Genomic DNA, 133584 nt, shown 5'->3' on the forward strand with positions numbered 1-133584 from the left:
CGCACACCAAGCTTTGCTTACCCATGGGATGTTTTCCGAGCATTTTTTTATGCAAAAGTCTTTGCTGTAAGTCAGTGTGCAGAAATTAATCTCCAACGCAACCAGCATATCGCCATACTCAGCGACAGTCAAGCGGCGCTAAAAGCGATTTCAGCCTCTGACATTAAATCGCTATTAGTGGAGGAGTGCATAGGTAGGTTGAACAGCCTATTGGTCTGCAACTGTGTAAACGTCCTGGGTGCCGCGGCATAAAAGCAACGAGCTGGCCGACGAACTCGCCCGCTTTGCTGCGGCTTCTAGGATGATGACCAGAACCCTGCATTGCGGTGAGGACCATATGATAACGAAGCTACTCTGCACGGAGAGAAGAGTCTGCAGATACATTTACTAGCAGCAAGAAATAGGTATGCGCAATGCAAAGCTGCTATTGCGAGGTTACAATTTAGCAAGGTTTATATACATGATTAACCTCCCCCGAGGCAAATTCCGTCTATTAGTCGCACTCTATACTGGGCACTGCCTGCTTAATATACACTTGTCCAACGTGGGCATGGCTACTTGTGCAACCGGCAGTCTTGAGCACCTGATTCTAGATTGCACTTGTAAACGCATGCTCAAAGCTCTTCGATCCATTTATGTGGATAGAGATCACATCACCTCAATAGCGCCCAGCAAGTACTTGGAATTCATCAGAGTGCTGGGCCTTTGTGTATATACTTATGTGATAGAGGAGAGGGCACAATAGACCCTTGGTCGCGGTGCAAACTTCAATTAAACTCAATTCTATCTTAGTCTTATCCCCAAGTGCTACCGACTAGCGACTGAGAATTTGTTGCGGTTTTGTGGCAGAGAAGAACCGAGAAAGGTTGAGAAGTTAGTTGTTTCGAACATATGTCATCCATTCCATGGCCACGCGTCAATATCGTGTAATCATCAGCGTATGAGCTGGTGGAAATTTTCTCTGATGGTTGGGGGAATGTCAAAATATAGTAATTAAAAAACAAGTAGAGGATACCACCGTGCGGTAAGGGGGTCCTAATTCGTCTAAACTTAGAGTTTTTGGGTTTTGATCAGACTAGAAGTCATGATGCATAGTTGAGTGTCTAAGAACCGTTGAAATCCTTGTCGGCTACTCGTTGTCGGTAGTATCGCAAATCGTAACAACATGCTAATTAAACTATAGTAGAAACGGTTGTAGCAGGGAAACGTAGCAACATGAGCCCAGTGTTTGATTTAAGAATAGGCCCATGAAGCATAGGCCTAGGGCGGCATAATTATTATCTTATTCTTGTATTCAATCATTTAGTCTACTAAGTTTTCAAGTGTTTCAAGGGACAGTAGAACGACGTATGCTCTACATTCTCAATTGTTTAGCCATCGAAAATGCTGCATATGTCATCAATCTCGTGTTTAAATCATTTCAAATATGCTTTAAAACAGCCATTTCCTGTGAGAATTTGGAGCGGCTATACCTTTATGATGGGGTTGGCTTTAGTCGTTGATGACCAAAGATTCCTCGGGATAAGACTTCGGAAATTTCTCTTAAAGTGGGTGTTAAGTGTGTTAAAAGAAATTAGAAGAGCGAGACGGTAATACGAGCAGCTGAGAGTGGGCCATTGTATAAATCTACAAATAACCAATTCTAAGATCTTCACTAATCCAATAATAATAGGTACGGGTTGCTTCAAAAATTCTAGTACTAAAGTCACACTTGGTGCGGGTTGCCAAACAAATATTCTACTACTAAAACATCCAAACGACTCAAAACTCCTACAGTGTGTTGCCGTGTTATGTTTTAAAATTTATAACTTTAAGAATGTCTTTATTACATATTCAAATATTTTTCGATTATTAAGATTACTAAAGATTAAATTTACATTTAATAAGTACATCGCTGTGGGTGATTTAGAATATTTTGTAAATATTTATTATTAATTTTTACATTGTTTTGCTTATTGTTATTGTTGTTCCTGAATTGTACCTAATTTTTTATTCTATTATTTTTGTTTTTGTTAAAATTACTACATGTAGATTGTTTTCACTTATATTTGTTCATGAATACAATTGAATTGTACCTGAATTTTATATATTTATTTTCGTTTTTGTTTAAATCAAGTTGAACATTTTAATTTATATTGTTAATGTAATTAATATTCATGAGCCTGATTTATGTACCCGATTTTATGTATGCATCTTTTTGAGTTCTATTTATTACGAAAAGTAGATTGTTTTAGAACTGTATATATTATATGGGTGAATATAGGCCTCCTGGGGAACCGAACACCCAAAAAAATCGGTAATATTTTAGACAGTTTTCATAAATATTCTCCATTACAAATACATATTCACAAAAAAGTTGTTAAACTACCTCCTTTTATTTACGTCTCTGTGTCTAAAAAAGGCAGATTCGATCAAGGGATCTCAGCTGTGTCACACACATAGGAAAACAGCAGATTCTTTGGTTATTTGGTTTTGGCTTGATGCGCAATCCCTTTTCTGTTGCTTTCGCCCAAAATAAATAGATTGTCGCCCAAAACCAGTCTCTTTGTAGGCGAGAGGACGACGAGGGATCGTGCCACACGTGCTCGGATGACACGCTTTATGTTCATGTCGTAACAGTTCACTGCTACGCAAATCAGCTATTATTATCATTTTGAAATTATTATTATGGTTGAAATAGCGCTCGGTTTCAAATGAATATCTACGATATTTTCTGAAATTTGAATTTTGCTATCTATTTTTTTTATGCAACATGCATAGTACAATAGAAATATTTGGAATAAGGATAAAAACAACATACTCAAAAATATTTAATTTAAATATTTTATATCATTTAGCAGAATTAAATAAAAAGAGTACTCGCATGAACGCCGACATACTTAGCTTAATGTGTATTTGTTTATATTTAACGCATATGCATGCTCTCATTTTCACTTATGCTGAGCAACAACACAGAAAATTCTGTCTGAGTATATGACATAATCCGATTGTAGCAGCTCTGAGAATATTGAGCATATTTACTACTTTGTTGTTCTTTGTACGATCGTTTTGTATACATATGTATGTAAGAAAAATACACAAGTAACCATGAGGTTGTGGAAGTTGTTGTTGTATATGGATATATGTTGTAAAAGGGAATTAAAAAAATTATTAAATAGCAATAAACAGATTAATTTTTTAAATATTAGGCTTAGATAGTTGGTCTTATATTGTAATATGTATGTCTTTGTTTATATAAACCTGAATTTTTTCTCTAAAGTTAGGCTTATGTGTACTTATATGTATATAAATATATGTGTGAATGGTTTTATTCAAACATAGCTTATTATAAATTGTCTGTCATTTTAATAAAAAATATTTGATCGATATGTGTGCAAAAAATATTCTAAAACGAATAAAATAATTTTAAAATGCGTACAGCATACATAAAACACAACTAAACCCGTTGGGTGCCTGGGGCGAACCCACCTTCGTCAACAGCACTAGAAAAGAGATCCTTGTTGTCAGATCACTGGATCATATGGTTCACATTGAAAGTAGAGGTCAGGGATCTTGCGCCGACTCGTTTCCCTAAAAACACGAACTGGGATGTTTGTGGGATACTTTATATGCAGATTTAAAGAGTGAGGCAGGTAGGGAGCGCTGCTACGCCACTTGAACTAGAGAGCAGGCTAAATATAATAAAGAAATTTGATCTGCTAAGATCAATAGTTTCAGGAAATTCTGTGACAACGTCTCCTCAGTACCTAAGGCAGCCAGGCTGCACAGGCTCTGCCTAGAGGCAAGACTGTGCTGTCAGTTAGCCATAAAAAGATTTTATGGGACTTATACTAAAAGGGGACTTATACTAAGGCACCATGGGCGGATGGTATCTTTCCAGCAGTTCTGTAACAAGGAAGGCCAGCTAAATTTCCACATCTTGTTGGGCTGATACGTCTAAAGTCCAGAATACGCTGGAAAATGGTGAGGTGGCGTTATGTGCCTACCTAGACATCGAGGGTGCTTTTGACAGCTCCAGTACGCAGATGGATAGAGGCTGTATTGCGTACTAGGATGGCCGAAACCACTGTGAGGAGAGCAAATTTCGTCTTGGTACTATGAGAGGTTGACCACAGGGCGGGGTACTGTCTCCCCTTCTACGGAGCCTCATAGTAGATGAGCTCCTTGAGTTGCTTACAAACAATGGGATTCGGTGTCAAGGGTACGTCGACGACGCTGTCATAATGACAAATTTGAGAATACTCTCTGTAATACGGTCGGGTTAAATGGTAATGATAAGTTGTGAGTTAGTATTTTGATGCAATTGTTAATAGTTTTTCTTTGAACATACTGCTTAAATTTAATTAAGAATAAATTATTTAAAGTTGTTAAAAGAATTTTTTTTCTTTGCTATATCATCCCACGATTTTAGGGTTAAAAGGGGTATGGTTGGATAGAGATTCTGCAACTTCTCGATTAATAGTTAATTTTTCTTTTATATTATGCACTTATTATACACTAACATTTCACTACATACTTTCTATATATTTTTTATATCAATTATTTTCCTATTTGTTTTAAATAAGCATTTTATTACCCCTCTTAACACTGAAATCGTGGGATGATATACTAAAGCCAACTCTAGAAGAGACATTAGGAAATGAATGTATTCATTTACAATGTCAACTCAAACATTACCTGCCAAACAGGGAACAAGCACGTTTCGCATAAGACATAGGCAAAGTATTGCATTCTTAAAATCTTCGAGATGTTTTTCAGAATAAACACATTACTCTAAGTATGTTTTTGAGTATTCCCGCTACGAATTGTTCAGGAGAAAGATTTTTTCCGCCTTCGGATCCTTTTATTGCAACGAATTATTAAGCGACTTTATCTTCAGAGTTCTAACTATTTGCAGCGGCTGTTTTCTTTAATTGTGTCTTAAAAACATGGAACGGGAATGTCCCGTCATGATGGAGTTTTAACTTTTGCAGAGGTTGTTAACATTATTGGCCGATTGTAGCTCACGTCAATTTTTCAACCCATCTACGTTAGGCTTATTTTAATCCTACTTCTCCGAAATCTGTGAGGGCACCTCCGTTCTTTGTGCAGTCACCCGCATCTATATACGCTCCTCCGACTTTTTCAACTGTGAGGCCACCTGTGTTGATATATTGATAACCATTGATAAACATTGAAGGGTTTTATTCAAACATAACTTATTATAAATTGTCTGTAATTTTAACAAAAAATATTTGATCGATATGTGTGCTAAAAATATTTTAAAACGAATAAAACACTTTTAAAATGCGTACACCATACATAAAATACAACAAAATGTTAACAGTTTTCAATAAACAACGCTCTCGCTCGCAAACTCTAAAGATCAAATACCAACATACATAGGTACACTGGCTACTGATCATGTCCATTTGTTGTACTTGTCACTACTTGTTATAAGTTTTTGTTTTACTTATACATTTTTTGATAAGTAAGATCATCACAAATCTGTACAAATAAAAGCGAAGAGTGTAAAAAACAAACGCAATAGCAAATACGGTTGTCAGTGGCTTTTCTCGCGACGATTCTGGATAAGTAGGAGTTTAACTTACTGCTGTATACGTAACGAAGTTACGATGGTCACTCCTAATTCGCGAAGCAACTCGAGCTCTTCTTCTGCAATGGGTTATAGTTGTACTGCAAGGAAGTCATTCATTGGGAGGGAGTCAGTGAAAGTGATAATAGCTTCACTGTGAATGTCGTTAACGTAACGCAAAAATGTTCTCTTGATATTATAAGAAGCTTCAAGCAGATACCTGGAAGCTAAGGATGACCGACCGGCTATTTGTCTTGTAAATTGCCAACAAAATGTTTAACGAGACGGGGCGGAAGGCGTACGCAAACAGAAGAGGAAATCATCATGGATGAGATATACAGGGGGTGTGAGTACCCCGCCTCATTGCATGTTTATACTTTGGTCAGTTCTGCTGTTAGTCAACTGTAAGGACGAAAGGAGAGCAACCTGGCTAGCGGAGACCGATCCGAAGCTCGAAGACACGAAAAGCCCAGTTCTTTGCGCGAAGAGGGGCGAAGAAATACCGTCCACGCACAGAATCACGGTGGGACTACTCTTTATACAGGAGCTCCTGGAAGAGCTGATGGAACAGGATTGCGACAAAGATGACGAGGATTTTTCTTTCATAGGTCCATTCAGGTGAACCTACCCCACGCGACTGCAGCCTTGGCTGTTATCGCGAGTAGGTTTCACTCAGATAACTTACACACTCTATTAATTTAGGAACCGTGGACTTATAGAAGAGAGGAAGGGCTTCGATACAAACATAATCAAGGTAATCTGGGATCTCTCTAGTGAAAGACGGACTGCAACCCGAGAGGTGAGGGAGTCTTTTTTTGAATGTAAGTGGCAATTTAAACATTGAGAATGCGGGTTGTGAACCCACCTACGTCACCAGCACTAGAAAAGAGATCCTTGCCAGGCAGCCATGCTGCACAGACTCTGCCTAGAGGCAAGACTGTGCTGTCAGTTAGCCATAAAAAGATTTGATGGAACTTATACTACCAGCGCAGAGGAAAACGCAATGACACTTTTTCTTGATTGCACATTTTTTGGAGACAGTACGTGATGACTTAATTTCACCAGTGGTCGCACATATGTCAGATCGCACGGATTAGACAGCTGCAAGTAATTTAATAATCGAACGGACACTGTGAGGAGAGCAAATTTCGTCTTGGTACTATGAGAGGGCGGGGTACTGTCTCCCCTTCTACGGAGCCTCATAGTAGATGAGCTCCTTGAGTTGCTTACAAACAATGGGATTCGGTGTCAAGGGTACGTAGACGACGATGTCATAATGGCAAATGTAAGAACACTCTCGGGAATACGGTCGGGTTAATTGGCAGCAGAATTCAGTGGTACACTGACGGCTCGAAGACATCGGAGGACACTGGAACAGGTATTGCAGGACCGCACACCAAGCTTTACTTACCCATGGGATGTTTTCCGAGCATTTTTTATGCAAAAGTCTTTACTGTAAGCCAGTGTGCAGAAATTAATCTCCAACGCAGCCAGCGTATCGCCATACTCAGCGACAGTCAATTGGCGCTAAAAGTGATTTCAGCCTCTGACATTAAATCGCTATTTGTGGAGGAGTGCATAGGTAGGTTGAACAGCCTATTGGTCTGCAACCGTGTACACGTCCTGAGTGCCGCGGCATAAAAGCAACGAGCTGGCCGACGAACTCGCCCGCTCTGCTGCGGCTTCTAGGATGATGACCAGAACCCTGCATTGCGGTGAGGACCACATCATAACGAAGCTACCCCGCACGGAGAAAAGAGTGGGCAGATAAATTTGCTAGCGGCAAGAAATAGGTATGCGCCATGCAAAGCGGCTATAGCGAGGTTACAATTTAGCAAGGTTTATAGACATGATTAACCTACGAGAAAGATCGGTATCGCACCTATATTACAACCTCAGAGGTGGTGAGGAAAAGCAATAAATATATATAATATTTGTTTCGAAAATATTCTTGACAGTTTTCATAAATATTCTCCATTACAAATACATGTTCACAAAAAAGTTGTTAAACTAGCTTTGTAGGCGAGAGGACGACGAGGGATCGTGCCACACGTGCTCGGATGACACGCTTTATGTTCATGTCGTAACAGTTCACTGCTACGCAAATCAGCTATTATTATCATTTTGAAATTATTATCATGGTTGAAATAGCGCTCGGTTTCAAATGAATATCTACGATATTTTCTGAAATTTGAATTTTGATATCTATTTTTTTTATGCAATTTGCATTGTACAATAGAAATATTTTGAATAAGGATAAAAATAACATACTCAAAAATATTTAATTTAAATATTTTATATCATTTAGCAGAATTAAATAAAAAGAGTACTCGCATGAACGCCGACATACTTAGCTTAATGTGTATTTGTTTATATTTAACCCATATGCATGCTCACATTTTCACTTATGCTGAGCAACAACACAGAAAAGCCTCTCTGAGTATATGACATAATCCGATTGTAGCAGCTCTGAGAATATTGAGCATATTTACTACTTTGTTGTTCTTTGTACGATCGTTTTGTATACATATGTATGTAAGAAAAATACACAAGTAACCATGAGGTTGTTGAAGTTGTTGTTGTATATGGATATATGTTGTAAAGAAAGGGATTAAAAAAAAATTATTAAATAGCAATAAACAGATTAATTTTTTAAATATTAGGCTTAGATAGTTGGTCTTATATAGTAATATGTATGTCTTTGTTTATATAAACCTGAATTTTTTCTCTAAAGTTAGGCTTATATGTACTTATATGTATATAAATATATGTGTGAATGGATTTATTCAAACATAGCTTATTATAAATTGTCTGTCATTTTAATAAAAAATATTTGATCGATATGTGTGCAAAAAATATTCTAAAACGAATAAAATAATTTTAAAATGCGTACAGCATACATAAAACACAACTAAACCCGTTGGGTGCCTGGTGCGAACCCACCTTCCTAGAGGTCAGGGATCTTCCGCCGACTCGTTTCCCTAAAAACACGAACTGGGATGTTTGTGGGATACTTGATATGCAGATTTAAAGAGTGAGGCAGGTAGGCAGCGCTGCTACGCCACTTGAACTAGAGAGCAGGCTGAATATAATAAAGAAATTTGATCTGCTAAGATCAATAGTTTCAGAAAATTTTGTGACAACGTCTCCTCAGTATCTCAGGCAGCCAGGCTGCACAGGCTCTGCCTAGAGGCAAGACTGTGCTGTCAGTTAGCCATAAAAAGATTTTATGGGACTTATACTAAAAGCGCAGAGGAAAGGGCAATGGCACTCTTGATTGCGCAGTTTTTGGAGACAGTACGTGACGTGACGTACAGCTGCAAGGTATTTATTAATCAAATGGACACTAGCTTCCTACTCGAAATTAAGGCACCATGGGCGGATGGTATCTTTCCAGCAGTTCTGTAACAAGGAAGGCCAGCTGAATTTCCACATCTAGTTGGGCTGATACGTCTAAAGTCTATAATACGCTGGAAAATGGTGAGGTGGCGTTATGTGCCTACCTAGACATCGAGGGTGCTTTTGACAATGCATCCCACGGAAGTGTGACTAGCGCACTGATAAAAAAGAATATGGCAACTCCAGTACGCAGATGGATAGAGGCTGTATTGCACACTAGGATGGCCGAAACCTCTGTGGAGAGAGCAAATTTCGTCTTGGTACTATGAGAGGTTGACCACAGGGCGGGGTACTGTCTCCCCTTCTACGAAGCCTCATAGGGATTCGGTGTCAAGGGTACGTCGACGACGCTGTCATAATGGCAAATTTGAGAATACTCTCTGTAATACGGTCGGGTTAAATGGTAATGATAAGTTGTGAGTTAGTATTTTGATGCAATTGTTAATAGTTTTTCTTTGAACATACTGCTTAAAATTTAATTAAGAATAAATTATTTAAAGTTGTTAAAAGAATTTTTTTTCTTTGCTATATCATCCCACGATTTTAGGGTTAAAAGGGGTATGGTTGGATAGAGATTCTGCAACTTCTCGATTAATAGTTAATTTTTCTTTTATAACATTTCACTACATACTTTCTATATATTTTTTTATATCAATTATTTTCCTATTTGTTTTAAATAAGCATTTTATTACCCCTCTTAACACTGAAATCGTGGGATGATATAATAAAGCCAACTCTAGAAGAGACATTAGGAAATGAATGTATTCGTTTACAATGTCAACTCAAAGATTACCTGCCAAACAGGGAACAAGCACGTTTCGCATAAGACATAGGCAAAGTATTGCATTCTTAAAATCTTCGAGATGTTTTTCAGAATAAACACATTACTCTAAGTATGTTTTTGAGTATTCCCGCTACGAATTGTTCAGGAGAAAGATTTTTTCCGCCTTCGGATCCTTTTATTGCAACGAATAATTAAGCTACTTTATCTTTAGAGTTCTATATATTTGCAGCTGCTGTTTTCTTTAACTGTGTCTTAAAAACATGGAACGGGAATGTCCCGTCATGATGGAGTTTTAACTTTTGCAGAGGTTGTTAACATTATTGGCCAATTGTAGCTCGCGTCAATTTTTCAACCCATCTACGTTAGGCTTATTTAAATCCTACTTCTCCGAAATCTGTGAGGGCACCTCCGTTCTTTGTGCAGTCACCCGCATCTATATACGCTCCTCCGACTTTTTCAACTGTGAGGCCACCTGTGTTGATATATTGATAACCATTGATAAACATTGAAGGGTTTTATTCAAACATAACTTATTATAAATTGTCTGTCATTTTAACAAAAAATATTTGATCGATATGTGTGCTAAAAATATTTTAAAACGAATAAAACAATTTTAAAATGCGTACAGCATACATAAAACACAACAAAATGTTAACAGTTTTCAATAAACAACGCTCAAACTCTAAAGATCAAATACCAACATACATAAGTACACTGGCTACTAATCAGGTGCATTTGTTGTACTTTTCACTACTTGTTATAAGTTTTTGTTTTACTTATACATTTTTTGATAAGTAAGATCATCACAAATCTGTACAAATAAAAGCGAAGAGTGTAAAAAACAAACGCAATAGCAAGGTTGTCAGTGGCTTTTCTCGCGTCGATTCTGGATAAGTAGGAGTTTAACTTACTGCTGTATACGTAACGAAGTTACGATGGTTACTCCTAATTCGCGAAGCAACTCGAGCTCTTCTTCTCCAATGGGTTATGGTTGTTCTGCAAGGAAGTCATTTATTGGGAGCGAGTCAGTGGAAGTGATAATAACTTCACTGTGAATGTCGTTGACGTAACGCAAAAATGTTCTCTTGATATTATAAGAAGCTTCAAGCAGATATCTGGAAGCTAAGGATGACCAACCGGCTATTTGTCTTGTAAATTGCCAAAAAAAATGTTTAACGAGACGGGGCGGAAGGCGTGCGCAAACAGAAGAGGAAATCATCATGGATGAGATATACAGGGGGTGTGAGTACCCCGCCTCATTGCATGTTTATACTTTTGGACAGTTCTGCTGTTAGTCAACTGTAAGAACGAAAGGAGAGCAACCTTACTAGCGGAGACCGATCCGAAGCTCGAAGACACGAAAAGCCCAGTTCTTTGCGCGAAGAGGGGCGAAGAAATACCGTCCACGCACAGAATCACGGTGGGACTACTCTTTATACAGGAGCTCCTGGAAGAGCTGATGGAACAGGATTGCGACAAAGATGACGAGGATTTTTCTTTCATAGGTCCATTCAGGTGAACCTACCCCACGCGACTGCAGCCTTGGCTGTTATCGCGAGTAGGTTTCACTCAGATAACTTACACACTCTATTAATTTAGGAACCGTGGACTTATAGAAGAGAGGAAGGGCTTCGATACAAACATAATCAAGGTAATCTGGGATCTCTCTAGTGAAAGACGGACTGCAACCCGAGAGGTGAGGGAGTCTTTTTTTTGAATATAAGTGGCAATTTAAGCATTGAGAATGCGGGTTGTGAACCCACCTTCGTCACCAGCACTAGAAAAGAGATTCTTGATGTCAGACCACAGGAGAGGTCAAAGATCTTCCATCGACTCGTTTCCCTAGAAACACGAACTGGGATGTTTGTGGGATACTTTAAGTCGATATCTAGAGAGTGAGACATGTAGGGAGCGCTGCTACACCGCTTGAACTAGAGAGCAGGATGAATATAGTAAGTACCTAAGGCAGCCATGCTGCACAGACTCTGCCTAGAGGCAAGACTGTGCTGTCAGTTAGCCATAAAAAGATTTGATGGAACTTATACTACCAGCGCAGAGGAAAAGGCAATGACACTTTTTCTTGATTGCACATTTTTTGGAGACAGTGATGACTTAATTCCACCAGTGGTCGCACATAAGTCAGATCGCACGGATTAGACAGCTGCAAGTAATTTAATAATCGAACGGACAGTGGCTTCCTACTCGAAATTAAGTCGATGGTATGGCCAGCTGTATTGCCACATTTTGTTGGGCTGATTCGTCTCAAGTCTAGAGTACGCTGGAAAATGGTGAGGTGGCGTTTGGTGCCTACTTAGACATCGAAGGTGCTTTTGACAATGCATCCCACGCAAGTTTGACTAGCGCATTGAAAAAAAAAAGAATATGGCAGCTCCAGTACGCAGATGGATAGAGGCTGTATTGCGTACTAGGATGGCCGAAACCACTGTGGGGAGAGCAAATTTCGTCTTGGTACTATGGTAGGGCGGGGTACTGTCTCCCCTTCTACGGAGCCTCATAGTAGATGAGCTCCTTGAGTTGCTTACAAACAATGGGATTCGGTGTCAAGGGTACGTCGACGACGATGTCATAATGGCAAATTTAAGAATACTCTCTCCAATACGGTCCAGTTAAATGGCAGCAGAATTCAGTGGTACACTGACGGCTCGAAGACATCGGAGGATATTGGAACACTTATTGCAGGACCGCACACCAAGCTTTGCTTACCCATGGGATGTTTTCCGAGCATTTTTTGTGTAAAAGTCTTTACTGTAATTCAGTGTGCAGAAATTAATCTCCAACGCAACCAGCGTATCGCCATACTCAGCGACTGTCAAGCGGCGCTAAAAGCGATTTCAGCCTCTGACATTAAATCGCTATTTGTGGAGGAGTGCATAGGTAGGTTGAACAGCCTATTGGTCTGCAACCGTGTACACGTCCTGAGTGCCGCGGCATAAAAGCAACGAGCTGGCCGACGAACTCGCCCGCTTTCCTGCGGCTTCTAGGATGATGACCAGAACCCTGCATTGCGGTGAGGACCATATGATAACGAAGCTACTCTGCACGGAGAAAAGAGTATGCAGATAAATTTACTAGCAGCAAGAAATAGGTATGCGCAATGCAAAGCTGCTATTGCGAGGTTACAATTTAGCAAGGTTTATAGACATAATTAACCTCCCCCGAGGCAAATTCGGTCTACTAGTCGCTCTCTATACTGGGTACTGCATGCTCAATAAACACTTGTCCAACGTGGGCATGTCTGCTTGTGCAACCGGCAGTCTTGAGCACCTGATTCTAGATTGCACTTCTAAACGCATGCTCAAAGCTCTTCGATTCATTTATGTGGATAGAGATCACATCACCTCAATAGCGCCCAGCAAGTACCTGGAATTCATCAGAGTGCTGGGCCTTTGTGTATATACTTATGTGATAGAGGAGAGGGCACAATAGACCCTTGGTCGCGGTGCAAACTTCAATTAAACTCAATTCTATCTTAGTCTTATCCCCAAGTGCTGCCGACTAGCGACTGAGAATTTGTTGCGGTTTTGTGGCAGAGAAGAACCGAGAAAGGTTGAGAAGTTAGTTGTTTCGAACATATGTACATATGTCATCCCTTCTCATGATGCATTGTTGAGTACCTAAGAACCGTTAAAATCCTTGTCGGATACTCGTTGTCGGTAGTGTCGCAAATCGTAACAACGTGCTAATTAAACTATAGTAGAAACGGTTGTAGCAGGGAAACGTAGCAACATGAGCCCAGTGATTGATTTAAGCCTAGGCCCGTGAAGCATAGGCCTGTACGTCTGTATGTTTGTATGTTTGTATATGGTATATATATATTTCTACCTTTTTTATTAGTAGCACTGAAACTGAATGACACTGTGACAAAGGATTTGAGAGGCACCGGAAAAAAAGAATGCCTCTAAACCTATGCAGCTAAAAGCATCAACTATCTGTTATTCTCCTCTATCCAACCATACCCCTCTTAACCCATAAATCGTGGGATGATATAATAAAGTCAACCATAGAAGAGACATTAGGAAATAAATGTATTCATTTACAATGTCAACTCAAAGATTACCTGCCAAACAGGGAACAAGCACGTTTCGCATAAGACATAGGCAAAGTATTGCATTCTTCAAATATTCCAGATGTTTTTCAGAATAAACACATTACTCTAAGTATGTTTTTGAGTATTCCCGCTACGAATTGTTCAGGAGAAAGATTTTTTCCGCCTTCGGATCCTTTTATTGCAACGAATAATTAAGCTACTTTATCTTTAGAGTTCTATATATTTGCAGCTGCTGTTTTCTTTAACTGTGTCTTAAAAACATGGAACGGGAATGTCCCGTCATGATGGAGTTTTAACTTTTGCAGAGGTTGTTAACATTATTGGCCAATTGTAGCTCGCGTCAATTTTTCAACCCATCTACGTTAGGCTTATTTAAATCCTACTTCTCCGAAATCTGTGAGGGCACCTCCGTTCTTTGTGCAGTCACCCGCATCTATATACGCTCCTCCGACTTTTTCAACTGTGAGGCCACCTGTGTTGATATATTGATAACCATTGATAAACATTGAAGGGTTTTATTCAAACATAACTTATTATAAATTGTCTGTCATTTTAACAAAAAATATTTGATCGATATGTGTGCTAAAAATATTTTAAAACGAATAAAACAATTTTAAAATGCGTACAGCATACATAAAACACAACAAAATGTTAACAGTTTTCAATAAACAACGCTCAAACTCTAAAGATCAAATACCAACATACATAAGTACACTGGCTACTAATCAGGTGCATTTGTTGTACTTTTCACTACTTGTTATAAGTTTTTGTTTTACTTATACATTTTTTGATAAGTAAGATCATCACAAATCTGTACAAATAAAAGCGAAGAGTGTAAAAAACAAACGCAATAGCAAGGTTGTCAGTGGCTTTTCTCGCGTCGATTCTGGATAAGTAGGAGTTTAACTTACTGCTGTATACGTAACGAAGTTACGATGGTTACTCCTAATTCGCGAAGCAACTCGAGCTCTTCTTCTCCAATGGGTTATGGTTGTTCTGCAAGGAAGTCATTTATTGGGAGCGAGTCAGTGGAAGTGATAATAACTTCACTGTGAATGTCGTTGACGTAACGCAAAAATGTTCTCTTGATATTATAAGAAGCTTCAAGCAGATATCTGGAAGCTAAGGATGACCAACCGGCTATTTGTCTTGTAAATTGCCAAAAAAAATGTTTAACGAGACGGGGCGGAAGGCGTGCGCAAACAGAAGAGGAAATCATCATGGATGAGATATACAGGGGGTGTGAGTACCCCGCCTCATTGCATGTTTATACTTTTGGACAGTTCTGCTGTTAGTCAACTGTAAGAACGAAAGGAGAGCAACCTTACTAGCGGAGACCGATCCGAAGCTCGAAGACACGAAAAGCCCAGTTCTTTGCGCGAAGAGGGGCGAAGAAATACCGTCCACGCACAGAATCACGGTGGGACTACTCTTTATACAGGAGCTCCTGGAAGAGCTGATGGAACAGGATTGCGACAAAGATGACGAGGATTTTTCTTTCATAGGTCCATTCAGGTGAACCTACCCCACGCGACTGCAGCCTTGGCTGTTATCGCGAGTAGGTTTCACTCAGATAACTTACACACTCTATTAATTTAGGAACCGTGGACTTATAGAAGAGAGGAAGGGCTTCGATACAAACATAATCAAGGTAATCTGGGATCTCTCTAGTGAAAGACGGACTGCAACCCGAGAGGTGAGGGAGTCTTTTTTTTTGAATATAAGTGGCAATTTAAGCATTGAGAATGCGGGTTGTGAACCCACCTTCGTCACCAGCACTAGAAAAGAGATTCTTGATGTCAGACCACAGGAGAGGTCAAAGATCTTCCATCGACTCGTTTCCCTAGAAACACGAACTGGGATGTTTGTGGGATACTTTAAGTCGATATCTAGAGAGTGAGACATGTAGGGAGCGCTGCTACACCGCTTGAACTAGAGAGCAGGATGAATATAGTAAGTACCTAAGGCAGCCATGCTGCACAGACTCTGCCTAGAGGCAAGACTGTGCTGTCAGTTAGCCATAAAAAGATTTGATGGAACTTATACTACCAGCGCAGAGGAAAAGGCAATGACACTTTTTCTTGATTGCACATTTTTTGGAGACAGTGATGACTTAATTCCACCAGTGGTCGCACATAAGTCAGATCGCACGGATTAGACAGCTGCAAGTAATTTAATAATCGAACGGACAGTGGCTTCCTACTCGAAATTAAGTCGATGGTATGGCCAGCTGTATTGCCACATTTTGTTGGGCTGATTCGTCTCAAGTCTAGAGTACGCTGGAAAATGGTGAGGTGGCGTTTGGTGCCTACTTAGACATCGAAGGTGCTTTTGACAATGCATCCCACGCAAGTTTGACTAGCGCATTGAAAAAAAAAAGAATATGGCAGCTCCAGTACGCAGATGGATAGAGGCTGTATTGCGTACTAGGATGGCCGAAACCACTGTGGGGAGAGCAAATTTCGTCTTGGTACTATGGTAGGGCGGGGTACTGTCTCCCCTTCTACGGAGCCTCATAGTAGATGAGCTGCTTGAGTTGCTTACAAACAATGGGATTCGGTGTCAAGGGTACGTCGACGACGATGTCATAATGGCAAATTTGAGAATACTCTCTCCAATACGGTCCAGTTAAATGGCAGCAGAATTCAGTGGTACACTGACGGCTCGAAGACATCGGAGGATATTGGAACACTTATTGCAGGACCGCACACCAAGCTTTGCTTACCCATGGGATGTTTTCCGAGCATTTTTTGTGTAAAAGTCTTTACTGTAATTCAGTGTGCAGAAATTAATCTCCAACGCAACCAGCGTATCGCCATACTCAGCGACTGTCAAGCGGCGCTAAAAGCGATTTCAGCCTCTGACATTAAATCGCTATTTGTGGAGGAGTGCATAGGTAGGTTGAACAGCCTATTGGTCTGCAACCGTGTACACGTCCTGAGTGCCGCGGCATAAAAGCAACGAGCTGGCCGACGAACTCGCCCGCTTTCCTGCGGCTTCTAGGATGATGACCAGAACCCTGCATTGCGGTGAGGACCATATGATAACGAAGCTACTCTGCACGGAGAAAAGAGTATGCAGATAAATTTACTAGCAGCAAGAAATAGGTATGCGCAATGCAAAGCTGCTATTGCGAGGTTACAATTTAGCAAGGTTTATAGACATAATTAACCTCCCCCGAGGCAAATTCGGTCTACTAGTCGCTCTCTATACTGGGTACTGCATGCTCAATAAACACTTGTCCAACGTGGGCATGTCTGCTTGTGCAACCGGCAGTCTTGAGCACCTGATTCTAGATTGCACTTCTAAACGCATGCTCAAAGCTCTTCGATTCATTTATGTGGATAGAGATCACATCACCTCAATAGCGCCCAGCAAGTACCTGGAATTCATCAGAGTGCTGGGCCTTTGTGTATATACTTATGTGATAGAGGAGAGGGCACAATAGACCCTTGGTCGCGGTGCAAACTTCAATTAAACTCAATTCTATCTTAGTCTTATCCCCAAGTGCTGCCGACTAGCGACTGAGAATTTGTTGCGGTTTTGTGGCAGAGAAGAACCGAGAAAGGTTGAGAAGTTAGTTGTTTCGAACATATGTACATATGTCATCCCTTCTCATGATGCATTGTTGAGTACCTAAGAACCGTTAAAATCCTTGTCGGATACTCGTTGTCGGTAGTGTCGCAAATCGTAACAACGTGCTAATTAAACTATAGTAGAAACGGTTGTAGCAGGGAAACGTAGCAACATGAGCCCAGTGATTGATTTAAGCCTAGGCCCGTGAAGCATAGGCCTGTACGTCTGTATGTTTGTATGTTTGTATATGGTATATATATATTTCTACCTTTTTTATTAGTAGCACTGAAACTGAATGACACTGTGACAAAGGATTTGAGAGGCACCGGAAAAAAAGAATGCCTCTAAACCTATGCAGCTAAAAGCATCAACTATCTGTTATTCTCCTCTATCCAACCATACCCCTCTTAACCCATAAATCGTGGGATGATATAATAAAGTCAACCATAGAAGAGACATTAGGAAATAAATGTATTCATTTACAATGTCAACTCAAAGATTACCTGCCAAACAGGGAACAAGCACGTTTCGCATAAGACATAGGCAAAGTATTGCATTCTTCAAATATTCCAGATGTTTTTCAGAATAAACACATTACTCTAAGTATGTTTTTGAGTATTCCCGCTACGAATTGTTCAGGAGAAAGATTTTTTCCGCCTTCGGATCCTTTTATTGCAACGAATAATTAAGCTACTTTATCTTTAGAGTTCTATATATTTGCAGCTGCTGTTTTCTTTAACTGTGTCTTAAAAACATGGAACGGGAATGTCCCGTCATGATGGAGTTTTAACTTTTGCAGAGGTTGTTAACATTATTGGCCAATTGTAGCTCGCGTCAATTTTTCAACCCATCTACGTTAGGCTTATTTAAATCCTACTTCTCCGAAATCTGTGAGGGCACCTCCGTTCTTTGTGCAGTCACCCGCATCTATATACGCTCCTCCGACTTTTTCAACTGTGAGGCCACCTGTGTTGATATATTGATAACCATTGATAAACATTGAAGGGTTTTATTCAAACATAACTTATTATAAATTGTCTGTCATTTTAACAAAAAATATTTGATCGATATGTGTGCTAAAAATATTTTAAAACGAATAAAACAATTTTAAAATGCGTACAGCATACATAAAACACAACAAAATGTTAACAGTTTTCAATAAACAACGCTCAAACTCTAAAGATCAAATACCAACATACATAAGTACACTGGCTACTAATCAGGTGCATTTGTTGTACTTTTCACTACTTGTTATAAGTTTTTGTTTTACTTATACATTTTTTGATAAGTAAGATCATCACAAATCTGTACAAATAAAAGCGAAGAGTGTAAAAAACAAACGCAATAGCAAGGTTGTCAGTGGCTTTTCTCGCGTCGATTCTGGATAAGTAGGAGTTTAACTTACTGCTGTATACGTAACGAAGTTACGATGGTTACTCCTAATTCGCGAAGCAACTCGAGCTCTTCTTCTCCAATGGGTTATGGTTGTTCTGCAAGGAAGTCATTTATTGGGAGCGAGTCAGTGGAAGTGATAATAACTTCACTGTGAATGTCGTTGACGTAACGCAAAAATGTTCTCTTGATATTATAAGAAGCTTCAAGCAGATATCTGGAAGCTAAGGATGACCAACCGGCTATTTGTCTTGTAAATTGCCAAAAAAAATGTTTAACGAGACGGGGCGGAAGGCGTGCGCAAACAGAAGAGGAAATCATCATGGATGAGATATACAGGGGGTGTGAGTACCCCGCCTCATTGCATGTTTATACTTTTGGACAGTTCTGCTGTTAGTCAACTGTAAGAACGAAAGGAGAGCAACCTTACTAGCGGAGACCGATCCGAAGCTCGAAGACACGAAAAGCCCAGTTCTTTGCGCGAAGAGGGGCGAAGAAATACCGTCCACGCACAGAATCACGGTGGGACTACTCTTTATACAGGAGCTCCTGGAAGAGCTGATGGAACAGGATTGCGACAAAGATGACGAGGATTTTTCTTTCATAGGTCCATTCAGGTGAACCTACCCCACGCGACTGCAGCCTTGGCTGTTATCGCGAGTAGGTTTCACTCAGATAACTTACACACTCTATTAATTTAGGAACCGTGGACTTATAGAAGAGAGGAAGGGCTTCGATACAAACATAATCAAGGTAATCTGGGATCTCTCTAGTGAAAGACGGACTGCAACCCGAGAGGTGAGGGAGTCTTTTTTTTTGAATATAAGTGGCAATTTAAGCATTGAGAATGCGGGTTGTGAACCCACCTTCGTCACCAGCACTAGAAAAGAGATTCTTGATGTCAGACCACAGGAGAGGTCAAAGATCTTCCATCGACTCGTTTCCCTAGAAACACGAACTGGGATGTTTGTGGGATACTTTAAGTCGATATCTAGAGAGTGAGACATGTAGGGAGCGCTGCTACACCGCTTGAACTAGAGAGCAGGATGAATATAGTAAGTACCTAAGGCAGCCATGCTGCACAGACTCTGCCTAGAGGCAAGACTGTGCTGTCAGTTAGCCATAAAAAGATTTGATGGAACTTATACTACCAGCGCAGAGGAAAAGGCAATGACACTTTTTCTTGATTGCACATTTTTTGGAGACAGTGATGACTTAATTCCACCAGTGGTCGCACATAAGTCAGATCGCACGGATTAGACAGCTGCAAGTAATTTAATAATCGAACGGACAGTGGCTTCCTACTCGAAATTAAGTCGATGGTATGGCCAGCTGTATTGCCACATTTTGTTGGGCTGATTCGTCTCAAGTCTAGAGTACGCTGGAAAATGGTGAGGTGGCGTTTGGTGCCTACTTAGACATCGAAGGTGCTTTTGACAATGCATCCCACGCAAGTTTGACTAGCGCATTGAAAAAAAAAAGAATATGGCAGCTCCAGTACGCAGATGGATAGAGGCTGTATTGCGTACTAGGATGGCCGAAACCACTGTGGGGAGAGCAAATTTCGTCTTGGTACTATGGTAGGGCGGGGTACTGTCTCCCCTTCTACGGAGCCTCATAGTAGATGAGCTGCTTGAGTTGCTTACAAACAATGGGATTCGGTGTCAAGGGTACGTCGACGACGATGTCATAATGGCAAATTTGAGAATACTCTCTCCAATACGGTCCAGTTAAATGGCAGCAGAATTCAGTGGTACACTGACGGCTCGAAGACATCGGAGGATATTGGAACACTTATTGCAGGACCGCACACCAAGCTTTGCTTACCCATGGGATGTTTTCCGAGCATTTTTTGTGTAAAAGTCTTTACTGTAATTCAGTGTGCAGAAATTAATCTCCAACGCAACCAGCGTATCGCCATACTCAGCGACTGTCAAGCGGCGCTAAAAGCGATTTCAGCCTCTGACATTAAATCGCTATTTGTGGAGGAGTGCATAGGTAGGTTGAACAGCCTATTGGTCTGCAACCGTGTACACGTCCTGAGTGCCGCGGCATAAAAGCAACGAGCTGGCCGACGAACTCGCCCGCTTTCCTGCGGCTTCTAGGATGATGACCAGAACCCTGCATTGCGGTGAGGACCATATGATAACGAAGCTACTCTGCACGGAGAAAAGAGTATGCAGATAAATTTACTAGCAGCAAGAAATAGGTATGCGCAATGCAAAGCTGCTATTGCGAGGTTACAATTTAGCAAGGTTTATAGACATAATTAACCTCCCCCGAGGCAAATTCGGTCTACTAGTCGCTCTCTATACTGGGTACTGCATGCTCAATAAACACTTGTCCAACGTGGGCATGTCTGCTTGTGCAACCGGCAGTCTTGAGCACCTGATTCTAGATTGCACTTCTAAACGCATGCTCAAAGCTCTTCGATTCATTTATGTGGATAGAGATCACATCACCTCAATAGCGCCCAGCAAGTACCTGGAATTCATCAGAGTGCTGGGCCTTTGTGTATATACTTATGTGATAGAGGAGAGGGCACAATAGACCCTTGGTCGCGGTGCAAACTTCAATTAAACTCAATTCTATCTTAGTCTTATCCCCAAGTGCTGCCGACTAGCGACTGAGAATTTGTTGCGGTTTTGTGGCAGAGAAGAACCGAGAAAGGTTGAGAAGTTAGTTGTTTCGAACATATGTACATATGTCATCCCTTCTCATGATGCATTGTTGAGTACCTAAGAACCGTTAAAATCCTTGTCGGATACTCGTTGTCGGTAGTGTCGCAAATCGTAACAACGTGCTAATTAAACTATAGTAGAAACGGTTGTAGCAGGGAAACGTAGCAACATGAGCCCAGTGATTGATTTAAGCCTAGGCCCGTGAAGCATAGGCCTGTACGTCTGTATGTTTGTATGTTTGTATATGGTATATATATATTTCTACCTTTTTTATTAGTAGCACTGAAACTGAATGACACTGTGACAAAGGATTTGAGAGGCACCGGAAAAAAAGAATGCCTCTAAACCTATGCAGCTAAAAGCATCAACTATCTGTTATTCTCCTCTATCCAACCATACCCCTCTTAACCCATAAATCGTGGGATGATATAATAAAGTCAACCATAGAAGAGACATTAGGAAATAAATGTATTCATTTACAATGTCAACTCAAAGATTACCTGCCAAACAGGGAACAAGCACGTTTCGCATAAGACATAGGCAAAGTATTGCATTCTTCAAATATTCCAGATGTTTTTCAGAATAAACACATTACTCTAAGTATGTTTTTGAGTATTCCCGCTACGAATTGTTCAGAAAGATTTTTTCCGCCTTGAAAAAGGTTTAAAAATGTATACGCGCAAATGTTGGTTGTTGTTATAGCGGCAGAACTCTACCGAGTTGACAGTCCTTGGCCGGAATAAATCCGGGTCCGTTCCAGTTACGTAGACCCGACTGTCGTGGGAACGGCGCAAATGTTGGTCAAGATTGGCTATATTCTTTGGCATTACTGTCTATTATAGCCTATACCATTTTATCCCCGAAATTTTGGAACGGTATTCTAAAGCCGACCCAATTTGTTCTTATATAGATAAAAGCCTTGTCAAATTTATATTATTTAATAATTTATTATAGTTATTTACAAAATTATTCGTATTAAATTAGTGCTCTTTTGTATCATCCCCAGACACATTTATTATGTTAGAGATTTGATTGTGCACGCGTTCTCCTTTTTCCGCAAGTATTTCCTCTATATTTTTCTTCCCATTAAGATCAGTAAACCAGTTAAGGTTATCGGCAATTAAATGGTTATTTGAGCAACCTCCACAACGAACTATTACCACACCTTTCCGGTACGACACATCAGAAATTGTGTTAGAGTTTCTCGTTTGACAAACTTTGCACGTATATATTAGATTAATATTTTTCTTTATATTTCCCAATGGTCGAACTTTATATCCTCGGACAAATGCAGTCCATGTGTGATTTTTACAACATGAAATTTGTTCATATGTACGTGTATTCACTAACGAGATATTAGAAAAAGTTCTTGCTAAATATTTATTTACCAAAAGACACTTCCTAAACAGGGTCATATTGTAGATATATTTACCGATTGGAGATGTAAAAATAACGATTGTACAATTTTTTAAACACGACTATCGATTGATTTGCTCTTACTTTCAGGCATGTGTTTTTTAACCTTTTTCTCTGAAATTGGAAAAATTAATGGGAATATATGGGTCGGCTTTAAAATACGTCCCAGGATTGCGGGGATAACACCGATATGGGTGGATAGAGGAGGTCGTCCAGATCAAGAATATATACAGATATAGCCGCTGGAAACTTATAGTTTTCGATATATTTACGTTTAAAGGTGAAAATTTCAACTATTTAAAGAACGCATTTTTTCGATTTAAAATGAATTATACACTTATATTTTTCACTAGGATGGTGGACATAAACCCACTAGCATTTTTCGGGATCGAAAGTATTATTAATCATGTATTTGGAGTAGAGTCCTCTTTTTTCATTCATTTTAATTCGTTTGCAGAATATTCATATATGGCAACACTTATTGTTTGTCAATTGGAGAATCTCCTCTATCCCACTATACCCCCTTTAACACTGAAATGGTTTTTTTGCTTTGTGAACTGGTTTTAAAAAAGGTAAATGTATAGTTAAGGGGCCCTAATGAGGGAGGCCTCAAATTATTTATAACTTTTTTTAAATCGTCTTATTTTGACGCGAAGAATACAAATCAGTGAGTGAAAAGTCAATTTTTTCAAGGAATATATTTTTTTTATTGAATTTTACAAAATTATCAAAAAATAAACTCAGTTTGCACATGTTCTTTTGCGTCGAACTTCTTTTTGCACTCGTGGCTTTCGGCTGCGCTTCACAACAATAACCCTGGTTGGTGCAAAACCACGGTCATCATGATGTTACATTTCTTTAGCATTTAATTTTTGATCTGCATTTTGCAGAACTCGACCTCCTTCATTGGGGCCCCTATACTATATCCGGTCAAAATGGGTGTGGGCGGATATAAAAGAAGGTTGTCCGGATAAAGATTACGTATAAATATATCTAATAATTTTTACAATATTCGCATAAATAGTTCAAAAATTCAAGAAATTAAAGAATGTAATTTTACGATTGATAATAAATAATATTAAACTTTTCAGTTTAATACCCTACAAGACGGAAGTAACCAATTCACTACTACACTTATAAAACTACATCATACATATTTTTTGAAGGCGTAAGAAAGAGACGCACATAAAGCTGTATAATATTTGATAAACATTCCAGCCATGGTATTATTTAGAAAAAATTTTTGAGATAAGCGGTTTTTGTGATTTGCTTTTAAAATACGTACATATGCAATATAATTTTGCTTTGCTTTTTAGCATCAAAAGGCGTTTATATAGAAGGTAAGTATTTGAATTTTATGTTGTTTCTATCAATTATTTAGAAATATAGCCACGATCACGATTTTCTTATCGCCGCGATCTGATTGTATGAACGGATAGAGGTGGTCCTCAGAATTAAAAAATGTATACACATATACTCGCCTCAAACTTATAGAGTCGAAATATATGTATTTCAAGCTCAAAAATGTATATTTATTTTCACTATGCTTAACACACTTTGCACACCTTTTTCAATTAATATATTTGCAATTACACTGTATACGTTGAAATATATCTAAAATATGGATTTATTGTGCGTTTTTAAGAAAATAAATGTACTTTGAAAATTACTTGGCAGAATCACAGTTTCACAAGATTTGTGTGACACAATAGAGATTAGTAATATATTAAATGTCCAACACCGGGGTGTCCATAGTTCTTTTGCGTCGAACTTCTTTCTGTACAAATATAATCATTGAAAAATGTGTACCAAGTGTGCAAAACATTGTGAATTAGCGTGCATTATTTTTACAAATCTTGAACTTTAAATACAAATATCTCGACAACTAAAAGTCTGAGGCGGTGTATATATACCGTCAATACCATCGATCGCGGCGCCAGAGAAATCGTAAATTTGCCTATATATAATTGCACATAGAAATTCTGATATGCTTGGTTGTACAAGTACAATATTTTTTAAATATGTTAAAAAAAAACGATAATGGCTTTATAATTTGGTGTTTAATTTACTTGTTAAAGTATGTTAAATACGTATAATACTTTATTTAGTGGAATTGTTAATACAAATTGTTTTTTCTGGTTTATTTTAGCACAAAATTGGAAGTGGAAGATTTCATCATCATAAGCTAAATTCTTTTGTATGGTTAGAAAGTGTCATCAGCTGATATTTTAACCAAAAATGGGAAAATAATTATAGTAAGATTTAAGTTTTTCCCTTCATTATTTTTTAATTTTAGGAAACGGTGATCAGTATTATTGAATAGATAAAGATTTAAGGCATGAAGAAAATGATAAAATATAATATAATAGTTAATAAAAATTGACAAATATTTATAATCATTGATTTATCGATAGTTCATCAACTATATATGGCGCGTTTTTGATCGGAGGCACCGGTTGACCTGAAGTGACGCTGTGACCGCGCGCTCTAAGCCCTCTATCTCGAAAACGGTTCACCGTATGAAAAAAATTTTTAACCAAAATTTGTAGAGAATTTTGTATTCTACAATATTGATAATAAATACCAATAGCAAAAAACCCATAGGAAATGAGATATTTACAAAAAAAGCGCAAAAAAACGATTTTTGTGACCTTTGACCTTGAAATTTAATAGTTGCGTACACCCTACCATATGTAGGTTTTGAGACAACTTTTAGGGTGTCAATATACAAGTATTTACAGACTTACAGCTGGGTATCTGAATTCCGAGGTGAACTTACTATAATGACTGGACTATTTGGCAGTAGGCGTGGAGGAGTTAAGCTCAATGCGAATAAGGGCATTTACGTTCGAATCCTGAAAATCATTAATCTCAAATTAAATTTTTTTATTTTATTAATTGGAATTTTAGCAGATCTCAATTCAGTGACTTTAATCGCATATTTAACTTACTGAGGCAATTACAATATTTTAGGAAAAGCTGTTAACATGTTTAGGTTTATTGAGTGTAACTTTATTTATGCGTGTTTACACAAATATGACAATCACACATACATTCATAAATACACGTAAGCTGATGCTTGCTTGTCCTTGCCCCGCGCAAACAATTACTTTTAGCTTCACTCTTTGCTTTTTGCGAGAGCAGCTAGAACAAAGTAAACCAATTTATATTTAATACATTAGGGAAGACATCCCACTTTAGCAGCACTCAACAAAGTAGCAAGCAAACAATTACTTTTAGCTTCACTCTTTGCTTTTTGCGAGAACAGCTAGAACAAAGTAAACCAATTTGTATTTAAGACATTAGGGAAGACATCCCACTTTAGCAGCACTCACCACTTGTATAATTATATTGTAAGTAATTAAAATGCGCAATTTAGTTTAGTATTCGAATTTTATTATTAAATTTTGCACAATAAAATTCCTTAAATATAAGTTTATATATTATCGGATCGTTAAATGTAGAGTGGGCGCGTACGGAACGATGTTGTCCAAAAAGAAATGTGTAGATCCAAAAGCAGTTGAGGAATCGCTTTGGTGTTGCGCGCAGGATGGTTGATTGTTAAAATGTGATTTTTGATCAAATAATCGGCCACAAGCGTCGATCAATGAGACGGCACATTATCGTGCAACAAACGCCAACTTCCATCTTCGCGATATTCGGGCAGAACACGTCGAATACGGCGCACCAAACGATTTAAAACTCCAAGGTAGAATACCGTATTAACGTTTCGGCCGGGTGGAACAAATTTTTTGTGGACAATACCCTTGGAATCATAAAAACAAATCAGCATTGTCTTCACTTTTGACTTCTCCATCCGCGATTTTTTGGGTTTCGGCTCATTTCTCATTTATGTCCTCACGATCACTTTGAAAACGTTGAAATCACTCGGGCACTCTGCTACGATATAGGCAATCATCGCCATAAACTTGTTTCATCAATTGAAACGTTTCGGTAAAAGTTTTACCAATTTTAAAACAAAATTTATGTTGGCTCTTTGTTCGAAGCTCATTTTCGCACCGATGACAAAAACATACTGACACTTGAAACGCAATTACTTCACTTCCATTAGATGAAATGTCATGGAATTTTTACTGGAAGCAGGACAATACCATTGGCTTATATTTTTGGAATCAGGATTTTTGTATTATTATTGGCGAAAGCTATCCTGCGGGGCGGGAAGTTATATATGTATGTGTTTTTAATATTGGGGTTGTCAAAGGGAATTCTGACTCTGTTCGAGCAGTTGTGGCTTTGTACAAGTCTTCACAATACTGATCTTCTTGGATTGTAACTGATATGTGGGAGAGTTCTTTTAACTCCCAACATTTACTGAATTGTGAATTAATGTGTCCATATAATTTTTCGTCAACTGGAGTTGTTGATGTGGATACTGGTTCTGCAACTAGTCCACTTAGAATTCAACTGAATATAGTTTTGAAGTTGGGCTAGAAGGGTGGTTGAAATTTTTTCAACACTTTCAAGTATTATTTTCGGTATAAGGTCGCTGCATATTAGAATATCTATTTGAGCGGGGTGTTGCAGTTGGGATCTGCTAGCTTTAGGTGTGAAACCTTTTGTCAATGCTTGCTATTTATGTGATACCTTGGAAGCATGTTAGCGGCAGGATTATAACTTCTGCTACAATTCGCTTATCCACTTGAGGGGAAATTAGGGTAATGGGGCAGATTTTATTTGAGTTTTGGACTACTCTTTCAAAATTCGATTGTTTTGATTGCAGTTTTAGCCTATTTTGTGCCTTAGACGCTAAAAATGATCGTTGTGATCCTTCGTCTATTAGGGCCCTAAGCTTAAAAGCTCCTCGGTGCTCAATGGAGACGACTGCTGTGGGTAGTAATACCCTACTTTGAACTTCGCTGTGTAACGTTTGTGTTTTTAATGCCTTTGAGCAGCATGGTGCTTCTTTGCAATTTTCGGGATTTGCTTTTGCAATTGAACCCGTGAGTCTTTTCTTATGCTCTGCTTTGGGTTGAGCCTAGAAATTTGCTGTAATGAAGCATTGAGAGGTGTCTTTTGTGACAATATAAGCAAGTGAATTTGCTTTTGCAATTTTTATGCGGATGCGCATATGACAGGCAGTTTGAACAAAGTCTTTTAGTTTTTACGAAATTATTTCGTTCGTTAACTTTTAAGTTTTTAAACTTTTCGCAAGATTGTAATTTATGCCCTCTTGTGCATAGTTCGCATAACGTATGTTTATTTTGTTTAGATGTGAACGATTGCCTTTAGTAAAAGCTTCTGTTTAATTTGTTTTTGCTACTAGCTTGGGGTCTATTGAAGCTTCTTTTTTGGTTTTGAACAGTTTCCGTTCTGACCAATTTTTTATCTACCCCTTCTGCGATTTCGTATTGGGTAATTGGAAAGTCTTTCCAGAGAATGTAGATTATAGAGAAGGTTCACAGTGCGGCCATTATCAAAATATTTCACTTTTCGCAGGGAAACTGAAAGCGATGAGAGTGTTTCCTCACTTTTGAAAGGGGTACTGAAAACGATGAGCGTGCTTCACCATAGAAAATTATTGGCCACAATTAACATCAGGAGACTGAAAAAGAGCAGAATTGAGCATTTTCAATGTTAATTGAGAAAAGTTATGCTAATTTCAATGTTAAGAAATGTACGCTTACAGATTCGTATATTTACAATGCGCAAACGACTTTGCATATAATTTTAACATATTCTGCATATACAGGGTGGCTAACGAATCGTGCTACAAAACTAAACCGAATAAGTTTCTTTGTAATCAATGCATAACAAATATTTTTTTATTGTGTAGAAAATGTTATTTGATTTAAACAATTAATTATTCCTCCATACTCAGCCACGCATATGCAAGACCTAATGAGAAAATTATTGCGGGCTGAAGGGTTGAAGTCGGGATTGCCTCAATTATCTATTTAATGAACTGCTTCAGTTCAGTCAGAAGCAAAAGCGGTCGCAAATATTTATTTATTTATTCCAGGATACAAAGTACATATTACATACAAAGTATGCACCTATAGAGGTGTTACACAACACCTGTACATAGGAATGGTAATAATAGTTTATTATAATTAAGTACTAATCTATTAATAACAAATGTCATTTATAGTTGAAAAACAAGAGAAAACATAGTATTTTTAAATATAAGTGTCTATCCACTCAGTTATTTTCTTTTTGCTTGCTTTATTTTTAATATTTAACAACTTTAGACTCAGCGGTAACATATTGTGGTATTTAATTGCTATATATTTCGAGTCTTTGTAAGATATATTTTTATTAATCTTTGGTAACTGTAACGGTTTAGCTCTAGCCTTACCTTTATATTCATTAAATACCTCTTTACAATCGGAATAATGATAACATTGTGACTCAGAAATAAATTTCTTTTTAATACCCAGTACGGGTGTTCTCTCGTTTTTATCCCATAAATGATTAATTAATTTATCTTGTATTTGTATTAACAATTTTGTAACATTCTTATAACTACCTCCCCAGGCAATAATTCCATAGTTGACTATACTATCGAATAATGCGTAATAAATGGTTTTTAGTGCTTTCTTGTTCATATATATGATATGAATATCCCATCTCATGTGACTATCAAAATATACACCTAAGTATTTACTATTATCAATTCTTTTAATGGTCTTATCATAAATTTTTAACTCAAAACTTTCTGGAATACTGTCTTTATATGAACCGAAAGTTATGTAGTTAGTTTTTCCAACATTTAGAGTTAAGTAATTATTACACATCCAATTCCCTATTAAACTTAACTGCACATTCATTTGTGATTCAGCTTCCGCCCAAGATTTGCCTACACATTTAACTATTGTATCATCTGCATAAGCTGCCAAACAGTTTTCAGGTAGTTCCTTAAAAATATCATTTACATATAGAAGAAAAAGCAGTGGTCCCAAGATTGTACCTTGCGACACCCCTATTTGAACTTTACATGATTTGCTTTTTACCCCGTTAACTTTAACTACTTGATATCTGTTTTTAAGGTAGTCACGAATTAAATCAACAGCGATTCCTCTGATTCCATATCTATATAATTTATCCAACAATAAAGCATGATCTACTGTATCAAAAGCTTTTGCTAAATCCAGGAAAGCTATCACTGTTGAATTATTTTTATCAATATTAGTGTATATAAAACTGGTAATTGCTACAATTGCATCCTTAGTGGCTTTATTTATTAAGAAGCCATATTGGTTTTTCGCAATAATTTTTGAGTCTGTTATGAAGTTATAATTTCGTTTATGAATAATTTTTTCAAAAACTTTTGCTATATTAGAAATTAAGGATATTGGCCGATAGTTATTCGTTTTATATTTGTCTCCTGATTTATGGATTGGTAGGATTTCTGCACATTTTAATCCATTTGGCCATATTCCTATAGTCATACAGGTATTAAAGATAAATTCCATTGGCTTACTAATAAATTTACTTATTATTTTTAAGACTTTAGTGTTAATTCCATCAACTCCCCCAGCTTTGTCTTTTAGGTTTCTGATTACTTTTTCAATTTCTTGTTCATCAGTTGGCTTAAAGAAAATTGCCTTAGTATTATTTTCTATATTATAAACCGTACTGTTATCTGTTTTTTTCATTTTAGCAGCTAAATCTATACCCACATTACTAAAAAAATTTATAAAGGTATCAGCAGTTTCCGCAGAGTTAGTGATCTTCACATCATGTTCGATTAAGTAGTCTATATCTTTAGATGACTTTACATTTTTACCTAATTTATGATTTACATAATTCCATAAGTCTTTACTAAGTTAGATTTACTATTTATCGAATTATTCTCATAATTACACTTAGTAATTTTTATAACTTTGTCCAGTTTTTTACAGTAAGTATTGTATTTTGTTTTTAGTTCTATATTATCTTTATTTTTTTTCCATTTATTATATAACTTCTCTTTAGTACGACATGACTTCATAATGCCAATCGTAATCCAATTTTTACGCTGTTTAAATTTACGATTGTTGTGTTTTGGTTTTACATAAGCATTTTTTTATCAAATTTTGTATTTTAGCTATGAGACTACTAGTAGCAATATTTGGATCCTGTATTTTTAATATGTCTTCCCAAAGTACATTTTTACTATTTTTCTCCAGCATTTTATAACTGAGATAATTCTTAGGTTCTTTATGATTTAATAATTTATGCGTATTTAATGACAAAAACAAAATATAATGATCAGTGATCATTTGTTTATATGTAATTGATTTTACGTTGGGAATATTTGTTTTAACGAACATATTATCTATACATGATCCATCCTCACTATAAGGCCTGGTAGTATTATTAAAAAATGGTACATAATTCATATCTAAAACACTTGATAATAGTAGATCTGAGTGATAGTCTACATAATTTAAATTTATATTGAAGTCTCCAACTAATATATGATTTTTAATCTTAGAATTAGTATCCATGTATATTTTTAATTTATTAATAAATTCATCCTTAGGGATGTCATGACATCTGTACATTCCAGTTACCTTTAAATTTAAATTATTGTTAATACTTATACATGTAGAGAGAAAATTGCAACGCCCGATAGTATCTACCGATGTGGAGTGTTTTAGAGCATTTGAGACATTATTACTCCATCTGCCTTATTTATACTGCTTTGATTATAATGTATGCTATAACCATTTAATGAATATAATTTATGTTCAATTAAATTCCACGTTTCACTACAAACTTTAACATGTGGTTTACATATTAGACTTTTTAGCAAAAGTTCAAGTTTTTCAAAATTGGCATTGAGACTTCTGATGTTGATATGAAGTATGAGAATGTCACCTACAGCGAACTTCTTGTTTAAATCTTCTAGATTATCTACAGAATCCTCAATAATACAATTCAAATCTTGATTACTATTATTATTCATTTTTGGTGAGAAAATTGTGTTATATGTTCTAAGTTTATGCCCCCTTTGGTTCAAGGACTTTACCAAAGTTAGTCGGAATCTGAGACATTGTAGGATAGTCTGTTGATTTCACAATGTTGTTGTATTTGAATTTGAGGTATGCGCATGCGCTGATATCCGTTGCCGCGTGATCAGTGGGTTTGTTTTTATTAAAATGTTTATTGTAATAAACACAGTTTATACATGATTTTATGGTGCTGGTGCATTCTCTAGTATCATGCTTTCCAGCACAAAGCTGATTCATTGTTACATTTTTTGCGGCTATGATTGGTCCGGCCACATCGAAAGCACATACTCAATTTAAAAACATCAAACACTCGACAGCTCTTATGGCCAACATAGGTAACTTTATTGGACATCGCACTGAGATAAATGTTAGAAGACACTTCAAGATTTAAGCTACGTTTGTTCTTACTATTAGTAAAGTCAGCTATAATTTTAAAGTCCCCATCGAAATAGGCGCTGTTTCTGTTACAAATATCATCAATTAGTTCTTCCTTGCTCATGTCACTTTCGGTATCAAAAATTTTGATTTTGGGAGCATTCATTTTCTCCTGTACCACTTCAAAATTTTCACCTAGTTTTTCAACCAGGTCTTTGGTTCTTACGACATCTTGCTTGCTTTTACACTTAACTATCACTGCACCCGATTTTGTTGTCATTACATTTTTTATTTGAGCACTTGTATTAGTAGAAATAATTTTTTTAACTAGTTGAGCATAGTTTTTATCCATTTCTTTATTCTTTGTCTTAACTACAATCGCTGGACACTCTTTCTTTCTTATCCTCTTTTAAAATTTCAGCGTACGACTTACATTTGTTTACTTCTGCTTTATTTATTTCCAGTAATTCAGTTAATAACTTGTTTTTAGATTTCAATTCTTGATTTAAATCACGTAGCAGTTCTATTTTAACGTTGGCATTCAGGAGCTGTTCATCCTCATTGTTTCTCACTGTTTTATTGAGAAGATCTTGTGAGCTTGATGTATCTAACATTACACTGCTGCTCAAACATAACTTAAGATCTTCTTTTTCGTGCTGTTTTATATATGCTATTATTTTTCTTGAGTTTTTATCCAGCGTGGCGTGGTCGGATGAGGTTATGTTTACATCACCATGATCGGGACACACAATCAATCGCTTACCCACGTAAAAACCTTTTTCAAATCTGTTGAAGTCACCTTCGTGATAAACACATTCACATATAATGCAAATTACAATTTTAGGAATTTTCATATTTGAATGACACTTAAAAGTTTCGTCACACTTATCACCAAGCTGCACAGCTTCGTCCCTGTTCTTGCTTGCACTTTTGCATTTTGCTGCAGAAATTTTTACCGCACTTTGATCTACGCCGTCTCTTCCAATCACCCCTTCTTCGTTCTTCTGTGCTGCTTTCATTATTATTCTCCGATTTTTTGTTTTTGTTTTCCTTGTGTGTGCACATCCAGCTAGTTGAGTCTATTAATTGGGCTAGGTATTGTTTTCAGACCATTTGCGCTGTTGTTGTTGCGGCTGCACTTATTTACGCAAGCAAATTTTTTTTTAACTTGATTTTTGTTTTTTAAGCTATTTCACACTTTTATTTTCATTAAAATAATTAATTTAAACTGTTTCAATAACTCAGTAAGTTTTCTCTCCTAATATAAAATTTTTTAGAACATATTGTTAACTCCACAAAAATCACCACATCTGACACGTCCGCTTGCTCAACTAGTCTTCTATAATAATAATATTCTTATACATATCTATTTATATAATTATGTGTGCATGTAACAAATATGAAAGTACTCATTATAATTTTTAACTTATCTATATGCAACGTATGTATGCAAATATGTACACAGCTCACGTTTTTTGTTTCCTTGTCAAAGAGTCACTTTGTCGAAGGACTGACGCGACGACAAGCGTCACAACATTGTGTAGTTGGTAGAAAATCCGAGCTATGCTGAAAAAAAATAACGAACAGCCGCCGATTGTCACCGCTTCCCTTGCCGCTCTAACAGCTTTGCCCATAAATCATCGTAAGTATGTATGTTTATATATGAGCATGCATACATATTGACGCAGATTTTTGTGAGCAATATTTTAAAATTGTAAAATATTTTAAATCGACAAAAACTTTGTTGCCAGTTTTGTTAACTTTTTCAATGTTTTGTGGGTTTGCGGGGTTTCAACTTTTCCCTTCTGGAAGGAACATCAGAAATTTGTTTGTGCTAAACATTATAAGCTTTTGCCATCGTAGCGGAAAGACGCTTGTAGGCAAACGCATGCTCGGGGAGATGTGGGGGTGACGGTTTTTCTGAACGAAGCGAGGTTGCTTGTTGAAAGTACGACTGCGTTTATGAATAAAAACGTGGTTGTTGTGTGATTTACTATAACATCGGATTCGGCTTTTTGGTTGACATACTGACTTGTGATGATTGTTGTTTTTGTAGAAAAATGTTTGTAGTTTTTTGGGGGTTACATATTTACATGTGTTCGGATATTCATATGTATGTAGGTTGGTTTGTGTAAGCATTATTTGTGCGGCAATGTTATATATACATACATATACATGTTGACATATAAATCAATGCGCGCACATATAGTGTATTGATAAGTGATAGAGTCTTATCAGTTTTGCATGCATTCATAAATATTCGCATAATGAAATTCATATTAATGAATATGATTTTATATAAACGTATAAAAATATAAGCCAAAAGGCTAATATTCGGCTGTAATATCAATGCAAGCTTCTGAGCATAATTTATATTCAATGCTCAGCTCTGTTTACGCGCCACTGTTAAAATTTCTCCTTCCGAGCTAACTGTGGTGAAACACGCACGTATTTTGTTAGGTTTTGACAATTCACTCGCTGATCCGTAGTTGGACCTTCTCTATATTTTACATTCTCTGGACTTTCATTTGTTACCACGTTGGGCATTTTTTTCGAGATGAGAGCGATTGCTCCCACAAAAGTAACGATTTTTTTGGTAAAGCGGCGATGCATATATTTACCAGTATTGGGTCTCAGCTTTCTGTGGGAGTATTTTATGTCGATAGAACCGACAAACAATTTGAAACAGTAGTAGTGATAGTAGTTTAAAAAATTCTTCACTTGTTTCTTTGTGAATTTCTGGCAAGTTTATTAGTGTCGTTACTTGTTTATCGACCAATATTCTTTCGTTTTCATATCTAGATTTTAGAGCATCCCAAGCATTGTATAAGCCAATATTCTTTCGATTTCGATTCTTGATTTAAGAGCTTCCCAAGCTAAATTGAAATTATTGTCATTTAGTGCGAACTGTTTACTATTACGCCTGCTTGACCTTTAGTTTTGTATCGGAGGTTATACAATTTTTGCGCTTTTGATGATTAAGGATGGTTTATGTAAACGGCTGTAAACATGTCCGAAAGGACGGCCGTTGTTGAAATATTTCTGTGTCCGACGCGGGCACCTTGAGATGGATACCTAAAATTGCCTCTTGACTGTGAATATGTGGCAGCTCTACTCTCGGAGGAGGAGAAGGTGCAATTGCTTTTATTAGGTTTAATTAATCATTGATCATATTGGTCTTAGCAATTTTCATATTTTGCGTAAGCCGAAGATTTAAAGTTTTCTGGTCGATTTGGGACGTTAGATTCTACTATGGCGTCTATGCAGCTTAGGAACGTGTCCAAAATCTTGAATTTTTTTTGTTAGGTAGCGACCTGTTTTGTGCGTGTAGCTTCTGCAGGTATGTTAAAAACACGTATTTAGTTTTATTAATATCGTTTTGTATTTACTTGCAATGAAAATGTTTTTATTGTTTATTTCACAGATCTCTAATTATCAAGAGTTAAATAACCAAATTAAAGATATTGCCAAAAATTCATTTGTCTTAAAACTTTTAAAAAACGACATTCATTAAATAAGTCACATCAAGTGATGACTACAGATCGAGTATCGTGGTTTGCTTACGAAGACAAACAAACGCGCGATTAAAAACCTCCATCATTCGTGTCGTATGAGTGCTATTGTCACTGATTTAAACGATTAAGGATTAAATGTAGTAAACAAACTTATGTGGAAAGCACGAGAGTCATTAAACATGTTTCTAGCTACCTTTGATACTAATGAAGATGTCAAGAAAATTTTTAAAGTTAAACATATTTTTCACTTCGTAGATCTCATTGAGCTTGTTAGAAATTCTAAACTTATTGTTCAATATAAAAATTACCAGGCATTTGGACATACCAAGAATTTCTGCTCAAAGTTGTGAAAAGTAACTCAAAAGTAATGAACTCAAAAAACAATAACTTGACTGAAGACCTATTGACTTAAATTCTAGAGATATTAAATAAACAAGAAAAATTCATTTTCGATCTCTGCAGTCGTTTAGATAACCTCAAAAATTAAAAAACAATAAAAATCTATGGTATGAATGGTGCTCCCCGAGTAATGATATGGAACGAAAATGGATTATTAAAGCACCAAGAAGAACTTCAAATTATTTTGGAAAAAGGAAAAATAGATATATGTCTAATATCCGAAACTCATTTTACGACACTCAGCCAATTCACCCTAGTAATTGTGCGAGGGGAGATACTGCTGCTATTATTAAAAACGATATTGAGCATTATGAGGATGGAAAAACCAGTACGCAAAATATTCAAATCACAACTTTACATTAAAAACGCGTTTAAATTACTGCAATATATTGGCCGCCGAGGTACAAAATTCTCGTTGATGAATATAAAGAACTTTTCAATATGCACACCCACAAATGTATTATGGGTGGCGACTTTAATGCGAAGCATGTCTACTGGGGATCGCGCCTAACGACATCAAAAGGACGGGATTTATTCCAGGCAGCTCAGGAAACCGGATGTGAGTTTGTATTGGCCAACAAAATACCCGATCTAATATACTTCTTTATTACTAGGAAAGTATTCCGAAATTTCAAAATTATAGGTTCAAATTACCCTAAAGACTTTAGCCGTCCCAGGCTTTCGGGGATAAAATGGGTAATACAGGAATCCAAAACCTAGAAACATAAAATATTAGAGAGCATTGATGGTAAGGATTATGTTATACCTTCTATGACAATGTTACTTTTTCTTGTAGAACTCAAAAAAAAACCCTGGTCGATCCAATATCGTGGTGTACCAAGGTTTTTTTGCGCAGAACTTTTTTTTGCGTTGGCGGCCTTTGGCTGCCCTTCAAAAAATAACCCTGGTCGGTGCAACACCGAGTTTTACCAAGGTTTTTTTGCGTAGAATTTCTATTTGCGTGAATAGTAGGCTATATCTATACATATTCTTGATCTGAGGACCTCCTCTATCCGCCCATATTCTGGGACGGTATTCTAAAGCCGATCTAAAAGTTCTCCCAACCTGGAAAAGAAAATTACGACAGGAACGGCAACAAACACGCTCACCACTTGACAAAATCAATTTTAATAGAGCAACAGCTGAATTAAAACAAGAAATTACTCATATTAAGAATGAGTCAATACACAAATCCTTATCTCAACTATCGGCTAACAAAAAAGATGATTACTCGCTCTGGAAAATTACCAAATATCTTAAACGTCCAACATGCCAGGTTGCGCCATAAAAAATTAGCAGTAATAAATGGGCTAGAAGTGATTGTGATAAACCAAATGCATTCGTAACACACCGAGCTGAAAATTTTCTTTCAAATGAGAGTAGTGAAAATGCGTTCCTCAATAATGTTCAACCAGATCATGCAACAATTACAGAAATCTCAAAAATTCAATCTAATAACAGCTGAAGTATTAAAGCAGTTACCACCAAAAGTTTATTAAATCTCACGTATATTTTCAATACATACGTCTGACACATTTTCCAAGTCCCTGGAAACTTGCTGACGTTGTAATGTTTCCTAAACTAAATTGTATCAAAAAATGTATAGAATATTTGTGAGATTGACGCAGGCGTACCACAGGGAACTATTTTAGGACAATTTTTTATATTATTTGTACTAGAGACTTACTGTTAGCACCAAACAGTATGACTGTCACTTAATCGGAAATTGTCAAAAATGGAATGGCTGTCATAATCAGAGCTGGCGTTTCGCTGACAGCTTTCCATGTAATAGAGGACTAACACATAAGTGCTGTCAAAATTTACAAAATGAAACTACCGTCAAGTGTAGTTTTCAGAGTTTATCTTATATTTGAAAACCAGGGGCAATGGTAAAAAAAACGTCTTCAGAGTCTTCTATACACTCTGTACACGTTGGACAGTACGGACTATATTCATGACGAAATTTGTAAAGGTTGCTTCTAAAGCACCCATATGCACTTAGTATTTGGGTCAGGTGGGAATCCACCTATCTATCCACGGTATGATGTCTGGTATAACACTGTGTGTCCACCGTCCTTTGGATGAGGTTTGCCACCGTTGCTGCCACATTGTGATGCTTTTGCATTTTTCCTCTCTTTTTGCTGCTGTAGAAGGTTCCGATAGCTGGTATAAGCGCGCAAATTCATTTCGCTGGATGTATTGTGCACCATACTGGCTAATACTTCAGCAGCGTCGCTTGATATGGTTCAGAAAGCACTTTTTACGCGTATTTCAGAAAGGCTATGCACTGTAATTTTTGGTCCAGCATATGATTTTGTATAGCGCCTGGATTTATATGGGAGCCGCATAAAGTATACTGATTTCATTAACTTGCTCTGTATTAAAAATCGTCGGCTGAAACGCACGCAGCCTCTGTTTGCCATCATTCTAGATAAAGAATTATAGATTTTATTTGCCTTACCCGTCGTGTTATCCAAGTGCTCTTCAAATTTTAGCCTCGAGTCCAATATTACACCAAGTACTTCAGCTGTGGCTGTGTAGCTATCTCACATTCTCCTATGGTGAGCAATATTTTTTCTTTATTTTTCCTGGAGCTAATGAGCAAGACTTCTTTTTGCTCAGCCAACTCTAAGCTTATGGTAGCAAACCATCGTCGTAGACCATTTCTGCAATCATTGCCTTTGATCCGGAAGTCATCTAGATGTTTCGTCACTGCTACCACTATGAGATCATCCATATAGGCGATTAGTTTCACGGAATGTTGTTGCTGTATTCTTAGCACTCTATCAGGTTTCATGGAAGGGGGCCGAAAACCGAACCTTGCGGTACATTACTCGTAATAGAGTAACTCTGGGAACCTTCACCTGTGTCGTATGGCAATATCCTGTTGTCAAAATAACTCATAATAATATTTATGAGGTATTGGGTGCAGGTATTTCGTACAGGGCCTTTGCTGATATTTGCCCATTTCGCAGAGTTAAATGCATTCTACACATTCAGGGTAATTAGCGCGCACTATTTGTTTGTGCCACCTTTCTATCTTTTGCCACTTATGGAACATTTAGCAATATCACTTCACTTTGTGCGTCAATAGTAGATTTTATATTTTATAAAGCCGTTTTGTCTCTCTAATAAACTGCCGGCTTTTTGGATTGCTACCTCCAGCGGTTTCTTACTATGCTTTCGTACACTTTTGTGCATTGTACATTTTAACGAACAAACTGGGTCTCAGAGTCATCGCTTCTTTTAGACCTCTATTTGGTATACCATCTATTCCAGGCGCTTTGGAGTTTTTGACCCCAGCAGGAAATTCACTATCCCATGAAAAAATAACTGTAAGAGAAGGATTTTTATTATATGATTATTTACAAAATTATGGTTTCCCTTTTTACGAAATGTACATTGTGATTTTAACCTTTGGTAAAAGGAAAAATTCCCTTCTATTATTTTATAATTTACAAAATTATGGTTTCTCCTTTTACGAAATGTGCACTATTAGTGATTTTAACCTTTCGTAAAAGGAAAAGTCTTTGACAATTCAATCTTAATATTAAAAACAGTTCTGCGTATTCTGCATAAAAATGAATATAGAAAAATTGAAACAAAAAGAATAATCGTATAAACGCAAGGAAGATCTTACTAAATAAAAGCGATACTACAAACTTTTCTCATGTTCCTGGATTTATAATTGATTTTTTTTTGGAAAAGACGCAACTAATAGTTTGTGTTTTTGCTTTCGTTAATGGAATCAGCGAGTCGCAACTCTTTCAACTAATACGATGGATACCGTTCACAAAAAAATATCAGATTTACTCTTATGGCTTGAAAATTCTCCAAACGCTCACAAGTACTATAGCTATAATGTTATACTTAATCAAATAGTTTTTTGTAACGGAGACTTACGAAAATATGGAGAAAAAAAGCAAAGAAACTAAATAAAATTTGAAAAGTATTATATTTTTACGTTGCTAACTGTTTGTTTTATTTTTATAAAAGATCACGGAATTAAAATGAATTAAACCCCACGAAAATGCTTTAATCCCCACCAATCAAAATGAATTAAGCCCTACCAAACGTGGGGGTTCTTACATGACAGAATCCCAACTAAAAAAAAAGAATTAATCCCCACGAAAATGACTTTAGACCCACTTTCCGCCATTTTTAATTTTGTTGTAAAATTGGTGGTGCTTAAGTAATTTTGCCCGGTGGTGGTTAATTCAGTGGGGGCTAATTCATACACCCGTAAAATACCTACACATAACGGTATTTCCATTTATTTCAAAATGTTAAGATACAGAAATTCATAAAGCCGAAATAGAAAAACAAGTCGAGGAAATGCTATAACAGGTTATAATTCGAAAATCTGCTAGCGCTTACAACATACCTCCTTGGATCGTTCTGACGAAGCTTGATGTGTCTAATAAATTAAATTGGCGCATCGTCATCGACTACCGAAAGTTGAATAACATCACTGTAGAAGACATATGCCCTATTTCAAATATAGAGGATATATTTGATAAACTAGGATGATGCCTTTACTTTACAACACTCGACTTGGCGAAAGGCCTTCACCAAATCGAAATGGATGAAAGCGATATCCATAAAACAGCATTTTATACAGCCAACGGTCACTACGAGTTTCCACGTTTCGGAAACTAATGAACGAAGTTTTGAAAGAAAATTTTGAAAATTTTATACTGCCTACATAAAGCAAATTTAAAAATCCAAGTGACTAAGTGTAACTTTTTAAAACAACAAACTGAATTTTTAGGGCACGTCATCCCTCATGAAGGAATAAAACCCAAAAAAAAACCAAAAGAAGATAAAAATGTTTTTAGGGATTACGGGTTATTATAGGCGATTGTCCGATTTTATTTTTCACATCAGTTACAGATGCTAGTAACTTTGCCCTAGGATCAGTCTTAATGCAATCCAACAAAGTAGTTTGCTATGCTAGCAGATATCTCAACGGACACGAAAATAATTATACCGCGATCGGGAAAGAAACCTTTGCTATTGCTTGGGCAACAAAATATTTTCGGCCCAATCTTTCCGGACGAAGATTTATAACAAAAACCGACTATTGCCCACTTTTTTGGCTAACTAATTTAAAGAAACGACTAGCAAACTTCAACGCTGGAAAATAAAATTAACGAATTTGACTTCCAAAAAGAATATATTATATTAAAAAAAAATTAAACGTAATAGCGGACGGACTTAGTAGGATAGTATTGTATATGATATGGACGTCCAGCAAACAACAATAGAAACTATTGTAATATAAATGAACTGACTGACAAAGATGTGAACTGATACAGTTCATAGTGCGGAAACGAATAGTACAGACTTTATTTTAATTACGAAAAAACCTTTAAATATTTTTAGGGTACAAATGATCATCGACTACACAGAAGTAGAACCGATGAAATCTAAAATAATTTTGTTTCAATACGTACCTATTCGTCGAATTTTGACTATTAATAAAAGCCTGAAAGAATGAGTCAAATATTTTAATGGAGTATATCACAGACAGAGACAAAATTTTACAAATAATCGAAAAAAACTATTTAACTATTAATCATGGAGGAATAAACGAAATCCTTTCGTAAATTAAACTTTCTTATTACTATCCAAATCTACAAAAAGAGATACAAAAATATATGACCAATTGTGAAATATGTAATAGGCAAAATTTATTTTTAAAGTTGGAATAGATGGTATACCAAATAGAGGTCTAAAAGAAGCGATGACTCTGAGACCCAGTTTGTTCGTTAAAATGTACAATGCACAAAAGTGTACGAAAGCATAGTAAGAAACCGCTGGAGGTAGCAATCCAAAAAGCCGGCAGTTTATTAGAGAGACAAAACGGCTTTATAAAATATAAAATCTACTATTGACGCACAAAGTGAAGTGATATTGCTAAATGTTCCATAAGTGGCAAAAGATAGAAAGGTGGCACAAACAAATAGTGCGCGCTAATTACCCTGAATGTGTAGAATGCATTTAACTCTGCGAAATGGGCAAATATCAGCAAAGGCCCTGTACGAAATACCTGCACCCAATACCTCATAAATATTATTATGAGTTATTTTGACAACAGGATATTGCCATACGACACAGGTGAAGGTTCCCAGAGTTACTCTATTACGAGTAATGTACCGCAAGGTTCGGTTTTCGGCCCCCTTCCATGAAACCTGATAGAGTGCTAAGAATACAGCAACAACATTCCGTGAAACTAATCGCCTATATGGATGATCTCATAGTGGTAGCAGTGACGAAACATCTAGATGACTTCCGGATCAAAGGCAATGATTGCAGAAATGGTCTACGACGATGGTTTGCTACCATAAGCTTAGAGTTGGCTGAGCAAAAAGAAGTCTTGCTCATTAGCTCCAGGAAAAATAAAGAAAAAATATTGCTCACCATAGGAGAATGTGAGATAGCTACACAGCCACAGCTGAAGTACTTGGTGTAATATTGGACTCGAGGCTAAAATTTGAAGAGCACTTGGATAACACGACGGGTAAGGCAAATAAAATCTATAATTCTTTATCTAGAATGATGGCAAACAGAGGCTGCGTGCGTTTCAGCCGACGATTTTTAATACAGAGCAAGTTAATGAAATCAGTATACTTTATGCGGCTCCCATATAAATCCAGGCGCTATACAAAATCATATGCTGGACCAAAAATTACAGTGCATAGCCTTTCTGAAATACGCGTCCATCAGCGAAGCCGGAGGACTCTCCCCTGGACAACACGGCTTTAGACCCGGCAAGTCAACTTTAGGAGCTATAAGATGCATCATTGAAAGCGTAGAAGCCGCACAGCGTAGATGCCATAAATACAAAATAATAGTTTTGCTGGCGACTTTAGATGTCCGAAACGCCTTCAACAGCGAAAGGATCCATTTTAGGCCCAGACTTGTGGAACATCAACTACGACGGCATACTAAACCTCGAAATGCCAGACGAATCGTACCTAATTGGCTACGCGGACGACATTGCAGCAGTAATTACAGCCCGAGACACAGAAGATGCGCAAAGAAAGCTAAACCATACGGACACAAATCCGACTCTGACTCACACAACCTCCAGCTCGCTACGGAGAAAACAGAACTACTACTGCTAACAAATAAGCACATACCTCTCAAAATAAGCATGCAAACAATTACGGACACTCTAAGGACACAAAAAGCGGTGAACTAGGCGTAAGACTGGCCCCCGATTAACTTTCTGGGTACAAATCCAGCACGCCGCAGGAAAAGCAGCGAAAATCAGCTCCCAACTCAGCAGACTAATGGCCAACATAGGGAGGCCCAGCCAAGAAAAGAGAAAGCTTCTAATATCCACGACCATCAGCGTCCTTTTATACGGAACAGAGATTTGGGCAGATGTGTTAAAAGAGGAAAACCGGCGTAAGGTATTGGCTAGAGTATACCGCACCGCAGCCCTCAGAGTTGCATCAGCTTAACGAACGGTGTCAGGTGATGCAATATTAGTCAAAAGCGGAAATGCCCCAATTGACCTTCTGGCATACGAAAGGAAAAAGCTGTGGAAGCTAAAGAAAATGTCTGAATACAACAAGAGCGCATTAGACCAAATAAACAAAAACACGATATCAGCATGGCAACGAAGATGGGAGAATGAGAGTCGCGGCAGATGGACGGCCAGACTTATAAGAGGCCTAAACTTATGGACAAGTCGTAAATTCGGAGAAGTCGACTTATACATAACGCAGCTTCTATCCGGTCATGGATACTTCAAAAAGTATCTCCACAGAATTAGAAAAGTCGAAGAGCCGGCATGCCTATACAACAATGCTACTGAAGACGACGCTGAACACACTTTCTTTAAATGTGAGCGATGGTAAAGGGAACGTACCGCCGTAGAAGACCTGGTCGGTCCAATAAGCGCAAACAACTTAGTCAGCGTCATGATGGAGAGCGAAGCTGGGCTATTATCCAGAAATTCGCAGAAACTTTGCTACGCAGCAAAAAGCGGGACCTGGACGCAGGTGCGTAGATGTAATTCTCTTAATGAGGAAAATGGAACACCACCCTGAAGTAATGCAAACGCGGTTCCAGGGTGGGCAACGGTTCCCTAGAGGGGGGGTTTTTAGTGACCTGCAAGTGGCACATACCGTTGCTGTGACGACAGCACTGATGATGTGGAAGGCATTTTCCACCCCCTCACCCGCAGAGGAAAAAAAAATACTTTAACAATTGTTCCTTAGCATTTCGATTTGTTCTACGATAAGTGTCGCCTTAATTGTCTGTGGTGTTGTCATTAGTATGAAAAGTATAAGTGTCAGAGACCTGAGATTTTACTTAGTCTTTTTATATTTGCTGGGTGTATGTTATCTAAATGTAATTTCTTATATGTCGGTTCTTTTTATGCCTAAGGGCTCTGTAGTTCTTAACATATCCTTTTCATCTATTCGATTGTAATATTTTTTTTTTCTATTATCGGTTATATTTCTTGTATCTCCTATAAGTTTTTGAATTTTTTCTTTGCTTACTTTACCATCTTTAACTCCGGTTGGTTTGCATTTTATAATTAATTGTTGTACTATTCTAAGCTTGTATAAATTTTCTCTTGAGTTGCTAGTCTGGGTTTTTCTATTTGTAAAATTCTCATCTTTTCGCCAAGAGAACTGTGAAACCTTTTAATGGCGGCGTTCCCTGTATGGCTCTTTGGTGTTGTATAGTGTACCTCGACTGATTGTTCGTTTAAAAAATCTTTAATGTTTACTAAGTTGAATTCATTGTCTATTATAAACTCATTCCCTTTAGTGAGAAAAATAGCGGAGTTATTCTATTATAATGATATGATTTCGTTCATCCAAGTACAATATTACAGCGTGCTTAGAAAATTTGTCAATGAACGTTAGGAAACTGTGTTTTTTGTTAAGTTAAATGTCTACGTGAACTATCTGATTGCATCCACTTGGGGTCTCTGTATACTTAAATTTTGGTATAATCGGCCTTTTGTCGTATTTTGCCCTGCTACATATGTCACAGTTGTTAATGTATTTTTAAATCAGTTTCTTCAGATCCTTATAGTATATTGCTCTCTCCATCCCTTGATAGTTTTCTGCTATTCCGGTTTGTCCTGTTTCCTTCTTGTAGTAGTTCGCTATCCACTTATAGGTTTCCTGTTCGGTTTATAAGTCTAAAGCGTGATACGAGCATTTGTAAAATTAGTTGCTTACTGGGAAAGGTTCTAGTCATTTCTGCTGAACCTTGTTGTACTCGCTATCCAGTAATTCTGAAAAAAAAGCCTACTTTTCCGTTTTTAGGAATCTTCTAAATATGTATATCTATGTCCTCTTGATTTAAGAATATGTTTCGTTTTAAGTTTATGATTTTTATTTCCTGACTTTTGTATTGCGTATGTATGTGTGTGGAAACGATTTACTACTGTGCCTAGGATGGGGAAATGATCGTTGTGTTCTTCGGTTTGCGAATGTATAGTGTCATTGGTACTGATGTTGTCTTCTTCTATTGAAGGACCCTGATTGGTATTGTTATGAGTTGTGTTATCAGATATTGCATTGATTTCGCCAGTATTTACGCCTATTCTGCTCAAAAAGTCTGATATTTTGATTAAAGCTGCTACTTATATTAAAGTCATATGCGCCCAAGTTTAGAGGCCATCTCTGGAGTCTCGGATTTATGTCCTTGCATTGTATTTGGACATAAACCAAACCAGCAGCTGATGATCTGTTTCCAATTCGAATTTCCTGCCAGAAATGAAAAGCCTAAAAGAATTTACAGTACCAACTATTGCTAGGAGTTCTTTTTCTATGGTGGCATATCTTTTCATGTCATTCAGTGTTCTACTAGCAGACTAGAAACTGACTGGATGATTATCTTAGAATAAGACAGCTCCCATAGCATGATTACTTGCGTCGGTGGAAACTTTTAACTTTTTATGGAAATCTGGGTATTTTAATATTGGTGGGTTTACTAGAAGAGTTTTTAATTTTTCAGATGAATCAACGTATTGTGGATCTTTCAAATTTATTCTGCTGCTTTTCTTTAAACAGCTAGTCAAGCCGTAGGCGATTTTTACATAGTCCTTCACGAATTTCCTAAAATATCCCGACCTTATTTGTCCCTGTGGTTTTGGTATTTGGAGTTTTTAAATTGCCTGTATTTTCGCTGTGCCTTGGTTTAACTCCCTCTGTAATCAATACATGTACTAAATACTCGGTTGTGTTAGCGAATAAGTTACATTTATCTATTTCTAATTTTAAATTATGATTTCACAACATTTCGAAAACTTTATTTATGCTTGATACATGCTCTTCTATAGAAGTTCTAAATGTTAGGATATCTTCTAGGTATATGACGCATATCACGCCAATTAGACCTCTTAATTTCGAATTCATTAATCGTTGCATGGTTGGCGAGGAAACTGCAGTTTTCTTCCGGTCATTTTCATTTATTAGGATTTGGTGAAATTCTTTTGCTAAGTCGAGTGTCGTGAAGTACTGAGCTCGGCCTAATTTTTCAAGAATAGTTTCTATGTTTGGCATTGGAAATTTATCGTCTACTGGAACTTCGTTCAGTTTCCGGGAATTCATAACGACGCGCCACTTTTTTTGTGCTGAATTATCTAATTTTTTGGGCACAATCCACAAGGGTGAATTGTAAGGTGAGTTACTCTCTGTGATTATATCGTGATCAAGCATTTCGGCGATTTGCCTTTTTATTTCCTGTTTGTGTATTTGAGGACATCTGTATATTTTGGAATATATGGGCTTATCGGTTGTTGTAACGATTTCGTGTTGTATTGTGTGGGCATGGGATAGTTTTTACCCTTCCTAAGAAAATAAATCGCTATTCTGCTTCTTCGGAATTCGTCTCCTCTTTAATTAAGTTTTTATAAAGCTTTTCGTCGGCATTGATTCTACTGCATGTACTTCGTTGATATTAAATGGGCATGTACCAACGAATTTCGTTCGTACGTTATTGATTTCGAGGCATTCGTCATCGGCTCGTGGCTTGAAGGGTGTAAAGATATTGTTACCTATTACCCCTGCAAAATTTTTTGCTATGAAATCTGTGAGCTTCCAGCTCATTAGGTTTTTGTCATTAAATTCTTTCTGGAATTCCGTTATAATTTCTTTTCTAACTTGTGTTTGCCCGCATAAGGTATTAAATGTATTTACTTAAGTAGTAAATTAATTTTGATTTCACTCACCGTTGGCAAATTATTATACTAAAAAAGGAGTCGATTTAGGCGGGTGCTCGAAGATCTGATCGCTAGCGAGTCAAATGCTAAAAAGCGGGCGGGATCCTTCTTTTAGTCCCTTATATATCTGCTGATGTCTTCATGGTGGTGTCATCGGTGTGAAGTTGTATTTGTGTGCGTGTTGGTGCATGGTGTAGTGATGTGGAATGTATGGTATGTAGGTGTGGAATGTATTGTAAGTAGGTGTGGTGATGTGGATGTGAATTGGTGTGGTGTGACAGTGTCTTATGGTGAGGGGGGATTGAGTGGTCATTTAGCCATCCCGGCCCCCCCTAGGCGAATGATTAGCCTAGTAGTCGCTGCAGCTGTTGTAGCATTGCCACAACAAAGAGTTGTTTAATTATGCAGATTTGTCATATAAAGGATATGGATGATCGTGCCACGCTATGTAGCATGAATTGGTCATCGTATTGATCGACCATTTTTTTATTAGTTATTATTATTTTTAACGGTTATTAACGAGTTTTTCGGTTTTTTGCTTCTTGATTTGATTATTTTATTGTATTGCGGTAGTATCGGTTGATTGTTTGCGATTTGCTGTGTCGCTATTATCGGCGGTTGGGAGAAAGCATAGCTTCACGAGCGGTCTGGTTAGCATTCCGCTTTGTGTACGAAGATCAACCACTCATATGTGACCGTCGGAGCCGTAATGTAGCCCAAGCCGCCATTCGGTAGGAGGTAGACAATCATCATGGATGATGACACAATCTCCAAGTTTTGGTGCTTGTTCAGGAGTCTTCCAACGGTATAGTTTATGAAGATCCTTTACGTATTCTTCTTTCCATCGGCGGCTGAAATCGTAATGAAGAATTTTAATTCTTTACCAGCGATTTAATAAGGATAGCGACTCCACGCCTGATTTGAACCTTTTTACAGCTGATTCCCATAAACCACCCATATGAGGACCGCTTAGGGGGATGAATTGCCAATTAATGCCTTGGGGCGCGTACTTTTGTACAATCTCAGGTGCATCCTCTTGTACCTAAATCAGTAGGATTGTCAGCACTGGCAACATGTCGCCAAGTGGCTGATCCTACTAGGTGAAGGATTTGAGACGTTCGATTGGAAATATACGTCTGCCATGCATATGGTGATTTTTCTAGCTAGGCTAGTACAATTTCCGAATCGGACCACAGATATAGTTTGTATTTTGCCATGTTTAAATGCGTTTGTACGATGGACATGAGTTTGGCTAGTAGTAGCGCTCCACACAGTTCAAGTCGTGGCAGACTTATTGTTTTTAACGGAGCTACTTTTGATTTTGCTACTAGTAAGTGGCTTGTGGTCGCAATGTCGCTTTGTGTGCGAACATATATAGTTGCGCAATATGCCTTTTCAGAAGCGTCACAGAAGCCGTGTAGTTCGACTTTGTGTTCTGGGGCATAATTTACCCATCGTGGGATTTGTATCTGTGTGATATCTTCCAGATTGTTCGCCAACTGGGACCACTTTTCTAAACGAAGTGGTTATACTTGTTCATCCCAGTCGGTTCCATCTAACTATAATTCTTGTATTAGGATTTTGGCTTGTATCATAATTGGCGAAAGCCATCCTGCGGGGTCGAAAAGTTTTGCCACAAAGGATAAAATTTGGCGTTTTGTTATGGCGGATAATGCTGATATTGACTCTGTAGTGTATGAAAACTGGTCAGATATCGCATTCCATTGGATCCCCAGAGTTTTTGTTGTACTTTCCTTTTCGGATTTAAGGAAATTAATGTCCAACAGATTTTCTTTAGGTATGTCCTTTAAGATATTAAGGTGGTTCGCCGTTATCTTTTTTAACGGAAACCTTGCGGTTCTGAGAGTTGTGTCACTTGAGCTAGTGACTCGTATGCTTGTGAATGAGTATGACTTCCAGACAGGATATCGTCTACATACGTTTGAGTTTTTAACACTTTGGTTGCCAGAGGAAATTCTGACTTTGTGTTTTCTGCCAGTTCGTGGAGTGTTCGAATGGCTAAATATCGAGCACAGTTGACGCCAAAGGTAACTGTTTTTAGTTTATAGTCGCATAGTGGACTATTGGGAGATTTTCGGAAAATAATTCGCTGAAAATCTTGATCGTCTTTATGTCCGACTATTTGCCTATACATTTTTTCGACGTCTCCGTTAAATACGTATTTGAATATACGCCAATTTAAAATGAGTAGCATTAAATCTGGTTGGAGCGTGGGTCCATTGATGAGTTTTTCGCCTGCGCTTACTTCCTCCGTGTGGTCTAAATGAAGGTATTCTTCTAACACGCCATCTTCAGGAGTTGTGATTGGTATGAGGGGGAAGGTCTACTAACTCCCAAAATTTCTTTAATTGTGAACTGAGGTATTCGTTTGAGATTTCCTCAACCTGAGTAGTCATGGTTGTAACTGGTTCCTTAACTAGTCCACTTAGGATCCAACCGAAAATAGTATTTTGTGCCAATAGTGTATTTGAAATTTTCTCAATATCTTCGAGTATTATCTGTGGTATGAAATCGTTGCCTAATAGAAGGTCTATTTGAGCGGGTGTGTTGCAGTTGGGATCTGCTAGCTTTAGGTGTGAAACCTTTTGCCCATACTTGCTATTCATTTGATAGCTTGGAAGCATATTTGTAAGTTGCGGTAAGACAATAGCTTCTGCTTTAAAGCCCTTATCCGCTTTGGGGGAAGTTAGGGTAATGGGACAGATTTTATTTGAGTTTTGGACTACTCTTCCGCCCATTCCCGTGATTTCAAAGTTGGCTTATTTTGTTGGCAGTTGTAGCCTATTTTGTGCTCTAGACGCTATGAAAGATCGTTGTGATCCTTGGTCTATTAAGGCCCGAAGTTTAAACAGGTCTCCTCGGTGTTCGATGGAGACGACTGCTGTGGGTAGTAGTACCCTACATTGGTTTTCGCAGTGTAGCGTTTGAGTTTTTAAGCAGCATGGTGCTTCCTGGCAATTTTTGGGATTTGCTGTTGCAACTAAACCCGTGGCTCTTTTCGTATTTGCGCTGTTTGGGGGTGAACTGGAAAAATTATTTATATGAAGCATAGAATGATGTCGTTTATGACAATAAACGCAATTGAACTTGCTTTCACACTCTTTTAGAGTATGCGAACGCGACAAGCAGTTTGTGCAAAGTTTTTTTGTTCTCACAAAACTGTTCCTATCGACAATATTTAATTTTTTGAATTTATCGCAAGATTTAAGTTTATGCCCTCCTGTACACAGTTCGCATGACGTTTGTTTATACTGTTCGGATGTAAACGATTGATAAAAAAGCTTCTATTTAAATTGTTGTTGCTACTGGTCTGGTTTTGAACGTTTTTAGTTCTAACTAGTTTTTTTTCTACTCTTTCTGCTGTTTCATATTTTATAGTTAGAAATTCTTTCATTTGTTGCCACGTTGGGCGTTTTTGCCGAGATGAGAGCGATTGCTCCCACAAAAGTAACGATTTTTCTGGTAATGCCGCAGTGCATATATTTACCAGAATAGGGTCCCAGCTGTCTGTGGGAATATTTTGTGTCGATAGAACCGACAAACAATTAGAAACAGTGGATTGTAGTTTAATAAATTCTTCACTTGTTTCATTCTGAATTTTAGGCAAGTTCATTAGTATCGTTACTTGCTTATCGACCAATATTCTTTCATTTTCGTATCTTACTTTTAGAGCTTCCCAAGCCAGATTGAAATTATCGTCATTTAGTGCGAACGGTTTGACTATGACGCCTGCTTGACCTTTTGTTTTGTATCGGAGGTGATACAATTTTTGGCATTTGTTAATTTTGGGTGGTTTATGTAAACGGCTATAAACATGTCCCGGAAGAACGGCCATTGTTCATAACCACCATGAAAGATTTCTGTATCACATGTGGGCACCTTGAGATGGATGCCTGAATTTGACTCTTGACATTGAATTTGTGGCACCTCTACTCTCAGATGTGGAGCAGGTGCAATGGCTTTAATTAATTTTAATTGATCCGAAATCATTGCTTTTGTTTCTTCAAACTGGTCTAAGCAGTTTTCGTACTTGGCGTAAGCCGAGGATTTAAAATTTTCAGGTAGATCTGAGTCGTCAGATTCTACTATTGCGTCATATGCAGCTTGGAGACGTGCCCAGAAATTATCAAGATTTTCCTTTTTGATTTCTAATACCGATTTAAAATTTTCCTGAATCGGCGAAGATGAAAATCGAGTGCAGTATCGTATTAGACTGTCACTCTCAGAGATAAATTTGGTGTATGAAATATCTTTCACCCGTTTTTGTTTTGTAGCACCTTGCTTTGAGCGTGTAGCTTCTGCAGGTGTACACGGACTCTTTTCCTCAGAAATCATTTTAGGTACCTTTAGAGACTGTATTGTTTTGGATTCTTTTGTATCTAAGCTCGTTTAGAAAATAGTGAAGTAAATTTGAAATTCCTCAGTGTCGACCGATGGAATTCAAGCTATATGCTTGTATATAACGAAACTCTTTTAGGTAAATAGAGATTTTTTTGTTTCGACAAAGTTAAGTTTAACTTTCGTATTTGTGTATAACCGTATACTTTTTTAGTTAATAAGAGTTTTTAATTCGAATTAAGTTACTTAAATACGCGGATTTAGTTTTTTACAGGTCGTATTTAGTTTTTAATTTATTAACAATCGAACTTGTATTTATTTATCGTTTTTATGTTCTTATGTAGGGGTATGTAGGTACACCCTAATGCGTGGACTTGTAGATATGTATTTATGTACTTGAGGAATTGAGAGCTCGTTGAAGAGATCAATGCACTTTGTACCTAGGTATACACGAATTATTGTGCTGAAATGTTTGTGCGCAATCCTGCTTGTGTTTGTTTGCCAAAGAACAAGGGGTATTGCGGGATATTTGCCAAAAGGGACTTTGAAGCAATTTTTAGTTGAGAATTTTTTATATTACTGTTTTTAGCTTTCTTTTAGCCAAAAAAAATTTTTTTTTTGTATTATTGAATTATTTATTTATTTGTTGCTATTTAATCACACCGTTTAATTAGTTTTAAAATAATCGATATTTAAATAATTAAATGAACTAAAAATATGTTTTTGTACCCACTGTATATGAGGTATGTGAGCGTAGGCAGATCGTATGCCGTATGTACAAGTGTGTATGTATGTGACTGTGCCCGCGTGATATTTTTCGGCGTGAGAGAAGAGTGTATGTAGTGCGCAGGTATTTTACCGACTGCGCTTATGTTAATATAATATATTCGGATATAATTATATATGTAAAAATATAAATGAATGTTTAGTTATAAGACTTATGACGGTAAATGCAATTTGCATATTGTTTGCCGATTGAAAGTATATATATGTATGTTTGTATTTTTTGTCTTTTCGCTGTGGATTCTACTTGTAATTGTTATTGTGCCTTTAGCTTACTTATCGTTACGCAGTCCTGCTTATTGCTTTATTAAGCCTAAGAGGTACTGCCGGAAATTTTTTGCAAGTAAATACTTGAATTTTTATTTTTTTATTTTGTGGTTGTTGTGTGTATATACCTATATATACAAATGTAAGCACATAAGTTTAGGCAATCAATAATTTGTTAATATAATATATATATATGTGGTGCCCTGTGCCGTGCGTTGCGTTCGCAATCCTAAGTAATTAGTTTATAAGTAATTTTAAAAATGCAACTCTGTCACATATGGTAACAAAAATTAATAAAGATACTGCTCTTCCCCTTTTCATCGTCAACACTCAACCGCCTCGGACGTGCCTTTTTTCTTCCATCCTTGCATTGGTGACCCGAACGTTTTTTTAAAATCAAGTTTTATTTAATCAATTACGCGCACATTTTTTTTAATGAATCCCAACGATAGCTCGATCGTAACGGATGAAGGAAGCTTAACGGAAAATGTTTCTACGTATAATATTTTGCCACGGCTTCCCTTGCCAGCGATGTCCGAGGATAACATCGAGGCCTATTTTTATTCGCTAGACTTCTTGTTCGAAGCATCGCATATTGTCAGCGACGCAGCGAAATTTAACATCGTGCTTGCAAGCGTTCCTTCAGCGAAGTTGATGGAATTGGGAACACTAATCGAGGCTGCGCCCGCTGTTGGAAAATACAACTACATCCGACAGAAATTAGTAGAGAACTTTACGGAAAGCCAGCAGAGACGTCTTCAACGAGTCCTTAAAGAGCTTTTGCTGGGTGATCGCCGTCCCAGTGAATTATACAACGATATGAGACGCACTGCAGGTCCAGCTCTGAGCGAGAGCATCCTGCATGATCTTTGGGTCAGCCGACTGCCACCCTATACACAAGCAGCCATCATCGCAACGAGTGTTCCCATCAACGAGAAACTCAAAATTACAGATTCAATCACCGAATGTTTGGCCATGAAGCAGGGGCAAATTTGTGAGGTTAGCGCGATTTTTCTCGCCTACAAGCCGAAATCGCTGTTTTGTCGAAACGTGTCAGCCGACTTTTAGATAACGACAGGGGCCGGCGGCGCGTCAGGTCTGTATCGCGTAACAGATCAGTAGATCGCAATTCGCATAACCCTTGCTGGTATCATGCCACTTTCGGCAATAAAGCTACTGAATGCCGTCAGCCATGCTTATACGCACAGTCGGAGCTAGCAAATCACTCACAATAGGCAAGCTCAGCTAATTCAGTATCAGAAACAGGCAAACACTCTGATACTAAAAGCACTTACCGACTTTGCATTTATGACACGGCAGCCAACATGAAGTTTTTGATCGATTCAGGTGCAGATGTGTCCGTCATTCCAAAGTCGGGAAAGTTAGCTCGAGCATGTCCAACTTCAACAAATTTGTTTGCCGCGAACGGTTCACCCGTTTCTAGCTATGGAGAGGTTGTTCTCAAACTCAACCTTAATTTACGTCGCGAATTTTTATGGCGCTTTATTATAGCCGACGTTTCGCAAGCCATTTTGGGTGCCGACTTTCTCGGTCATCACGGCTTAATTATCGACTTACAAGGTCAGCGCCTCGTAGATCGCACAACTTTACTCAACGCACAGTGCTCATTGACGAAACTTACATCCGCGAGAATTTCTACAATCAACACAACTCATAAGTTTTCAGACATTCTCAGAGAATTTGCCGAAATCACCCGTTCCACACCATTGGGCGCTCGAACAAAGGCATCCGTAATCCACCACATAACCACGACCGGCCAGCTTACCTGCGCGCGACCACGACGTCTATCGCCAGAGAAGCTAGCAGCTGCTCGTTCGGAATTTGAGCTGTTAATGAAACTCGGTATTTGTCGTCCTTCCGATAGCAGTTGGGCCAGCCCACTGCATTTAGTACGCAAGGCAGACGGATCATGGAGGCCATGTGGAGATTACAGGGCTTTGAACGCCGTGACTGTGCCAGACAGATATCCGCTGCCGTTCCTGCAAGATTTTTCTACAGTTTTAGTAGGTAAAATTGTATTTTCGAAAATTGATCTGCAAAAAGCTTTCCACCAGGTGCCGATACACCCCAATGACATTTGCAAAACCGCCATAGCCACACCCTTTGGGTTGGTTGAGTTCACCCATATGACATTTGGCCTGAGGAACGCGGCCCAAACGTTCCAGCGTCTAATCAACGAGGTCTTTCGCGGACTTGACTTCGCTTTCGCATACATGGATGATGTTTGTATCGCATCGAAATCTATTGAGGAGCATAAAGAACACCTCCGTTTAGCTTTTAACCGCTTAAAAGAATACAACCTAACCATCAACGTTGTCAAATCGCAGTTTGGAGTAGCAGAACTAGAATTTCTGGGTCATTCGATCATGAAAGATGGCATCCGTCCACTGCCTAGCCGCGTTCAAGCTTTGACAAATTTTGAATTGCCAACCGTCGCAAAACAGCTAAAGCGTTTTTTAGCGATGCTAAATTTTTATCGCAGGTTTTTGCCAAACGCTTTAGACAATCAAGGACCACTCTTTGCAATGATACCAGCCAACAAGAAAAATGACAACACCAAACTGCTGTGGACCGAGAGTGCAATCCACCACTTTAAAACGTGTAAAACCCAGCTTGCGAATTGTGCTATGCTAGCGCATCCACTGGCGCATGCAGAACTCTCTCTGTGGGTAGACGCTTCGGATTTTGCAGCCGGCGCCGTTCTGAATCAGATTGTTGACGGTGCTCTGCAGCCACTAGGATTTTTTTCACGCAAGTTTACGCCCGCAGAAACACGCTACAGCACCTATGACCGCGAGTTGACCGCAGTTTACTTCGCGATGCGTCACTTTCGTTACATGGTAGAGGGTCGTGTTCAGTGTCAACGCAGCAAAATCATTCGCCACAATAGAAGTTTGTTACAACACAGGGAGAGCCCCAGTCAACGCTTTGGCCACTTGCACATAGACATAGTTGGCCCCTTTCCATTGTCGGAGGGCAACAGATATTGCTTAACTTTAATCGACCGCTTCACTCGTTGGCCAGACGCAATACCAATATCTAACATGGCAGCACCGGTTGTTGCCAAGGCTTTGCTCAGTGGCTGGATAGCCCGTTTTGGAGTACCCATCGACATCACGTCCGACCGCGGTCGCCAATTTGAGAGCGCGTTATTCCACGAGCTCCTGCAATGCCTTGGAGTTTCACACCTGCGAACTACACCATATCACCCACAGTGTAATGGGCTGATTGAAAGGTGGCATCGCACACTAAAATCCGCAATTTTATGTCACAACGTAGACAAATGGACAGCCTATCTACCAGTCATCCTGCTGAGTCTCCGCTCAGCCTTTAAAGACGACATCGGTTGTTCACCTGCAGAACTAGTTTATGGAACTGTGCTTCGTCTACCGGCCGATTTTTTCACTAGCAACGGTCGCACTTGCAACGAAACAGAGTTAGTACAAGAGTTACGACACATCATGAATGAAATTCGCCCAGTTGATCCCGTTTGGCACTCTTCACAAAAGACATTCGTTCACAACAGTCTCAAGTCATGCGATCAAGTCTTCATTCGAGACGATTCCATCCGACCATCGTTATAAGCACCCTACAAAGGACCATTCAAGGTTATCAATCGTACGCCGAAATATTTTGTCATCGAGGTCAACGCTAATAGAATTAAAGTCTCCATCGATCGTCTAAAGCCCGCCTTCATCGCGCCTTCTACGACTCTCTAGGAGGGGGGTACTGTGGTGCCCTGTGCCGTGCGTTGCGTTCGCAATCCTAAGTAATTAGTTTATAAGTAATTTTAAAAATGCAACTCTGTCACATATGGTAACAAGAATTAATAAAGCTACTGCTCTTTCCCTTTTCATCGTCAACACTCAAACGCCTCGGACGTGCCTATTTTCCTCCATCATTACATATATATATATATATGTAAATATAAGTATATATGTATATAAGTATATTCACCCGATCTTTTGTTTTTTATGTATCGGTTTTTTGAAATTTTCCGTTAACGTTAGGAAAAATTATAAGTATATAGTACTTAAATTTTTAGTTCCGTTTTTTTTTTTTTTATTTTTTTTTCCGTTAACGTTTCCTTTAACCGTGGTTTCAAACTGTTAAAACGGATTTTCCTAGTTTTAATGGTATACAGGATTTACAAACATAGATATAAATCAAGGGGGTTTTGGGGAGAATGTAAGAGGTTTTATATTTGAGGGTTTTTTGGGTTCCTTCTTTCCCAACTTCCTTCACTCCAGCTGTCCTGATGCCTGTTGTGCAGCTCTCTTCCTATGTTTTGTTGTTGCTGGCTGTTTTAGATTAATATTTTTTTTGTACTAACCACTAACTGTCACTGCATCGTTTTGGGTTTTTTTTTTGTTTTGTTCACTTTGTCACTGCACTTCTGTTTTTTTTTTTTTTTGTCCCCTGTGTCACTGCACTTGTGTTTTTTTCAATAAATGCACCGGTTCTTTGTTTTTTCACAGTTTGTTAATTTTTTTTCTTTTTTTTCCACGTTATTTAAAATTTTTTTTTTTTTATGTTTTGTACCCCATAGTGCCGTCCACTAGGGCTCGAAGGACCATATTTACTTAAGTAGTAAATTAATTTTGATTTCACTCACCGTTGGCAAATTATTATACTAAAAAAGGAGTCGATTTAGGCGGGTGCTCGAAGATCTGATCGCTAGCGAGTCGAAATGCTAAAAAGCGGGCGGGATCCTTCTTTTAGTCCCTTATATATTATATCTGCTGATGTCTTCATGGTGGTGTGATCGATGTTAAGTTGTATTTGTGTGCGTGTTGGTGCATGGTGTAGTGATGTGGAATGTATGGTATGTAGGTGTGGAATTTATGGTAAGTAGGTGTGGTGAAGTGGATGTGAATTGGTGTGGTGTGACAGTGTCTTATGGTGAGGGGGGACTGAGAGGTCATTTAGCCAAAATGTAAAAATATTTTCTAGCTTTATTCGCTTATACTGTGGCAAATAGAATTTATTCTATATATATTATATGATATGCCACTTGAAGACGAGGATTGTCGTCGAACAGAGGTAGAATAATTTCTACTTCTCTCAAGAGAGATCATATTCTTTGTTGCTGCCATAATACGTTTTTATTCTTGCTTGCTAGTAATCTATGTTTTCAAACCTTCAAAACTGGTGATCGCGAAATAGGCGGCGTGACAATCCTCATCACTTTCTCCTTACACGTACATATACGTGCGATCTGCATCCCTTTTGCATTCATTCAGCAGAGTTATACAAAAAACATTTAGCTGAACTGCTCTAATTTCCCTAATTGTCAGCTGACACAGGGTTAAATTTTTCCTAATTTAAAATATTCTCAAAATTTGAAACAAAATTTTTAAATTGATATTGTAGGTATACATATAACATATTTTATTTTACATACATTTGCTGTTGCATTTATTTCTAAAGTCAACATAAACTGATTGTTTATATAATATATAATCTGAAACAAAATAAAAACTGTTAAGGCTATATGTAATCCAAAAGAATATATAAAAAAAATCAGAGAGAGTTTTAGTGGAAGGTTGTGTGAAAAATCTATCCTAATTACTAAAGATAAATTAATAATAAAAAATTAAAATTTTACAGTCTACATAATCTGAAATTAGTAGGGCTTTTTCTTATAATTCAAGAAAGCCAACAAAGCATAAAATCTAAGACTTAAAGTGAAAAAGAAAGAAACTTAACACACAAAAGGTCCCACGGGTGAAGAAAGAGAAGTGCAGTGGAGAATAGCTCAAGAAGCGAAAGAAATAAGAAAAAACTGTTAAAGTTGGATATAGAAAAATGTGTGTCAACGGAAAATGGCTCTCGTGGCAACATATTATATAAAAAGTAAAATAGAAAAGTGGGATTTTTAATAGACAGGGCCAATAAAACAGGAGGCGATGAGTTTAAAGTGGTGTTTTGGAATGTTGTAGGCTTAGGTCAAAAAATACGGATTTTTGGAGTTTCCTTAGACAATCTTATGTAATCGGTTTAACTTTAACATGGGTAGAAAGTAAGGGATGGGAAAAATTAGCTAAAAGACTCCTAAAAGAGTACGAGTGGAAGTGTAAAGCAGCGAAAAGAGAAAAAAAGAAAGGGAGAGCTAGTGGTGGTATAATAACTGGGGTAAGAAAAGACATTGTAGTTGAAGATAATAATTTTGAGTTTGACGGGGCGGTGAAAAATGTTGTCAAAATAAGGGATGATAAGTGGGTAATATGGACAGTCTACAATCAAGGTAAAATTAAAAAAAGTGCTAAAAAACATATGTGAGGAATCAGAATAGGGGAAAAAAATGGTAGGTGGTGATCTCAATGCAAGAACAGGTCACAAAGGTAGCTTATACGCAGGACCCGAAGAAGAGGGTATACAAAGACAATCAAAAGACAACAAGTGCAACGCAGAAGGTGAGCTACTAATCAGTATTATAGAAAAAGAAGGGTGGTGTGTGCTAAATGGAAACACAAATGGTGATGAAGACGGAAGTTTCACATTTCGTGTCGAATCAGGACAGTCTGTGATTGACTACGTAATAATAGATGTTGAAGACTTAGTACAGGTAAAATAATTTAAAGTGTTGGATAGAGTTGAATCAGACCACATGCCCATTATGTGAAAAATTGAAGAGTAAACTAGCCCACAAAAGCAAGAAAGAATCAACAGAATCTGGGGAAAAAATAATATGGGATAATGACAGTAAAAAGAAGTTCCAACTTACTACTATAAATAATGTATTCAGTGAAGATGCTACCATCCATAAAAACTGGGAAGAATTAAAAGAAGTCATCAACAATAATATGTGTAAGAAAACACGGAAAAGAAAGATAGCTGAAATTGAGCCGAAAAAATGGTGGTATAAAGAATGCAAAAGTAAGAAAATAAAGGTCAAAACTAAGTTAATAAAATGGAGGCACGGCCAAGCAACAAAAGAAGATTACATAAAAGAAAGCCAGGAGTTCCGAAAACTATGCCTTGAAAAAGAAAGTAAAATGAAAGAAAACGAGATTGCAGAAATAAAAAATGCAAATACTGAAAAGAAGGTGTGGCAGTACATCAATAAATATAGGAAGTCTAGGTCAGAAATTAGCAAAGACATCCCCATGGAAAAATGGTGTCAACATTTTATACTCGTGCTGAATGGAAAACAAGCAAATACTGTAGGCGATTGGAATAGAGAAGAAGACAAAGAAGAAGAAAAGGAAGAAGATCTATAAGATGAGGAAATAACAAAGCAAATAAGAAAACTAAAAAGGAAAAAAGCTACTGGTGAAGATGGTATCCCAAATCAAGCATGGGTCTTTGCACAAGGTAATACTCAACAAGAGATATGCAGCCTAATGAAAAGGATATGGCATGGAGAAGGAATACCTGAAGACTGGAAAACTGAACAAAAAAGGCGATAAAGAAAACGTGGGAAACTACAGAGGCATTGCACTTTTGAACACGGCGTATAAGATCTACGCAATGATTCTGAATGATAGATTATTAAACGACATCGATGGGAAAATAATCCAGAAGCAGAGGAACCATCGACAATATCTACAATACATATTAAGACACGCACTTGAGAAAGAACTTGCTAAAGAAAAGGGGAAACTCTTTGAAAAAATTCAGAAGAAATACCTCTGGACACTTGGATTAGAAAAATGTACACCGGACTGCATTTTTCTGGAAGAGACTAAACGAGAAAAGCTTAGATTAAGATTCACAAAACTGGCTGTTAATTACGAAAGCAAAATTATGGAAAAAGAAAGCCTGGTCAAGGAGTGCCAGGTGGAAAGATGCAGAGGAAGAGGAGGTAAGGTGAGCCTGAAGTTTTTAAATGAATATAGACTCAGTCAAGAAGAAGTTGATGCAATAAGAGACGCTGGAAGGTCAGTTGGAGATGAAGTCAAAACGCGAGGAATGGCTGTACAAAGGCAGCCAAAGATACTCATCTATATACTCAGGCGAAGTCCCAGAATACTTAAAAATTAGCGAAGATTACGCGTTAATTGCAAAAGCAAGGTGTGGGACGTTAGAAGGCGCAAGTAAACCATGGGCTGACGACAAAGATCACTGGAGACAAAAATGCACAGAAACTCAAAAACCGTATTATCAACGGAGGAAATCCTGAGTGTTGAAGGTGAGAGGGCAGCACTAACCTGGTTGAAAGAAATTGCAAAAAAAAGAAGGCGTAAAGTGTCATAGTTACGGCCAGTGCAATTTAAAAATTTTTAAATTAAAATTAAAGTTTTAAAGACGATTCAAAAAATATTATTTAAAGATTATTTAGTGATTCAAAATGTAATTTAAAGACTTAAAGATTTTAAGATTTTCAAATTAATAGTTCTAACCATGTATTTAATATTAATATGCAATAGTTAATAACTAATAATTAACACAATAGTTAATAAGAATAGAATATAAGGTATCATGTACCTAAATAGTGTTTCTAGGTCCTGGTGGCTGAAATAAATAAATAATTAATTTAAAAAATTCACTTAAAAATTTAATAGGCATAATTTTATAGCTCATATCAAGGCAGATAGATCATAGATGTATTCATCACATACATCACTAGAATTTAACCAATAGCTAGATGTAATTTCTTTCGGGTTTTGGGTTCCCGTTTGTGGACCAGCAAAGAATTGAATTCCTTTAAATGACTATTGAAATGTAAAATGCACAATTTACAAAGTTCCGAGGATAAAATAATGACTGACTTTATTCCAATGTGTACAAAAGCATTTAAAATTTGCAGGGTTGCAACAGGCGCATATATGTAATTTTAAGTATATGTTACTTTAATACTCTTTACTACGAACTACTTCGCCTCCACAACACCTCTTCTCAAAGTAAAAAGTTCATTCTTCTGTATTCAATAAGTATTTCGCTTTCTTTACTGGGCACTTAGGGTTTGTTGCTATGCTTGGTAAAACTTTTTAAGCCGACAGGTTGACCACGTTGAATTTTCTTCAACACGCTCATCCATGTAGATATATTTGTCTAGATTCCCATTTAAAAACGCGGTGACTACATCCATCTGATGTACCTCGAGATCCTTTTCTGCACTCAGTGACGTAAAAAGTCGTACTTAGGTTGAACGTGTAACTGAAGAGGAAACTTCAAGAAAGACTTTCCCTGAGCGTCGAGCGCAACCCCATGTTACTAGTTGAACTTTCTTTAGATGCTCAGAACGAGAACTTGTTGCCAATTACTTTACGTTCGAAGATCTTTCAACTATTTACCAAGTTCTGTTCCTCATGTGCGTATCTGTATTGTTATTTCTAACTATGTTCTGGGTTACTTAATATTTTTTTTTTTGTTGCAATATTTTCTATAAGAAACTATTATTTTTTCGCACTCGGGAACTTTTTCCACTATTGTGAATGAGAGTATTCTGTTACTTATAATACAGAGGGACAAGTATAAGAAAATAAGGGATATTAAGGAAAAGCGAAATTTTTAAACAAAAAGACACGAACTGAGTTGCTAAATGTCAGAAGGCGCCGGAACACAACAATAAGAACAAACATTTAGGACGAAAAAAAGGAAAGTATAAGAAGTGGAAAAACGAGTTTTGAAAAAAAAAAACCAAAATCACCAAGTGAAGCTTTATAAAAGGAAAATAATAGCTAATGTTTTACAAAAAAAAAATTAGCTGAAGTTTTAGACGTGAATAAAAATACCTAAGGTGCCGACGTGTGAGAACGGGAAAGCCAAACAGTGCGTAACGACCCCCTTGAGTTAGTGAAGCAATACGTTTATATACGCTCTATGAAAGCAATTACTTCGTTTTTTATACAATAAATAAGTTTAATATAATATATATGCAGAAATGTATATGATGTTGGAAAAGAAGAATTTTTAAAAGTTTAAAAAGAAATTTAATTTATAAACCTTTAGTAAAGGTAAGCGTACAAGCTTGCAAAAAGGAAAAATAAAAAAGGAAAGAAAATAAGAGAAGAGACAGGTCGATACCGCAATTGTCCGTTTATAAAGAAATGTACATAAATATACATATAAAATTTTTAAAATATACAGCCTCCTCGATACAGCAACGAGGGAAATGCTTCGCCCCGGCGCCGTTAATGTTAGTACGGTTTCCACATATATATTATTTGCATATAACGCATATATACATTTCATTTTCTGAGGTAAAAGTAGTAATTTGAAATCGAAATTGTGGAAATTTATGCGGCTAAGCGCAGGCGTACAGTCATTACAAAATGTACCTACTTAGATTGCAACATACTTGTATTGTTTCCTTTGCAAACCTTTTAATAAATAACGCGTGTTAATACATATTTACCAATACATTGATATATTATATGCATATATTCATAGTTTCGAAGATTTGTAAAGCGTAATTTTCTTTTAATCATTTATGTTCTCGATCGTTTATAACTTTTTACACTAGTTTTTTTTCTCTTTCTTTTTTTTCTTATTTCTCATATTTTTATCCAACTGTTCATAGTAAATGAAAAAAAGTATGTCATACAATTTTGATATAATTCATATAATTAATAAATACATTGCGAATTTAAATCTAATTTTAAAATTTCTTTTCAATAAATTGCTCGATTAAAATTAATCGCTAAATAAATAGTTTGGAGGATGGGTATAGCACGGTTCAAAAAACGACATATTACCACATTTATTGAGCATGGAAGACAGTGAAGAATAATATCAATCAAGAAGGTCCTTGGTATCTGAATTGCCAATATTATTAATTTATTTTTGTATACTACCACTCCTACTTTTGCCAATTTTTATTTATAAAAATCTATTTCGTATTGTTCAATTTCTTCCTTAGTTAACATACTTGGATGTACCATATCGTATTTAGCTGCCGATATATTGTCTTGTATTTCTTGAACTATATTTTCTATGAACTTTAGTTTGTTCATTTGGTCATTAAACCAAAACTTTCGTTTATTCAATTTTTTTCTTTGTTTATTTTGTTAAGAGTTTCTATTATATGTTTCCTATCTGATTCTATAGTATGTTTTAATGATCTCTTGAAGGGTTCATTAATTACTTTTTTTTTAACGACTTGTGGGATTATGCTGACAGTACGAAAGCGCGCCTAACAGATAAGGCATAGCTCCGGGAGTGGAAAATTGCTCATCAAAAGGCATCAGCTGATCAGAGCTAGGGCTGATTTTGGAGGGCAGCAGTACACGTGTAGTTTGATAGAAATTATTATCGACATTTCAATCTAAAAGTTCAGCTAGAAAATCGATGTTGTTTAAACATGTAGCTTTGTCGCACATGCCGGAAGACGAGAAAGTTCGAGAACATCTAAACGCATTCTTCGGCGCAGTAGCGAAGCTGAAAGAATCATTGCGATTTGCGATGAGATACTAGCAATATTTTTTGTTGGACATTCTGCCAGCGTGGTACGAGGCATTAACGTCTGCAGTTAAAACGCGGGACGAATTACCGAAGCCGGTCGTACTTCGTGTATAAATTCTCAAAAAATATGAATCACGAAAATCGAAAGATAACGAAGTGGAAATCAATAACGTGCTTTATATTAACAAAAGACGAAATCAACCGTACGTTGATCGTAATTCGGCGAATTAAAAGCAAACAAAAAAGTACCATCGGTGTCGTAAAGCTGGACATTTTGCGAGAAATTGCAATAACTAACCACAAGAGCAAAACACGCGTGTGATTGAAGATGCAAACGAAAAGGCGAAAGTGACATTAAATACAGTGGAAAAGGCATTTTCAACCCCTGTAGAAAATATGATGTTTGGAGAGTGGTTGTACGAATAAAATTTTGAAGTATCAAGCAAATAAATGACGAATTAAGTTTAGCAAACAATTTTTCGATAAAAATAAGTGGTGTTGGTAAAGTGTGCGCTACGGTAGACGTTCGCGGAAAACAAATAAATTTAGACTTACAAAACTGTTTTGCAAGTGGAAAATTCTGTTGTTTTAAATGGTAAATTCTGTTGTAAGAGTAGCAACATTCATTACACATATATTTTGAATGCATAAGAAAGAGACGCACATAACGCCGTATCATTTTTCATCAACAATGGCAGGCATACTTTAGAAAATTTTTTTTCAGGTAAGCGCTTTTCGTGATTTGCTTATTAAATACGTATACAATATTATTTTATTTTGTTTTATAGCATCAAAGGGTGTTTATGAATAAGGTAAGTACTTGAATTTTATGTTGTTTCTATAAATTTTTTAGGCATGTAATTGCAGGTAGAAATTCTGATGTGCTTGGTTGTACAAATACAATTTTTTTTAACATGTTTACACAAAACGGTTATTTGTTAACGTTTTACTTTTAGCGCTACCAATGTAAATTTTTAATTGCGGCTTTATGTGCTTGTGTTTTACAAAGCGTTTTTATTGTGGTTGCCGGTTTAACACCTTATGAGTTCTACGTTTACGCCGTGGAGTTTCAAAATTTACCAACTGCCAATTACACGGGTCATCAAAAAAATAACTGTTGTTTGTCCTAAACTTTATACTATGATTTTTCGATTATTTAGACACAAAAACGAAAAGAAATACTTTTTTTTGATATAAAGTTTGCTTTTGGATAGTTATAATAATAATAAACTTTATTCAATTTTTTAAAAATTTTAATTAGTTTTATTGCATTCAAAATACCGCGAGATTGGAGTGGAGCTTTTATATTCAGAGAGTGCCTTCAAATGGCACTCAAGTGGTAAATAACGATCAGGTGCTTCGTACATATCCAGAAAATGTTAAAATGTCATCGAGAAAGTGTAAATACAATGCTGATGCATTTTGTTATATATGTGGTGAATTTATGAAAGTTAGAGACACTAAATTTGAGTAAAAGTCATGTCAAGTTCTCTGCGATGCCTATGAAGCATATTTTGACTGTAATGTTCGAAATCAAGATAAATCATGGACTCCACATGTTGCTTGTGGTTATTGTAAAAGATGTTTGGAAGGTGAGCAATTTTTGAGCGGCGAATCTACTGTAATAGAAATTTATTTAAATTCTATAGTTTAGGCTGGTATCGAGGTGAAAAAAGGTCTATGAAGTTTGCGACACCAAGAATTTGGCGTGAATAAAGGAACCATGTCCATGATTGCTACTTTTGTTTTGTTAACCCGAGTAAACGACGTAAAGGTAAAAATGCAAAATCTGTCGATTATCCTGACCTTGCATCTTCTTCTGCTCCAATTCCACTTGTCCTGACTCGACCAGTGCCTGAGCCACCAAAGAATCTATCTCAAAAAAGTAACTCATCTTCGTCATAAATTTTTATTTATATATTGCACTTTCAAGTCGAGGTCAAATTTCGTGTTGACCCGTGTTATCCAATAAAGCATTTGTTAAAATTCGATTGGTACAATAAAAGTTATAAGCGAAAAGTTTTCACCGATAATGTAATCAAAGCGAGAGTTTTACCCAATGATGATTCCAAGGGAAGCTACCTTATTTTCTGTTTTAAGGATGGAAAGCCCTATTACTTACATTGTTTTGCCTCCTCTAGGTAATGTTGCCTTGCAATTTGTAGCGCATATTTAGATCGATCTTTTGCAGCGTGATGGGCAACGATCATCTTTCGAAACTGGCCAATATGAACGCCACACTGCTGTTTCAGTATTAGGTGCGCCCCATGCTGGGCACGAAGTATGCAGCGGAGGACTTCCGTCTGTGGTGGGATTGAATTGTTAACAAAAAATGCTGGATTCATCAATCAAAATAGTGGAGGGAACCTGAATAAGTAAGTAAATTATAAAACTCCTCTAAATGTTATATAAATAATATAATTATAACTGGCAAATACTGTATGCTTCTATGTTAAATACGTGTACGTATACTTTATTTATTGGAATTGCTACTACAAATTGTTTCTTCGGGTTTATTTTAGCAGAAAATTTAAAGTGGAAGATTTATTCATATTAACCTAAAATTATTTTTTATAATATGTCATCAGCTGAAATTTTAACATTTTGTTTGGTTTCCTCAACATAGGTAACCCATGTTAAACATTTGTTTGGTAACCAAATAAAATGTTAAGGGAAGTAAACTGTTTAAATGAGCTAAGCCTCAGTAACTAAACACCCCACTCTACTTGGCAAAAACTGGCGCACCCTACTACTACACATCACACCTGAGAACACCACCACACTCAGGAAGATGTCACCACACGACGACACCCCACACCGCCAAGCAACAATAAGGATGGTCCCCACATTAGAGGATCAAGATTCGTTAGGACACTGCGCCGCGGAAACAACGCATTCGCTTAAACACATTCGTCTCAACAACAGACCTGAGCGCCAAGTCAACATTTGATACGAAAGCTCCTGCGCGGAACTTTTCGATCGATCGCCGCATGTAATACGTAATTCAAAATCCGTTTTACTAACATTATAAAACGGTTACCAGACTGTTGTAAGTTTTAGGTTAATTTACGGAAAAACCCGAAAACAGTTTGGGTCACTATTTACATCAAAAAGAATACAATATATAATATACTTATATATATATATAAATATATCCATATACTGAAGAAAAAGACAAAAATGCTTACTCTTGTGTTTCCAAACACACGAATTTAACGAATATAATAAAAAAAAAAACGTATTCATATACTTGACCACATTTTCTAGCAATGCCCCTTATGTTTAACGAAACAATAAGCAGGATTGCAAAAAATACGTAAGCAAAAGACCAAATCAAAATTATAAAATATAAAAGAAAAAACAAATCAAACATACATATATCCATATCTATTAAATCTATACTAACTTTAACATAAGTATCATAACATATAATCATAATTGTATAAGTACCTGCTAGTTTCGTTTCGCGCTCTCTTCGTATTGCGAACATCTGTACTCATATTATATTATATATAATCATAAGGCATAGAATCTGCCTGTCTCTTTGTACCCTACGCTGGGTAATATTAAACTATTAACTTTTAAACATTCACTAAAAAGTGATTTGAATATTGCGTATAAATAAACATTGTGGTAAATTAAAACTATCTTAAAACAAAAAAAAATTCTCAAAAGTACATCTTTCGCTATTAGAAATAAAAAAGCAAAATCTTAACAATTTTTAGACTCGTCTCCAAGCGGTTCATGACGCCATAGTAGAAACTGAGTCATCAGATCTACCACAAAATTTTAAAATCTCGGCTTTCGCCAATTATGCAAACTGCTTAGACCAGTACGAAGCTACAAAAGCTATGATCTCCGATCAGTTAAAGCTAATAAAAGCTATTGCACATACTCCACATCCGAGAGTAGAGCTGCCACAAGTACAAAATCAAGAGGCAAGCTCAGGCATCCACATCGAGGTGCCCGCATGTGACACAGAAACATTTTATGGAGGTAATGAAGAATGGCCGTCCTTTCGGGACATGTTTTCAGCCGTTTACATCAACCATCCCAAGTTATCAAAAGCGCAAAAATTGTATCACCTCCGATACAAAACTAAAGGCCAAGCAGGCGTATCTGTCAAACAGTTCGTACTAAATGACGACAATTTTAATTTGGCTTGGGAAGCTCTAAAAGCAAGATATGAATCGTTACTTGTGTGGGAGCAATCGCTCTCATCACGAAAGAAATGCCCTACGTGGCAACAAATGAAAGAATTTCTAACTATCCAGTACGAAACCGCTGAAAGGGTAGATAAAAAACTAATTAAAGCAAAAATTGTTCAGCACGACCTAAAAAGAAGCTTCAATAGACCCCAAGCTAGTAGCAAAAACAAATTAAGCAGAAGCTTTTACAAAACGCAATCATTCACATCCGAACAGAATAAACATACGTCATGCGAACTATGCACAAGAGGGCATAAACTACAATCTTGCGAGAAGCGCTTGTACAAAAAGAACCACAGGTTTAGTGGTAACAACAACTCCCAAAAACCAAAGTCCCGAAAATTGCCAAAAAGCACCATGGTGCTCAAAGGCATTAAAACCTCAAACGCTACACAGCGAAAATCAAAGTAGGGTACTACTACCCACAGCAGTCGGCTCCATCGAACACCGAGGAGAACTGTTTAAACTTAGGACCTTAATAGACCAAGGATCACAACGATCCTTCATAGCGTCTATAGCACAAAATAGGCTACAACTGCCAACAAAACAAGCCAACTTTGAAATTATAGGAATGGGCGGAAGAGGAGTGCAATACTCTAACAAAATCTGCCCCATTACCTTAATTTCCCCCAAGCGGAGAAGAGAATTAAAGCAGAAGCTATAGTCTTACCGCAACTAACAAATATGCTTCCAAGCTATCATATAAATAGCAAGCATTGGCAAAAGGTTTCACATCTAAAGCTAGCAGATCCCAACTGCAACACACCCGCTCAAAGAGACATTCTATTAGGCAGCGATCTCATACCTCAGATAATACTCGAGATTGTTGAGAAAATTTCAAACACACTATTGGCACAAAATACTATTTTCGGTTGGATTCTAAGTGGACTAGTTACAGAACCAGTTTCCACATCAACGACTCAAGTTGATGAATACTCTAAAGAATACCTTCATTCACAATTAAGGAAATTTCGGGAGTTAGAAAAACGCCCCCTTGTATCAATTACAACTCCAGAAGATCAGTATTGTGAAGACTTCTACAAAACCACAGGATGGCTTTCGCCAATAATGATACAAAAATCATGAGCTATAGCCTGGCTAGAAAGACCACCGTGAGCATGAAACACATATATATTATATCGCACGTACACAGGTCCATTCGCGACATAATTCTCCTAGAAAAATCGACACAGTACACAATATTGGATGATACTAACATCCTTGAAGGATTTTATCGTTCTCCCGAGCCCATTAGAGTAGTATAATAAGTTCTCAAATTTATAGAACAACACAAAAATAAAATTAAGGGATCACCAAACTCCCAAGGTGATACAGCGATGCTGCTAGACTTGCAAAAAGCAAACGTCGCATTTATCTCAGCGCTCCTCATATGGGTAGTTTATGGGAATCAGCTATAAAAAGCTTCAAATCCCACTCAAAAAAATTAACGAAAATCACAAACCTCACTCTCGCAAGATCCCTCAAAGGTTTCAAAGGAGCACCCATTCTGGTCAAATCTGAGCCAGGCGTGGAATTGCTAACCTTAATAAGCCGATGGTAATGAAATGTTAAACCAACAATACAAATAATAATAATAATAATATTATTATAAAAGAAACCCAAAGAAAAAAAAGTTACTTACCTTAAAGCACCTACATGCATATTAAAATGCATACAAGATAATACTACAGATAAATATGGATATAACATTACTCCATCACCATGTGACCCCCCCGCACCCTCGACTACTCACATATATCATTTTAGTAAATTTGTGTAAAACTAGGCAATATATTCTCCTAGGGTGCCCAGAATGTTTAAATGAGCTAAGCCTCAGTAACTAAACACCCCACTCTACTTGGCAAAAACTGGCGCACCCTACTACTACATATCACACCTGAGAACACCACCACACTCAGGAAGATGTCACCAAACGACGACACCCCACACCGCCAAGCAACAAACATTCGTTATGACACTACGCCGCGTAAACAACGCATTCGCTTAAACACATCTGTCTCGTCAACAGACCTGAGCGCCAAGTCAACATTTGATACGAAAGCTCCTGCCGCAACTTTTCGATCGATCGCCGTCATCGTAAACCTGCGAAGTGAACAACGTTTTTTTGACTCTTTCTCTGCGGAATCTTTAATCTTTAATTTAATTTGTTAAAGTTCAATTTAACTCTTAATAAATTTTAAATTTGCAAACTTTTTTCATCACATTTTCTTTGCTTTATTCGAAAATAAATGTTAAAGGCAGGTGTAAAGTGAAGGTGGTGAATGGCTTTGTGAAAATTAGTATCAATTTATACATAAACAAAAGATTGTATGTTAAAATTTCAGTACAATTTTTGACATTTTTTAACGTGTAATCATCAATACTAGTATAGTATTAAGTACTAAATTAATTAATTTTAATATTAGCATACATGTATGTACATAATGTGCGAGATTAGTATAACTATTGTAAATTTTAAAAGGTTAAACAATTATTAATAACTATCTATAAACCATATATAAGCTCCATATATAAACTTCTTAACCAAAAAATAATGATAATATAGTATTTACATATATAAAAAAATTATTGTAAGAGGGAAAATTTAGTTTGTAATGTACTTGTAGATCTGTTCATATGTATAAAAGCTAATCTAAGATAATTACTTAAAATTTGTTATAATTATTGTAAGAAGAAAAATTTAATTTGTAATGTATATATGTAAGTATATATAAATAATAGTATTTAAAAGCTAATTAGAAATAATTGCTAATAATTTGTAAAAATATAAAGGAAGAATACAACTATATTGTATAAACATATATATAATATTAGAAAAGATAAAATAAATAAAAATAAAATAAGAGTTTCAACTGGTTTATTTATAAGGAAAAAGGTAGCCGATGCGTTAGGCAGTGGTAACCAAATAGGAAGTGAGGAGGTAACCGATGCACAAACTATTTTCATAAACATATGGATAACCAAACAAAGAATTTTCCAAAATAGTTGGCAAATTAGAGCAGTAAAATATATGTAGCATTTGCGCAAGAGCAATTAGAGAGAGCAAGTAAGATATCACACTGACGTGTAGTGAAACAGGAAAAAAAATTAATTTTTCCCCGCGGCTAGAACAAATGTAGCCTATCGGATAACAAATGCATTAATTTTAATAACCAAAGATAACGAAATAGCTATCTTTTACCCGTCGCGTTGGGGGCTGACATGTGCGTCTCATGTCGGCGCAAAATATTTTGTAACATACATATATAGACGAAAAGTCGAAATGGTGTGAAGTATTTTTTCTAAAGCAAAAGTTAACGTGATGATTTTAAACAAACACTGTTGGGTATATACACATACATATATACACATAGCCGGCAAAAGCTCTCACGTCGGTGCAAAAGATTTCAGACCCATCAGCCTATCCTCGTTTTTGTTAAAAACATTAGAGAGGCTTATGGATCTGTACATTAGAAGCAGAATACCGAGGGGTAAACTGTTACGGGCGCAGCATGCATATATCAAAGGCAGGTCGGTCGACACTGCTTTGCATGATGTAGTGTCATAGCTGGAGATAGCTCTCAAGCACAAAGAATTTGCTGTGGGCACTTTTCTCGACATCGAGGGGGCCTTCAAAAATGTGTCGCAGCGGAGTGGGGTGGTGCCAAGATAACCAGAAAAGTGAATAGGGGAACTCGGGGAGTGCTCTCCCCACTGCTCTGGATATTGGTGGTAAACAACCTACTTATAGAACTCGAGACGCAAGGCTGTCGGGTGACAGCCTACGCTGATGATGTGGTTCTTATGGTTAAGTGAAAAGTCCTGAATACCGTCTACGAGCTCACCGAAGGGTACCTGAACGTGGTATCTAGCTGGGCGAATAGAAGCGGCCTATGCGTCAACCCAAGTAAAACCGAAATGGTTTTATTTACCAGGAGGTATAAGATACCAAATGTGCCTCTCCCCTCCTTCGGGCGTTCACTTCTTCAACCTGCTGAGAAAGTGAAATACCTAGGGCTCATCCTCGATAGAAAACTTTCCTGGAGACCAAACATTGAGGAGAGAGTTAAGAAGGTATCGGTCGCCTTATACTGCTGCAAAGGGGCTATAGGGAAAAGGCGAGGACTCTCACCTAAGGTGGTGTTCTGGCTCTACGAAACCGTAGTTAAGTGTGTTCGTCTGGTGGAGGGCGCTCGAAAGGTCCACACTGGCTAAAAAGCTTGAGCGGGTCCAAAGAGCGGCGCTCATCGGAATCTCCGGTGCACTGCGGACCACACCTACAATAGCTCTTAATGCTATTTTCAACATAGCACCTGTGGACATTGCCGGTAGGTGCATTGCCGCGAAGTGTGCTCTAAGGCTCAGGGAAGCTGGGCTTATGAAGGGGTCCGAACAAGGACACTCCGAAATTCTTTCCTCCTTCAGCTGCATTCCGGAAAATATAGATCACTGCGTCACTGGAGGGACATGTGGATGGGAAGAAGCCGCTGGAGAAGAGGCGCAGTGAGCTTTTTCACGGATGGATCGAGGCTAGGAGGGAAGGTTGGAAGGGGGGTTTTCTGCAAGGAGCTCTCCGTCAGTCTTAGCTTTAGTGTTTTTCAGGCGGAAGTGGCTGCTATCAAGGTGGCGGTTAAAGTACTGCTGCGTAGTGCAGCCTCGTTTGTAGAAGTGAGAATCCACTCCGATAGTAGGGCGGCAATACTAGCTTTGAGTGCGCGAACCCTGCAATTAAAGCTAGTCAAGGAGTGTCTGTCCTCTTTAGAGATAGCGTCTGGCTATTTCAACAACAGGCTCGTTTGGGTGCCTGGTCACAGCGGAATCGCTGGAAACTGCAAAGCCGATGAGCTAGCCAGGGGGGGCACCTTTTCATCGCTCACATCGGAATGGGATCGGGTTGGATCTCCGTTAGCGTCTTGCGCTCTAGCTTTGGATCAATGGACCTCGCGTGCACTCAGCAGACGCTGGTCGACGACCAAGTCCTGTGCGACCGCGAGATACTTCTGGCCAAGAGTGGATCGCAGGAGGTCGGGGGAACTTCTCGCCCTGAGCAAAGTGCATCTCGCCGCTATGGTAGGAGTTCTCACTGGACACTGTCCAATGGGCACTCATGCGGTACGGCTTGGAGTACTACCCGATGCTAGTTGCCAAAGTTGCATGGAGGAGGGCGAGGTGGAATCATCCCGGCACTTTCTCCTCCAATGTCTGGCTTTCGCTAGGCTGCGATTCAAATATATCGGCAATCACACTTTTGGCGGACCTGAATACTTATCCGAAATGGATATTGGCCGTCTTAACAAGTTTGTAGTAAGCACAAAGCGTCTCGTCGACTTGTAATGGTCTTTTGATCCAGAGTATAGGAGTTTTGTAGGTATCACAACGTACCCGCGTCTTAAGCTGTCCAAGTGGGATCCTTTCTGGGATCGACCTCCTAACCTAACCTAGCTTAAATTGATACTACCGTTACTTCTCATGAATTTGTTCGTTCTCAAACTATTGGAAGAACGTATTCTTCTGTCCAGCGCGACGTAAACAATTTAAAAAAAACTGGAATTTTAACGTCAAAACCGTGATCTGGCCGTCCGAAAATACTATCAGCCCGGGAAGAACGGAAAATAATATATATGGTGAAAGTTAACCCTCGAATTACGTCCACAAAGATTATTGAAAACGTAAATATAACCATTAAAAAAACAATTTGTGCCGAAACTGCTATAAAATTTTTTCGAAAAGCTGGATATCATGGTATAGTCGCTCGAAAGAAACCAAATATTTCATTTGTAAACAAGCGAAAACGCATTGAATTTGCTCATAATTATATAAATAAGTCGCCGGAATTCTGGAGACAAGTAATATTTTCGGATAAAAGTCAATTTTGCATTTTTTGGAATAAAAGGTCGACAAATTGTGTGGCGCAAGTCAGGAACTGCCCTTGAAAGGAAAAATCTTGTTGGTACAGTTAAACATGGAGGTGGCGGAATTATGGTGTGGGGTTGCATGGCGGCTGGTGGTGTGGGTCAGCTTGAATTTATTGAATCCACAATGGATAAATGGGGTTATTTGAACATTTTAAAAAACAATTTGAAACAAAGTGCAGAGAATCTTGGATTATCTTCGACGTTTTGGTTCTAACAAGATAATGACCCGAAGCATACTGCGAAAATTGTTAGACTTTGACCCTTTTACAATGCTCCCAGACAACTTAAAACGCCCCCTCAATCACCTGACCTCAATCCTATTGAGCATCTATGGGATCTGTTGGAAAAAAGAATTTGTCTGCATACAATAACAAGTAAAGAGGCTTTGCGAAGTGGTGTGAAAGAAGAATGGTCCAAGATTACAGCTGAGGAAACAGATAAGTTGGTAAGATCAATGCCAAATCGATTGAGCGAGGTTTTAAAACAACGCGCCAACAAAATATTGAATTTAATTTTTCTTTATCATTTTTAATACTTTTGTAACTAATTTTAAAGCTGAACGCAGACTTAATGGTGCCTGTTTACTTTTCTTTACACTAAAATCTCGTTATCACAAAAATGAAAATATGAATACACCTATTTACATTGTGTTTTTACTTCACTTAAAAAATAGTGTCGGGTGAACGCAGACTTTATTGCCTATGTGTATATATTTCATATTAATTATTATATACATTTAATACCATATTACCACATAAGGAATATTTTTAAATTATGTCGAGTTGTCGATGTTCAGAAACGTCGAGTAAGCACAGCGGCTGCAAACAAATTAAGCGAAATGTAGTTTTATAATAAGTAGAAAAGTTATACATAAACTAGACGATAAGCCGCACAGTACGGTACTTTCCGTAGTTTTTTTAATCAAAGAATCAAATACGTAATTGGCGCAATCGACGTTCCGTGTTCCAGTTCGAAAACGACAAAAAAATAATTACAAATTGTTAAAGTAAAAGCAGAATCAAGTGCTGTGATTTTAAACTACAAAAAAATTTAATGTAATGATTATTTTTAATATGGGCGTTGGAAGCTAAACACAAATTCTCCAAAGCAACAGCAAACAATTTAACAACTTATAAGTAAACGCAAATTCTGCAAATTGTAATATAGCGAAGGCGCAGGAAAGTAAAAGCTTAATAGAACCTTTTCAAAGATCAATTTTTTTTTGGAAAAATCAGAGAACTAAACTCAATTGTTTAAAAAGTGATATATGTATAAAAGATATATATATAATCCATAAAAAAAAAACAAAGAAGTGATTCCTGAGATTTTCCTGCTGAAAACCGTATGTCAGTCGCAATAACTGCAAGAGAAGAATTTTATAATAAACAGCAGTAGCAGCAAGCAACAGTAGCAGTAAGGGCAACAACAACAGCAAGGTACAGACTAACACACTAGCACATACAATACATAAAATAGGCTTGCACAGCCAATTTTACAAATATAGATATTAAACTTTTAAGTAACTAAACTTAAGTACATTAATATATAAAAATACATATATGCCAAAAGTAATGAACCTCAGATTCATCTTACAAAAGCATTTTTCCGAAAAACAATTATTTGTATGTTATGTATGGTATGGTTTGTACTATAAACTTAAGAAAATTAAAAACAACAAAAAAAATGGTTGCATAATTTTGAGTAAAAAGACCCAGTAAGGAAAATAATGGCAGACCAAATAGAACTGATAACTCGATGCTTAGCATCTTTAACGCAGATAACTGCGCAAAATGAAAAATAATAATCAATTTACAATTAGCAAAGAGTCGAAAAGAGCTTAAAATGTCTAGCTCCTTTCGAAGTGAATGTAAAACAATTGCCATCCCTCATTGAGGCTATTGACAGAGTACGAAGGGGCTATGTAGAGCAGGAAGAAAAAGTTTTTAGGGTGATCTATGACTTAAAAATTGGTGGTTCAGCAAAAAAATTTTTGCAAACAAACCACAAGATCGGGCAACTTGTAAAGCTAAACTAAGGCAGCATTACAAACCCATAAAAGACCAAATGATGATCACAAAAGAAATTTCGTTACTGAGAGTAAGCAGTATAGCGGAATTAATTAATATGGCCCGCATTTGTAATTTCGACGAGTCATAATTCTCCGCGATTAGCGGCTCGATCCTTATAACACCAGTCATTATACATAAGAGCTTAATTGAACTTTTCATCAAAAAATAAACTTAAATTTATTTTTCGTAGTCGTCTACAGTGAGCCCATAACTTAAAGTTCCGTGGATACAATAAATACTGACTATTTAAATGTGTACAAAAGCATTACAATGTATGAATGATGAAAAGAAAGAGAGTACAAGTGGTTGCAGGGTTTAAAGAGGCACATATTTATATGTTCATGGAATACTATTTACTACGAAATATTTCGGCTCCACTACACTTAATAATAATAAACAATAACTGAAAATATAAATTTACACCTATTAATGACTCCACGCTGGCTTCAGTTGGAGTTCCGTCAATCATTGAAATTTTCAGCGTTCAAACGATTGGCTGTGTAGACGTGACATAAAAACATTATGCCATGCATTACAATTTTCTCTTTTGTATATTGTAACGGATGTCTCGATAAATCCTCTACCTGTAACTCACTCTTGAGTTAAATTAAAGTCCCAATTTAATGGCTATACACTTATCTTTATTCCAACAACTTAACACTTTTGCTCGATATTCGAGTTTACAACTTATTGCTTATAGCTTAATTGCTTTTTACACGGCAACACTCTAATTAGAACTGTGTCTGCTGCACAATCCGGCAGCCCTTATATAGTAAATTTTGAACAAAAGTTGTCTAGTTGCTTCTGGCAGTTTATCGTCGATTCTGATGTGTTCTGGTATTCGTGTTCGCCACAATATTTAGAAATAAAATACAATTTTATGAAAAAAATATGAAATATACTTTCTGAATCTACCAACTTTCTATAATTGACATACAATGTATCTACGTTGATTGTTATACTAAAAACTTAAAAAACAAGTTACATGATATGTATACATATTTACAAAATTACACAAAATTTTGTTAACTTACCTTTGCCCTTCAAAAACGAAAATGACTTTTTCTTTAACATTTTTCGCTCGTACTTCAATTTCGTTTTTTTTAATTTTTCTATTGGCACCATTCGCACTCACTCAATCCGATCAAGAAATGAGATAGCAATAATGTGTTTGTTTGGGATTCAAAATTGGTCAAGAAAGAAATTATGAAAAGGCTGTGGCCCCGCTCCGTAATATAATAATAATAATATAATAAATTTGCAAAGACAAATAATTTTCTATATTAAATTAGGTGACAACTATACCCACTCCTCATATAACGGTTTTGTTAAAAACTACTTAAAGTGCGATAATTCATTAACTTAACGGCGTCAGAGACATTAAATTTTACACTTAGGATGGCACAAGAGGGCTTTATATTATACGATGGGCGTGGTACCGCCAACATTTAGGTGAAATCACTTCTCTCTAGGCCTACTTGATCAATTTTAACCAAATTTGGTACATAGGACTATTTTTACATTCTTATCTTACACTGTTAAAATGGGCGAATCGGACTGCTACCACGCCTACTTCTCATATAACACAACTTTAAATTTCATCTGGTTTTTTCAATTCCCAATATACAAATCAAGTATCAATTAATATATCGAGATAAATGTTTGCATGAATATTGCCTTTAAGATATGCCATTTCAGGTCTAAAATTTGTCAAAATCGGACCAAAACTATTTAAGTGACCAGATAACGGAAATGTGGCCCCCAGACCTTATGGCTGACGTTTTACCTAAGCCAACGGTCAATGTGTGAGACATAAAATTGAAATTAGAAGAGAATCCTTTATAGATAATAGTCAAAATGGGTTAAATCGGGTCAATATTTCTCTTAGCTTCCATATTCCTAATAGATCATTTTCAAACTTCCGGCTGACTTTATACCCCATATATTTACCAATATGTGAGTTATTTTAATAAAATAATGTGAGCGTGTTTTACTCTTAATGGTGCATCTCTGTGCTTTAAATGGATAAATTAGAGTGAGAACTTGTTCTAGCCGTCTTCTAACTAATATCAGGATTTTCAAACATCCGATTGACTTTATCCTCATACATTGGTGATGACATGTGAGGTACCTTAATGAAACTCATCTGTTTCTGTTAATAATATAGAGTTATGCCAAAAATAAATAAAATTGGTTTAATACGACCAATATCTTTCATATATCTACTGTAAGATTTTTAAACTTCCTTTATACCGTATATATCGTAAAATATGTAAGATATCTTAGCAAAATTAACAGACTGTATAATATTGGATATACTTTAGCTTAATACCGAAAATATGTGAAGTTATATTATAGTACAATACATATAATAATTTCCGTTATTTTAACAAACCTTATTAGATCTAGACCTTAATCTAATATCCCTAATATCATCAATTCCAATCCTCTGGTTGATGTTTTGCACAACAACTCAATGTATTAAAATTAGTTTGTTCGGTTAAGTTTGTGTCAGATACATATAAGTATCTCATTTGAGGATAATTTTAATATAATTTTCGACAAATAATGAACGTTGAATTCTTTCATATTATTATATGAAGTTTTGCCAAATTTGTTGAATATATTTTTTAATTCCAAAATTTTTGTAATTTAAAGAATTTTTTATGACCGCATAAAATAAGTTGACACTCACTCTGAATATTTAAACCAAATAAAGTTCATTAATCCACTCACAATTTCGTCAAATAACGAATATTGTACTCATATATAATTTTTTTTAATATAACGTTTTATCTACACCTTTACTTGTATATCGTTCACCTTTGATCCTTGGTTCATTCTTGTGGTGTGTTGTTTTGTTTTGCAACATTTTGATTAAAATTATTTTGGTGTTGATAAAACTACACATTTAATAATTTAGTTCTTCTATATACCATAAATTTTTGAAAGATTTTTTAATAAAAATATTGGCGTTATTATCAATGTCAGCAGGGAGGGGCAGCTGGACAGAAATGCAACGGGTTCTAAACTGGAGAGCAAATTACCTGCGCTAAATCAGTCCATTATAAAGGCATATTCAGGCCTCAGAAATCTATTCTTAGAGGCAGAGAGTTAGAGATTATTTATATTGTCAAATACCTAGGCCTCACGCTAGATTCCACTCTTCGTTGGAAGCAGCATGTGGACCTGATCATAGTCAAGGCTACAAAAGCACTCATGGTGTGCCATCGGCTTACCGGGATTATCAGCTGGATGTATACCATGATCGTGAGAGCGGTTATCCACTATGGGGCGGTGGCTTGGAATTCAAAATCATCGCAGACTTAGATAGGACTCTAACTATCGAAGCTGCAGCGACTTGCCTAAATCTGCGCGTAGGGTGCAATGCCTACGTGCCCGACAGCAGCACTAGAAGTGATGCTAGAACTCACACCGCTACATATAGTAAAATAAGAATAGTATGAGGTTTGTGCCCTCTCCTCCATGACAAATAATGCCAAAGTCCAAGCAACTTGACAAACTCCAGAAACCTGCTGGGGGCAATTGAGGTAATGTGCCCACATTAATAGAACCGATGGCCTTGAGTCTGCGTCTACAAATTGATGTGCAATTTAGAATCAGGTGTTCTGGTGTTTCCGGGTCCATGTAGCAGAAACGGCAGGTTCCACAAGAATCTACGCTCACGTTGGACAGATGTTTCTTGAGCCTGCAGTGCCAGTGCAGAGCGCCGGAGCCGGAACTTGTCCCAGGAAGGATTATCATAGCTCTGAACCTGGCAAGGTTGTACCCTCCCAGTAGAAGCTTAACATGGGGCATACCTGTTGTTTGTTGCCAGAAAGTAATATAGTAATTAAACAGACAGATACTTTGCTTCAAATAGAGAAGAAGGGCTTGGCAGAGGAAAGGTAATCTCACCCCAACAGATAAAGGCTCTAAGTGATGAAATACCACTGGCTCTTCTCCAAAGGGACAGCATTACCAAAATTGTAAGCTTCACTAAGAAGATAAAAGTTACCCTTGGCAGTAAGGCGGAATGGAATGATTCCACGTTAAACCTACTGCTAAGGGAGAACACTATTAAGTGGTACACCGACGGCTCGAAAACGTCGGAGCGGATTGGTGCAGAAGTTGCAGGACCATGCACCAAGCTCTATATTTCCATCAGAAGTTTTTCAAGCACCTTCCAAGCGGAAGTCTATGCTATAAGTCGGTGTGTAGAGATAAACCTCCAACGCCGGGAATAAACTGGCTGACGAGATGGCCCGCTCTGCAGCTTCCACCAGAATGGTTTAAATGTAATCAATCTCCCAAGAGATTATTTCCGGCTACTTATCACGTTCTATACCGGCCATTGCAAGCTAAAAAAGCATCTATACAATATAAGCCTAGCCTCTTGTGCAGACTACCGATTCTGCGATATGGAGCCGGAAACCCCAGAACACTTGCTAATTAAGGAGCTTGGATCCATATTTCAGAATAGGGATCACATCGCTTTATTAGCACCGAGCAGAATGTTGGAATTCATCAATGTGCTGGGGCTAAGTGAGTGGTTGTGACTTAGGGATAGGGCACAATAGACCCTAGGTCGCGATGCATACCTCATTTTCAATCAATATATCTATATAGCTAATTGCTTACCGATATGTTATCAGTAATTAAGGCAGTTGTTATCCAATAGGTTACTTTTGTTCTAGCCTCTTAGCGCAAATTCTACATATATTTTAATGTTCTATTTTGGAAAACTATCTGTTATTCTTTGGTTAACAGTGTCCTTTTCATTGGCTATTTGTTTGGTTAGCCATCTAATACTGAAAATAGTTTCTTTGATTATTGTTATGGTTACCTATAAGTAACAGAAAACTGGTGCATAGGTTATTTGTTTAGTTACAGAGAACTGGTCCATCGGTTACATCGTCACTTGCTATGTTATGTATTTGTAACCTTTTTACTTATAAATAAAACAATTGAAATTCTCATTTACTTTTTATTTGTTTAATTTTTTTTTTAAATTTACTTGTTTAACCATAATATTATCTTAGCTCTGCTTTTAAATATTAGCACTTATATAAACATATAAACATTATTAAATAAATTTTCCTTCTTACATCATTTTTACAAAGTCCAGCGTGAGAACTTTCCTTCGAAATTTGCAATTATCTAAAATGAATAAAAAACAATTTACGCCCAAGGCAATTTTTGGTCATAAGGTGGCACTATTCATGCAAAGTTTTATCCGGAAACATCGATCGCTTCTTGATTTGTATACTGAAAAATGAAAGCATCAGATGGAATTTAGAATTGTGCTCTATGGGAATTAGGCGTGGCTTTTGTCAGAGCCCATTTTCGTACTGTAATATAGAAACGTCAGTATAATTTTTTGTACCAAATTTGGTTGAAATTGGTCAGCAAGCAAAGCAGATCAAAATATCTCAACTTTTATCAAGTTATCGCTTGCATGTGCGGACGGGCAGACAGTCAGCCGGATTTCAACTCGTCTCGTCATCTTGATCATTTATATTTATGTAAAAACATACATATAACTCTATATCTATCGCGTTTAGTTTCTGGTGATACAAACAACCGTTAGGTAAACAAAACTATTACGAGGGCTGCTATATAGCTGGCTGGCCTAGGCAACACTAAGTGTTGCCAGGTGCAATCTGACATTTCCATTGGAAAGTTTGACATTTTTTAGCAAAACATCACTCAGAACGTTTTGTCATTTAATCGTGAATTGTTTTATTTACAGGGAATTAAAAAATTCATCTCGGCCAAAAAATGGAATTAACTCGTGAACATTTTCGTGCGATCATTTTTCACAACTTTCGACGTGGATTATCACGACAAGAGTGCATCGATGAACTAAAATCTTTGTATGGCTATGAAGCACCATCCTATAGCACTGTGAAAAACTGGTACAACGAATTCAATCGTGGCCGACGCTCACTCAAAGACGAATTCCGTGAAGGTCGTCCAAAAACAGCCGTTGTGCCAGAAAACATCGATGCCGTACGTGAACTGATAATGCAAGACCGTAATGTAACATACCTTCAGATAGAGGCATGCCTATGCATTTCTCCCACCAGCATACATTCGATATTGCATGAACACCTGACCGTAAAAAAGGTTTGTTCTCGTTGGATCCCGATCGCTCAAAAAAAGGCTCGTATGGATTGGTGTAAAGAAATGCTGAAAAAATACGATCGCGGTGCTTCAAAAGACGTTTATAAGATTGTCACAGGTGACGAATCATGGATCTATGTGTATGAGCCCGAAACAAAACAGCAATCGACCGAAAAAAAAAACCATTTTCGTTGATAAATATTCGTATTTTCATTATTAGGCCAGAAATATATATAGCAGCCCTCGTATACTCTGTTCAACATGTTGCAGAAGTATAATAAAAATAATTCAATTATTGCTGACGAAAATGTGAATCATTATTAAAATGAACATAAGTTTTAATTTAATTTCGATGACAAAAATGCTGGGGACAAAACTGATTCGTGATAAGTCAAATCCATTTAAACTGCCTAACATCAAGTAAGCCAATGTTTTACTGACAATCAGGTGGCTTTTAAATAAGGTTTGTTGTAGATTCATAAGTTATTTTCGTTTAAAGAAGGAAGCATTTTGGGTTTTAAATATTTTTAACTCCATTTTTGTGCGTAGTGGATAAAACATAGCATAAATGACTGAAGAGGAGCAAAACGTTTAAACTCTTTTCCTAGGGATAGTAGGTATATTGTACCGTCTCTTTATGTTCGAGACACTTCCCACAGTTTCTTAATGTTATATTTGCTGTTTCCAAGCTCGTCCAGTTTCGGGGTTTTTTCTCCAGAGCTAAGCTAGTTTTTCACCTTTCTATATATTTCTACAAAATAATTGAACAAAATATTTTTCCTAAATAAACGCAGTAATATTCAACTACAACCATCGGAAGTAGCTGAAATTTTTGATACTCTAGTTGTTATATATTGCCTGTATGCTTATCATTGCAGGACTTTCAATTTTTAGCTTACAAGACCAAATGATGTACAGTATCCCCAGGATAATTGCACTTCAAAAATTGCACAATTTCGGTTCAATTAACCGGGGAATCTATTAACCAATACTCGATTAATTGAACAATTCGTTCCATTATAGGAATTTCGTTTAATTTGACAATCTAATCAATTAAAATTCATATGTGCACTTTAAGTGTTTATTTAATTTTTAGTAATGATTCTTTGACGGAGGCCTTGGAGAATTTTCTTCTTTCTTTTCTTAATATAGTATCTTCATCAACAAACATATGTTTTCAATTGCTGATACCAGAGATTATTTTTAGAAAATTTTTTGTGCAATTAACCGGATCAAATTAAAGGTATATTTTTTTCAATAACACATATTTTTAACTAATTATACGGGGAAACAAATTAACCGGGAAAATTTACACGTATTTTGAATGCAATATATTTTTGACTGATCAAGTGATTCAAATAAGCCGGAAAATCATTTAACCGGGAATCAATTAAGCGGAGGACACTGTTTATTGTCTGTATGCTTAGCAATACAGGACTTTTTATACTGGCCTTAATAGCTCAAACAGTCACCGACATTCCTCCCTTCCGTACTTACCGCCAGTATCAAACAAAATCTTTCAAAAGTTATGCCCGTGGTTGCAACGCAGGTTTCAGTTATTCTCTTTTGTTTTCATTTCAGCAATGCCGCGATTTTTCACACATTTATTTTGTTACAAGGTGCGTTCCAAAGTAAACAGTAAAAAAGTAAACTGTAGTGTCGCCATCTATGTGTTGACTAGTGCGTTAGAATTTTCTATCCTTTATCGGCTTCCAGTAAAAAATTTAGGACATTTCATCTATTGCAAGTGAAGTTATTGCGTTTTAAGTGTCAGTATGTTTTTGTCATTGGTGCGAAAATGAGCTTCGAACAAAGAGCCAACATCAAATTTTGTTTTAAAATTGGTTAAACTTTTACCGAAACGTTTCAATTGATGAAACAAGTTTATGATTGCCTATCCCGTAGCAGAGTGCACGAGTGGTTTCAACGTTTTGAAAGTGGTCGTGAGGACATAAATGACGATGAACATGAACCCAAAAAATCGCGCCTGGAGAAGTCAAAAGTGAAAACAATGCTGATTTATTTTTATGATTCCAAGGGTATTGTCCACAAAGAATTTGTTCCACCTGGCCAAAACGTTAATGCGGTATTCTACCTTGGAGTTTTGAAGCGTTTGGTGTGATGACGCGTATAATAATATTTTACCTCTGGTAGCGGACTAAAATTGACATACACCGTCATTTAATGAGAACTATTTCATTCTGATTTTATTTTACTATTTTATCTACTTAAATGTGTGTGTATGTGAATATTGTATTGTCATGCATGTGCATGTGTATTATATTTCATTGCATAGATAATATTGTAACGGATTTCTCGCCAAATCGTCTAAAATTAATGGCGATACACTTATCTATATTTTTAATTCCAACAACTTAACACTTATTGCTCGTTATTCGAGTTTACAACTTTTAGCTTATGTCTCAATTACAAACTAGAACTGTGTATTCTGCACAATCTGGCAGCCCTTAGTTAGTACATCTTTAACCAAACTTCGCCTCTAGAATATTCTGGCAACTACGAATTCGCTTCCTAGTTGCTTCTGGCAATTTATCGTCCATCCGATTTTGTTCTATCTTCCGTGTTCGTCACGGTCAGCTAACCACAACTTGGTAAAAACGGTTCTGTCAATTAGAGCTATCACCCAGTTAACAGCGGTTAAAATAATATTAAACGAACGCTTTAATTTGTGCGACATGTCTCTTTACATTTTGACAATCTTTTGTAGCGATGAATGTTCGCTTCACCTTCAGAGTTGGTTAATGAATGAGAATGGTTAAAAGAATACGTATTCAATTGGCTAGAAGAAAAGGAACTGCATGTAGACAAATTTAATGGAAATTTTAGGTTTATTTGTACGTACATTGGTTTTCCAAATTTTTGAGGATAAGAAAATTAGGTGATTTTGAACAGACTTGGTAAGCATTTTGGTACCCAAAGATTTTCTGAAGTGGCAACACTGGCACTGTAGCACTCTTTCAGCAGTGTCTGTCAGAAAACTATATTGTAACTGAACTCATCTTGTTTCCCATATCGTCAGCTGACGCAGGGTGGAATTTTTGGATTCCTAATTTAAAATATTTTAAAAATTTTAAGCGACATTTTTTTAATTGGAATTATTTTATGTTTTTCCTACAAATTCAATAAAAAATTCAAAAAACTTACATAATAAAATAATTTAATAGTATTTTTAAATTTAATATTTATTAATACATTAGTTTATCGATTCATTAAACGGTAAGAAACTACCAATTGCTTATTTCAAACCATAGTCAAGGATGACATGATACGAGATTGTCTCATTTTACCTACTTTTTATCTTATTCTCTTTCTCTAATTATGAAGATTCGGGAATTTTGAACAAATGAATGAAAAAAAGGCGGGATGCCGGAAATAAACCCGCTAAAAGTATCTGACGAAAGCAGTGTGAAACGAGATTTAAGGACAGCACAAATACCAGAGAATGTAAAATATAGAGAAGGTTCACAGTGCGGCCATTAGCAAAATATTTCACTTTTGGGAGGGGTACTGAATACTATGAGCGTGTTTCACCGAATGGCCACAATTAACATCAGGGGACTGAAAAATAGCAGAATTGAGCATTTTCAATGTTAATTAAGAAAAATAATGCTAATTTCAATGTTAAGAAATGTACGCTTACAGATTCGTATATTTACAATGCGCAAACGACTTTGGATATAATTTGAAGATATTCTGACTATACAGGGTGGCTAACGAATCGTGCCAAAAAATTTAACCGTAATAAGTTTCTTTTTAGTCAATGCATTACATTTATTTTTTTTTTTATTGTACAGAAAATTTTATTTTATTAAAACAATTAATTATTCTTCCATACTCAACCACGCATATGCGACACCTAATTCGGGATTGCTTCAATTATCTATTTAATGGACTGCTTCAGTTCAATCAGATTTCTGGGTTTGATTTTGTACACCTCTTGCTTGACATAACCCGATAAGAAAAGACCGAGCAATCGCAAATATTCTTATACATAATATATGTATAATTATGTGTGCATGTAAGCAAATATGAAAGTACCCATTATAATTATTAATTTGTCTACATGCAAAGTATGTATTTGAATATGTACACTCATTGTTTCATGGGAAGTCTCCGTTGCCACGGAGAACCAATGGCCGAAGCTCATGTTTTGTTGTTTTCTTGTCAAAGAGTCACTGTGTCGAAGGACTGACGCGACGACAAAGCGTCACAACATTGTGTTGTTGGTAGGAAATCCGAATTATGCCGAAAAAAATAACGAACGGCCGCTGATTGTCACCGCTTCTTGCCGCTCTAACAGCTTTGGATTCAAACTATCGTAAATATGTATGTTTATGCATGAGCATGCATACATATTGAGGGAGATTTTTGTCATGAAAAAATATTTTAAAATTGAAAAATTTTTTAAAATTGCGGGGTTGCAACTTTTCCCTTCTAGAGGGAACATCAGAAATTTGTTCAATTTATGATTTTTAGCTTTTGCCATCGTCGCGAAAAGAAGGTTGTAGGCAACCGCATGCTCGGGGAGATGAAAGGGTGTCTGTTTTTATGAATGAAGCGAGGTTGCTTGTTGAAAGTACGCCTGCGTTCATGAATGAAAATGTTGTTGTTGTGTGATTTACTATAAATTTGGGCTTCGCCTATTTGGCTGACATATTGACTTGTGACGATTGTTGTTTTTGTTGAACAATGTTTGTAGTTTTTGCGGGTGACATATTTGCATGTGTACGAATATATGAATGTAGGTTTGTGTATTCATTATTTGTGTGGCAATGTCATACGTACATATGTATGTATGTACATATAGAGCAGAGCGCGCAAATGTTATTCCTGATAAATGATAATAACTTGATTTGAATCTGAATTGTACTTACATAAGTACATACATATGTATGTATGTAAGCTTTAAATCATGAAAGGTGTGATTTGCATATATTACTATTTAAATATATTAAGATTTTTAGATATTATTTTAGTTAGTCATGATATATAATTATGTATATATGTATATAGCAAAACATAGCAGATACATATACATACATATGTACTAATATTAAAGCATTTTATATTATCAAACATAAGCAATATTTAAAAAGAAACTGCAAATATTCCTTTGAAGTAGTATATTTTATTTAAAATGTAATACATTTTTCATGATATCATAGATATTCAGAAAAGGAATTTCATATCTATGAATACTTCTGAAACTTCTGAGCATAATTTTCATACAATGCTCAGCTCCGTTCACGTGCCACTGTTAAAATTTCTGCTTCCGAGCCGACTGTGGTGAAACACGCTCATCGTATTTTGTTAGGTTTTGACAACTCACACGCTGGTCCGTAGTTGGACCTTTTCTATATTTTACATTTTCTGCAAATACATTTGAATAACGTGCAACTAAAGTTTTCTTTACTATTCTTTGTTATAAATTCGAAATAGTTGCATTTAAACGTTAATCATAAAATCATGATATTTATTAGGATTTGTATGGTTTCTTTGATATAATTTTTTTATTTATATATTAGTTTTTTATGTTATATGATTTTTTAGTTTTATAATATAACTACACGTATTTAGAGCTGTATATGTGTGATATAGAATGAGTAACCCTATAAATAATATCGAAATGCCTATTCATTTTCTCTCGACCGGTGCAGGATTGACAAATGTTATAAAATATGTGGGTTTTGACAGCTCTCTCTCGAATCAAAGAGTTTCGTATCATGTCATGCCAAGTTTTTTTGGGTGGTGTGCGCAAAAGAGCCATAATTTTCTTATTGACAGCAAGGATATACTGATCCGAAACTCTTTGAATCGAGAGAGCGCTATCAAAGTCCCCATTTTTTATAACATTTGACAGTGGTGTCACTAAGGAAAGAAATAAGTTTTGAGATCTTTTAATGTATTTCTTGGGTATTTTTCGGTTGTCATATGACAGAAAAATATATATAATTAATATTAGTTTTAACAAACTAGATATCCTATATGCAAATATATGTACATGTTTATTTTAACCACAAATGATTTTCAAAATTAACTTAATAAATTATAAAAACACTTACAAGTTTTAAATAACCTAAACATGAACATTACTTATTTTTTATATACTCAATAAACAAATATCTTTTGATAATTTATTCAAAAGTCAAAGTTTACAGAACATTTGCGGACTATTTCATTCTGATTTTATTTTACTATTTTATCTACTTAAATGTGTGTGTATGTGAATATTGTATTGTCATGCATGTGCATGTGTATTATATTTCATTGCATAGATAATATTGTAACGGATTTCTCGCCAAATCGTCTAAAATTAATGGCGATACACTTATCTATATTTTTAATTCCAACAACTTAACACTTATTGCTCGTTATTCGAGTTTACAACTTTTAGCTTATGTCTCAATTACAAACTAGAACTGTGTATTCTGCACAATCTGGCAGCCCTTAGTTAGTACATCTTTAACCAAACTTCGCCTCTAGAATATTCTGGCAACTACGAATTCGCTTCCTAGTTGCTTCTGGCAATTTATCGTCCATCCGATTTTGTTCTATCTTCCGTGTTCGTCACGGTCAGCTAACCACAACTTGGTAAAAACGGTTCTGTCAATTAGAGCTATCACCCAGTTAACAGCGGTTAAAATAATATTAAACGAACGCTTTAATTTGTGCGACATGTCTCTTTACATTTTGACAATCTTTTGTAGCGATGAATGTTCGCTTCACCTTCAGAGTTGGTTAATGAATGAGAATGGTTAAAAGAATACGTATTCAATTGGCTAGAAGAAAAGGAACTGCATGTAGACAAATTTAATGGAAATTTTAGGTTTATTTGTACGTACATTGGTTTTCCAAATTTTTGAGGATAAGAAAATTAGGTGATTTTGAACAGACTTGGTAAGCATTTTGGTACCCAAAGATTTTCTGAAGTGGCAACACTGGCACTGTAGCACTCTTTCAGCAGTGTCTGTCAGAAAACTATATTGTAACTGAACTCATCTTGTTTCCCATATCGTCAGCTGACGCAGGGTGGAATTTTTGGATTCCTAATTTAAAATATTTTAAAAATTTTAAGCGACATTTTTTTAATTGGAATTATTTTATGTTTTTCCTACAAATTCAATAAAAAATTCAAAAAACTTACATAATAAAATAATTTAATAGTATTTTTAAATTTAATATTTATTAATACATTAGTTTATCGATTCATTAAACGGTAAGAAACTACCAATTGCTTATTTCAAACCATAGTCAAGGATGACATGATACGAGATTGTCTCATTTTACCTACTTTTTATCTCATTCTCTTTCTCTAATTATGAAGATTCGGGAATTTTGAACAAATGAATGAAAAAAAGGCGGGATGCCGGAAATAAACCCGCTAAAAGTATCTGACGAAAGCAGTGTGAAACGAGATTTAAGGACAGCACAAATACCAGAGAATGTAAAATATAGAGAAGGTTCACAGTGCGGCCATTAGCAAAATATTTCACTTTTGGGAGGGGTACTGAATACTATGAGCGTGTTTCACCGAATGGCCACAATTAACATCAGGGGACTGAAAAATAGCAGAATTGAGCATTTTCAATGTTAATTAAGAAAAATAATGCTAATTTCAATGTTAAGAAATGTACGCTTACAGATTCGTATATTTACAATGCGCAAACGACTTTGGATATAATTTGAAGATATTCTGACTATACAGGGTGGCTAACGAATCGTGCCAAAAAATTTAACCGTAATAAGTTTCTTTTTAGTCAATGCATTACATTTATTTTTTTTTTTATTGTACAGAAAATTTTATTTTATTAAAACAATTAATTATTCTTCCATACTCAACCACGCATATGCGACACCTAATTCGGGATTGCTTCAATTATCTATTTAATGGACTGCTTCAGTTCAATCAGATTTCTGGGTTTGATTTTGTACACCTCTTGCTTGACATAACCCGATAAGAAAAGACCGAGCAATCGCAAATATTCTTATACATAATATATGTATAATTATGTGTGCATGTAAGCAAATATGAAAGTACCCATTATAATTATTAATTTGTCTACATGCAAAGTATGTATTTGAATATGTACACTCATTGTTTCATGGGAAGTCTCCGTTGCCACGGAGAACCAATGGCCGAAGCTCATGTTTTGTTGTTTTCTTGTCAAAGAGTCACTGTGTCGAAGGACTGACGCGACGACAAAGCGTCACAACATTGTGTTGTTGGTAGGAAATCCGAATTATGCCGAAAAAAATTACGAACGGCCGCTGATTGTCACCGCTTCTTGCCGCTCTAACAGCTTTGGATTCAAACTATCGTAAATATGTATGTTTATGCATGAGCATGCATACATATTGAGGGAGATTTTTGTCATGAAAAAATATTTTAAAATTGAAAAATTTTTTAAAATTGCGGGGTTGCAACTTTTCCCTTCTAGAGGGAACATCAGAAATTTGTTCAATTTATGATTTTTAGCTTTTGCCATCGTCGCGAAAAGAAGGTTGTAGGCAACCGCATGCTCGGGGAGATGAAAGGGTGTCTGTTTTTATGAATGAAGCGAGGTTGCTTGTTGAAAGTACGCCTGCGTTCATGAATGAAAATGTTGTTGTTGTGTGATTTACTATAAATTTGGGCTTCGCCTATTTGGCTGACATATTGACTTGTGACGATTGTTGTTTTTGTTGAACAATGTTTGTAGTTTTTGCGGGTGACATATTTGCATGTGTACGAATATATGAATGTAGGTTTGTGTATTCATTATTTGTGTGGCAATGTCATACGTACATATGTATGTATGTACATATAGAGCAGAGCGCGCAAATGTTATTCCTGATAAATGATAATAACTTGATTTGAATCTGAATTGTACTTACATAAGTACATACATATGTATGTATGTAAGCTTTAAATCATGAAAGGTGTGATTTGCATATATTACTATTTAAATATATTAAGATTTTTAGATATTATTTTAGTTAGTCATGATATATAATTATGTATATATGTATATAGCAAAACATAGCAGATACATATACATACATATGTACTAATATTAAAGCATTTTATATTATCAAACATAAGCAATATTTAAAAAGAAACTGCAAATATTCCTTTGAAGTAGTATATTTTATTTAAAATGTAATACATTTTTCATGATATCATAGATATTCAGAAAAGGAATTTCATATCTATGAATACTTCTGAAACTTCTGAGCATAATTTTCATACAATGCTCAGCTCCGTTCACGTGCCACTGTTAAAATTTCTGCTTCCGAGCCGACTGTGGTGAAACACGCTCATCGTATTTTGTTAGGTTTTGACAACTCACACGCTGGTCCGTAGTTGGACCTTTTCTATATTTTACATTTTCTGCAAATACATTTGAATAACGTGCAACTAAAGTTTTCTTTACTATTCTTTGTTATAAATTCGAAATAGTTGCATTTAAACGTTAATCATAAAATCATGATATTTATTAGGATTTGTATGGTTTCTTTGATATAATTTTTTTATTTATATATTAGTTTTTTATGTTATATGATTTTTTAGTTTTATAATATAACTACACGTATTTAGAGCTGTATATGTGTGATATAGAATGAGTAACCCTATAAATAATATCGAAATGCCTATTCATTTTCTCTCGACCGGTGCAGGATTGACAAATGTTATAAAATATGTGGGTTTTGACAGCTCTCTCTCGAATCAAAGAGTTTCGTATCATGTCATGCCAAGTTTTTTTGGGTGGTGTGCGCAAAAGAGCCATAATTTTCTTATTGACAGCAAGGATATACTGATCCGAAACTCTTTGAATCGAGAGAGCGCTATCAAAGTCCCCATTTTTTATAACATTTGACAGTGGTGTCACTAAGGAAAGAAATAAGTTTTGAGATCTTTTAATGTATTTCTTGGGTATTTTTCGGTTGTCATATGACAGAAAAATATATATAATTAATATTAGTTTTAACAAACTAGATATCCTATATGCAAATATATGTACATGTTTATTTTAACCACAAATGATTTTCAAAATTAACTTAATAAATTATAAAAACACTTACAAGTTTTAAATAACCTAAACATGAACATTACTTATTTTTTATATACTCAATAAACAAATATCTTTTGATAATTTATTCAAAAGTCAAAGTTTACAGAACATTTGCGGGGAATTCTATTAAAAATATGTATATACGTGCACATTTGATACTGCTAACCAAAACAATGTTCTGCGACAAAAAACCCGAACTTTCTTAAAAATAAATTTATATTAAATCTCTTTAAATTAAGATTAGAAATACACGTAAAAGTCACTAAAAAATCTGATCCCACAAATACCCTTCTGATTTGGCAAATTATTTCTGCGGGATTCTTTGCTTGTCATCATGGTAAGTTCTAATTGTATGGAAAATTCGAAATTGGGTAAAAAAGAAATATCCTATAAGTGTTCGTTGGTGTTAGAGCTTGAAGAAATTATATGTAATTGTATTGAATTTTCTAGGGGAAAATGGTTAGCCGAGGCTGACAGGGTATGCACAACAATTTGAATTATATCTGTCAGTCTCCAAGGATCACCACCGAAAAAAACTTTGGCATGAAATGATGCGAGACTCTTTGAATCGAGAGAGAGCTGTCAAAACCCACATTTTTTATAACATTTGCCAATCATGTCACTGTCGAACAAAAACGTATTGGGTATTATAAAAAAAACTTGTGGGTATTTTGCATTTCGATATTATTTTTAGGTGCTCCGTCCCCGAGTAGGCCTTATAACGCATATACATCCCTATATACTTGTATTTACATTATAAAATTTTAAAAAAATCATATAACATAATAAAATAGCATATAAATAAAAAAAAAAATTATCACAAAGAAACAATACAAGTCATAATAAAAGATCATGGTTTTATAATGAAATTTTTAACTTAAATTAACAAATAAAATTTAGTTGCACGTTATTCAAAAGTATTTGTGCCGTTCCTTGAAATTTCGTTTCGCACTGCTTTTGTTAGCTCTTTTTAGCCTTTTTTGACATCTGAAATCATCGAAAATGAGAGAGTCTCGCATCATGTCATCCTAGTCATTATATCTATGCCAAGGATCATGGATAAAATGATTCGAAACTCATTGATTTGAGAGAGCGCTGTCAAAGTCCACATTTTTTATAACATTTGACAGTAGTGCCATTAAGGAAAGAAATAAGTTTTGAGATTTTTAAATGTATTTCTTGGGTATTTTTCGGTTTCCAATTTCCAGAAATATATGCATAATTACAATTAGTTTATCAAGCTAGATATCCTATATGACTTCTAAATATAAGTACATGTATATTTTAATCACAAAAGATTTTCAAAATAAACGTTTAAAACTAAATTTAACAAAATATTTTAATATTTCAAAACACACAAGTTTTAAATAACCTAATCATGATCCTTATATCATTGTTTTGGTTGTCATCTGTTCAATAGCTCATGAACTCGTGGTTTTTTTTGGCAGCACTGAAGGTTCATGAGCTCTCTCAGAAGGCAAAGAGAGGAGTTTCGGATGATTTTATCTATGCCAAGGATGACCATACTATGTGAACATGGGTGAATATAATTGAGTACAATTAAGTTTAACATAACTAGAATTATCGATAGTGATTTAGGTGTTCGTCACATTTGAAATGTAAACAATTTTATTTGTGAGAACATGTGTTAAAATAGTGCAAATGGCTCAAGTAATAAATTCAAAAGAATTATTATCAACAGCGCTTCAAAGCCGTATTATCCCCAACCAAGAATTTTTATTGCAAGGATCTATTTTAGATTCGGCGGTTGATCATTTAATACATAGGTTAGTACTGGGAATATCATGGGATTAGAGATCCTAAGAAAGCGTATGGCTGGGATTTAGAATAATATCCCCGAATTTGCGGTTAAAATGGGTATGTATGGATAAAAAAGGGGTAAATGTATAGTTAAGGTCCCCAAATGAAGGAGGCAGCGAAAATTACAATTTTTTTAAATCGTCTTATTTTGACGCGAAGATTACAAATTCGTAAGAGGGAAGTGAATTTTTTCAATAATTTAAATATACTTTTATACAAAAATTTAACTAATACACTTTGCACATATTTTTCAAGTTAGTTAGATGTTGTTTTTGTTGTAGCGGCAAAATTCTCTAGAATTCAGGGTAAATGTATAGGTTAGGTCTCCCAACGAAGGAGAACCCAAAATTATAATTTTATATTTAAATCATCTTATTTTAACGCGAAGATTATAAATCCGTAAGCGGATTTATTTTTTGCGGAAACTTTAGTATGCCATCCAACGATTTCAGGGGTAAAAGGGGTATGGTTGGATAGAGGAGATTCTTCACCTTATAGCCGAGATTTTAATTTGAAAATTTCACAAATTTTATCTTACTATTTCTCGATTTGTAGTTACTTTTTCTTTTATATTATGCACTTATTATACACTTACACTTTACTACAATGTTTCTACACATTGTATTATTTTAATATAGGTTTTAAATAAGCATTTTATTTTTACACAGTTTTTGTTATATGCACAATAACAATCCGTAGAATTTCCTCTTTCCAACCAAACCCCTTTTAACCTTGAAATCTTGGAATGATATACCAAAACCTAATTTTTAAAAAGATGGATGTTTACAAAAAAATTCAAAAAATTACCAGTTTTTTTCGCGTGATATCTCCTTTCAGCTGTTTCAGTCTTCGGTCGCTCTTAAAAAAATAATCCAGGTCGGCCCAAAACCGGGGTGTTCATAAATTATATGCGTCTCCTTTCTGCACTGGCGGCTTTCGGTCGCGCTTTTTAAAATTACCCTGGTCGGTCCAAAACCAGGGTGTCCATAGTTCTTTTGTGTGCTGATAAGAATTCGATGCCGGGTCCCCAGTGTGAAAAAAGTTCGACGATATCCTCTATTCGTCTATAACATCAGCTCGCGGCACATTTTTTCAGTATTTTTTTCACAAGAAAATATCTAACTCGTTGAACTTGTAATTACAACTAAGTGATCTGAACTGAAAATAAATGTACTTTAAAAATTACTAGCCATAATAACAGTTTCACGAGAATTGTGTGTTTATATTTATGACACAATAAACATAAGTAATACATTATTTCGCGTTGAACTGCTAATTGCGCTGGCCTTCGGCCGCGCTTAAAAAAATAACCTTGATCCGTTCAAAACCAGGGTGTTCATAGTTCTTTCTTGTTGAGCTTTTTTCGGCACTAGAGGTCCAAAACCAAAGTTCTTCTGCGCGAAAATTCAAAATGTGTACAAAGTGTTTAAAACATAGTGAAATAGCGTGCATTACTTTCGCAATTTTTGAACTTTAAATACAAATATTTCGAAAAATATAAGTCTGAGACGCGTATATGTGTATACATATTTTAATCCTGAGGAACTATCCGTCCATACCATTAGATGGCGGCGCCAAAGAAATCGTAATTTAGCCCCATCTAACACCGAAAAATACAAATATTTCGAAAAATATAAGTCTGAGACGCGTATATGTGTATACATATTTTAATCCTGAGAAACTATCCGTCCATACCATTAGATGGCGGCGCCAAAGAAATCGTAATTTAGCCCCATCTAACACCGGGATTTATCAAGAGAAAGGAAATTCTGAAATATTTTGCTTCACTCATCAAACTACTACACTTCTGTGCCAGGCATCCTCCATACGAACCGCTTGCCGCCCGGTCCAAATATATTAATTTTGGTTTCGTCAGTGAAAAAAACCTAAAGATAACTGAATTTCACATTAAGTTTCATGAATCAAGCTTTAAAAACACTTTACCCTACGCCAAAGTTTATTTTATCTAAGCAATCTGCGAATTGTTCCATTATTTCATTTTTATACCCTGAACAGGGTATATTAAGTTTACCACGAAGTTTGTAACTTTTTTTTTTCTTTTTATAGTTGTTTTGTAACGCTACAGCAGACAGATATGGGTTAATTTTGATTATTCGCAATACAAACCGCGCACTTTGGTTGTAAATTTTTCGTTTTGTACTTCCGTCAGGTTTTTTATTACATAAAATTCGGAATTTAAAGCGCTGAATAATGTTAAATACAGTAGATATTTTTTTTTTTGCCTAAAAATTTGCCTATTTCCTTTACAGACTTATTATTTTCGTAATTATTAATAATAATTTTCCTTTCTTCCATTATAGTGCGAGGCATTTTCCAATTTTAGTCGCGCATAATCTTATTCCGTTGCCAGTTAATAATATTCTAAAAGCATTTTTAATTTGAGTTTAGTTCTTAGACAAAATAACTGTTGCTGTTATAGCATAAACTTTGGTTGTTTTTCTTCATGTTACTAAAAAATATGTCTTATTTGAAACAAAAAGGTGTTTTTGAAAAAACTATCATACTTTGCTTACTACTTATATTCAAATTGAAAAAATTAAATTGTTTTGGGGGGTCCCGTTTGTCAGTGTATATATATATATATATATATATATACATTTTAGTAATCTGCTTCTCTCTCTGTACATGCTTCCTCTTTCTGTACATGCCCATTTTAGCAAAATGTTTACTGAATTTCTTTAGATATGAAGGGAAGATATAAACACACTAATTGGTAAGGAAATTCAAATGTTTTTTTTATTTAAGGGGTTACATTCACTTGCAAATGCGCTTTTTATAACATTTTTTTTAAAACGGCATTTTATATTACTGTTTTAAAAAAATTAACAAAGAGAATTTAATGTACTTTTAGAATCAGCGATTAATTTTATAAAATATTGGATTTCTTTGTTTCTATAGCCGATCTTCAGAACGGGAAGGGAAAGGGTTTCTGGCGGTGAGGAAGATATTTCGGCGTCAAATTATCTGAAACCAAAAACCAATGAAATTTAGTATTATAACAGATAAATACAGGTAATGACCGAAGGAAAAGTGAAAATTTTGATTTTTGAGAAAATGGCGGCTTCTCAAACAAAAAAAAAATTTTTTTTGTGACAAACATTTTTACAGACTCGTTCATATCTCCCAAACTATTTGTCGGATCAACTTGAAATTTTCGGAGAATACAATTATGTTCTTAATATAATATAACATCGTTCAAGTGGCCTCTACGACTTCTTTTGCAGGAACGAATTCGATGAACCCAATTCTCGAGTACTTTTTCCACTAAATCAAGTTGTATGTCATGAATAGCACGTTCAATATTGACTTCTAAAGCTTGAAGATAGTCTGGTTTATTGTTAAAGACCAGTAACTTCAAATAACCCCACAAGAAGTAGTCGAATGCTGTTAAATCACAACTTCTTGGAGGCCATTCAATGTGACAATTTCTTGTAAGTATCGAATCTCCAAATTTTTCTCGCAATAGTTCGGTTTTTGCTCGTGCTGTGTGGCGCATAACCCCGACTTGTTGGAACCAGATATTGTCAAGATCAACTTCCACCAATTGCGGCCACAAAAAGTTGGTTATCATAGATCTATACCGCTCTCCATTGACAGTAACAGTATCACCAGCTTCCTTTAGAAAGAAGTACGAACCGATGATTCCACCAGATCACAAACCACACCAAAAGGTCAATTTAGGTGAATGTAATGGTTGTTCATGAATAATTTGTGGAATTTTTTGGCACCATAATCGAGTTTCCCGGTTTCACCCATTTTCACACTGTCGATAGAGAAGCTAAAAACATTTGTTCTCACTGAATTTTGTTATTATAGCTTTAGCGGTTTAGTAGATATGCACATTAAACTTATTAGGGGCGGGACCACTTACACTTTTAAAAAAATTTAATTTAATTTATTTATTTTTTAATAAATTGCCATAACTAAGGGTGCAGCTGCTCCTACCTAATGTGATCCTGTATACCAAATAACAGTCTTGTGTATTATTGTGAAACTTAGTTATGGCAATTTATTTGTTTTTGATCAATAGCGTTTTGTGGACGTGGCTGTGATCCGTTTATGCCCATCTGCAATACCAACCGTCTTGTGGTACCAAGAAACATGTGTACCAAGTTTCATAAAGATATCTCAATTTTTACTCAAGTTACAGCTTGCACGGACGGACGGATAGACGGTCACCCGGATTTCAACTCGTCTCTTCATCCTTAAAATTTATATATGTATAACCCTATATCTAACTCGACTAGTTTTAGGTGATACAAACAACCGTTAGGTAAACAAAACTATTATACTCTGTAGCAACAGGTTGCGAGAGTATAAAAATGTGTTATCGGTCACCACGCTCAAAAAATGTAACTTGAATTAATATCAAAGAAAAAAAATGGTAATAAAAAATGCTATGCATAGCTTTACCGCGGCGGTTCCCGAGTGCCGCACGTACTTCTTTTGATATTTTAACACTACCACTTTTTTGAAGTGGAGCACAGTACGTTGAACGAATCTGCGGTTAACATCAGGGCTCTGGAAGATCTTAACAATTTGTAAATTTTTCACCAGCCCTCTTTTTGATTCCGATTCGATTGACGAAGTTCATATATTTTCAGCAAATAAAAATTTTCACCTTTTCATCTTTAATTGTTTGATGGTCGCCGCTTCCTTGACTAGATGGTTAGCAATCTCGTTTTCCCACTCGTTTTCTACCTTTCTTTAGTGTCAGTACTAGATATTGCATCTCATCTACCCACACCAATTGCCCTCGTCTGTTATAATCCTTAGGTCTGGAAGTAATCTTCTCCTTGTGAAAATTTGTTATCATTGTTGTTATGGTAGAGACATGAATGTAGATGAGTTGACAGACCTTCGACCGAAATAAATCTGTTCGTAACTCTTATATCCTCCGATTGAATGAATCGAAATCTATAATTTTCTACAATAAAATTAGCGCAAGATATTAGAAAAATGTACAAAAAGGAAAATTTTTATGATACAGTGCGCATAACTCAAAACCCTCGTTATCATGGCCGTGTATCTCAAAGGAACCCCTTTATTTCGTTGGCAAATAGAGAACGCATTTCTTTCGGTGATTCGGTAGATAATTCATAAATAAGCCAATATTTTTCCTGAAAAATGTGAAGTTCTCTGACGACAGTAAGTTTTGTATATTAGGGAGAGGTGTTACTAAGATTAGATGCTATATTGAAAGCAACCCAGTGAGTTTAGTCGATAATTACTATTGCCAACAGGACAACGACTTAAGCACGCTGCTGAAATTTAGATTCTCTGTTCACCTTATAGTGTACCACATAATTGCATACACTACCCCAACCTCAATCCGATTGAGCACTGAGAGATTCAGCACAGAAATTTAGTGATATTATGAACTTTCGCTTTCGAAAAGGCTTCAGGATCTTCACATAATTTCAATAATTATGAGAGAGTTTGCCAATGACGATAGTAAATACATATACACGAACAAACAGAACACGTAAATTCACAACAAGATCAAATTTCAAAAATGAAGTCAGTATATTTTGAAAATTAAAATTCTAATTAGTTTCGAAGATCTGATCGCTTATAGCATCTGTCATATAGACCTAACAGAAAAATATTACACCCCATTGAAAAAAGAAAAAAAGGTAGATTATGTGCTTTTTTTAACTTTTTTTTAATAACTTACATACTATAATTAATATAGATGTTTAAAATAAGCTAAATTTCGAACTTCGAAAGCATATATATCTATTTTGGAGACAAACTTCAGAAAAAGGGAATATACTTTTTTTTTACTTATGACTTAATCTTGGTTTGGTTCAATACCCAGAAAAAATTCTGATTTATTTAGTTATATGCAATGCTTATATGAGTCACTTTATGTTTATGGGTGTGGTAAAGAAGTATTGCAATGTTTGTATATCGCATGCTGTTAGATCCCATGTTTCGCATCTATATGAAACTACTTATTATACTCTCGCAACCTCTTGCTGCAGAGTATAATAGTTTTGTTCACCTAATGGTTGTTTGTATCACCTAAAACTAATCGAGTTAGATATAGGGTTATATATACATATATAAATGATCAGGATGAAGCGACGAGTTGAAATCCGGGTGACTGTCTGTCCGTCCGTGCAAGCTATAACTTGAGTAAAAATTGAGATATCTTTATGAAACTTGGGGGACATGTTTCTTGGTACCGTGAGACGGTTGGTATTGCAGATATGCGTAATCGGACCACTGCCACGCACACAAAACGCCATTAATCAAAAACAAATAAATTGCCATAACTAAGCTCCGCAATAAGATACAAGACTGTATTTGGTACACAGGATCACATTAGGGAGGAGCATCTGCAGTAAAATTTTTTTTTTTTTTAAATGGGCGTGGTCCCGCCTCTAATAGGTTTAATGTGCATATCTCCTAAACCGCTAATGCTATAATAACAAAATTCACTGGAAGCAAATGTTTTTAGCACTTCTATTGACGGTGTGAAAATAGCTGAAATCGGGTTGCAACTCCGCCCAGCCCCCATATAAAGATACTGTTAAAAACTACTAAAAGCGCGATAAGCACTAAACACGCCAGAGACATTAAATTTTATCTCTGGGATGGTATGAGATGACTTTATAGGAGCCGCGTTCAAAATTAGACAGTGGGCGTGGCACAGCCCACTTTCAGGGGAAAACCGATATCTTGAGATCTGCTTAACCAATTTCAACAAAATTCGGTACATAACGTTATTTTCATATTTCTATGTTATAGTGCGAAATCGGACTACAACCACGCCTATTTCCCATATAACACTATTTTCAATTCCATCTGATTCTTTCACTTTCCACTATGCATATCAAGCAACAATGATTATATCGGGGTAAAACTTTGCGTGAATAATACATTTAAAGTATGCCACCTTGTGACCAAAAATTGTCTAAATCGAACCAAAACTGTTCAAGCCCCTAAGTACTAAATATGTGGACCCCAGTGCCTATAGTTGACCTTCTACCGAAAATATCAGCCAATCCACAAAGAAATCTCCAACGAGTATACGATTTGACTTTGCGAGAGTGTAAAATGTTCGGTTACATCCGAACTTAGCCCTTCCTTACTTATTTTACATTAGCATCGAATATTTTGAGCCTCGTGTATATGCGTTGCTTTCATTACGTTCTCTAGCACATCAAAGCAGAGCGCCCCTTAGACGATCGGTTGTGAATGCAAACTGCTAACCAACTGGATATTAATTATTTTAAAAAATAGCTTTAATTCAATATTTAATTCTTAGCTATTTTCAATTCAGTATTTAACATTAACTTATAACCAGACTTCGTAAAAACAATTATTTTTACAGTGTAAAATTGGAAATTAACCGCATCCACCCCAATACAAAGATTATGGAGTTTACTATAAAGATACTGCGGTACTTCCCTTATCCCGCCAGATCCTTTCACTAAATAGTGTCTTCAATTTTGGGAACCTGTCTTAAAAATGGTCGAAATCAGATATGGAATATAGAACCTCAGTGCCTATGGCTGAGTTTATTCCTACCACATCGGTAAATTTATACAATATCTTTGTGAAATTAAGAGGTGTTTTTTCCTGATAAATATGCTATATATGCAAAAAAATCGTTACTTTTCCCATCCTCAATATTCATAACTTTTTATTGTATTGAATATACTTGGCGGAGGGCGCAAATTGTCATTGAAGAGTCTATTGATTGATTGATTAATTTTGAGGTATGCACCGCGACCTACGGTCTATTGTGCCCTCCCCTAAGTCATATCGTGTCATCTAGGCCCAGCATATTGATAAATTCCAAAATTCTGCTGGGTGCTAGTGAGGCGATACAATCCCTGTGTGGAAACATGGATCCTAGGGCCTTGATTCTGCGTCTGCAGACTGCTGTGCAGTTCATCAGCAGATGTTCGGGGGTTTCCGGCTCTATGTCGCAGAACCGGCAGTTTGCAGAAGAGGCTATGCCCATATTAAAGAGATGCTTCTTGAGCCTGCAGTGGCCGGTGTAGAACGCTACCAGTAGCCGGAACTTGTTCCTTGGGAGATTAATTATGGCATTGAACCGCTTGAGGTCGTAACCCCCCATTAGCAGTCTGGCATGGTGCATGCCCTGGAGTTGTTGCCAATGTATATCCCTGTCTGCTCTTTCCTCACTGCGGAGGAGCTCTTTGATGGTATGTGGACCAACCGCTAAGTATGGTTCCGGCCCTACCATTCTTGTAGAGGCTGCAGAGCGAGCTAACTCGTCGGCTAGTTCGTTCCCAGCTATACCCCTATGGCCAGGCACCCAAATAAGGTGCACTCGGTTGTGCTCAGATAGGCTGTTCAGCCGTTCTATACACTCCATCACTAGGAGAGATCTGACCTCATAGGCAGAGATCGCTCTTAGTGCCGACTGACTATGGCTGAGTATAGCGATACTTTTATTGCGATAGTTGCGTTGGAGATTTATTCCTACACACCGACTTATAGCATAGACCTCGGCTTGGAAAATGCTAGGGAAACTTCCCATGGGAATGGAGAGTTTGGTGCTTGGCCCAGCGACCCCTGAACCAATCCCCTCCTCCGTTTTCGACCTGTCGGTGTACCACTTGATGGTGCAACCCCTTAGCAGCAGGTCCAGTGAAGAGTCCTTCCACTCAGATTTGCTGCCGAGGGTAACTTTAAACTTCCTGTTGAAGTTTACTACTTTGGTAATGCTATCTCTTGGAAGAAGGGCTAGTGGTATTTCCTCACTCAGCGCTTTCATCTGCTGGGATGAGATTACCTTCCCTTTGCCAGCTCCCTCTGCTGTCATTTGGAGCAGAGTTCGTTTGGCAGTCTGTTTGATTACCAGGTGTAGCGGTGAAAGTTCTAGCTTGACCTCCAGTGCTGCGGTCGGACACGTTCGCATTGCTCCCGACGCGCAGATGCAGGCAAGTCTTTACAGCTTCGACAGTTTAAGTCCTACCGAAGTCTGCGATGCTTTCGAACCCCACGATACCGCTCCATACGTGATAATCGGTCTCACAATCATGGTGTACATCCACCTGATAGTCCTTGGGGAGCACCCCCAGGATTTTCCAGCAAGTCGGTTGCACACCATGAGTGCTTTTGTAGCTTTGGTTAGGGTCTGGTCCACGTGCTGATTCCATCGCAGTGTGGAATCCAGCGTGAGTCCCAGATATTTGACCGTGCTGGACATCTCAACCCCTCTGCCGTCCAGGGACATATTCCTGAGGCCCGGCAGTGACCTCCGTCTGGTGAAGGGAATGATTGTAATTTTAGCGGGGTTGATGTTTAAGCCAACCCCCCTACACCATCCCTTTGCCAGTCCCAATCCCCTCTGAACGATATCGCAAAGTGTGTCTTCAAATTTTCCCCTAGCTAAGATAACAATGTCATCCGCATATCCCTGACAGCGGATTCCATTGCTAGTCAGCCGCTCAAGGAGGTCGTCCACAACTAGGCTCCAAAGTAGGGGGGATAGCACTCCGCCCTGTGGGCAACCTCTTGTTGTTCCCAGACGAATTTTAGTTTCTCCTATTGCGGCTTCCGCCACCCTAGTGCGCAGTACGGCTGCAATCCATTTGCGCACTGGTGCTGCCACACTCCTTTTCTCCAGTGCTCTTGACACGCTCTCGTGAGACGTGTTGTCAAAAGCACCTTCTATGTCGAGGAAGGCGCATAGCGTCACCTCGCCCCATCTAACGAATTCTGGATCTCTGAGGTTAGCTGGTACAGAGCAGTGTTAGTTGACCTACCTGCTCTGTAAGCATGTTGCTTCTCATGAAGCGGTGAAGCTTTCAGCACCTTCGATCGTAATTCGTGGTCTATGATCTTTTCCATACTTTTGAGTAGGAATAAAGTAAGACTGATTGGCCTGAACGATTTCGCCAATGAGTAGTCTTTCCTCCCTACTTTGGGTATGAAGATCACCTTTGCGGTGCGCCATGGTTCTGGGATATATGCCAGCGCTAGGCTATCCCTCATCAGCCGAACAAGGTGGGGCAGTAGCACCTGCTCCCCCTGTTGCAGAAAAGCTGGAAGGATACCATCCGCACCCGGTGACTTGTATTTTTCAAAGGAGGCCAGAGCCCACTTGATGGAGTCTGCAGTGAAGAGCTGTTTTGCGACTGTCCAGTCCAAGCGTGACGGCCTTCGTTCGACCATAGGTCGAATCTGGTCTTCTTGAATCGTCTCCGGGAAATGCGCTGTAGCTCTTTCTTCTGCGCTGGACGTATAATTCCCATCAGATCGTTTGATCGCTAGTACTGTGTCCGTCTTGCCTCTAGCCAGAGCCTTATGCAGTCTAGCTGCCTCTGGGGTAGAGGAGACGCTCTCACAGAACTTCCTAAAGCTCTTCTGTTTCGCGGTCCTAATCTCCTTATTGTAAGCAGTTAGACTGCATCTGTAATCCTCCCAGTTTCCGGTGCGCTTAGCCTTATTGAATAGCTTGCGCACCGTTTTTCTCTACTTACTGCTCTTGGCGACTGTCTTTAGGGGGCAGCTGCTATGATAGGCTTCTGTGATGGATTGGTTTAGGGCAGACAGTCTGCTCTCCAATCCAGAAGCCGTTGCGCTTCTATCCAGCTGCTCCCTACTGCTAACATTTGTTTTAAGCGAGTCCCTGAAAACGGCCCAGTCCGTGTTCCTAGGGATACGCTTGGGAGGGAGTTGCCCGACCCCCATCCCCAGCACGAATCTTATGATACGGTGATCCGACATGGAGGGTTCCGATGATACCCTCCATTGTGAGATCAGCCCCATCTCAGACTCGCTACTGAGAGTGATGTCAAGCACCTCCCTTCTGACACTAGTTACAAAGGTGGGTTCGCACCCCACGTTTCCTATACTTAAATTATTACTAACTATAAACTCGATAAGAGACTCACCCCGTGTGTTTCAGTCCGTGCTGCCCCATTCGATGTGGTGGGCATTCGCATCGCAGCCCATGATGAGGGGCAGTTTATTCCGCCTGCAGTGCTCTACCAGGTTGCCGATTGCCTCTGGGGGTGCTATCGGAGTCTCCCCCGGAAAATAGGCCGCTGCCACGACGAAGTCCGCTCCTTCGTCGTTCGTGGCTTGTACAGCGACCAGGTCCTGTGTTAGGAACTCTGAAATACAGAAAAAATCAAGACCGTTCCTAAGTACTATGCAGGTTCTGGGTCTCTCACTTGAGAGGTCCCAAATTACCTTGTTTGATTCCATTTTGAGGCCCCTGACCTCTCCTTTTCTGACCCATGGCTCCTGGATCAGTAGTATGCCCATACCATCGATCGTAAACCTGCTCGCGATAACCGCCGAGGCTGACGCCGCGTGGTGCAGGTTTACCTGGGCAACTTCTATTCGCGGACCCACTACAGGATCGGCTCCATGAGGAACTGGTCCTCATTCTCACCGTCCTCCGCGATGTCTCCCGCCAGGTTCGTGAGCCCCTCCAGAAGCTCCTGAGTGGAGGGTAGCGCCCCCCCTTGCTCGCCCGTCTTCTCGGAAGGGGCCTTCACCGATGTCTCGGCAGTTGCCGCCTGCTTTGACGTACTTGCGCAGGGATGAGTCGCAACCTCATCCACCTGCATCGCCCTCGGTGGTCGTTTTAGGCCTGAATGGCCTCAGGACCACCGAGCTGAACCTATAGTTCAGACGGAAGCTCACCTTCCTGACGAATTTGTACGATTCGTCATCTATTGAGAGGTTGAGCCTCCACCCTGAATCCTCCGCAGTGCTGCTGGTCACCCGCCAGGCCGATGTATTGAGGCCATCGTTCTGGTTGCGGATGAGCCCGAGAGCAAATTCGTAAGGCTTGCCTGCGTATCTGGGGAGGAATACCGTCATGCTATGCATGGGCGGAATTTCGTCCCCCTTTTTCGCGCAGAGGATGGGTCCATTCCAGCCTGCCAGCTTGGGAGCGATCTCCCGCAGCCAACAAGCCGACCTTTCATCCTTGCAGTCAACCTGCAATATGCCTCCCTTGAAATAAACCCCATGGAAGGAGGCTTTGTATCCAGACCCCCTGAATACCTCCTCCATGAGCAAATTTTGGAGCACGGTGAGCTCCTCCGACCCCAGCGTCTCCGCCGGGTAGTTCAGCGGCAGCACCGCCATACGATTGCCTTTGAGGGCATCCGCATACCTGCACTGTCCCTCCGCTACCCGGGGGGGATTCGGGGCGGAGCGGTTGCCACCAGTCGCCTGAGCAACGTTGCCCCTCTGCCGCTTGGTGTTGGGTGGCTCTTGTGGCGTCAGCTGTCCACTTTTTCGCTTCACCGCTTGGGTGGTCGAGGGAGCTGCCCTTTCGCAACCTCGGCCTGCGGGCTGAGTTGCGTTTACTGGGCAGTGGCCTCGATTGTTGCCATTGCGCTTCCTAGTGGCCGCGGTATTACCACCCTTTTGATATCCGGAAGCCGGGGAAGTGCTGTCACCTCTCACCCTGTTCCGCGCTAGGTCTTCTGCTACCTCCGGAGTTCTTCCCTCCTGGAGGTGCCTCAGGTACCACTTCAGGCTGGCACCGCTCATACCTTTTCTCCTGGGATCGTCCTGTCCTCCCGGACATCCCGTTGGTGGCAGGGGGGGTAGTCTGCCTTCCCTCTTCCTTTTCCGTTTAAGAGCCCCACCGGAGGTCGCCCGTTGCGACTCCTCTGCATCCGAGCAGTTGCTCCTGCTCGAGAGAGTCTCCGTGGGGTTCTCTTTTGCTTTTTCCGCAGCGGCCGCAGTCGTAATCGCCTGCTGAACGAGGCATGTCATCGTCGTCGTCCGTGGCATGCTCCTCGAACAGCGCTCGCTCCTCTGGCGAAAGCGCGTCCAGGAAGCTGAACTTTCGTTTAGCCCCTGATTCGCCCTTACCTGCACCGCTGCCCTTATCGTTGCCACTTTCCAAAGTCGTTAGCTGTTGTTGTTGCCGAGATCCGTTTGAGCCCCTTGACGCGGTAAGGCCACCGTTACTTCCCAATGCGGCCCGGTTTCGGTTAGGTTAGAATACAGCCGAATTTACCTCCTGGCTGCAAATCATCCAATGGGCACGGGAGTCGCATAACACCCTGGATTAGAAGGTGGCAGCTCTTGGTTGTCGCACGCATACGGCCTCTGACAACCAGTGTGAGGGTGCAAGCACCGCTCGCACCAGTTGGGAGATGCCGAGAATGCCTGCGACTTAAGCCCCTGCACCACGGCAAGGTGCCTGCCATTCGCAGAGGCCTGAAGAGTCTAACGGGAGGCCCAGATAACGAGCTGTTTCGAAAGGGGTAGAGCAGTGCAGTAATTAGATTCACTACGTACGTTAATTCAATTAAATTCAGTAGCGTTAAACAATAACATCTCTATTTTATCATGACGCAACATTTTCCCAATTGTATTTTCAATAGTGAGTCGAAGCAAATATTTCCAACGAATTTGTATGTTACCACTGCTAGATCGCTACTCATAAAACTTCCAAACATATAAATTTTAGTTCATTCTTCTTGCTTGTAGTATATTTTTCGGTCCCAGGGCGATTAAAAAGGCAATTTAGATCATCTTAACATTCCATTTTATTAAACTGTGGTTGATGAATTTGGTATAAATTAATCGAGTCTTTCCTATAATATGTAATGTTTCTGAGGTGTTTATTCATTGGGTTGACTAATTTTCAGCAGTTGTAATCTTTGTATGGAGTATGCACAATTGCTAGAAAGCTCTCAGCAAGTTTGGTTTATGTAACTACAATGATGATTTGGGAGATATGTATCTGAAACCTTTTAGGAGGAGAAAATCAACACAGTGGCAGGAAATATTTTCACAGATTCATCAAAGTTACTTAATTCATCGGTTCAATATATGTACATATAACAGAAAGATTTTCGAACGTCCGGTTGGCTATACCGTATATATAGATCAATATGTGACAATTTCCACAACAGCCGGTTCTAAGTTACCGGAACTGACCCGCACCTTCATTAACTTTAACAAAGCTAACTGGGTCGGCTTCACAGAATTTACTGAGAGTACCTTCAACGCACTACCCATTCCTACGGACGTCAGTCGGGTATATGTAACCGGAACGGACCCGGATTTATTCCGGCCAAGGACTGTCAACTCGACAGAATTCTGCCGCTACAACAACAACAACCGACTGCGCACCACTTACTTTCACCGATGGGGAGGTTCAGAGTGTCATCAAAAAGGCGAAATCGTCTAAATCCATCGGCGCTGCCGGAATAAGCATGCTGATGCTAAGACATCTAGGCTCAACTATCAACCAAGGTCCTCAACTAGTTGATGTCCACTCTTCAAATACCCAATGTGTGGAAAGTCGGAAGAGTGGTCCCACTACTGAAACCTGGGAAGCCCGCCAACAAAGGGGAGTCTTATCGCCCGATAACTCTCCTTTCCCCAGTAGTGAAGACACTTGACACAGTCAATCACACAGAGCTACTTGAGGACCTAGAACAATCAACACTCCCTCCAGGGCTGAAGCGGTGGACTATGAACAACCTGAGCGGTCGGCATTCATCCGTACTGTTTTGAGGTCAAAACTCCAAACTTAGGAAAGTTAAACAGGGGCTTCCGCAGGGGGGTGTCCTCTCCCCACTACTGTTTAATTTCTATATTTCGAAACTCCCCCAGCCACCAGAGGGAATTTCCATGACCTCGTACGCTGATGACTGCACGATATTGACGTCGGGCAATGGAATCGATGGCATGTGCTCAAAAGTAAACAGCTTCCTCTCCGATCTTTCTCGCTTCTTTTCTGCAAGGAGCCTAACACTCTCCCCCACTAAATCCACAGTGACCATTTTCACAAATTGGACGAAGGAGTACAGACTGAACCTGAACATTTCAGTCGATGGCACATAAATTCCGACAGTAAATAACCCTAAAATTTTAGGCGTCACATTGGACAGTCTGTGCTCCTTCACTCCTCAGACGACGGCGATAACTGCCAAAGTACAGAGCCGCAACAAAATCTTCAAGTCCCTTGCCGGCAGCTCTTGGGGAAAAGACAAAGAAACGTTGTTGGCAACTTACAAGGCAATCGGCCGGCCGGTCCCAAACTACGCATATCCAATTTGGTCGCCTGTATGTAGTGCAACGCAGACGAGGAAGCTTCAGACTTGTCAAAACACTGCACTCCGGACTATCACGGGGTGCCTCTTGATGTCCCCAATTGAACACCTACATAGTGAGGCCCTTATGGTTCCGGTTAAAGAACATAATGAGCTCCTCTCCAAGCAGTTTCTGCTGGGGTGTTTTTGCAGAAATCACCCCTGCAGTCGCCTGCTTGAAGCGGAACCGCCTCCTAGGAACATCAAGAGGTCATTCCTTGATTACGTCGACAGACAGTACGCCGACCGGTCTTCGGACGCAACGAACTACAGATAAGCACTGACCGCCATTCACAGTGGAGCCATTAACACCTTCATCGACTCCCTCTCAGTGAATGGCGTATTAGGAGTCAAACCACCACCTATAGCAGACGTAGAGCTCGAGTTGCCCCGCGAAACCAGAGTGACCCTCGCGCAACTTCGTTCTGGATATTGTAGCAGGTTAAACTCCTACTTATCCAGAATAGACTCCGACATACTAAACACATGTCCTGCATGCAATGAGGCCCCGCATGATACTAACCACCTCTTTGCATGCCCAACAAACCCAACTCATCTAACACCCTTTTCCCTATGGTCCGACCCCGTCGAAATAGCCCGTTTCTTGGGCCTCCCGTTAGATGACCTCGACGACAACCAAACGATCACTTACCATCCAAGCGGGGACTAGATAACCGTTACAACAACAACAACATCATCAATATGTGAGATATCTTAAAGAAATTAAGAGAGTGTTATTAGAGACGCACCCTCTTAATACCATCGGCCAATACTACGCGCCCGATTTTATCCATTATTACAATTTATAAGTACAAAGACAAAATGGTATTAAAGAGAGATAGCCCACGTATACCTAAGATATGAATTTTAAACTTCTATGTAAGATGTTTTAGTGAAGTTAAGTGAAAGTATAATATTAGATACAGCTTAATATCCGAAGATGTGTGAAGTTGGTCCATGAATTACTTCAACTTCCACATACTACTTATAATGATTTATGGTACTTTATTTTAGTATAATTTATACGGAATATGTCGGTCAGTGTTTGAATTATCTTTATATAATTGCATGTGCTCGGATATACATCAGTAAGCCCAATATACGAGATATAGTGATTTCCATCCATTTTGACTTTCCATCTGCTTTTAAACATAGTGTGGTTTAGCGCTGAATGCGAATGAAATTGATCTACACCTAGCTCTAAACCTTATATCCTTATTATTGACTTCCGACTATTTCATTGGCGTTTACTTTGTATCTCATTTGAGCTAGCCGAATAGTGCTGAATTAAATTAAATTGAAAATGGTTATAATTAAAAATTATCGATCTATTAGTTTATGTACAATTGATTATGACATTCATATATGTAGTACTGTAAACAAGAGAATATTTATTATATTACAGATTAAGAGGACTATGTGATACCGTAGATGCATCACCAGAACAGTTTCATGATTTGGAAGTATGTTTAAGTCTAAGGCAGCCAACACAGACCGCTCCACTAATGCTTCGTGTTCGTAGAGCTTTAGATAGAGATTCTCCATTCCAATTGCGATACATTGGTCAGCCTGAGTTAGATAGATCTCGCCCAACACTAGTTCGTTCTAGCATAGATGTTGGCTGCACATCCACAATTCTAGATTTCCTTACAGAACTGGGTTGCAGATTGGATTTCGAATACGTCAGTCGTGGTAAGTTTGTATTGCCTTATAAGTTCCAAAGCGTATTCAAGCGGCTTTTAGTATTTTATAAGAAGTTTTTTTAATCTAATGATATATGCTGTATTATGGTTGCCAGTATAATAGTAAACTGTTACAGAATAACATAAGACTGTTTAAAGTATTTAGCGGAATTCCTTAATTTGTGACAGAAATTGTAAAATGAAACATAATGGAAAACAATAACGTTAATTTAAATTTAAAACCGTTTTATCTACTAGATTTGAAATTGTATGCTCGTTGTGACTTGACAAGATTCCATGTAATAAGTCATTTAATTAGTTTTTAATGTTGATTCAATTTGAAAAATGGAAAAGCATATTTACTAACTACTAATTTGTAAGAAGCCAGCGTTTGGGTACAATTATTACGATTATAAATATTAGTTTAATCGTATTAATATATCAATAGACAAAGTAAAAATATTTCTCAACAAAAAAATTATGAAATTATTTAAAGAGCAATTTTTTTTTTTTTGCCCTAAATCATTTGTAATGTTTATTGCGGTACATGATTGTCTAATCACAAGATCACAGTCAAAAAACCACAGTTTGATGGAGTTAAAATTTTTTTTCAGCGGACTTATCTCCTTCGAAAGGTTCTTCCTATACTCTCGCAACATGTTGCTACAGAGTATAATAGCTTTGTTCACCTAACGGTTGTTTGTAACGCCTAAAACTAATCGAGTTAGATATAGGGTTATGCATATATAAATTTTAAGGATGAAGAGACGAGTTGAAATCCGGGTGACCGTCTATCCGCCCGTCCGTGCAAGCTGTAACTTGAGTAAAAATTGAGATATCTTTATGAAACTTGGTACACATGTTTCTTGGTACCATAAGACGGTTGGTATTGCAGATGGGCGTCATCGGATCACTGCCAACTAAGCTCCACAACAAGATACAAGACTGTTTTTTGGTATACAGGATCACATTAGGAAGGGGCATCTGCAGTTAAAATGTGTTAAAAAAAAAGTGGGAGTGGTCCCGCCCCTAACAGGTTTAATGTGCACATCACCGCTAAAGCTATAATAACAAAATTCACTGGGAACAAATATATTTAGCACCTCTATCCACAGTGTGAAAATGGGGAAAATCGGGTGACAACGACGCCCACCCCTATATAACGGTACTGTAAAAAAATACTAAAAGCGCGATAAATCTAGCACTAAACACGCCAGAGACATTAAATTTTATCTTTGGGATGGTATGAGATGACTTTATAGGAACCATGTTCAAAATTAGATAGTGGGCGTGGCACCGCCCTCTTTTAGGTGAAAACCCATATCTTGGGATCTGCTTAACCGATTTCAACCAAATTCGGTACGTAATATTCTTCTCATATTTCTATGTTATAGTACGAGAATGAGCGAAATCGGATTACAACCACGCCTATTTCTCATATAACACCATTTTAAACTTCATCTGATTTTTTCAATTTCCACTATGCAAATCAAGCAACAATGATTATATCGCCGTAAAACTTTGCGTGAATAATACGTTAAAAGTATACCACCTTGCGACCAAAAGTTATCTAAATTGAACCACAACTGTTCAAGCCCCTAGGTACTGAATATGTAGACCCCGGTGCCTATAGTTGACTTTTTACCGAAAATATCGGTCAACATAGAACAAGGCGGAAAGATCCACAAAGAAATCTAAAACGAGTATGCCATTTGACTTTGCGAGAGTATAAAATGTTCGGTTACATCCGAAGTTAGCCCTTCCTTACTTGTTTTTATTCATATCACTTAAACATATGATTGGTGTCAAAAATTATGTCATTCATCTGGTTTACATAGGACATATCAGTTGCTGAAGGAGATATGCCTATAAAATAAACAAAAACATTTCGTTTTAGCATAATTTAATTCGATACAATTCAATAATTTCCGCACTGCAAAAAGTACAAGAAAGTTTTGCCGATAACTCGATATATTTCACAGTGCTTTGACTCATATCATCATAAAATCAATTAATATTAGTTAGTTTTTTCAGGTTATATTTTTCGGAAAGGAAGAATGAAAATAACCGTGTCTAAAATAAAGGCGGTTCCAGGAAAACAACAAGAAATTGGTCCGGATACGGTATCTCAAAGTTATCTAGTAGAACTTTCTGTTCTCGCTCCAAATGGCCAAGATTCCATCGGAGATGAAATGCGTATATTTGCAGAGCAATTGAAACCGTTGGTTCAGTTAGAAAAAATTGATTACAAGCGACTCGGAGGTTTACCATGAAAATGTGTTAATGTATAGAAATAATTATCATATATTTTTAGTTAAATAAAAATGTTATCGCATTGTTTTCTTGATGCCTCACAAAGAATATTATTTGTGTTAATATTTTATATATTTGTAAGTTTCAAATAAGAACGGCTTAACTTTTATTATTATGGAACGTTTTAACCTCTAAAACAGTATTTTCGAATAATTACCATAACACATTTTTTGTATTTGCATGTGCATTATATGTTTTAAAAACGGTCGTTGAATTCAAATTTTAAACTTCCGTTACTCTGGCAAAAAAACATAATTTATTAAATAAATAATACTATGTATATTGGGTGTATGTATTAATTCGTGCGGTTTTTTTTGAAAATTAAGACTGTGTGAAATTGTGAAAAAATAGTTACACATTTAATGTTCAAAGTATTGCCCATCGGAAGCTACGATATTTCCCCATCTTTCTGGCAGTTTGTGGATCCCATCCCAAAAGAATTTCTCCGGCTTGGAGGTCAAGAAAGAATCGAGCCAATTTCTGATACCCTGTTCTGAAGTGAAGCGTACTCCGGTGAGGGCATTCTGCATTGATCTGAACAAGTGGTAATCAGAAGGTGCTATGTCTGCGCTATAAGGCGGGTGAGGTAGAACTTCCCACCCACAGTTTTCCAAATTGTTTTTAACTGGCCTTGCAACATGTGGCCGAGCGTTGTCATGATGAAAAATTATTAATTCGTCGTTTTTCCGCGATGGCCTTTTTCAAACGAATCAATTGTTTTCGGTAGAGGTTCCCATTGATCGTCTGCCCCGATTTCAATAGCTCATAACAGAGCACACCCTTGTGGTCCCACCAAATACATAGCATAACCTTGGCACCGTGGATATTCAGCTTTGCCGTGGATGTCAATGGTTGGCCGGGCTTCACATACGATCTCTTGGGCTTTGGGTTATCATAATGAATCCATTTTTCATCGCCAGTGACAATCCGATGCAAAAATGATTTCTTTTGGTGGCGTTGAAGCAACATTTCCGACATGCAGAAACGACGTTCGCCGTCTCTTAGCTTTAATTCATAAGGCACCCAAGCTTCTGGATGAATCCTAATGATTTTAATCGTCTGGAAACTGTTGCTTGATCAACTCCTAATACTTTTGCAAGTTCTTCTTGCTTATGGCATGCATCTGCGTCGAGCAATGTCTCCAATTCTTCGTTTTAAAATTTTTTGGCTGTCCGGGTCGTTCTCCGTCGTCTACGTCGTAATTGCCACTTTTAAACAGTGCAAACCACTTTTGGTACGTTCGTTCGGCTAAAGCATGGTCACCATAAACGTCCAGTAAAATACGATGGCTTTCGGTAGCACTTTTCTTCATGTTAAAGTAATAAAGAAGAACTCCCCGCAAAAACACTTTATCTGGTACAAATTTCGACATTTTCAAATGAATGAAACAAATTGTTGTTCACGCTAAAACAAATGACATCTACTGAAAGCGACGCAAAATGACAGTACCTTTGAAATGAATATAGCCACAGTTGAACACGACGCGAATTAATACTTCGTGAGTCCTCTCTTAGAAAACCGCACGAATTAAATAACTAACTTTTTATTAATATGTATTTAAAATATATTTCGGTATTTTACTATAATTTGACGGAACTACAAATATTCTTTTAAATGGTGGAGAAAGATTGTTTTTTTAATATACAAGTAGTAGACTTTTATATTACTACGGATTATCTGAGGAAATCAAATAAACACAGGCGTGAATATAGAAATTTATTTAATATATATGATGAAAAATTAACTAATCAATATTATTGGGAAAACAAGATGGAAAATAAAAAATATATTTAGAAAGAAGACTTAATTACAGGGTGTTTTTTTTAGATGTGTGGTTTTCAATAAAGCAATCTTTTCAATAATAATAAATAAAGCGTTTTAATGGCTTCCATATGGTTTAAAATCCTTCAGTTAATCAACGAAAGCAACTTGATTCTTCAAGAGGTCACCATCGAAGTTAAAAATATGGAAAGTCTTCTTGTAGACTTGCAATTTCTGCGCGACCAGTGGAAAGCAGTTTATAATGAAATTGCAAAATTGTTGCAGATAATTTAGAGAATGTGGAGACGTTTTTTCCATCAGCAAAAAAAAAAAAACACGGAAACGACCTGCATGAAGAAGTGGATGAAAATTACAGTAAAGAAGAAATTGAATTAAAAAAACACACATTCTACGTCATACTTGACAGCGTTATCCGGGGAATGAAGAGAAGATTCGCCGCATAAACGAATTTAACGAATCGTTCTGATTTCTATTGGTCTATGATATGAGAGACGACGACCACAACGCAACTGCAAAAACTATTCCGTTGATGTATATGATAAGTTGTCACCGTCTTACCCCATAAAACTTATTAAATGCCATCAATGCTCGAAATTTAGAAATACTTCTCAAATATTTACATCGCTTTGAGAATATTTTGCACTTTACCCGTTTCTGTTTCAAGTAGTCAACGTTGGTTTAATACTTAAGCAAGGATCAAAAATGTTCACCGATCATGCTCGTCACAGGGCAGGATTTCAGGACTAGCTACACTGTGCCTAGAGGCAAAATTAGCCAAGAAGTTGGATTTTCAGAATATTACCGACGCATTTGCTGCGCAAAAGCTTGAAAAGCTCATTCCAAGTTCCAAATAATTGAAGACTTTAAACGGCATGCTCTCAAACTTTTTCAAAAAAAATTAAAGTTATGTTTCTATCTTCCAATTAACTGTCAAGTCTTGATATCCTTATTCATATATTCCCGTATAATCTGAAATAGTATTTTTGACTGAAAGTGTACTTGTATGTATGAACTATTTATTGATTTTCAAAATCGTACAAAAGAAATTTGTTCCACCCAACATCAACAAAAAAATTAATTTAATACTCGTCGTCATATTTGACTTGTTCTTGAAGTAGTAAATGGGAAGATAATTAATAAAATGTATAAAGTATTAGAAATATTCTTGTAGGGAGGGGCCCCCATCTTTTTACCCTGAGTCCAGCTTTTCTATCAGCGGCCCTGGGCCGCTATAGAGCCATAATTAATGACTTTCCTACCTGAGTTGGAGGATGTTTATGTGGACGCCCTTCAGTTTCAAGAAGACGGTGCTACATGCTATACAGCCAGCGAAACAAACGAACTTTATTGAAGAAATGTGCGATTTAACACCGATGGACAATTGGGTTATGAGAAGTCGCTCGTCTACGTAGATAATACAGTTGGAAAAAATCTGACCATTCAGGGGTGTTGAAGAATCTGATAGTTGTCGGAATCAGAACTCAACTCGTCAGTGATCATTTATATATACACTTTATAGGGTCTCCGAAGTTTTCTTCAGTGTGTTACAAACTTAATATTACCTGTTCAGGGTATAAATATAAAGACAACTAGGCCATTTAAACTTACCAACTTTTCTGAGTGGTGTCGACATCTCAATCATCATTTCACCAACAGTTTTCTTTTGCCCATTTTTGTTTATGGGTGTTATCAACTTTTGAGTGTAGTGTAATTTTAATTATTAACTGCGATATAATATTATCTCCATAATCATTTATTCGGATAAGTAAGTGTACTTTTTAGTTCTATCACTATCAAATATTGAAATTGTCAGTAATTAAAAAAGAATAGCAAATGGGTCATTGGTGTAATTTAAATATTAAATATAATATATCGATTTAATATGAATTATTTTATTGTACTCTGACAATATGTTGCACTGACTATAGTATGTAAGATAGATATAAAGTTAGATATAACAAAGAGTTCTAAGCGAAGGATCTGAGAACGCCCGGTGTTGGGCCGCCCTGAGATATTTTTAAAACAATATATAATATAAATATATAATAAAATATACTTATAATCCATAAAACAGTTGTCTTTTACTGAATTGGAAAATTCTTTTTATCTTAAGTAGGTGTATGTTTCCTGCATTTGTCTTTAAAACTTTGCAGATAAAGCAACCCTTTTGTTGTTGTGTGCATAAATCGAGTTGAATAAAAAGTGAAATGTTGAATTAGTTTATTTTTTTTATAATTATTATTAAATAAATATAGGGAATCAATTTAGTAAAATACTAGTATATGTGTAAGTGTAAACTTCATTTTAAATTGAGGAATTACATACTTAAAATCGTTAAATTTATGAACTTTAAATACTAATGTGTTAAATACTAAACGTCTGGGGCTGCAGCTTATTATATACATATATAATCCTTATCCGGTTTCTATTCTTAAGTTTACTCCGATAACTTAAGTAAAATTTTTAACTGACCACTCCACGCTCAAAAAGTTGCTGTTATTTGAAAAAATATAACGTGCCATAATTAAGCTATAAATTACGCTATTAACTCAATGTTCATAGAAAAAATTTCAATGAGAAGAGCAACAATTTGCTGGAATCAAGCCTCTTTAAACTTGATCATACAGCGTGAAAATAGGCTAAATGTTGAAAACTACTAAAAGTCTGTGAACTCACTAAAAAATGTAAAAAGCATTAAATTTAATAATAACCGCACATAGTGTATTTAAGGTGTGAAACCTCTCACATTGAAATGGGACCATATACCGAATGCGGATCTACGGCTAACTTTATATCAGAAATATTGGTTAATATATAAGATATTTAAAATGTAAAAAAGCATTAAATTTAATAATAACCGCACATAGTGTATTTAAGGTGTAAAACCTCTCACATTAAAATGGGACCATATACCGAATGCGGATCTACGGCTAACTTTATATCGGAAACATTGGTTAATATATAAGATATTTTAGTAAAACGCAGGGGAAATATTTTCCTAGCAAAAGTGCTCCAAGGAGATACAATCACTTCAATACTTCCGGAGGCCCTCATAAACCTTTAATGGATTTTTAATCTGTGAGGTACGTTAATGATGTTTAGAAAGCATCGTTTTCGTTATAATACTGTGTCGTGGTGCCCAAAATGAATTAAATAGGGTAAATCTTTCCCCTATACACCCCCATATACTTAATATAAGGATTTTTATATTTTCTGTTCTCGCAAAAAGAACGTAAACGACATTTTGTTGAAAAACGAATCTACACCGAACATTTAAAAAGCCAATTCAGTATTAAAACTGAGATATCGGCTTAACAATTACAAAGCAAGCAACAGACAAGCTTTTTCGCGCACGAGTTAAGGAACGTTTCATTAAACAGAAATGACCAAAACATCTCTTGTTTATGCTGAACCACACATAAACAAATAGTGATAAGAAATCTCAACATCTGCTGCACACTTGGTGTGAAATAGAAATGGTATCACACATAACGAGTGTTATCTCCTCCACGCTATCCTCTCGGGACCGTTTGTAACGACAAACAATCGACCGTAGATAGTGTGTCTATCTTCAAATAGCATAGCAGATAGCAAATAGAAACTGGTACCATAAAGTAGTATAAATAACACTAAAATATATATATGTGATCAGTCTTAGTTTTTGTGTGAATAAAAGAACTTGCCCTGACGGTGCAGAAAACACAACAACATGATTCAATTATAATTAAGTCACGCGCAAATAACGTAAGCGGCATGAAATGATCCAGTTATTGGAAGTAAGATATATGAATAAAGTGAATATAACGTATTTTATTGTAAGAAGATTGCATATTATAATTCAGGAGTTTATGAAAATGGAACAAGAAAATTCTCTTGTTTCCTATGGGGGAAAAAGTTGGCCAACGTTGATAAATTGAAATATGAGCAGCTATTTATCTTTTTATTTCGGACGAAAGAACAACTGGCAAATTTAAGTTTATACTGCGATAATTGAAGAGGGCAAAATCGCAATAAGGCCATGATAACCTTGATTGTGTTCTTTATAGTAGTAGATTTTGCTCAAAATAAAACTTAAGACATATATAATGTACACATACCTCATATAATATCTTAAATATACTTTATTTCGAGTTTCATTGAAGTCTGCTAATCAAAACTTTCTCGTGTAAAATTTGATTATACTATGTTATCATTACTCTACTGGTCTTTCGGTGAATATATTGGTCAAATTGTGAATAATCTCAATAAAATTGCATGCAAACTTGTTATACAGCATAATTTAGTATAATGATTTTCGACTTTCCGGTTGACTCTATAACATTAACATTCGTCAATATGTGTGACATTTTGAGTTTAATGAAATTAGGTGAACATGATTTCTTAACAGCTATATGGTTTAGCGTTAAATATGAATTAAAGATTATATAATTATTTCCTATTCACTTATTGGCATTTCCCTCATATTCGGGATAATGAAATTCTTTCTTTGTGTTGGTTTATATCGCATAGAACTCAATAGCAAATGACCCAACCAAATTTAGCGAGAATATTTGAATCATCATTACGGCAATCGGTAGTAAAAACTAGCAGCACTCATTTGATGAATATAGTCTGTGTTATTTAGATTGATTTTAATATTATATTAGATTAATCCGAGGTGGAGATGAAGATGTTGTAATAAAAATAAAGGAGTTAGGATCTTTAGTATAAGTTAATAAAATATCAATACAAAAATTTGCAAGGAACAAAGGTCTCCGCTGATGTGGCTAAATTCTATATTAAACAACTATGGAAAGGCTAAGTTCGGGTGTAACATTTCATATTCACGCAATTTGGAAGACTCAAAGAAGCTTAATGTCCAATATATCTGTTGTAAAAATTACAATTGAACAGAGATGACGATATGACTAAAATGGAAATTGCAACAACTAAAAATTTGTAACACCTAATATAGTGCGAGTGCTAAATACATATAATATTAATGGTTCAAACGTGAGAATGCGCATGGCTGAATCCTGGTCAAAGAATTTTTTTTCGCTTATTCGCTTTCGTTTTTTTTAATTTAAAGTGAAACTTTAGCATAGTTGATTGGAAAGAAGAATATTAACACGTTTGTGACTTTGTAAGCTACCTGCGCTTTACCAAATTTCGCTTCGACTTCAGCATCTGAGGTATGAGAATATTGATATTTCTATACTTCTAACTATATTGAAACAACAATTAAGCAATCACAACGCCTAATATAGCGCGAGTGGTAAGCAGAGTTCGAAGGATGTTTGAGTTCATACCCCGGTTAATGATTTGTTTTTTTCGCACATTTTTTTCAAGCTGAATCTCTAATTTATTATGATAAATATACAATACTGCCAAAATCTCTTTGTTTTATCCGAAACTAATTCAAGAAATACTGAACAGATAAGATTTCCAAATTTTCAATTTGTGAATCGACAAAAGCAGATTAATCCTCAATATGAAGGAGTAGCTATTTATATTAAAAATGTATGTATGATAGCACGGTTCTACAAAAACCAAATTGTTTTGTGTTGTCCTGGATATCTTAGCAATTTTAATGCTTTCAAGTGTCCAAATTAAGTCCTTGTTCACGAAAATATTGAATGTAGTTAGTGATAAAAATTTAGTTTTCCAGTCATGATTAGGGTTGTGCACTCCTTTTTCGCGCCTACAAACATAACGTGCACTCTCAGGCTCCTTACCGAAAATATGCGAAAATTATGGACAGAAAACAATGATGTCGTCAAATATCCAGACATCGGTAGAGTGTACCAATGGATGTGAATAAGAAGGTGAAACATCTACACCAAAGGTATTTTTTCAAAATGAATTCAGTGATTTAATACGTGATTAAGTTAGGAATGATAAAACATTTTGCCAAAGCGTTGGACGTGGAAGGATATTGTTTTAGTGACATTTATAGAAAATTTTCGAACTTTGTATGGAAATGGTAAAAGGTGGAAAATTCCGTATAGCACAAAAATGAGAGATACAGAGTTTATCAAAGTTATGACTATGAATCGTAAAAAATGTTTCTGTTGATAGTCGAAAATTTCCCCGTTAACCATTTAGTATCGAATTTTAATGAAATTGTTTGAAATAAACTGTCAGATTCTAGGAGCAAATTTCAGTACCAACTTAAACTATCTCCGTAATCATATGGATACATTTTCGGATAATTATGAAATTGGAGTGAGAAACAGAGAGAGAGATTCAACCAGGATCTAAAAGTGATGAATAATGAAAAAAAAGTTGTTGCGATCGTCATATGATGGCAGATTACTGCTGGTCCGTAAAAAGATAATGCCACCATGAAAATTATAAAAGAAAAGCTCATAAAAGGCCTTTTTACTTAAATGTATCCTTAAATTTTCTGACATAATAAATAGATATGTTATTTGCTTTCAAGTTTTCTGATTTTTATAGTGTAAAATGGAAATAAAGAATTAAAAATAATCGAGACCAAATCTTACAAAACCAGATATAGTTTCATAAACTGTCGGCACAAATATATCCAAAATTGAAACCACTGTAACCCAATGTAATTCATTTAGAGTTCGATCGTAAATGCAATCTTACATAAATAACATCAGTATTAGTTAAGCAACTGATTCCAAATCTGCTGTTCTTCATTAACTTGATAACAAAAACCTTGTAAGTGCATCAATTCATATTAAAGTAAATCAAATAAGTAAGGAAGGGCTAAGTTCATTCAACATTTTATACTCTTGCAACTTGTAAGTAAAATATTGCGAAAGAATTCAATATTCTATATTCGGTGAATGGATTACAATCAAATTTGGTATTTTATTAAGTTATATTATAGGTCATAGACTTACTCAGTTTTATTGTTATATTTTACTTCGCGTCAGCAAAAATTATACTAAAAACATCTTCAAATGTGATATATGTGATATAAACTCCACCGGAGAATATAATTTTAATATATGGAGACGTTCATCAAACCAGAGGATGGGAAATCATTTTATTAGGGATATGAGGTTTAGCCAAGGTTTACACCAAATCCTTACATATTCTGCTCCAAGTCATTAATATAAGTTAATAATTTCTAAGAAAACTTGTTCACTTAATTTCATTAAAAAATCACACATTTTGATTAACCTAAACGGTTTAAAGTCAGATGGAAAGTAGGAAATCACTATACAGGGTATATTGGTGACAGAGGAAGGTCTGAGCTTAATGCATTAATCATGTTAAGGCTTACTCGAGATCACGCTTTCAAGCAATTTTGTTAATAAATAACTCACACACTGACCGACATATTCGGTATAAGTTTTGTAAAAATAGAAAAAATAATTTCATGTACATATGGAGATAGGGGTAGTATTGACTCCATTTGACCTATTTTTGGCATTACTACATATTGCTAACGGTAAAAATGCTCTCTGAGTTTAATTCATCATCCATTACCACAACAACAGAAAAGTAAAGTAATCCGGATGTTTCAAAATCCTGATATAAGTTATATGGTGGCTAGGGCAACTTTCACCCGATTTTCTCCACTTTAGGCACACAGATGTGCCGTTATTAGAACCGGGTTGTTCCCATCATTTTATTAAGATAACTCACATATTAGAAACATATTCATTAGCGCTTTATTTGTATACCTGAAAGTAAAAAAACAGATGAAATTTAAATTTGTGTCAGGTGTGATTGTAATTGCACTGAAACATAAGCATGACACAATAATATTACTTGCAAAATTTGGTTGAAATCGGTCAAGTAGACCCCGAGACATGCGTTTTCACCTAAAGGGCGCAGTGCATTGCCCATTGTCCAATTTTTGTATTGGCCCCGATAAAGCTTAATACACCTTATTTCACCCATTTTGACACTGTCGGTTGAGGTGCTAAAAAGATTTGTCTTGATTGATGCACATTAAACCTATTAGAGGGCGGGGCCACACCCATTTTTCGAAAAATCCTTAAACTTCAGATGCCCCTCCTTAATGCGATTCGTTATACCAAATAGTCTTGGATCTTATTGTGGAGCGTGACAGGGGTCGGACTACGCCCATCTGCAATACCAACCGTCTAACGGTACCAAGAAACATGTGTACCAAGGCTCATAAAGATATCACAATTTTTACTCAAGTTACAGCTTGCACACGGACAGACGGAGGGACGTACGGACAGACAGTCTTTTCAACTCGTCTCTTCATCCTAATTATTTATACATATAACTCTATATTTAACTCGATTAGTTTCAGGTGATACAAACAACCGTTAGGTGAACAAAACTATAATACTCTGTTGTACATGTTGCAAAAGTATAAAATTTTAAAACAGATTTTAAAAAAGAGGAATCTGCTTTACTTACTGCTTTTATCATAATTTTAAGATAGTATTTACGACTCAATTTTAACAACCTAAGTTTAATGATTTTTCCAAAAATGTGAATATCTGCAATCTGTAAAAAGTGTAACTTTCATCGTGGTTTCATAAAACCACACAATCTTATTAGTTTTTCGGAAGTATGTGCATTAAAAAAGACATATTCGTTAAACTGTTGCTCAATTTGTATTTGTTATTTCATTCGTCAAAATTTATCACTTCAAATTCACAGTTTTATTAGAAGTTACTACAATTCTGCAATGGAGTGCCCTCTTAAGACCAAGTTATGCATACATAGAATAGCACTGCCATACATTAGAACTGTCCATAAAGAATCTGTTTAACACGTTTTGCATGTATTTGATTACCGAATGCAGGGACAGATGACTTCAAGTATCGTACCTTTTTCGAATCTGCTCTGCTAAACAACAAATTCTTACATTTTTCTAACAGTCTTTGGGCGCAAGTTTATGTGCCATATCGTGAAAATCAAATCCAAAGTACATTGAAGCTGTGTGCATCAGATGGTTTTTGGAATCCACCAATTTCTCTAAGTAACATGGTACAACAAGTCGGTGCTACATATTTTTGTGTAACGAAAATAGATCTTCCAATAGCCTAGCAGGTTCAACGTTGTCGTTTTCAAAAAGATTGGAAAACAATAGAAATATTTAAAATTGTCAGAGCGTAAGAAGATGACAGTTGCCAAAAAATTTGTGAACGTTGTTTGTGACCTATTTTCTCCCGTAAAAAACCCATTCGACTCTTTTAACTTCTAAATTTAGGACGAAAACACCAAGTGGGTAACACTGCACTTCAAATTGGCATTTTCATTTATGATATTTCACATTTGTGTGCTCTCACAAACATTAAAAAACAACTGAATTTCTATGCGCGGTGAAATTATTGGTGAGCACCTATATGGCAAAAACTATTAAATAGATTCTTTATGTGACAGTTTTCATGTATGGCAGTGCTATGCTTTCTATGCATAACAGGGCCTTAACAGTGCTGTGCTATGTATGCATAACTGACCTTTTATTATTAAATGTTTTGGTATAGCAGTTTGGCGTTTCGTGTTTATAGCACTTACGCGATCAAGAACTTGCTTGCAAAATTGATTCAACAAACGAATTGTCAAAATTTATTTAAAATGACAGCGGTAACGTAAACTGCAATCAACTATATAATCAATAATAGTTTCAAGATACCGACGTAGTGGAAACCACATAAAATTCTTGAAAGTTTCACGAAATTAATAATTTAGTACAAAAATGGAATGGGAAGAGAGAGATGAGTTGAGAAAGCCCTTGTCGTTGTATGAAAGCAACTTTAGAATATATATATAGTTGTACTGCACTATAAGCTATTTGAGAGACACGAACATTTTAATTTCTAGAATTGATTAATCTATATTTATATTAATCCATTAATATAAAAGAAATATTCATATTACCGACAATTACATGTCATTTGTTTGCAAAACTATGCTGTTCTAACTTGATCGTCAAGTTGCCCCACGGCTTGAGTCGAGGAATTGATATCAAGACGGCGTTTTAGTTCGAAAGTGAGAAAAGTGTGAGTGTGTTGCAACTTGAAAGCAATTTCTTGATCGTGTAACGACAAATTGTATGAACCTATTCTTTGCGGTTAAAATTACAGTAATTATGAAAGTTACACTTATATATATATAATATTATATTACTTATTTTATTTATTTAACAAAAATTTATTAATTTTTAAAGCTGTGAATGTTTTTACCTGTTTTGCTTTTTGCTCTTCTTAATTTTTAATACGTTTTTATTAGCTTGGGTTGTACGTATGTAATGGAATCTTAGAGCTCAATATTTATCGGTTTCCAGAAGTCTGACCAACTTGAAACTTTGCAGACGTGTCAAGGACCGATGACAATGCAATACAGTTTCCCATTACCTTAAAGGTGGTCGTAACCCCGCCCCAAAATGGTTTAATGTATATATCTTCCAAACGGCTAAAGCTAACTCAACCAAATTTGCTGAGAGGAAGTCCTTTTTCATAGGCTGTGTAATGGGCAAAATCAGATAATAACCACGCCCACTTCCCATATAAAAGTTATGTTAAAATATACTAAAAGTGTGATAACTGACAAAATAAATACGCCATAAGCATTAATTTTCACAAACAAGACGGTAGGGAAAAGCTTAAAAATTCCTTTAAAGCGTTTTTTTTTTTAGTTTTTCAAACTATAATTTATTATGTTTACTTTGTAGAACTCGTTACTTGGGAACAATAAAACAAAAAAATACATTTACACACATTAAATATTTACATATAAAATGTTTTATATTCATGACGACATATCCACAAAAAGCAAAACCAAACAAATCAAAAGATTTCTAAATATAAAATTTGAAATTGCAAATGTATAAAGATGAATGAGAAATGAGTAACTTTCTATCTATATTTTACTTATATCTTACAAGAGCAAATTTCCACCAGCAGTATTCGCCCATTAACTGCCAAAAATATGAGCAGTTGAGGAAATGTTATTAATACGAAATTATTAATATGATATTTGAATTTGATATAGAGGATCATAATAGATGTTCTAAAGTGTGCCCTCGTCAATAATAATTTTAATGGATATGCCCCACAAACTAATGAACCCATATCAAACAAAGTTAATGGAACCATTTGTTTTTGACATTTCAGGATACAGTGTGAGATTGGGTATATTATGTTCAAAACAAATAAAGTTCTAAAAACGTCAGTTAAATTTAACCATAAAGTTAGTTCAGCAAGTTTGTATCTAAATCTTTATAAAAATTAGACAATAACTATGGCACCGTCCAGTATTTATTAGTAACTACGCCGCCAATTAGAACCAGTTTCGTAAATTAAAAATATACTTAATTATACTTATACTTATTAGATATGGCACTTTTTCAAACTTCAGCAGCACCTTTCACTTTATAATATATGTATATATAATTTATACGTTGAGCTCCATGTAGATATTGAAATAAATGGCACAAATAGGGGCTTTAAAATCTTTTTTAAACCTGGTATACTGAATATGAGGACCCGCTTGCCATCGACTAATGCCATTTTGACTGAAATTAATTGTAGTTCGTACTTTAACTTCAATTCAAGTAAGCAGATTTGCAAACCGTGTAAGGGGTATTCGTTTCAAAAAATCCGATTGCAAAAAAATAGTTATAATCAGGTATAACAACCAATCTTTACGGAAAGATATATTATAACCGCAATTAAAACCCCTAATTCGGTATCATCAATATCAACTCATTCAGTCAAAAAATTTTCGGTTGAAATATTGTCAATCTTCAACTATTTTCTGGTATTGCGGTTTTCAACTCTGTGCCATAACTAATGAATATGCAACAAACAAGATTTAAAAGCCATTTAGTTGTCAATGAAACATTGGTGTTAGGAAGTTCCTATGGATTTGAATGATTACGAATGCTTTTTCGTATGAGCAGCACATCAGTTTTGATCTCACCATTTTTTCATCGTAATATAAATCCAAACTAATGTCCATATTAATAATTTTTACGTTTTCACAATCAATAACTGAATTGAATTGTTTTGATTTTTCATTTACCTATTTTAAGTTTTTAGCTTGTCAACACCAATTATATTTTAATTGACAATAAATTTGAAGTTGGTACTAAAAAGATCAGTAGTCAAGATTAGTTGATCTGAAGTTAAATTGCTTTAATTTCAACTCAACGGAGCGGAGTTAAAAGCCGTAATAATATACAAGTATTAATTTTTTTTTTCTCAAAATCATACAATATGTTTGGTTTAGTGAAAATCAAATTTATGACGGCTATGTATGGTTTCCAAACTAAGAAAATTAAAAACTTTGAAATCAGACAATTTTAAAAGAACAGCTGTGCAAACAATGAGAGCAAAAGGGATGATGTCCTTATATACTTGTACGCTCGATTTTTAGTGCTACTAACTACAAGACATAACGTCATTCAGATCACAGAGATCCACACTCTTGGGTGAATATAATCAATATACTGAAATAATTCATAAACAATTTAATACAAATATATAGTTTGAAATTTGATAACATATAGAAATCTAGAATTAATGTATGTTTTTGAGTTCACCTAATATTACCATGAGAAATAGAAAGAGATTTCTTTGTGGTCTATTTTATAATTTTCACAACGCAAAACAAATTTTAATGATTTTGTTCGCAATTTTAACTGTAAAAATTTGATATTCTTTTTGGAACATTAAAAAACCATTTTTTGTTTTGGACTCTGAACAAAACAATTAAAATTTCTTGACATCAATAAATATATTGTTATCTTTTAAATTAAAGTTTTGGTTAAAAAACCTTTTAAATTTCAGAAGGTTGAGTTTTCGTTTTGCAGAAAAGATGAAAATATTTGCTCTCCTTCTTTTAAGTCAAGAACTAAATTTTCCAGGGACAGAAAATAACTGTTACTGTTTAATTTTTGACTAAAAAAAATCATTATGAAGGAAGGGTCGGATATATATGATGTAGAAATAGAAAATTTTTGTTTTTGTGAGGACTACACAAATATAATATATTAAAAACTTTTAAAGTTTGCTTTTTTTTAATTTTCCTTACAAAATAATCGTTATATTTTGCTTTTTATTTTTCGCTTACAAAATAAGAGTTATTTCAAAACTTTTTTTATTGCTCACTTAATAATAGTTATGCGGTGAGTTTTATCTAACTCTTACGTAATAAGAATTGAAAAGTAAGCTTTATTTTTTGCCTTGACAAATAATTCTTTCACGCTAAGTTATTATTTGTCAAGTCAAAACCAAAAGCTTATGCCTTAAGCACAATTGCGAAGGGTCAGCCGGTGATAAATTCCACGCAATTGAATTTCAGCCACTCCTGATGATAGACCAAGAGCACTTTTTTGAAGGCACAGGGATGAGCGTTCCCAAATTTCACACACTTTTGGTCTTTATTAAGGAAAGGCTCCAGCGTTTTTCACGAAGAGCGGCAATAAAAGAAGAAAATCCCTTGGCACTGACATTGATGTGAGTGATTCTCTTCAGGAGTACAAAGCATTGAGTAAACTAAATTTCCTAGACCCATAAATTAGGTATATGAACGGTACGAAAAATAATTTACGACACTTGTGACCCCTTTTAGACCGAACATGACATATACGTTGCTCAACCTAACCTACATGAATGGAAAAAATAGCAGACAGGTTGGTATTGTCCATCTACACACACTTCTGTCTTAAAACTAAATCTTTCGCTTTGTTTCTTAAGATTTTACGTAAAAACTGAAATGCAGGATTAAGTAGAGACGGTTGATGGCAATCATATAAAAATTGTTTGTCCGCCACGCAGCGGATCTCTATACTATTGTATAACTACAAAAAAATATTTAATTAATATTCCGCCAGACAACCAAATTCTTGGTAAATATAGTTTTCGTTAACACATACATATGTACATGTATTTGTATATTGTATTTAATTTCATATTTTAATGTTAGGGGTAGTCTTTTTCCATTAAAGCACAACCTAATGCGTCCATAACATATCCTGGTCGGATCTTAGCAACTGTAAAAGATAACTACAACAAAAAATTCTAAATGCATATTGAAAATGCATTTAGAATTTTAGCGAGCAGATGGCGAGTTCTACACACAATTGTGCTTCACAATTACTTAATGCTTGACAACAGAAAATTATCACGAGACTGCAGCAATTAACATGTAAAACAAACAACAAACACATTATTATACCAAGTTTGTACGTAGGTAAGATTTATTTGTACTGTAAATTTGTATTATAAGAAGAAACAACTGAATATAAAAATAAAGTACGTTTGTATCTTAATTTATCAATAAGGCAATTTAATACATGAGTATATTAAACTAGCATACTTACAATATATCAATAAATGAATAAAAAAGAAAATAATTAATTGGTTTTCATTGTTTCTGGTATAAAATTCACCTTTATTAATTCATAAATGAGATCTATAATGATTTTTTAGAGATAAATATTTAAAGTCAGTATCTGACGAGATCATTTAAGTAAAATATATAATGGTTTTTTAAAGAAAAATATTTAAAGTCAGTACTGACGTGATCGTTTGGATAGAATATATTATGGTTTTTTAAAGATAAATATTTAAAGTCAGTATCTGACGAGATCGTTTAAATAGAATATATAATGGTTTGTTTTAAGATAAATATTTAAATTTAGTATCTGACGAGATCGTTTAAATAGAATATATAATGGTTTTTTTAAGATAAATATTTAAATTTAGTTTCCGAAGAGATCGTTTAAATATAATATATACATTTTTTTAAATATAAATATTTAAAGTCAGTATCTGACGAGATCGTTTAAGTAGAATATATAATGAGATAAATATTTAAAGTCAGTACTGACGTGATCGTTTAAATAGAATATATTATGGTTTTTTAAAAAGATAAATATTTAATAGTTTTTTAAAGATAAATATTTAAAGTCAGTACTGACGTGATCGTTTGAATAGAATATATTATGGTTTTTAGAGATAAATATTTAAAGTCAGTATCTGACGAGATCGGTTAAATTGAATATATACACTAATGAAAACTAACAAAAGTATTTTTTCATAACTGCTTTTCCGTGACAACCGTGTGATCAATGTTATTAATTATAGCAGGTAGCTGTTTCTTCGTATTGTACAAACATTATTCAAGCTTCTATTCTGTTTATATCGGCTTGGGGTAAGTTAGCATATATTATTTTTTGCGCAAAAGTTTCAAAAAGTGTGAGCGTTGAATTTTTTAATACTGGTTTGGTAAGCTCAGATATGGAGGCAACGCACAAATACATTGCTTTAGTAAAACCAGCCTTGAGTTCAGCATCGTCCCGCCGCTTAGTTGACCTTCCATTGGAGGGTGTATCTGTAAAATATATTGAACAATTTTAAATCACTATTTTTAGTGTTTACTAAGAGAAAAAAACTTTCTTTTGAACAAAGAGCATGAAGGTGGAGAGTTGGGATCAATCAAGTTAAAATTTTTTGGTGACATGCTTTCCATATCCTCTATATTTTCCCCGAAAATTGATTATTCTTGTATTTCACCGCATCCGACAGTTCTTAACAAAGAGATAAAAAAGCTTTGTTTAAAATCTTATTTATATTAAATAAACTAGTAACAGCAATACTAACGGCCTCGAACCTTTACAGTCATCCAAGAAGTATAATGGAAGGAAGATAAAGGAAGCTCCACTTCTGTCCCCGTTTTCTACAAATATCTGCTAAATATGTTTTACAACACAAAATTAATAAGAACTAAAATATTTTGCGAATGCAATTCAACTTACAACTTTCATTTAAAACTTTTCCAATTTCCTCCCAAATGCGTTCTAATTTTGACAGCGGGCGCTATCCGTTGCCTGTCGCAATTGTGTTTTCCGCATCACTCTTCCATTCTTATTGCGTTAAAGTTAAATAGAACTCACCGCATAACTATTATTCTGTGAGCAATAAATAAAAGTTATGAAAATATAACGATTATTTTGTAAGGAAAAAATATAAATTGATAAATAATTATTAAACTTGATTTCTTGTACACTTACTCATAACTGTTACACTTCCATTGCTTAAATAATTAACGTAGTCTTGAATTAAAGTAATTACAGGATGAAAGTCTTCCTGCATTACACAAATGTTGTGTACCATAAATGCATAAAAATGGTTTTAATACAAGTTTATATGTCTAGTTCTAAATCTCTGTTAAATACGAGTATATTTCTCCAACTTGACTTTAATCTACCAAAACATTTTTCTACAATAATTCTTCCTACCATGTGTACACTATTGAACATCGCTCCGTTCCTCCTAAAAAGGCGTGATTATAGGTGCTAGTGAAATTTGAGACGAGTATTCTTTATCACCACAATAGTAGTGTCCATTCAGTGGATAATATCTTTTGCATATAGAGCGCTGCTGAAGCAAACAAGAGTGTTATACACCGATCCCGCATCACTATCTGCAACTGCTTGCACTTCGATTAAATAAAAATTCTTATTGTTAATGACTAGTCATGTTTCAAAAGTTACACTAAGATTTCATGTACATACAGCTGTGTTCATAAAAATAGCAGTGCTCATGAGCTGCAACTTTAAACTTAATTTTATATATCAAAAAGTAAATGAATGTTCACAAATTTAATTTTGTTTTAACTTTGTGATTATTTTAAACAAAAACAAGTCAATTTATTATTCGAAATGTTGTTAATTTTTTTTACATTATTAATTTAAACCAAAAAGTGATGTTTACAGCTGTTCATAAAAATAGCAGTGAGTAATGAAATCAGTGGAATTAGGTGAAAAAAACATTGTCGAACTCCAAAAAACTATTTTATTTTGTTTGCTTGGATTAGTACTTAGTCGTGTACCCATTATTTTTTATTACGGCCTGGCGTCTGCGAGACATAGAATCCACCTTTTGAACAACCTCCCAAAGCTGTGATCGAGATGTTGGATTTGCATTTGCAACATATCGTTTAACAACTCCCCATAGGTTTTCAATTGGATTTAAATCCGGAGACTGCGCAGGCCATGACATAAGATCGATCCGCTTTGATGCCATCCAGCTTTTGACCAGTTTGCTTGTATGTTTGGGGTCGTTATCTTGTTGAAACGTCCATTTTAGTGGCATTTCCCAATTGGCATAAGGAAACATAACATTTTCTAATATGTTAACATATACAGATCGATCCATGATCCCATCAATCATGAATATAGGGCCCACTCCACTGTAAGAAAAACATACCCATACCATAATACTCAATTCGCCGTGTTTAACTGTCTTCAAAGTGTACCTAGGATCGTACTCTGTGTTAGGTGGACGTCTGACATATTGTCTAGAGCCCTTTCCACCAAATAACACAATTTTACTTTCGTCACTCCATAAAATATTTCGCCACTTTGTAATGGGCCAATTAAGGTGACTTTTGGCGAACTCCAAACGTGCTTTGACATGTCTGGTGGCTAACAGTAGAACTTTTCGTGGATAGGACGCTTTGAGATTTTGTTCTTTAAGACGTCGCCGAATAGTACACCACTAACATTCAAGCTTAAGTCATTTTTTATCTTGCTGGACGATACAAAAGGCTGCGCCCTGCTATATCGCACAATAGATCGGTCCGCATGTGGCGTGGTTTTACGTTGGATACCACGATTTTTGGGCATTTCTTTAAAGTTTAAAGCATTATGAATCATTTTAGCAGAACATCCACATATTTCTTGGATGTCTTTATATGTTTTTCCCAGGTTTCTTAGTTGCACTATAATATTTCTTTTTTCACAAGTACAATGTTTGCCCCTGCCCACTAAGTTAAAAAATATAAATTTATTTTAGTGTTTTCTAATGTTAATAATAGTCACTAATACAAAACCACTTACTTTTTATCAATTAAACGTCTTAACAAAATTTTTTTGGCTTATCAAGATATGCACTGCTATTTTAATGAACAGCCAAAGACTGGTGCTTCTAGCAAAAAGAGTTGTTCATTTGCTTAAATCTCGCAAATCTAACGGGATTTTTTCGTTTCTTCCTTATACACATACCATTCTACAACAACAATGCGTAGACGTTGGAATAATCGTAACGGAACTTGAAAAAAAATAACATTACTTGATTGCATTTATCGCACTGCTATTTTTGTGAACACAGCTGTACATATGTATGTATGTAACTATAATACATATTCCTCGCTATGAAGTGGCTAAAATCCATAAACGTTGCTGCAATTCGATAACTTGAACCACAACCCATCCAAAATAAAAAAAAGCAAATAACTTCATATTCGCATGGCCAGTCTTAGTGATGTTTGGGAATGGTTTGCACAAGCACGTGCCAGCACCGAAGAGAGGCTTAAATGCGTTCTAATTTTTTTCTTATCACCGGACATAATGACATTGATATCCTCATCAATACAGCACTCGGATAAAGACAAAACTGAATTTGTATGTAAGCTGTTTCTTTCAGCATATTTTCATA

The 133584-nt window shown here is 36.5% G+C and overlaps 1 protein-coding gene, 1 long non-coding RNA gene and 1 other non-coding gene across 16 annotated transcripts; all 3 read left to right on the plus strand.

Annotated features, from left to right (window-relative positions):
* Positions 1-23364: 23364 nt before the first annotated feature.
* Positions 23365-68301, plus strand: LOC106624049 (uncharacterized). 12 transcript variants are annotated; one of them, XR_011396663.1, is made up of 10 exons: positions 23365-23464; positions 23984-24232; positions 25042-25147; positions 35649-36697; positions 36753-36886; positions 63369-64841; positions 64906-64929; positions 64985-66258; positions 66309-66492; positions 66744-68301. It is a non-coding gene; the product is annotated as an uncharacterized lncRNA (long non-coding RNA). The 12 variants fall into 12 exon arrangements; XR_011396666.1 differs by having other exon boundaries at positions 64985-65891; positions 66259-66492; XR_011396658.1 differs by having other exon boundaries at positions 64985-65709; positions 65767-66492.
* Positions 68302-94080: 25779 nt separating this feature from the next.
* On the plus strand, positions 94081-113461 carry MED18 (mediator complex subunit 18). 2 transcript variants are annotated; one of them, XM_036359725.2, is made up of 3 exons: positions 94081-94295; positions 110824-111110; positions 113126-113461. In XM_036359725.2, the coding sequence occupies exons 1-3, from the start codon at positions 94171-94173 to the stop codon at positions 113371-113373; spliced, it is 660 nt and encodes a 219-aa protein (XP_036215618.1). In that variant the 5' UTR covers positions 94081-94170; the 3' UTR covers positions 113374-113461. The 2 variants fall into 2 exon arrangements, with proteins under 2 accessions (XP_036215618.1, XP_036215619.1); XM_036359726.2 differs by having other exon boundaries at positions 94083-94295; positions 113135-113461.
* A 5398-nt stretch (positions 113462-118859) lies between these two features.
* On the plus strand, positions 118860-129461 carry LOC106622891 (uncharacterized). 2 transcript variants are annotated; one of them, XR_011396315.1, is made up of 4 exons: positions 118860-118971; positions 128444-128774; positions 128839-128990; positions 129074-129461. It is a non-coding gene; the product is annotated as an uncharacterized protein (transcript). The 2 variants fall into 2 exon arrangements; XR_011396316.1 differs by lacking the exon at positions 118860-118971 and adding an exon at positions 120027-120366.
* Positions 129462-133584: the final 4123 nt, after the last annotated feature.

This window comes from Bactrocera oleae, chromosome 5 (genome assembly GCF_042242935.1).
Source record: "Bactrocera oleae isolate idBacOlea1 chromosome 5, idBacOlea1, whole genome shotgun sequence".
Classification (NCBI taxonomy): Eukaryota; Metazoa; Arthropoda; class Insecta; order Diptera; family Tephritidae; genus Bactrocera; species Bactrocera oleae.

Bases quoted from the DNA above. Each gene is read 5' to 3' on its own strand.
- MED18 (XM_036359725.2), top strand. From the start codon at position 94,171: ATGGCTCAAGTAATAAATTCAAAAGAATTATTATCAACAGCGCTTCAA. The intron at 94,296-110,823 runs GTTAGTACTGGG...ATTATATTACAG, and splicing joins GTTGATCATTTAATACATAG to ATTAAGAGGACTATGTGATA. The intron at 111,111-113,125 runs GTAAGTTTGTAT...AATATTAGTTAG, and splicing joins TTTCGAATACGTCAGTCGTG to TTTTTTCAGGTTATATTTTT.